This window comes from Manihot esculenta, chromosome 16, assembly GCF_001659605.2.
Source record: "Manihot esculenta cultivar AM560-2 chromosome 16, M.esculenta_v8, whole genome shotgun sequence".
Taxonomy (NCBI): domain Eukaryota; kingdom Viridiplantae; phylum Streptophyta; class Magnoliopsida; order Malpighiales; family Euphorbiaceae; genus Manihot; species Manihot esculenta.
In genome coordinates, this window is record NC_035176.2 from 32,054,162 (window position 1) to 32,191,124 (window position 136,963).

Here is a 136,963-nt window from a genome sequence, read left to right on the forward strand (position 1 = left end):
AAAGACCCAACTATTTAAAATTTTCTAACTTGTTGGTATTTATACAAAAGGGACAATTTTCATTTGCTAAATACATGTATAGAAGAGACCAAAAAAATTATCATTACGTGTTAGGTTCATCTATTTTGTTGTATTATTAACCAAATCAAATTAATAATTGTAAATAATTTGTTCCCATTACATGGAAAACAGGCAAGACAAAAGCGATACACAGCACAAGCCACCCCACCACCCTAGCATTGGACAGAGTTTTACTTTTGTAGTATAGTGTCTTTCCAATATATCTATATATTTCAAACTTGAAGAGAAGTTGTGTACGTGTCTTGTTGTGATTGGAGAATAGTTTTGAAGCATGTGGGGGCAAATGAAATGCCAAATTAGGGTAAGAGAGGGGGAGAGAGACTGAGACAGTTTCTTTCCAATATAGAAAAAGGGCCTAATGAAACTGATGTATCATATCTAATAAGTTTCTTAAAACAGTCATATGTCAATTTCAAGCAAATGGGTATTGCTTAAAAGTTGAAATTCTGAGAGAAGACATAATGGAATGAGAAAGAAAATAGGTGGGAGACTGAAGAGGTGTTAAGAATAATGGTGCAGAGAGAATGTGAGCCCAAAACTTGCAACATCTTGGACACTGCGCTAGCTAATTAATTAAGTAGATAGCTGCGTGAGCTGAGCTGAGCTGCGTGCTTTTACTGCGAGTGTCTGGCCTCGATGGCTATGTTTCGTTCACATATGAAGGGGGAAGGTTTTGATCGGAAGTTTGTTGTTTTTCTCTATTGTATGATAAGCTAATGAGGTTCCTTTTGTAATAATCTAGGACGTCACTTTCCAATTTATGACAAAATTGACAAGCCAAAGGTTACTGCTCAAATGGGATTATGCAATGGTTGGCTGGTCGCCTGTCCACTGGGCTGGGTTTGGCAATTCTCCATTAATGCTCGCATTTTTTGGGTTCTTGAGCCTCTCCCTCTTACGTACACACATAATACAGCTTTTTCACGTACTCGTGATCCACCTCTCTTGGGCTTCATTTAATAAACAAAACCTTGGGCCTTGGATACGTACTGCAACAAATTTTCTGAATGATGCAACAATTATAAATTTACTTTCATATAAAATTTTTTAAAAAAATAATTTTAACTTTATAATTCAAATCTATTCAAATAATTTTTAAATTTTTTCATTTAATTTAAAATAATTTTATTATTGGATTCACGTGGGAATATAATTGAGAGTGAATATGTATTAGCTATAAGCTATAAACTAGTTAACTACTGTGGGTCAAAATGAAAATACGAATTAAGAAGTAATAAAGGAGCAGGTGGGATAATACATGACGAAATAAAGGAGGAAGGAGCCGTAAGGCGGCCGGTTCCAATGGATTAGGTTAGAGGGTCTGGTTATTTGAGATGGAGACTAGTTCCAAACCCTAAACCACGTGGGCAGTTTCCATTGGTCAACCATTATGAAAGCCTTAGAGCTGTCCCTATCTCTTAGACCTTAACCGCTCCCAAGTCATCATCATCAACCCCTTTCGCTTGTCATCCATTAAACCTCCATATTTTACTTTTCTTTTTTACTTTAAAAACTAGTATAATTTGGGTGCTTAACGGTAATATACGGTGACCTCCGATACGAAGAAGCTAGTTTTGTGGAAATATAAAACTCTTTTGCAGCAATCCCAGCGTGCCAAATTCTTAAAGCTTTACCAGTGAAGATTATGAAAGCTGCAAGATAATTTCCTGACGCGACTGTTTGTAATGGTAAGGTGAAAGAATGGTTATCTTGAAGAAGACCTATTGTCAACCAATGCATGCATTGTTGTAAACTTTCCAGCAATAATAATAACTAAGGCCTTTATTAGGTTTCTGATAAATCAAGTAACCAATCATTCACTACTAGAATCTCTCTCTCTCTCTCTCTCTCTCTCTCGTTTTTCCTTTCTGTAGATAGTTTCTGGTTCTGGGTGTTAATGGGCTTGAAACCATTTTCAGCTTTGACATATGCATTAGTTAGGCAGTGACAGGTGACAACCGACATCTCAAATCTTGAGTGTAAGACTGAGTTTCTTCCTGGTTGCAAGACAAAAAATAATCAATATAAAGTTAGTGGATGGTTTAAAGATTTGATTTTTAACAGCAGTGCTAAAGATTTTTCCTTCTAAACTAAAGAATAAATAAGTCAATTAAAAGAGCGAGGCTTTCAATGATCCCAACGCTTTTAGCACAAAGCAGACACGATAATAATAATTTTCAGCTTTTATTACATTCTTTTTCTATTCTATCCACCAAAAGCAAAATGAATTGTTGTTGGTAATATTATTTTGTAGCATTTTTGCCTTTATTCAAAGAGAATCTAAATTATAAACTTCTTAATTGCAAAGAATTGAAAAAAAAAAGAGAGAGAAGACATAAAAAGTGGATGGCAGGTGGGTGTATACATTGATACTTATCTTAATATTGTGATTTGTTTTTAGAATTTGTTGGATAATTAGTGACGGATTTGACTTAATCAAAACGAGTGCAACAGTGAAAGTCCAGCCATTCCGTGATTCACGGGCATTTGTCTTCTTATGGAATGGTCCATTATCTTATAATTTCCCAAGCAGAAATTTTAGTAACAGACAATATATTAGGAAAAAAGCACATTAATTAACAAAACAACCCCAAATGATTGAACTGCCAACCCCCACCCCCTCAAGTAAGACCGACCTCTCTTACCTAGGTTGTCTACAGTGAGGAGCAAAAAAAAACTCCATTGATCTTGCACTCAAACAAATTTTTTTTTTTTTTAAATTGGATTGAGAATCGAAGGAGTATAACTTAAAATTTCTCGAATTTACTCAAATACACTTACTATTATATTAAATATATGAGTGCTCAAAAAAATTTTTAATTCGATTTAGTATATCCTCAAAATATAAATTTATTATACGTTTATGCATAATAATTAAGTAATTAATTTATATATATATATAGTAGGGTTTGTAAGGGCACAAACCAATAGGCTGCACACCAGCAAGCCGGTTAGAGGAAGAAAATAGATGGAAAGCCTCGGTTCAACAACCACACCCGCTCCTTCCTTTCTCCTAAAGAGCCAACACACCAACTCCACCACCAAAAGTAAAAGTGACGAAAACCCTCTTATAATAATTAACCAAGAAACCCTCCAAGCCTTACCCATTTAATTTCTTTGTTACCTTCGTCTCTGAGAGAGAGAGAGAGAAAGAGAGTGGGACTCCATTAGGGTACAAGAACAAAACATTAAGATAGCAAAAGGAGCGTGTCAAGAAAAAGAGAGCTGGCCAAGAAATTTTTCTTTTCTTTTCTTTTCTCTTTAGTAACGTCAAGAAACCTTCCATGGCTCCTCTATCTCTCCTATCTCTATAAAGAAATCTTCAATGAGATCATCACCAACAAAAGACGCCAAGAAAGGATACAGAGAGATATCTTAGTTCTATTGCTTACTTACCCCCACAAAGAATTATAAAGTTGTATACCACCACGTACCAATGCTGCTTAGAAATTCCATGTCGAGTACCAAAAAGTTCTTTCAGAAATCCTTAGAAAGCTTCAAGTCTTTCTTTTCCGGTAATTCTTACCAGAGGATGCCCAAAACCTCTCCTTACGATAATCCACGTACTTACAATCATCTCGCCACCGATATCAATGTCCAAAATAGGTTCAAGGCCAAGGATTTGGACACGTTCTACGATGATTTCAACGACCGGTGGGAAAACGATGAAGGGAAAGCAAGGAAGAGAAACAAGAAGAAAAGAATACCACCATCATCAGCAGCCAAACAAGAACAAGACGAGCTAAATGGAAGTTTCATGAAGTTCTCCAAGGCGATTCCTGTCAAGGATTATCAGATACAAAAAAGAGATGACTACAACTACAATCCTAAAAACAAACTGAAGGGTTTTCAGGGAGGAAAAAAATGGCAGCTGGAGAATAGTTCAAATTATAAGGATACAAGAGATCAGGGAAGGAGTTGGTTGCTGGCGCAGAAGCTAAAAGAGCTAGAGATGATGGATGTTTGCAATGTGGATCATGTCCTGGACATAGAAGAAGTTCGCCATTATTATTCTCGCCTGACATGCCCTGCCTATCTGGACATCGTAGAGAAGTTCTTCATGGACATGTATACAGAATTCTTCGGACCACCTGGAACCCCACGCAGTGTGAATTCCAGGAAAATTAGGCTGCCTTCAATGAGATCATAGACTTTTATACTTCTATATCAATGAAGAGCAGCTTCGAATTTCTGACAATATTTCAGGTTGTCAATACTTCGGCCTTCTATTTTGCAATATTTTCCCTTGCTTTTTCTCTTTTTTGTTTAAGCATCAGGTGATTGTCATATTCTCTGTTCATAGATTGCTCCTCTGGTTTGGCAATTGTTTTATGCAATCAATTTACTTTTTCTAATTTCTTTCCTCTTAATGCATTTTGATGTGCATTACAATTCCCACAAAAATATTGAATGCAAAATTATTTCTAAACAAAAACAGGACAAAATGTTAGGAAATTTCTACTGTATCTTGCGTTTACATGAATTGAGCTTAGGTAAGCAAAACCCTTAAACCTTTGTTAATTATTCTTCACTTCTATACAAAGGTCATCTTGACAGAGAAACGGGTCACATCACAAATGCTGTCTCTATCAATTTTGGTGAAGAGGAAGAATACAGAAACTTAATCATGAAAATTTCTTATAATTAATTATCTTAATTAAGAGGTTCATTGAAGATTGCCGAAGCAGAACTTTACTTTGACTTTGCAGTGCAAAACCATTATGGCTTTGCTTAAGTTCCTGCTTAATATTAGTTTTACAAATTTAAGACGAGATGGAGTCCTCACTCCTGAGGAAATGAATTGGAGTGGGCTAGATGGGCCTGAAGATCCATGGATGCAAACACATCAATTGTGCCCAATTCACATCCAATAACTTTTCTCCACCGGGCCAACTAGTCAATTCTCAATTTGTTGGTGCGAAAAATTAAAGGCAATAATTTCTTAATTTGTTGGTGCGAAAAATTAGCCATTATATATGATTTGTTTCCATAATTAATTAATATACTGCAATAATCAAAAACCCTTTATAAAGATCTTGAACAACTCAATGTTGCGTTGCTGTAATTACATCACATAATCTTACAAGGCCTAAGGTTCTTCTCTTACTGTGCTCTCTTCTCTCTTTATTATATTATAAATTTTGTTCATTGTTTATGACATTATTGTTTTGCAATTGCTTTATGTTTGTGTCATGATCTTAAAATCCTGTAATTAGCTAATTAATTACTAGTCAATGAAAATCTCTATTTTTTTCTTCTAAATAGCTGTTCCGAAAGAGAGAAATGGGTCGTGGAAAGCTAAACATGGAGCTCATAACTAATGAGAAGTGTCGCATGGTAACATATCACAAAAGAAAAAAGGGTTTGATCAAGAAAATGCAGAAGTTCCGAATTCTCTGTGATGTAGATGCCTGCGTGATCATCCTAGGGTCAAATTTCAATGATCTTCCCATCGGCGTTGAGACCTGCCCTAGTGATGGCTATGAGATGAAGTGCATTATTAATTAATAGATTCCGAGCTCAGGGCAGTGAGCGCAGGAAAGACCAAGATTTGTCTAGTTTTTTTGTTGCTCGCCGGAAGAAACTGGATGATGAGGTTGCTAGACTTCGAAAGGCATGCTTGAAAGCAAAGTTTCCGGCGTGGGATAATCGTCTAAACCTGTGGAACTATCATGAACTTACTTTACTTGATGAGGCTGTGGAACTATCATGAACTTACTTTACTTGATGGGGCTCTGGATTCTAAGCTTCAAGTTGTGATTAAACATAATTTAGCCACATTTTTATTATCTTTATTATTGTTTAATTACACATTTTCAGCTTAATTTATGGTTTTTGTCTTGTTTTTACAGAAAAAGAAGAAAATGGAAAATTGGAGAAAAAGTGCAAAAAAAGCTGGAAAAGTGATTGAGTCAAAGTGATTTGGCCAAATCACTGCCCAAATCGAGCTGAAGCAGAAACCTAGAACTATCTCACAGGAAAGTGATTGGGTCAGAGCAATTTGGCCAAATCAAACAGAGGAAGCAGAGAAATCAAGCTGAGGCAGAAAAACCTGAAAGTGAATTCTCAGAAATGAATTCTCAGAAGTGATTTGGGCAAGCGATCTGCCCAAATCACCCGCCCAAATCACTTTGACACAGAAAAACAGCAGAAGCGAGAAAAAGTGCAGCAAACCAAAATTCAAATTTGAAGAAGTCCAAATCTACTTCAAACACTGCCATCACAGTTCCAAGAGGCACAAGAAAGTCTCTCACCTAAGAAATTCCATTTATAATTAAATACAAGATCAAAAAAGAAATCAAAGATCAAGCCAAAATAGGATTTCAAAACCCTAAATGGATGGGATTCTCAAGCTATAAAAGAGCAGCTTCTAAACCAGTAAAGGCATCTTCTCCTCCTCGGAAATTCTGCAGAATTACAGCACTCTTCTTCTCTTCCTTTCTTCTTTCCTTTGTGTATTTTTGTCCACCATGAGTGGCTAAATTCATTTTTTTCTAGTTGAAGTTGAGGAAATTCATATTTATGATGAATTGTGAGATTTAAAACTCCATTGTTAAACTCTTATTTGCTTTCAATATTTATACAACTTGATCTTTTCTATAATTATTACTTTGCTTTTAGAATCAATAAGGGCCCATTGCTTTTAAATTGCTTGAGTAATAAATTGTTTGAATGATTTAGGTCCGTAATTGCTTAGATTATTTGAACACAAATATAATCAGTTGCATAATCTAGACTTGACCACGCGGTTGACAAGTATAGAATTGGATTTCTCTAAGTCTTAATGCAGTCAACAGTTGTTCGATACCAAATGCCCCAAGAACGTTCCTTGGCAACTTGTTGATTAGTGTTTGATTAGCGAACGTTTCCTAATCAAACTAGAACTAAGGAAGAATTTGGTTGTGAAAAGTTTCTTCCACAACCAAAACTAATTTATTGAAATAAAATAGGAGTTTTAGATAATCAATGATCAATTCTGAACAAGCTGAAATAGACTCATACTTCAATTAGAATCTCTTTCCCATTGAAATTCTCATCTATTTAAATTATTGCTCTCTTTTGCTTTTTAGATTTAAATCATCAAAACAAACCCCCCTCCTTTACTTATTTGTTATTTATTTGCCTTAGTCATTATTAGGAAGATTCTTAGTGTCAAATCCATGTGGTTCGACCCTATTGCCACTATCTGCAAGTTAATTGTTAATTGTCTAATAGGTTTATTTTTTACGGTTTCGACAACCGCTATCAAGGTGCAACTAATAGGGTTTTATAGATTAAAGCTGACCATTATTTGATGTTTGGTTCCACATCAAAGTTCATTGATGAAGAAGTCTCCAGCAGTAACAATTTTAAATCAAGTCTAAACGCTTCAACTTTGGCTAACGCTTGTCATCAAAAGAATATGGAGTTAGAGTTTCATGAGCAAGGGCAGTTAGCTTTTGTGAATCCATCTGATCAAACTTTGCCACAGATGCTTCCTTTTAATCTTAATTCTCTCAATAGTCCTATGTTGATGATGGCCAATGGTGTGGATAAAGGCTTTTTAGGCTCTTATTATCCATCTGCTGCAAATCTGATGATGAATTATCGTCCTAGGGGTTGCCCAATAAGCTACAGTGGTCTAAGCAGGCAGCTGTCAGCTGGGTTACCAAATGTTTCTTCTCGGATGCATAATCCTCAATTGTCCGAGTTTTGTGATATTAACGAGTTTGAGATGAGGAACAAAAAGGACAGTGTTAAACATGAATCTCGAAGCATCAAATCTAGCATCTTGCAGTAGTTTTCTTGAATTAAGATGTTCAATTGTGTTTTCTTTTCTTTCTTTGGATTTATCATCTGGGACTAGATTATGATATTAGGCCTTGAAAATTTATGGTTACGTACTTAGAATTCAGAGTAATTATTTTTTAAAATCTCATATTAGAAATTTAGAATCTTGCAAAAAAAAAAGGGAATGATCTCTGAAAATATTGAATGAATGTGCAAGAGTTTTGATTTGATGGGCCATGAGGCTAGCCTCCCCAGTACAAGAGGTTGCAGGCTTTGCAGATGGCGATGTTGAGTTGTATTTTTGACAGGCCAAGCCCGCACTTTTCAGGTTCTTTTCTTTTTATATATATTTTATTTTGATTAAAATTTGAAGTGAGATTTATAATTTTATGCAAATTATTAAATACAAAAAATGCAAAAGGGTCAAATATGATTTTGTAATATTGAATATTCCGTTTGTTTGTTAAAAAATAATTTATATTTAAATTTTTTTTAAGAAATGAAAATATTTAAGAAAATAATTTATTTTTTATTATTTTATTATAATTTAAAAAATAAAAAATATTAATAAATTTATATAACAGTAGTAATAAATTTTTAAATAAAAAACGATTTCCTCTTTCCGTTTCCTTAAAAATGTGAAAAATATGTTTAAAAATTATTTTTTATAAAATAAATGGGAAATTTTTTTGTTCAGACATCTTAAAAAACATTGATTATATTAAATGTTATTTTATTATTCATGGAAAAGTTCACATAATCTGACAAAAAAAAGTTAATGTACTAATAATTATAGCTTTAATAGTTCATCAGTTTTTAAACTTTTCAGTTTTTTTATTTCCGTCGACGTCTTGGGTATCATATTTTAACATTGATTGCCATTTTCTATTGAAGTGTGTGATAAATTCAAATAGCCTACTTAAAGAACTGCAATATCAAACCAAAAACTAGGTTCCACGCCTAGGCTGATTCTTGTGGACCGTCAGAAGTGACTTGCTCTGTCTTCTTTCGAGTCTAGAAGGGAGATGAAAACTCTTAATAATTCATGTTCATAGTGATCATGACCTAGCTATAGGCCTATGGAGCCAATGACAAGGAAAAAAAATATTGCTCAAAGGAAATGTGAAAATGGTGCTCTAATAAAAGAAAGAATCTCTAGGGCAGTCTCCACTCAACTTGTTGTGGATCCCATTAACATTTCGCAGCTCCCCATTGTGCCATTTGACAACCACTGAGGTCGGATATGAGAAAATTTGTATGGAGGGTTTTGTTTTTAGTGCATATATGGAATAGGGTTTCTTTTGAAGCAATGGGAAGATTCTTTCCAATATCCGTTGCGATTCCAAGAGGAAAAGCCAGCATGTGGGAGTTGTAGAAGCCTTGTCTTTTAAATTGCATGAAAAAGGGTCTTTTTTGCTCAGCCGATCATCTCTGCCCTTCTTATGTATTATCTAATCCTCAACCCATGGAAGTTGGAACCCTTATTCCTCTTCCTCTCCGTCCTTTAACCCCATAAAGAGAAAAGCATTATATTGTCTCCATTTGGAATTCCACGGTTCCATAATCCAAACAAGCCATATGAGAAATCCATTCCATAAAAGTATAATGAATTTAGTTAATGTCTATAATGCTTCTCTCAATTTGTTATCCGTTAATGGGTATTGTGGAGGATGTGAAGTTCTTTAGTTAGGAGTTTTTCTTCTGTTTTTGTTCAATATAAGAGGATGGGAAACAGTGCAGCACATAATTTCATTAGAAAAATTTTGCTCAATGATTCTTTTCTCTATGATTCTCTAATACAATTTAACTCTGTTATGTTTATTCTAATCCAGTTAGGTTCTCAATGAAATTGTTTCATTGGAAAATAATAATAATAATAATTTAGTTATATTAATTATATATAATCTCAAAAATTTCAGCTATGATTGTGCTGTTTCTTGCTTTTTTTAATTAACTTTTTCTTGGGTTTCCCTATTTTTTGACCTTACTTTTTTATTTTCTAATTTAGGGCATGAGAGTTACTTTTTCATTTCCCACCCAGTATGAGCACCAAGCTAAACCGTAAATATAAGCACTCAGCATAAGCAATAATATTTATTTATTTTTATAATGAAACAATTTTAAGGCAATGGAATTTTCCATCAAAACCGTATTTCCAAATTCGTTGGCAAAAAGATTTTGAAAGATATAGCAAAAACCCATATAAAACTGTAAACTAAAATGATAAAATCTACATGCAAATAAAATTTCTTTTCGAAAAAATCATCAAAAGAAATGGAAAAAAGAAAAAGAAAAAGGGAAAGAAAGCCATGAGTAGTGGAGGAGGGATGGTCTAATGATTGAAGAAGGGGCAAGTTGCAAATGGTGGTCCTAATGTAGCATACCATGTTCAAGAAAGAGCAAAGAAAAGAGTGGAGTATCCATTTCACATTTCTCTTCTCTCATTACTATATATTATAATCTTCTTTCCCTATTGCTTCTGACTTCTCATCGTCTTCTCTTATTCACAACGCACCTGCATGTCTTGCCCTTTTCATCTACAAAATAAAAAGCTAACTTACTCTCAAAGCAATTTTACTCCCTTTTCAAATGCCTTACCCCTTTAATCACTAAACCATATTTCCTTCTCCCTTAACAACATGAGAGAAGAGAAGGGTTGTAAAAGAGAGTCCACCAAAATCAGAGATTACATTTATTATCTTGCATTTTGTTACTCTTCCTGCAACAACTTTTAAAATAATATTCAGGGTTTTGATTTTAGTGAAAAAACTATTTCTTTTTGAGTATTGAATATCAGTTATTAAAAATGCAAGATAATATATACAGAGAGGGAGAGAGAGATGAAGACGTTTTACTACCATAAAAATTTTGGACCACTCACAATAAAAGCAGTAAATTCATCAAACCAAATGGATGGTCGAAATCCACGAGTACTCTGAAAACATGTGCAGCCATGGAAAGGTGGTGTGACTTGTAATGTCTGCATGGCAATCACGTGCCTCTGGACCATGCATATAACTTTGTAGGGCAACTTCCATCTCCATGTTTAGTTTAAACTTTATACTCTCCAAGAAAATATATATTCAGATCCCTCAAACCTACAACTTTTCGTTGCGTTAAAGAATTAGCAACCAGTTGCTGTCGGCTCAAGAATATCAACTCCTAGTGGTTAATAGCCAGCCATAGCCAGATAAGCACCATGTCCTCCCGTGGACTTTCTTGGCTTCTGACACTTCATTCTTTTCATTTTTTACCCATTTCTTTTAATTTAGTTGTATTAGAGTCAATTAAATAAAACCTTTTCACTTTTCCACATGCCCTAGGATTTCCAATGATATGCAAAATGAAAATACATAGGTAATTATTAATTAATTAAGTCTATTCCAATGAACACTTTTCATAAGCAAATAATTTTAGTTATATCTAAGGAACATCAACTATATTAATTAATAAAAGATTGAATCCCATGTAATTAGTGTCTGGAATAAGTTCAGAAGCAGTTGAACGTGATTGTTTAAATGGAAATATAGCTCGAAGCTTCTGATCGTTAAGCAATGAAATAAATTGCATTTTCCATGTGTTATATATAATTTTCAATATTCAGTGTACTATTTTGCATCGTTTACCTACATGGATGAGAGCTTTATGTGAGAATTTTCTAACTCGGTCTCTGAATTTCTAAACCCATATGCTACAATTTAATCCTGGTTAAATCTTTCAATTGTTTAAGTTGCTTGGAGAATTTCTTTTTTTTTGGTAGGCAAACTAGATCCTAATGCAATTAGAGGATTTCTTAGGCACTGCACAACTACCCTGAATCGGTTTCAAAAATGCAATAGCCTAAGGAAATTGTGCAGTTTCCTCTCCATGAATTTTTGCTGTAATTTTTTTTCTATATAGAATTTGACGTCCATCATAGTTAAATATTTTTTAAGCATATTTTAAGATTTCTTTATAATTCAAGCCTGTAATAGTCGATTGAATAGTATAATAATCGATTGAATATTATCTTTTATTATTCTTGCACCGAGTTGGAAGCAGTCAACTATATATTAGTTGTTGGTGGTAACTTAGGTGAGTTTTCTTTTGTGTTTGCTTTGAAGATGCAATCATTGCTATAATGTTTTGATTATATGTATCTATTTTTTTTCTTTTAGCATACTATTATCTAAAATGAATGTAAAAGAATATATATAGACTAGAATTGATGATTATGCTAAATTTTATTAATAAAATTTATTTTTATAAAAAAATGGTGCGATAATTTTTTTAAAAGTAAAATTAAGAGTTCGATTCTCATAAATGACATAAATATTCACTACACAGAATTTAATCTGAACTCAATAATACTATTTTAACTGCACTCGCCTCCTCCAACACTCAAATAATGAAGAAGCTATTTGGAATCACATAAAAGAAAAAGGGAAATCTAAAAAGGGAACCTGAATATGATGATGTTTGTGGGAGAAGGTGCAATTTGCATCAAGACAAATTAAAGAAAGGAAAATAATTGTATTATCAACAAGAAGCTTATAATAATAATAGTATTATTAGCTAAAGATTATGAGACTGCACAGGTAAAGGATAGAAAAAGAAAGAAAGTCGGCAAGCATTTGAGGGGTCTAAGAATGGAATAATGGGATCTAATGGGCCACCCCAAATTATTAGTAGGTCACCTCCTTCCCTTCTGGTCCTAAACAGGATTCAAGATTTTACTAGCCTTTGACGTTGATACTCTTTTAGCTCTCTTTCTGTGATAGTACTGTCTTTATTTTGAAACCAACAAGATTCGATTTGTGTGTGCTCATAAACTCCAGTCGGTCGGAATATAACCCACCAACAACATTTCATTAAACCCTTAATTTCTATATATCCTCCATTGCTATTACATGGGGTGTGTCATTGTCCACATCCTTTCATCCATCATATGATCTAATACAATCTATTTAACGAGTTTTGATTTGTTTAAAAAAATGTTTTCTCAATTACGACCACGCATGTTCATTCAAATCAATAAAAAAGAAATAGTATAATCTTTGTCCAAGCATTATCATATCATGTAAACAACTTCCAAACCCATCAAAGATTAAGTACGATACCAAAAATTTGAATATACAATGAAATTTCTTACATTACCTAAGTATATGTGAATTTTTGAAAAATTACTTATGTTGTCCTTAAATTTAAGAGAGAACATCCTTCAGATTCACTGACTGACGGAACAAATTTGAGGAAAGAAAGCAGTCCATAGCATGAATTGTCCCTTCTGAAATATATTAGCATTTGCAATTTTGCTTGTATAAGCAATTATATATGCAACGACAAAATTAATTTAAGGGATACTTTGGTATAAAAAATTTGAAGTAAAAGGAGGACAGGTCATGTGGTCATTTTCTAGAAACTCTGAATGATCATCATCTCTTTTCCCTGCACCATATTAGAATGTGACCTAAATCTTGATTCACAAATGATCATAAACACTTTCATACCCCATTTTGCATTGACAGGGATCAAGCTATGATGGAAATCATTGTCTGGACTACATACAAAATTATAATGGTGGTCCAAATTTCATTGATGAGGATAGAAAGTCCAAGCAATAAGAGAAACGAGGATAAGTGTTAGTCCAATCTAAATATCCTTAAAAAATTTTAAAATTAAATATATATTATGAAAAGTTGATCTTCACACCAGATACAGAATTTGAACCTAAAGGGCCACTTGCTTCTACATGAGACCTTTACATGACCTGAATGATTTTTCTTCTTTTATTTTTCTCTTTTTCTCTTTTCTTTTATAATCACTTTTGCTTTTTGTTTTATAGAAAAGAATATATGCAAATAATTTTTAAGAAAATGGTCCTTAGATAATAATTAGTTGAATGTTCTATAAATTCTTGACAGGTATTGATATCTGTTTTCTTTCCATTCATTTTTATATCAAATTATGAGAACCCATAAAATTCAAAGTTGTACTTATATCTAATAAAGAAGCAACAATAGATGGAAACCATCTTTTTTTTTCTTTTTTTCTTTTTTTATTTTTTTTTTTGCTTTTTTGCTGTACATCAACCCCAAAATCCAATGGAAATATAGTTAATTATAGGAATTACTTTCACCATATCTACCCTTTTGGAACATGTTATGAAATTGCAAAATCAAACTACTTCACCCTTTTACTTAAAATTTTTACCAAGCTAATAATAGAAAACTAGAAAGACGCACAAGCTATACACATTGAGAATCTTCTTCTTCTTTTTCCAAGAAACAGACACTATCACCCTCAGCTTTTTACCCTAATTATAATATGTCCTTGCCTTTCTATATTTCCTGCTTCAGTACTTGCTGAAATGAGAGGAGAAACTTCATTAGAAGTTCACGAAATCATGAAAGTTTCATTAGATTTCTTTCTTTCTTTCTTTCTTCGATGTAATCATTTTGGACTCATGATTGTTGTGGTGATGCACGAGCAAAGGCCATGAAACCTGTGGCCTCGGCTTTCCAGCGAAGCTCCATGTCTTGTGCAATTCTTCTTGCATCAATAGACGCACCGAGCAGGCCACGCTTTGTAAAGCCTACTGCATACAACCCATTTTCACCTTTCCATCCATTTGGGAATGGCTTGTGGGGCAGTCCCTCTTTCTCTGAAAACATTTCGTTTCCCTGATCGAGCACGAAAAATCATGATCAGAAAATCCCATATTCCTCATCTATCTTTTAGAATATTAACAACAATTAGCATTAGCTCAACATTAAATAAACAAACCTTCAACCAGGATGGTACGTTGCTTTTGTAACCTGTGGCAAGGATTATGGCGTCGAAATTTCCTATGCTTCCATCAACAAACTCCACACAGTGATGCATTAGTCTATGTATTCCCCGACAAACCTATGAATTAGTGAAAAAATCAAATGATTAGGTTACAGATCAATCTGTGCTTGGATGCTTCCATAGTACAGACAATCAAGTAATCTTAAATGATGTCCAGAAATGTAAATGACCTTAATATCCCCGCTTCTGATCTTAGCAAGAGTTCCGACATCCAAGACTGGTGTTTTTCCGGTGACATTTTTGAGCTGGATAGGACCAAGTTTAGGACGATTGAGGCCGAACTGAGAAGTATCACCAAGCGTGAAACGAGACACAAGCAATAAAATTTGATCGACAAGGCGCATGGGAAACCACTTGAGCAGCCACATGGACAATCCAAAAGTTGATCTTCCAAGCATCTCTTGAGGCAGGACGTGCACCTGCAATAACAAAAACCCAAAAGAAAAGTTGCTTAAAAAGCTTTTAAAAAAGGGAGTCATAGATAAGATTGCAAATGAGCCCCCCAAGCGTGTGCAGTGTGAATTTGCTTCTTTCATTGCAATGTTATTTTCCATACTTTAGAATCTGCAACACTTTCCAGAGAAAGTTTTTTTATTAAAGAGAAGAAACAGGCTGTAAGATTTAAGAGTTTTTGGAATGCTGACTGTGGTTACGCATGCAAACATATTCCAAGAAAGTAAGAAAAATACATAATATACAAGCAAAGAAAATATGTAAGAAAATACATTTCATAGCACTAAAGCTAAAGTCAACAACACAAAACAAAATAAAGTTCACAAGAATAGTTGAGTTTCAGAACAAGTAATTTCCAACTCCTTCACCAAGTGGGTGAAAGTGGCACAAATTAAAGAGTCTCATCGTTGCTTTGTTTCTGTTGTGGCAGAACATATTCCCAACAAGTATAATATTTTTCTATTTTCTAAGCTTATATTATTATTATTATTATTGGCAAAGTAAAAAAAACCCAATATTCCCAATTCGAAAATGAAGATATTTTACAACAACTTGGTGCAATATATCAAATAATTTCATGAAAAGAAAATTTGAAAGCTTTATTCATTTTTCATCAAATTAATTCATTGCTTTGAAGGGAAAGGGGAAAGATGGAGAGAGTGTTACGTTAAGGAATCCTAAGAATGGCACACAAGAATTTGAAGGAGGTGTTTTTTGTGATGAGAAAGATTTATTACCAAATCAAGAAAAAACTTAGCATGGCACTCGCACTTATAATAAAGGTGTGAGAGAGAGGTTAGGGATGCTCACCGAGTCTCTAACGACCATGGATGGGCGAGCATTATAGTTGCAAAGATCCAAGCAAACCTCCATGCCTGAATTCCCACATCCAACCACCAAAACGCTCTTCCCACGAAACAACTCCCCGGTCTTGTATGAACTTGTGTGAAGAATCGGACCCTCAAATTGATTCATTCCTTCAATATCTGGCACAACCTCCTCAGCATTTTCGCCGGTGGCAACAATTAGCCATTGGCATACATACTCCGTCTCCTCCTGCTTCAGCCCCAAGGTCTTGATCCGCCAGAACCCACATCGTGGATCAAATTCTGCACTCACCACTGTGTTATTAAAGACTGGTGCTAGACCAAAATGCTTTGCGTAAGCCTCCAAGTAGGCCAGAAACTGTTGTTTCGTCGGATATGTTGGGAAATTTGATGGGAATGGCATGAGAGGGAGCTCGCAGAACTGCTTTGGAAGATGTAGGCGGAGACGATCATAAGTTTTGAGCTGCCACAGGGAAGCTATACAATTAGACCTCTCAAGAATCAAGCTTGGGACGCCTCTTTCTTTAAGGCAGGCAGCTGTGGCCAGACCTGAAGGGCCAGCGCCAACTATGACAGGTCCAGGCACCCATATACACCTGCTCCGTGATATAGCCATGTTATTGGTGAAATGGTCATGAACCCTTTTGCCTTCCACTTCTTTCAAGTAGTCCATGAGCACGGGAGCTAAAATAACCATTGAAAAACAGCTAGCTAACTAAATTTTCTCTCAAAAGGATAAGGAAGTTGATGAAAAAGAGGAAACTAAAGAAAACCCACGAGTGAGAGAATCCCTTTTCGACACAAAATATGACTCATTAGTCATGAACTCTCGCTCTATATATAGAGATTATGATGAAATTTGAGACAGAGTATTATCTTATCTAAAAAAGATATTTGAGAGAGAGATATATAGAATTGGGAATCCTGGATTTGTGGAAATATGGATTTTGAGAAGGTCTTACCTTCTTTCTGAAATCCGGCGAGAGCTACGGACCCAAAAACTAACACTTTCTGGCTGTGATTCTTCACACTATTGAATTGAGATTCAAATAGGACTGCATCTATTTATATATAGAGTAGAAATTCTTTTGCTTTTTCTTTTCTTTTTTCTTTTTAGTTTTGTCTGATAGCATGACGAGACTTCTCTAGCTCTATTAGTAAATCACCAACTACCATTAACCAACCTCATCTCTTGGAGGAAAGCTGGACGGGAAGAAGAGAAAACAAACAAAACAGACATTCTACTCACAAGGACACAATCAACCACTCACTGGTCCTATTACTTAATTTTTACAATAATTAGAATATGATGTGCCAATGTTAAAGTGAGATTTTTTTTTTTTTTTTATAATTGGTTGAGAAATTCGAATAGGAAATCTCTTAACTACTCCGGAAACAGCTCATTAGCTCATAATAATGTAATATGTTTTAAACCATATAAACCTACATATTCATTAACTAATTCATGTACTATAATTTTATCAAAGTTATATATAATTTTCATATTTATTATTGTCACGAAGAATTTGAAAGAAAGCTGGGATTAGAGCTCTTCCTTTGTTTAATGGAAAATTCTTAACTATACTGAATTTATACTGCTTGATGTTCTCATATCTAGATAATAGAGTTTTTCAATATCAGTATGGACTTAGAGAGAAAGACCCTCCTCCCCTTCCTTTTCTTTCCTTTTATCAGCTAGTGAGGTCTAACGGCCTCCATCCATGAAACAGTGTCACCTGTCTCTATCACTCAATTCGTATATACGGATGTATCAAACTCCTCTTCAATCCAAACGGCCATTTAATTTTCTTAGCACACATGCGGGTGGGGCTGCGAGGTGACTGAGCCTGAGGGAAGAGTTGGATTCCTCCCGCTGAACTTGGGCTCGCGGGTGACTCGGTCTGCCTCATACATCTGAATCAAAACTTGAAATGTTGGATAGGTAGGTCTGAAGGGTTTCGCGGGTTTTGGGCCATCTCTACTTTTTTGGGTATGGTCTTATTCAGGGTAGATGAGACATGGAACCATCATTCTAAAAATAAATAGAAGATATAACAACAACAAAATCTTTTGCATTGCATGTTGTGTATAAATATGCACAAAATCTATAAACACAGCAGAGTATTTGTTGTTTCCAAAGATTCTTTTTTCAGAGGTGCAATTTGGTTGGAGGCGTGCTCTTTAACCACTGTTGCTCTTTCCTTTTTGGTTTCCTATTCCATTTGGCATTTCCTATACAAACAAATGCCTTTGTTCATCCTCTTCACGTCTATTCCATTTATTTTTCTACCCAAGTTCTCTGTTTTACTAAAGTTAATTATCTCTGTCAGAATTTCTTTTTCTTTTTTATTATTTTATATGCAGCAGAAGATTCAGTCGCAGATACTTGTACTGTACTCTATCTTCAGAAAAATATATTATTATTTGAAAATGTATGCAACTATGTTGTGGCCCTTTACTGAATTAATTTTAGGGCATGCATGATTCATGGACATTATGAAAAGAAAGAAAGAAAGAAAGAAAATGGGGCACTCAAGAGCTATTCAGAATCCACGTCCAGATCATGAGGCAACTGTGCAAATTATATGAATCTGATTGGGGCAAGTGTCTTCTTTCCAAGTACATATATAATGAATTCCACTTTGCTGTGACTCTGAACAAACCCATCTTGGAAAAATGCATGGTTTGCTCATACCATCATTTATAATTACCAATCCTTCAGTTCCCACTGGATTAGAATATGATCTAATAGTGCTTAGCTTATTGTAATGATCATCTTGGAGTTTATTTTGGTTTGTATTTTTCGCAGAAAGAAACCTGTTCTTTCTCTTTTTTTTTCACAAATAGGAAATCTGGATACAATTCGGATATCAGAAAGATTACCATATATAACACAAGATTTCTCCGCCTATTCTTTCGAATCGAGCTTCTCGGTCTGTCATTATACCCCGAGAAGTAGAAAGAATTACAATGCCCATCCCGCCCAAAATTCTAGGAATTTTTTAATAGTTAGAATAGATTCGTAGATCAGGTCGGCTGACTGAATCTTATTAAAAAAATATAATATCAAAATTTTAAAGATGTAACATAAGTACATCTGAGTAAATCTTAGAAATTTCAGATTTTACTTTTTTAATCCCCAATTCATATTTTAAAAAAATAAATTTAAATTATTGTACAACAATTAATAACCAAAATCTATAATCATAAACAATATATAAATTTTGAAATTACACTCAAAGAATTTAATTTATTATTGATTTTAAATTGATCTAAAAATATATTCACACCAGCTACGTACTGATTAATATTATTAGATTACATTTTACTGATTAATTTTGTAAGGTTACTTTAATTTTACTTTTAATAATTTAATAAAATATATCATAAAATATTTTAAAATTTTAAAATGTGACAAAAAAATTTTAATAAAATTTGTGTAAATATATACTTGGATTTTAGTTTGTGACATGGTTAGTAGCCTAATACATTACTAAAATAAAATATCAATACATTATTGAAGTGAGAATAAATCCAGAATAATAAGGGAAGAGACGATACATAGAGCACAGAAGAGAGAGATGGCACATCAATGGTGGAAAGCATGGGCAAGGAGATGATAAACTGGTCGAGGAGTTTGAAGGTAAGATAAAACATGAATAATTTGTTAGAATTGAAGGAGGCGGATGGCATGGTGGAGGCCTATAACTGAGGAGGTAGGTGAGGTTGAAGAGAGAGCGACAAAGAAGTAGGAAAGGAGGAGAAAATAGGGGGAGAGGTTAAAGTTTTTAGTAAATAAATTTTACTCATTTCTTAATACTCTCTCTTTTAACTAATGATTTTATTAATAGACTAACAAAAATTAATTAATTAAAATTCATTCCCTTTCCCATTAATTTGAACAAGTAATTCTTGTTGGGAGGATCATATACCATTTTGTGTCTTTAATTATTCAAGTGCGTGCATGCCTATAATAAAACTTTTAATAAAGTCAATTTATATTCTTAAACCTATTCACGACTATTCTCAGCCGTCAATTTTTTTTCTTCATTAACTTATTCTACCAAGTCAACTCTCTCAACCTTTTTACTTGTGTTAACCAACTAATATACTCATTCCTAATAAAATATCATTGATTTTCAATTTCTTAATTTTTTTTATAATTAAAATAATATCTCGTGACTCGATTCATTAAAATATAAATATTTTTAATAATTATTTATTTTATTTATAAAGATAAACTCTCAGTCTCATTTAAGGGAAAAAAGTGCAAAACCACTCATTTTAAGATTTAGTTTTAAACTAAATTGAATATAAAATAAAAAATTAAAAGATATTAAAATTCTAATAAAAATATTTATTATTTCATTTTAACTAAACTTTATTAATTAAAACTGATAATAGAATCTAATCAGTCGTATGTCATATCTATCATCTATGCTAATTTTGAATTTCAAACTAAGCATGCCAATTGGATGTGAATAGTATAAAAGAGTCACTATTAAGATAAAATTTGTTCACTTAATTAGTATATATTTTTACGGTTGAGCATTTTTTAAAATATTAATCAAACTGAAAATTAATTAAAATTAAAAAATCAATTTGATTTAATTTTATTTTTAGTTTTGAACTGTGAATAGGAGTGTAGCAGCTAATTATAGGTAGGTTATTAATTTAATTCTTCATAAAAATAAATTATGAATTTTACTTTTATGAGCAAATTGAGGGAAGGTATATTGAGACACATCAACCTTTCATTTCAAAACCTTTTTCATTAGTTTGTATTTGAAGTTTCCGGTATCTGATCCTACCTGAACATCAAATAAGACAACAGAATCTACGTGGGTGCCAGAATTCTTCTTTTTGTTTTCCTAGTTGGGGGATGGAGCGGAGTGCAAAACTACTTTGCATATTCCAAAATTTAATTCGAAGAAGGTAGGAATATCACTTTGCAAATTATTTTTTTATATAAAAGCATATTAATTTATTATTTGATATTCGATCTACAGTTTGGACTATTTCTGTAGGTTAATTACAAAGGAAAACTTTAAAAAAGGCATGGGATCGTTCGTCATCATTGACGTGTTTCTGTAGAATGTTCTATTCTAATCAAGTATTTCTTATAATCCTCCAAAGAATGTGGGTTGGTGATAAGATTTGGGCCAGATTATATAAACAAAAGGTCTTCTTGCTTTCAAAAAAAAAAAAGTCTTCTAGGACGTGCTGTGGGCTTGGTAAAAGTCCTAAGACATCAAAGAACAGGCCATTTTATCTTGGCCCAAATCCCGGAAGCCCAACTGGCCAAATCTTTATGCATTTGATTAGGCATTTCTACTCCATTGGCCTTTCCCATCTCCTATCTCCTATTAATAATAATAACAACAAAATCTCTCTTTGAAGTTTTTTTTTTTTTCTAATCATTTCAAAATTAACAATTTTTTATTTTATTTTAATTTTAAATTGTATTGATATATAAATTTTCTCAAATTCGAACTATAGTAATAAATGTGATGCTTTTTTTCAAAATCAAAATTAGAAAAAATATTTATATATCAAACTTTAACAAATCCTATAACCATCAGATAAAAATTGCTAAATAATAGGATTAACGATAGAATATGCAATATTATTTATTATATATTATAATTATAATTTGCAAACAAATTAAATAAATTAAAATATAATGTCATTTTACTAAATTATATATAATTTATCTTTATTTTATATCGTTTTCAAAGTATAAAATGTTAAAATATAAATATAAATTTTTATTTTTATTTTTTAATGTTTAAGTAAAAAATAATTTTATAATTATATAAATAACTATTATGTCATCAATTTAAATGATAAAAAATAATTACTTATATTGTTAACCAATTTATAAAGAATTAAGTTTTATAATAAAAATATATCGTAGATACATAGTAAACCATAGTCCAAATACATAAAATATGCCTCTAGATCTAAGGGAAAAAAAAAAAACCTAAAAGCTATGAGGCCAATTCAGTAAAGTTTTACTCGAAAAAAGAAACAAATGGAGAAGATCCTAGCGACCCTGCTCCTTCTCTGAACAACTCCGGCCACCAATGAAAAAAGGCCCAACGGCCAAGTATCTCTTATAACAATAGCATTTCTAGTCGTAATCAACATATTGAAGTTCCAAGAATCACAATAACACATTGATAACCACATGCAACAAAAAAAAGAGTATTACACAGATGATTTGGGAAGTAAAAGATTGATTTCTTCTCATTAATAGAGATGTGCTTATATATAGAAAGTAAGCCTCAATTGCCAAGAACCTTTTGATTCCGATGATTTCAAGAAGATCATTCCCTATCAAAATAACATCATCAGCGTACACTAAGATAATTATGAAAGAATGATCAACGTATCTCACAAAGAAGAAATAATCTGATTTAGATCGACTATAATCACATTTGAGAAGTGGTTGGAATAACTTTGAGAACCACCTTCTGCTGACTTGCTGAAGACCATATAAGGATTTTTGTAACTTGCATACTTAATTGGTTTTAGAAGACAAAAATTCTAGTGGCAGCAACATGTACACTTCCTCTTCAAGATCACCATGTAAGAAGACATTGTTCACATCTAATTATTATAAATGTCATTTATGGATTGAAGCTAGAGCTAAAATAAGTCTAATAGAGGTCATTTTTGCAACTGGGGATAAAGTATCAAATAATCCACCCTTTTAGTTTATGTGTACCCCTTTTCCACTAATCTTGCTTCATGTCTTTCTATGCTGCTATCTGATTTGTATTTACTTTTGTATACCCATTTATATCCAATAGGAATTTATCTTTTAAGGAGGTCAAGTAAATTCCATGTATTGTTCTGTTCTAAAGCAAAGATTTCAATATCCATAACACTTCTCCATTCTTGATGTTTGACAGCTACTGAATATGACTTAGGTTTAGTGTAAGTAGAGATAGACATGAGGAAATGAGAATATCTTGGAGATAAATGTTGATAGGAGATGACTGAAGATAAAGGATATTTCACAGTGGTTTGGGAATGATCAACAACAATAGAGTTGCAATGAAAATCTTGTAAATATGTAGGAGATTTTCGAACTCTAGTTGAAGTCCTAGTAGAAGGTTGTGAATAAGATTATTGAGGTTGTGAAGACTATAGAAGAACAGGCTCAATATAATTTGTGCAAGAAATATCCTAGATTTGTAGATGGTTACAAGAGGATGAAATAAATATAAATGGAAAACATGATTTATAGAAAAAGACATTTCTTGATAAAAAATTTTCTCTGGAATGTAAATCCATCATAACATAACCCTTGGTACCTGCTTTATATCCCAGAAAAACACACTTCCTTGCTCTGGGATTGTAACGACCAGAAAATTCGGACCGCTACCGGCGCTAGGATCCAGATCGGCATAAGGCCGCCGGGACCCGTAGCAAGCCTAACATTCATCCTGTGAACCTGTTTAATCCCATACATGATCAACAACATAACAATTTCGAACTTTTCCTTACATTCATTCATTCTTTCATTCATTCACCAAACTCAACCTGTACATGCACTATACATAAGCATCATCATAAACCATAACCCCTCTTTGGAGTCTCATCAATACCCCAATGGGGTAACATAACATGTATTGAGTTTGGTTACATAAGCATTATTAAAATCATGTATTCAACGGGATTAACAACATACTAGGGTCAAGTACAACTATAACCTCAATAGACATCATTACATTACATTTATATGCTATACTTTTACATGACTGTACTCAACATAACATATCAATATTTATCATGTCCACACTAGCTATTACATGACCATTACTTCATTACTCTTACTGACCTCCTGGTCTACCCTGTACCTGCAAACTTGGGGGTTAAGGGAGAGGGGTGAGCTACTAGAGCCCAGTGAGCAGAATAATAAAACATTGTATTTAAAACATATGATATCATGGAATGCGTCACAGCACAAACAAATCACATCAAGGATGGACTTGTCACCAATGGCCCTCATCATAATCCAATCATGCCAGGGGCGTAATGCAAGCCACACCTGGTCTTTCCCTTAAACATAACATGTCATACATATCCAATAATGCCGGAGGCGTAGTGCAGGCCACACCCAGACTTTCCCTTACATAGTGCCAGGGGCGTAGTGCAAGCCACACCTGGACTTCCATATCATATCATATCTCATCATACTGAGGACCAATGGGTCATCCAACATCCATCCACATTAACATTAAGATATGCAATGCAACATATTCGTGGATTCTAATGCAAACAACCTAAAATATCACATGGCATTCATGATGCATGAATCATGCTGAAACGTGTATTAATTTAAAACATAAGGTTTATTCTACTCACCTCTGGCTAGCTCTGACAAGACTCTGAAGCAGCTGACTCACTGCTGGGGTCCTCGGTTCCTCGGGTCCGAACCTACACAGGTGGACTCAAATAAGGGACCAAACATCTATGATCAATGACTCTAAAATACTCCCCAAAAACGCCCTAAAATACCTCAAAACATCCATAGAAAACATGCAAAGGAAAGCTGAACAGGGCACTTTCGGCGGCAGGTTCGACGGCCGAAAGTCCCTCCAGAGACGAAAGTCATGCAGGTTCGGCAGCACCTTCGGCGGCCGAAAGTGCCCTCCAGAAACGACAGTCCATTTTCGGGGGCAAGCTTCGGCAGCCAAAAGGCTTGCCTCACAGACAGGTTCGGCAGCCGAAAATCCTTTCGGCTGCCGAACCTAGTTTCTCCCCAAAGGGCAGAAACTCAATTCTTCAATGCACACTTTCCTCCCAACCTTCCAAACAAGCATCCAACTCTCTCAAAGCATGCATACACACATACATCAACACCTAGGGGTCTCAAACTATCCTAAACCCCAACTACAACACATCAAACATGCATATCCAACCCACATTGTCCATATAATCACATAAAACCTAACAAAGCTCAACTAACCTAAACATGCATTTCTACCCCATGAATCAACTTAAACTTTTTTAAAACATACTATAAGCTCAAGATCGGCTCTTACCTCTTGAAGATCGAGAGAGAGACGACCTAAACTTGGAGAACCAAGGAAAAGAGCTCCTGAGTCTTCTAAGCCTCAAACTTGCTTTAATGCTCAAAAGTCTTCAAAACAAAGTGAAAACTCATGAAAATCATGAAAGATTTGAAGGAAGAGACTCAAAATCGGCAAGGGACGGCGGAGAACTCACCTTGGCCGAAAATGGGGAGAAAAGTTCGCCCATTCGGACGAGGAGACCCTTTTATAGGTGGCTGGCCAGGCCACTTTCGGGGGCCTAACGTGCCTCCGCATGCATGCCATGTTCGGCGGCCGAACATAAGGTTCGGCCGAACCTGGACTTCCCTCACTTATGCCTTCGGGGGCCTAAAGCACTCCCAAAGTGCATGCATGTTCGGCGGCCGAACTTGAGGTTCGGCGGCCGAACCTGAGGTTCGGCGGCCGAACCTGAGTCTTCCTCTCAAGACCATTTTCATTCAAAACTTAATTTCTTTCTTGCTTAAAACCACAAAATACATTAAAACATTTTATGAAAACATGGTTTTACCCTTCTAGATGTTTCCGACATTCGAGATTCCACCGGACGGTAGGAATTCCGATGTCGGAGTCTAGCCGGGTATTACAGGGATCAACTTAAGCATATTGTGAAACAATATTTCATAAGGTGTTTTGTTTCTAAGAAAAGGAATCGAAAGTCTATTTATTAGAAAAACTGAATGCATAATGGTATATGACCAAAGAGATTTTAACAATTGAGACTGAAAAAGTAAGGCTCTAGCTATATTTAGAATATGTTGATACTTTCTTATAATAATGCCATTTTACTGTGGAGTTTCTACACAAGATGTTCAATGAAGAATGCCTTTAGATTTCAATAAATCAGTCATAAAAAAACTCAGGTCCATTATCAGACCTTATGGTTTTGACTGTTTTGTGAAACTGATTTTCAACTAGAATAATGAAATTCTACAAAAGTTGCCTTGTTTCTGATTTTGGCTTCATTAAGAACCTCCAAGTGTGTCTAGAATAGTTATCCACTACTGTGACAAAGTACTTATGACCATGGATGGAGGGTGTGAAGATTGCACCTAAAATATCAACATAAATTAACTGAAAAGTATCAATTGTAACAAAAGTGCAAGAAGTGCTTAAGGGAAAAGGGAGCCTTCTTTGTTTAGCATGATGAAAAACATCACATGGGTGTGATATAGAACTAAAAGGGATTGAAGAGTAACTTTTATTTATCATAACAAGTCTAGAATTAGATGGATGGCCAAGTCTATGGTGCCACAGTTTATTTTCAAAAAAGAAATTGTGTACAGTAAGGAGAAATGTTGAATCAAAACTTGGTGAGAGAGATTTTTGTAGCATATAAAAGGCCTTCAGTTGCTTTAGTTGAACCAATCATCCTCCAAGTAGTCAGTCCTGAATTAAACATACTGAACTCTTGAATATAAGACAAAAGTTTAAACTGGAGCTCAATTTTGTCATAGAGATCTTATTGAAGTTAAAGGTAGGAATATAAAGTACATCTATCAAATACAAGATAGATGAAAAATGAATTGTCCATAAAACAGAAGTAATAACTTAAGAATCATTAGGCATTTTGATAGACACAGGTCTAATATGTTTAAAAATAGAGAATGTTGTCAAAGAGAAGTAGATATGATTAGTTGCTCTCATGTCCAATATCCATAAATTTGAGACTTTACTGAATTAATAGTGTGAGTACATGTGGAAGGATTTATTTGAGTAGAATTAGAAATCGAAGATAAAGTTGTCATTACTTGATTAATTGAGTGAACAGGAGTAGTAGTGGTAGTGATTGATTGATCTTGAATCAGAGATAATAGTTTCTGGTATTGATCATGAGTAAAACTCATTACAACGATATCTTTGGCTTTTGAAGAATTGACGGATGTTGAAGATTCAATGATCACATTATTTGCAACAAGATTTGGGATTTTGGTTTTAAAACCTGGTGAAAAATCATGTTTCTTATAACAAGCGTCAAAAGCGTGTCTTTGTTTCCCATAATAAGTATAAAATTTGACAGAGCCACCCTTGCCAATAGTTGGATTATAATTGCTTGATCCTCCTCTGCTATATGAACCATATGAACCGGCACTGCCTCCCCCATAGTTTCGATTATAGTTATTACTAGTCGTATCAAGTCTATTGGATTTATATCCAAGAGCCTTCAATTCAATCTTCACCTCAAATAGTATATGTCTTTCTTATTGTAAAACTAATGAGAAAACTTTATTGATGGATGGTAAGGGTTCTATCATCATTATCTGAGATTTAACATTAGCAAATTGCTCATTCAAACCTCTTAGAAATCTTATGACATAGTCATATTTCATGTAATTATGAGCTATATTGACAGCACCACATTCATAAGGTTCCTCACAAGAACATAAAGGATAAGGCTTGAAATTGATTTGTTCATCCCAAAGAATCTTTAAACAAGTAAAATAGTCATTAACAAAAAGATCATTTTGTTTAAAAGCATATATTATTTCTTGAAGTTCAAATATGTGAATTATATCTCTTCAGGAAAATATATCTTGTAAGTATTTCCAAACATCTACTGCTTTGTCAACCCAAAGAACACTTTGTGCACCCAAAGAACACTTTGTGCTATTGAGGAGATAAATATTTGGTGATTCAAGATAACACCATTGTATTACATTTTTCCCATATAGGAAACATTGAATATGTTTTAGTAAGCTATGATAAAGTACCATCAATGAACTTAATTTTATTCTTAGAGGTTAAAGTCATACGCATTGCTCTTTCCAAGAATGGTAATTGGGGCTAGAAAAAATGGGAGAAACAAGAATCAATACCAAATTTTCATTTGGATATAGAAAATAAGGATTTAAAGGGTTTTGGAAGATCTGAATTTTGGTTAGTAGCCATGGAAAGACTATTGAGAAAGAAAACTGAAGAAAAAAAAAATTAAGAGATAAAAAATAGTTGTTTTTTGATAAACCTTACTATGATACCATAGTGCATAAATGATTTGGGAAGTAAAAAATTGATTTTTTCTCATTGATAGAAGTGTACTTACATACAAAAAGTAAGCCTCAACTGAAGTTGAGATATACAACTACAGTATAAATAATTAATGACTATAACTAACTACTTTTAACTAACCAACTATATCTGCTAGATTTTCCAATAAAGAGAATTCAAGCACCAACTAAACCATAACTATCATAGCAAAAAAGAATATAAGATTATAATAGAGAGCCTTCACATACTAGATCTAACGGAACTACCATTATTGGATTAAGGGTAGTCGACCAAAATCGAATAAAAGTCTATCAAGGTGAAGGGGATGCGATCTTTCGCATTTCATTCACGCCTTCTGAGTTATGCTCAACGATCCACCATTATGCCATCCTTCATAAACTATTAAGGCAAGATGAAAAATTAGATCTAGTATCACCAAGCTACATGCAATTAACATAGCAAATAAAGAAAAAGGTAAAAACACAATAAGCAGATTATAAATTCCCTCTCGCTTCACCTCAAATATATAAAAACTAAATAAAAAAATAAGAAAAGCGGACAAAACAAAAGAATTCAAAACATCATTTAGAAGTGGAGAAAAAAATTCATTCTTTAGACATTTTTTCAGATAAAAAAAATTAATAAATAGCAATACCGAGAAAAATGAGTTTTAAAAAAAAAACAAAAGAAGATAAGCCGCAAAGAAAAGACTATGTTTAAAAGAATCTATGGGAAATTATTTAAAAGAAAAATAAAAAAAAATTCAGCTTACTGACACACGTTAATGGAAGTATTAGGCCTAAGCAGAAATGAAGAAAAAAAAAAAAAAAAAGATTATCCACTTGTATGACTCATCTTTAAGCTAATGTTTTTAAATAATTCCTGCGTGTTTAAAATGATGCATCAGACATCACATGTACCTGATTATACGTGGACAATGTGTAACCACAACTTACATTTTGCAAAGTCTTCCAATTAACCTAAACGCTTGGTCCTCATTTTTCCATCTCTCACCATAACCTTATTTCAAAAATTACCAAAAAAAAAAAAAAAGAGAAAACAGAGAATATAACCTTCCTCGTATCATGGATTGCCAGGTAGTATATGCCCTTATCCAAATTAATTTTATACAACATTTCTATTTGCGCTCACAGGTGAACTCCATTTGTTTGAACCACAGACATCCCTTATTCAACTCTCTTATCTTTTTATACGCTATTATTTTTTCAATTTTTTGATATTTTAAAAATTTATTAATCTTTTTAGTTTTTATAAGTAAATATTTTTAAGTGATTTAAACAACGATTATATACTTTTTAAATTAAATTAATGCTTAAAATGTTAAAAAATTGTAATAATTTCTCTTTGCGAAATGTTAAATAGCGATATATATATATATATATGGAAAAAATTAGCAGAGTAAATTGTAGTCTCTCTGGGCTCGCATGGTCCCTTTTGAAGTTGGAAAACTTGGAACATAATAATAATAATAAAAAGAGTTGCTTGACACGTGGTGGGACCTACACGAGTGATGGGTTGAACGTCCATCTCCACCATGATTGTGTGTGCCAGAGGTGCACTACAATAGGGCCTGGGCTCGATGGTTGGTGGGCCTCCTCGTCTCCATCTCCATGTGAACACTCAAAAGCGATAGCATTGGAATGCTAACACGTGCCATCCCACCTCTTACACTCCCCACGTGGACGCAATAGACGAGGACCGGTCCCCACCTTAATTTTACAAGCCAAGATGCCTCACTACAAACAACACATGTGGGCCCATCCTCACTCTCTATTATTATCACTAAATCTGGACCCACCTTTCTCCTGTGGTTACACTCTCTTTACTCGACACGCGTCCGCCATTTTAAAATAACCCCTTCCAAAAACGGGATTTTAGTCGCTTTTTTGGGTCCCACGTGATCAACTCCTCACGTTCATCTCTCGTCACCCTCAGGACAACGGACCCTTTGTTTACTGCCAGATTGCTAACTCTCATTTGACTTTAATCCTGTAATCCAATCTGAAATTAACTTAAAATAGAGTTGGCTTTTATTTATTTACCAAAAATAAAAAAGCAAACTTTGCGGCTTCACGTGATATCTGAGACAGCCCATACAGTCACGTAAGTGGCACGTGAGGTTATTGTGAGAGACAGAAGCAGCAGCAGTCCAGGAAGAGGAGAGGGGTCTACTGGCCATCTCACCGTGAAAAAGTTTTTGATGATCAGATCGACCCTCTGCAGATCCAAAAGTCAAGCTCACATGCGTGCGTTTCTGACTTTCACCGCCAGATAAGGAGTGGCTCAACTTTTGCCAATAGAGGAAGGGCGTAGTACAGTACTTTCTCTTTTTTTTTTTCACTTTATAGGGATTTATAGTACATATGGTTGTCAGTGACAAACCACGTGGCAAATGGTTATTGGTGCAAACGAAGCTCAAGCGAACTGGTGCGTCAGGGTCCCGTGCGTGTCGCCTCGGTGGCTTTAACCGCCTTCTTTTGTAACTGCCTGACGTTCTGAAATTTACAACTCCCTGCTTCGTTTCGTTCTTATATAAAATTCTGAAAAACCCAAGAAAGTAATCTCAAAAATCAAGTGCTTTGAGAATTTTTTAATTTCTTAATGATTAAAACAGCAGCATAAACTGTATAATTAACAACGTTATTGAATCACTTGTTTATACAATAATTATTAGGAGAAAGAAGAAAAATAAAGCAATATAACCCAAAAAGCAAAAATTAATACAAAGATAGAATCCAAGATAAATCTTGTGAATACAAAAAGCTAAAAGCCACCACCTAAAAGCGAAAATGGATAAGGCGGTGGTGGTCTAGCCTCCACGCCCGCCGCCAGTTCTCCAAAATAGCTTATTTGCCCAACCTTGTCACCGCCACAACCTATCGAGCTATTTTCTGGCTGAGACATTGCCACCGTTACAGTATTCCCAATCCCTTCACCCATCGCAATCGACGTTAATGGATTAGGCGCCGACTCACAACCATAGTTCCCTTCTCCCAACCACCTTATGATATTTGTCTCCGGTGAAGGAGAAGATTGGCAAAACCCTGTTTCTGGAGACGATATTACCCCTACGTTTCCACCGTCTTCTTCTTCCGACTTCACTGAACTGGAAACGGCCGCCCCACCAGAGGACGAAGACGAAGGAGAAATCATTAACCGCCGCTTCTTGTCATTTAACTGTCTAGTTCTTTCTTTCTGAAGTATCATGCGAGGGAGAAGATCAGGGTCCTGGACGACTTTGTAAAGAAAAGACATCATTTGTTGAGGGCGTCTCTCAGTGGCCTCCAACCGTTTGTTCATACCCTCAAGCTCTTTCTCCAGAACTCTCTGTTCTTGCTTTAACCTCGCTATCTCCATAACTAGCTCTTCATTGTCAAAATCCTCGATTTTAGATTGCATACACGAGCCCTTGCTATGCTTTCTACGAACTATATTCTTCAACAACTGTTTTTGCCCACGAAGAAACCACTCGTTTGCGAATTCCCATCTATCTGGATCAACTTTTCTAAAACCCTGATAATTGAAACAACAGTTGTGAGGATTACGAAAACAAATGAAACCCCATGTATATACAGAGAGAACAGAATAAAGATTGGATATTATCATATTCCATTAGACTGAAGACTCACATAAGTGTTTAGCTGGCGAACGAAGCTAGAGAAGTTGTTGTGTTTGAAGTAAACAGGCAAGATTCTCTGGGAGAAATCTAAAGGGTCGATGACGATGAAGCTGTTGTTGGCTTTGCCCCAGGTGATAAGTGTGTCAGTGGCTGGATCATTGACAATCTGATATGTCTTCATGACGAAAGGAGCTACGATGGTATTAGGCTCCATCCCATAAACTCTACACAGTTGAATAATTTCTTTTTTCTCTCTACTTGCGTCTAGAGGAAGAAGCAAGGCGTCCTTCTCCCCAGCAAATATGGAGGAGGAGCTGCGATTGGTCGCATTCGCTTCTTTTTTTTCTTTTTTGCTCATGGTTGAGGGAGCACCGTAATATATAAGTGGTAACTGGTAAGTGGACGTGCCCACTGTAACGTGGAGCTACCGTGGCAGAAACCCTTATGGTTTGTGATATTTCTTGAATCACGAGATGGGACCCAGTTGCCTCCGCTTTTATCATCTTTTGCTTCAAGTCATGGTCCCCTGTAGTTAGATATTTTCAACGGAGACTCCTTTCTCACTCGCTCGTTATGCGCGTGATGTGCGTTTACCGGCAGTTTCTGACGTGGTCCCTCTTTTAGGCAACAAGTTGTGGCGTCGCGACAAAACTCACTATTTGGGAGATACTTCCAAATTACCTAAATGTAAATTTATTATTATTGTTAAAAAGGATGAACATATATTTTATTAAAATTTAATTTAAAATTATTTTTTATATATTCAATAATAAAAATACTAAGATAATAATTTTTTTTTTCAAATTCTTTCAACAAAATGTAAAGGAAAATAAATCAATTTTTATGAAATGAAATCATTATTAGGGTTATTTTTAAGAAAAGTAATTTTTAGATGGAGTATTGCTTGAATTTTATTGAATACAATTCAAATAAAATATAATTATTGTTTGACTTCAATTAATTAGAGAGTTTAATTAATTAGGATAAAATATTTGTTTTAAAAAATAGAAAAATGGGGAACACGCCTTGGGGAGAGCGTGGGAGAGAGCTTGGAATAAAAATACAAATAATAGAGGGAAGGAGAGGAGAGTGTGTAAAATAAGAGTGGCCAAACAGTGGCTTAGATTCGGTAGCTACGAATCCGATTTGGTTTTGGCTTTACTTTTTTGGCTAGGCCAGATGTGCTGGCGCATAAAGTCATTAGCCCTAGGTGTCCAAATTAAAATAAGCCACCTGTAGTACTATCTCCAATTTTTTAATCCTTGTTTGGATGTATGTTAAGGGGAGGGGGGCTTGGTTTGCTGGGTAATTTTTTGGTTAAAGTTTTGTTTAATAACTCACAGATTATAACAAATTTTCAGGTTATAAAACTGAAAAATAGTAATTTAAACTTTTAATATTTATCTCCTTTAGATTTTCTTACTCTCTTATCTTTAATTTCATATTAAATAATTAATAATTATTTATTAACTGCATCTTTTTATTTTTTAAAAAATGGCTCACCATTAATAAAAATTTATAATATTATATCTGCATTAAAATGTTTAATGTTAAAAATATGATTTTTCTATAGGAAAATTTCTACAAAGTGAAATTATTAACAATGATAATTTTTCATTAATTTTATATATCAAATGTTCAATAATTAAAAAAAAAACACTTCATTGTAAGTGAGTTTATATTTTATAATTTAGTTTTTTTATTATTTCCACCTGCTTTTATGGCCTATTATGCAACACAAATTTCCATATTAAACAAAACAAGAAGAAGTCCATTTATTTTTATATAATTTTCCTCTATTAGCATATCAACATCCATTACTTTTCCAATTAAGTTTTTTTATTTTTTCAAGTTTAGGTGGAGGAAGTTATGAATATTAATTTATTAATTATTAGTGAGATTTGAAATTCTAAACATTTAAATTAATTTGGATTTGACAAACTACCTAATAATATCACAATATGAAAATCTAATAATATTATAATAAAATAATATGCACTCACAAACAGTGGCGGAGTGAGGAGCTTCCCTTTGATATGACACCGGCTGCGTCGCTGCGGCACCACCGGCTGCGCCGCTGCGGCACCTTCATCCTCTTTCAAAACATTTTCCAATCGCCGGTACGGGACGTGTCCCTTACCGTAACTTCCCTCCGCCACTGCTCACAGATTTAATTTAGAGGTAAATTATATTTGAGTAAATCTGAGAGGTTTATATTAAATAGCATCATTCATATATTTTTAAGTAGCATCACTCATATATTTTTAAAATGATGAAAATATTTTTAGATATTTAATTTAATTATTTTTTTAAATGGGTTTTATATATACTATTAATGGAGTATTTTAAGATGTTTAATTTTGGAATATTTGTGAAAAAAAGGCAAATTCTTTATATATATTTAAAAAATATATATTTGCAATATTTATTATTGTGATGATAAGCAATTGCATGGTGTGGCACACCATTTGTCCTTATTCTTTAGTGTCATTATCATGCACCCTTCAAACATGACACACACATTTGACCTTATAAATTAATTAATCCTCATTCTTCATTTTGCTCTATATTTCTCTCTGTTAAGTGTGAACCAGATTCTTCTTTCTTTTGTTGACTTCATATTAATTCACCAACAAAATCTCTCATTGGTTGGTTTTTGTAATCTCAAAGTCTTAATTTCTCAACGTCTAAGTTGGATAAACAACTCCATCATATGCACTTCAAAATTAAAAAAAATAAAATAAAAAAAAAGCTTCAATAAAAGAAAAGAGAAGAGAAGAGAAGAGAAGAGGGGGGAAAATGGCAAGGAAAGGTCAATAGGTGATGAAATAAGAGTGATTTGGGATTTGTAATCTCAATCAGAAAGATTACATTATATTTATTATGTCTTATCAATTGGATTTGGTAATAAAACCGACTAGCAGTTGAGACTTTACAGCCTGCCTTAATAGTTAAGATTCACTCAATTACTGTCTTCTATCTTAAGATTCTACTTTTTTTTTTTTTATATAAACTCAAAAAATATAACTTATTTTTCATTCTAATTTTAACAAATAAATCATACTCATAAATTTATATACGATTCAATTTTAAAAAACATTTTACAAGAAATGATACATTAAAATTATTTAATTATTTCTTGAAAACTCTATTTATTTATTTATTTTAATTTTAAATTTAGTTCTATTTTTTAATTAATAATTACTTTTTAATTTACTATTGAATAATTAATATTAAGAAATTTATTATTTTATTTTATTAATTTAAAATTAATTTTTATATTTTCAATATTAAAAAAATTATGTAAAGTTCAGATTTTAAATATTATAATAATAATAATAATAATAATAATAATTTTTCAATGAATATGATAAAAATGGTTGTTATTTATAAAAATAAATATTTATATTTATTTTAAAAATAATAAGGTTAATGAATAAATTAAATTAATTTAAATTTATCATTAATTTATCTAATACAAAAAAAAATTAATTGAATTTTATTATATTTAAATCAATTACAAATAAATAAATTCAATTCAATTATTTTTTCAGAAAGAATATATACCAAACAATTAGGGATGTAAACGGGTAGGGTACCCGCGAAAATTAAACTACTCGAACCCGAACCCGATTAAAAATTAATTTAAATTATCTGAATCCGTCCCAAACCCGATTATTATTATCCGAATAAAACCCGAACCCGTTTAATCTTATATATTTTAATTAATAATTTATATAAAAAATATTTTTCATTAATAATTTTCATTTAAAAAATCTAATATTTCTAAAGAATATTTAAATTTAAATTTTTAAATAAAAATATATAAAAAGTTTATAAATATTATTGTAAAATATATTTTTTTATATTAAATTAATTATTTATATAAACGGGTTCGGGTAGTGAGTACCTGTACATAAAATTCGAATCTGATCCGAACCCGCAACGGGTATTATTTTTAAAATCCGAATCCGTTCCAAACCCGATTATAACTATCCAAATCCGTTCTATTAGGGTTCGGTCGGATCGGGTACCCGAAAATACCCAATCCGTTACCATCCCTACAAGCAATGATTATATAAAAGAAAGAAAGAATTTTTTTTTATAAATAAAAATTATTTGAATTCAATTATATGTATTGATAAAAAATATTATTTATTTTTTATAGTTACCTTTTTAATTTTAAAAATTTTTAATTTATTAATTATTTATTAAATTAATTTTAACAGTTAAATATTTTATGATATTATAAAATTAATTAATTATTTTTTTTAAAGATATCTTTATATTGATAATATTTTATATTTTTTAAAATATTTAATAAATAAAATTAACAAAAATACTAATTAATAAATTTTAAAAATGTTTAAATATATTTTTAAAAAGGATAAACTGCAATTTAGTCTATTTAGTTTAGTAAAATATAACATTTCATCCATCTGTTTTAAAAAATCGTCAATTTAATCATTGTGATTTTTAAAAATTATGCCATTAGTCCCTCCTATTAAATTTTCAGTTAAGTTACCGTTAATTTGAGTTAAAATACTAAAATACTCATATTGGGTTGCAATTCCTTTTTCCACCATTTTAAAGCATTCTTGAGTCTAAGGCTAGTATGCTAATATCATAAAAAAGGGAAATCATCAAATAATTGGAAATACTCATATAAGAAAAATCACATAATTTTTTTTCTTATGAATTAAAAGCCATGAATTTTACAGAAAAAATAATACTGCAAATAAATAAAAATTGAAAAAAAAACCTATAAAAAAAATTTTTCTGTCAAAACCAAATTTTGAGATTGCTTAGCAATATCCCTAACCAACAGGGGAGAACTATAAATTCGAACTCCAAATAAAAATAAGAAAAATAATAAACATCATTCAATTTTAGGAAAAAAAGAACATTAATAAAAATATATGAATAAATTCAAAACAGATCTCGACCAACCTGAGCCTTAATTGACCTTTGAAGATAAATTCCTCTCTTGGGTTTACCTTGATTGTCTTGAAGAACAACCCTCTTTCCATGAAAATTACTGCCAAGCGATGTAGCTTTTAATCTCAAAGTCTGACGATTCACTTTTCGGAAAATTCTTTTTGTAATGACTCGGAAACCGGACCGCTACCGGTGCTAAAATCCAGATCGACTTAAGGTTGTCGGGACCCGTAGCAAGCCTACTAAATATCCTGTACACCTGATAAAATCCCATACATGATCAACATTTATAAAAAACTTTAAACTTTTTATATACCAAGCTTCACCTGTGCATGCACCATAACTATAAACATAAAACCCCACACTAGAGCCCTCATCAAATGCTCTAGCGGGGTAACATATCATATGTCAAGTCTGATTCAACATAACTCATCATTAAAACATTTCATAAGATCATATACAAAAAGGGATTTACCATATATTAGGGCCAAGCACAATACTAATCCTCATTACATCACTGGACAATACCTTACATTACATTACACCATTTTACATATAATGTCCACTACTAATCTATTACATATACATAGCTTTTACCCTTGACGACTTTCCGATCTATCATGAACCTGCAAACCTGGGGGTTAGGGGAAAAGGGTGAGCTACAAGAGCCCAGTGAGCAGAACAATAAAACAGTTTATAAACATATGCCATCATGAAATGCATCACATCACAAACAATTCACATCACGGATGGATTTGTCACCAATAACCCTCTACATAGTCCAATTGTGCCAGGGGCGTTGTAACGACCCCAAAATGGACCGTCACCGGCGCTAGAATTCAGGTCGGCTTAAGGCCGCCAGAACCCGTAGCAAGCCTGCTATACTCTCTGTGTACTTGTAAAACTCATACATGATCATACATTTTCTGTGAAAAATAAAAATTCTTTTCCGAACCAAGGCTTAACCTGTGCAAGCCTAGTTTTCACATACAGGAAAATATATACATATACAGATCATGTACAAAACATACATCACGAGGTCAAGCACATTTCTAACTGTATACACAACTATTACATCTCTTTAATATTACATGTCCACTCTAAGCTATTACAAATCTCGTTACTCTTCCTGTCCTCTGCTGAACTGTCCCTGTACACTGTACACTAAACCTGCAAAACTGGGGTTAAGAGAGTGGGATGAGCTCTATAGCCCAGTGAGTAGAACAGTAAAACATCTCAGTAAAATATGATCTCATGGAATGCACCATAGCACAAACAAGCCATATCAAGAGTAAACCTGTCACCACATAGTCCCAGTAACTCTGTGCCAGGGCGTAGAATCGAGCACCTGGTCTTCCTGTCATATATGTATATGTGTATATAACACCTCTGTACTTACCATTGCCAGGGCGTAGTCAAAGGCTCCTGGACTTTGCTATACCTGCCAGGGCGTAGTCAAAGGCTCCTGGACTTCCTGTCTGAGACTATTGGATCATTCAGCATTCACTCACATCACCAAAGAACGATGCAATGCAACATATTCGTGGATACTAATGCAATCAACCTATGGCATAATCATGATGCATGAGATATGCTAAAACATTCTATTGTGCAAGTAAAAGAGTTAAGTTTAGTTCCACTCACCTCGGGCTAACTGGACTGACTCTGCAGGCTCTGGAGCAGAACTCACTGCTGCTCTCTCTGGTTCCTCTGGTCTGTACCTATACAGATAGACTGAAATGAGGGACCAAACGAGCTTATGACCAACTCTATTAAACTCCCCAAAAATCCCCTTACACTCACTCTAACATCCATGCAAAGCATGCAAAAGAAAGTTGGACAGAACACTTTCGGCGGCAGGTTTGGCGGCCGAAAGTCCTCTCCAGAGACGAAACTCAAGCACCTTCGGCGGTCGAACTTCCACTTTCGACAGCCGAACCCTTTCGGGGGCAAGTTTCGGAGGCCAAAAGGCACTCCAGAGACGAAAGTCTCTAACCTTCGGCGGCACCTTCGGCGGCCGAACTTCCCTCCAGAGCCGAAAGTCTAAAAGCTCGGGGGCAAGCTTAGGCAGCCGAAGCCACCTCCTCACACCTCCTCAGGGGTTCGGCGGCCGAATGTACCTTCGGCTGCCGAACCTGAGTTCATCAGCAGGGCAGAAACTTGCCCTGCCTCTCGCCAAATGCACCAAACTCCTCTCCAACTTCACACCACACTTCCTCAACTTGCACACACTTATGTATATGCTCAAAGGGGTCAAAAACTACCTGAAAACCCCAAAAACACAACTCAAACAACACAGAAACAAGCTCTATGCACAAAATCATCAAAACCTCACACCTAACCCTATTCATGCATCTCTTTCTATAAACCCCATAAAACCTTCAGAAAACATACAAACAAGCTCAGGATCTTCACTTACCTTGTGAAAACAAGTAGATGAACGATCCTCACGTGGAGTTTTAGAGCAACTCTCCTTCAAACTCTCCAAACTTCACAACTTTGAGTTTTTAGCTTAAAACCTTCAAAAGATCATAAAAACTAATCAAATCTTTGCATGATTTAATGAAAACATGAAGAAATACTCACAAAGGGCAGAGTTTCACCTCAGCAAGTGAAAGAAACGGTGTTCTACCACTTCAACCGACTGAGGGCCATTTATAGGTGGCTGGCCAGACCACCTTCGGCGGCCTATCGTGAAACCGAAAGCCATGCATGTTCAGCGGCCGAACCTCAACTTCGGCGGCCGAACCTGGCTTTTCTGCCTTGATTCATTTCACTCAAAAACTCATTTCCTTATGCTTAAAACTTCATGAACATAGCAACACATTTAAGAAAAACATAAATCTAACCCTTCTAGAGACTTCCGACATCTTGAACTCCACCGGAAAGTAGAATTCCGATGTCGGACGCTAGCCGGGTATTACAGGCATAGTGTAGGCCACACCTGGTCTTTCTCTTACATATACATATCATAACATATCCAATCGTGTCGGGGGCGTAGTGCAGGCCACACCCGGACTTTCTCTTACATAATGCCAAGGGCATAGTGCAGGCCACACCTGGTCTTCCACATCATAACATAGCATATCATATCGAGGGCTAATAGATCATCTAACATCCATCCACATCAACAACAAATTATGCAATGCATCATATTCGTGAATTCTAATGCAACAACCTATAAACATGGCAATCGTGATGCATGAACAAGCTTAGAAGTTTAATTACTTTTAAAATAAAAGTAGTTCTGTTCTACTCACCTCTGGCTAACTCTGAAACAGCTAACACTGCTGGACTCCTCGGTTCCTTGGTGTAATACCCGGCTAGACTCCGGTATCGAAATTCCTACCGCCCGGTGGGATCGCGGATGTCGGAAGCCTCTAGTAGGGTAGAACCATGTTTTCATGAAATGTTTTAATGTTTTTATGAAATATTTTAATGTTTTTGATGATTTTAAGTAAAGAGGAAATGAGTTTTTGCATGAAAATAACCTTGGAGGAAAACTCAGGTTCGGCCGCCGAAACTCAAAGTTCGGCCGCCGAACATGCAGGCATTTCGGGTGTGCCTTAGGCCCCCGAAGGCATAAGTGAGGGAAGACCAGGTTCGGCCGTCGAACCTCAAGTTCGGCCGCCGAACATGGCATGCATGCGGAGGCACGTTCGGCCCCCGAACGTGGCCTGGCCAGCCACTATAAAAGGGTCCCTTAGCCGAAAACGGGCGAGCTTTTTTCCCATTTTCGGCCAAGGTGAGCTCTCCGCCGCCCCTCGCCATCCTTGAGTTCTTCCCTTCAAATCTTTCACGATTTTCACAAGTTTTCATCTTGTTTTGAAAATTTTCAAGTTTTAAGCGAGTTTTGGAGCTTTGAGGTTCAAGAACTCAAATCTCTCCCATCTCCGAGCTAGGGTCGTTTTCCTCTCGATCTACAAGAGGTAAGGGTCGATCTTGAGCTCACTACATGTTTTTTAACAAGTTTTAAGTTGATTCTTGAAGTAGAAATGCATGTGTAGGGTTTTATGAGTTTTTGGGTTTATGTTGGTTTATGGACAATGTATGTTGGATTTGTGTTGTTTGATGTGTTGTAGTTGGGGTTTAAGGTAGTTTGAGACCCCTAGGAGCTTGTATGCATGTTTTGGTTGAGCTAAATGCATGATGGTATGAGTTAGAGGCATTTGTGCATGTTTGAACCAAGTTTCTGCCCTTTGGGAGAAACCAGGTTCGGCAGCCGAAAGGACTTTCGGCCGCCGAACCCTCTTGTGGAAGCAGCCTTCGGCTGTCGAAGCTTGCCCCAGAAAGGAGACTTTCGTCTCTGTCTGGTAGTTTCGGCCGCCGAAAGTGCCGCCGAACATGCATGAGTTTCGCCTCTGTTTGGGAGTTTCGGCCGCCGAAGGTGCTGCCGAACCTGCCTGACTTTCGGCTCTGGAGGGACTTTCGGCCGCCGAACCTGCCGCCGAAAGTGCCCTGTCCAGCCTTCCTTTGCATGTTTTGCATGGATGTTTTGAGGTGTTCTAGGGGGTTTTTGGGGGATGTTTTTAGAGTTATGTTCTAGTTGTTTGGTCCCTCATTTGAGTCCACCTGTGTAGGTTCGGACCCGAGGAACCGAGGACCCCAGCAGTGAGTTAGCTGCATCAGTATTTGTCAGAGCTAGCCAAGAGGTGAGTAGAATAAACCTTTACGATTTAAAGCAAATAAATTATAAAGTTTTTAGCATGTTCATGCATCATGAATGCCATGTGATGAATTAGGTTGCTTGCATTAGAATTCACGAATATGTTGCATTGCATTTATGATGTTGATGTGGATTGGTTATTGGATGATCCTCTAGTCCTCATATGGTATGATGATGTTACGGCATGATATGGTATGGAAGTCCAGGTTGTACCCATTCTACGTCCCTGGCACTATGTAAGAGAAAGTCCAGGTTGTACCCATTCTACGTCCCTGGCACTTTGGTATGTTATGATATGTATGTTAAGAGAAAGACCGGTTGTACCTATTCTACGTCCCGACACTTTGGAATGTAGAGGACTATTGGTGACAATACCATCCGAGATGTGATTTGTTGTGATGTGTTGCATTACATGATGGCATGAGATTTTAAATGTTGTTTTCTATTATTCTGCTCACTGGGCTCTAGTAGCTCACCCCTTTTCCCTAATCCTCCAGGATTGCAGGTACGGGCTAGACAGAGAAGTCAAGAAGAGTAAAGTCTTATGTTTGTAATAGATAGAAAGTGGACATGATAAATTGTAAGATGATGTAAAAATTGAATTGTTATGTTATGTATAATGATATTGAGGTTTAGAAGTGTGCTTGACCATAGTATATTGTAATCCCTTTGGATACATAATCTTAATGTTTATTGATGACTATGTTTAGCAAACTCAACACATGTATTGCCACCCATTGAGGGGCATTGATGAGATCCCACAGAGGGGTCAAGTTTATGATTATGTATATGTCCAGTGCATGCACAGGTTGAGTTTGTTGTATGATAGAATGTATGAAAGAAAAGTTTTAAATTTTTATGTATGTTGTTGGTCATGTATGGGATTAAACAGGTTCACAGGATGTATGTTAGGCTTGCTAGGGTCCCGGCGGCCTTATGCTGACCTGGATCCTAGCGCCGGTAGCGGTCCGATTTTCGGGTCGTTACAGAATGGTATCAGAGCCCTAGGTTCATATCGTCGGACCTAGAGTGTTGGGCTCATAGATATTATAGAAGGTCAAGCACAATAGGAAGATCATGTCCACTATGATAGGATGTGGAGTCCTGTCTTGCATGATGATGTGAAATGCCATGATTATATGCATGTGCATTAATGATATGTGATGTATGTGATGAGGGTTCATGTGTGCCCACATGAACCATATGATGCTAATGTTTGCTTATTATGTGCTGCCTTTCAGAAAACAGGATGAGGGGAACTCGTCGATTAGCAAGATTGACTGGAGTACCACCTGAGGATGAGGGCACGAGCGCCCGTCCTCCTACATTGCCTAGGGCAATGTCTAGTAGGTCTAACAGAGAAAGAGCTGTAAGAGATCCTAGAAGGTCTCTGGATCTGGGTAGGAGCAGATCAGTGAGGGGAACAGTTCAGGGAGGAATGTCAGAAGACATGGGGGATGATATGGATGTAGAGCAGAGGAGGGATGGCAGTTTGGGAGTTAGCATGTCAGAAGAGGGAATGGGAGAGTCCCAAGGAGGCACTCAGGCCTCGGGATTTGTTCAGCCACCCTACTACCCACACTTCTCACAAAACCCTGGGTATTCGATGGGAGGCACATCGGATTACCATAGCTTTAGCCCTTATCCCACCCAGATGCCATACCCACCTTACTATCCACCATACCCACAGTATCCAATGTATCCACCTCCACCTTACTATCCAAATCCAGCAAACCCTACCTCAGAAAATGTTGCACCACCTCCGCCACCTACAGAACCAGCAGCCCCAGTTACTCAACCTCCTAGACCTAGCTCAGCCAATGGGAGCAAGGTCAAGATGACCGACTACATGAAATTGGGTGCTCCTTAGTATGAAAAGGGGGATGACCCATTTGTGTATCTTGAAAGGGTTAAGGTGATCACAGATGAGATTGGGGCTGATGACAGTAGAGCCATTCAGATGGCCGGGTTCATGCTTAAGTGCAAGAAGGCACGGGAGTGGTTCAAGAATTATGTGAACCCCAGAGTAGACAGCATGTCTTGGGAGGAGTTTGCAAACGAGTTTGCAGGATGGGCTTTCCCAGATAGTTCAAGGGAGCTGAAGATGATAGAGTTTGAGCAGTTGAGGCAGACCGATGAGATGGGTGTAGAGGAGTTCACGGACATATTCTTGGAGCTGTTGCCATTTGCAGGGCAAAACCTTGACACGGATCAGAAAAGGTCAAGGAGGTATATCATGAAACTCCACTCTAGATATTCCTCCTTGATCCAGTCAGCAGATAGGGAGAGCTTCCACGCCATTGTGGATATGGCCCGGAAAATGGAGGCCAGTGCCATCGTTCAAGGAGCAGTTAAGCAGTCAGTGGCACAACCTTCTGGTTCTAAGACTCCAGGCTCTTCTTCTCTGAGTGCAGCAGCTTCAGGTAGCAAAAAGTGGAGTAACACCACTAGGAAGCCCAAGAAGAACAAGTTTTGGAACAAGGTCAAGTCCAGTCTAGGACTAGGGAGTGGCTCGAGCTCTGGTGCGGATAATGTAGTTTGTGCAAAGTGTAGTAGGCCACACAAGGGAGTTTGCCGAGCTGGGACAGCAGCCTGCTTCAGATGCGGGCAAGAGGGACACATGGCTCGGGAGTGTCCTAGGGCAACTTTTGGAGCACAGTCTCAGCAGACAGCTTATGGTAGTGTGGCTCAGCCAGCAGCTCCAGCCGTAACTCAGGCCAGTGGCAGAGGCAGAGGGAGAGGGGCAGCCTCTTCTTCAGCGGGTTTCAGAGGTGAAGGTCCATCAGCTCCAGCACGGATCTTCACAATGACTCAGCAGGAGGCAGATGCATCTAACACCGTGGTGGCAGGTAACTTAGTCATTGGTTGTTCAGATGTGTATGCCTTGATGGACCCTGGTGCATCTCATTCTTTTATTGCTCCGAGAGCCGTCCAGAGGTTAGGGTTGATGATCTCTGAGTTAGAGTGTCCTCTCTGGGTCAGTGGACCCAAGTGTGATCCATCAGTGGCAGAGTCAGTCTGCCAGTGCAGTCCAGTCTTTGTTGAGGGGAGATGCCTTTCCGCCGACCTTGTAGTTCTAGACTTGACAGATTTTGACGTCATTCTAGGGATGGACTGGTTATCTACCCATGGTGCTACCTTGGACTGCAGGGACAAGGTAGTCAGGTTCAGAGGTCAGGATGGGTCAGAGGTTGTCTTCAGGGGAGACAGGAGGGGTACACCTAGAGGTCTGATATCAGCTCTTCAGGCTCGTAGGTTGCTTAGGAAGGGATGTCAGGGGTATTTGGCTCATGTGAGAGAGCTTAGCAGTCAGGTTAGAGAGCCCGCCTCGGTGCCAGTGGTTAGAGAGTTTCTAGACGTCTTCCCAGACGAGCTGCCAGGTTTACCACCTGCTAGGGAGATAGAGTTCGAGATAGAACTGATGCCTGGAACCCGACCGATCTCTATCCCTCCCTACAGGATGGCTCCAGCCTAGTTAAAAGAATTGAAAGAACAGTTGCAAGAGCTGGTAGAGAAGGGCTTCATCCGACCGAGCACCTCACCTTGGGGGTGCACCAGTCTTGTTTGTCAGAAAGAAGGATGGATCCCTTAGGCTTTGTATCGACTACAGGCAGTTGAACAAAGTCACTACCAAGAACAAGTACCCTTTGCCAAAGATCGACGACCTATTCGACTAGCTAGCAGGAGCGGGTTGTTTCTCCAAAATAGATCTGAGATCTGGGTACCATCAGCTGAGGATCAGAGATGAGGATGTGCCAAAGACAGCTTTCAGGACCAGATATGGGCATTTTGAGTTCCTGGTAATGCCGTTCGGGTTAACTAACGCCCCTGCAGCATTCATGGATCTCATGAACAGAGTGTTTAGTCAATACCTGGATCACTTTGTTATTGTCTTCATAGATGATATCTTAGTGTATTCTAGGAATGCAGAGGAGCATGCCCATCATCTGAGGTTGGTTCTGCAGACCTTGAGGGAACATGGCTTGTATGCCAAGTTCTCTAAGTGTGAGTTCTGGCTGAGGAGCATTTCATTCTTGGGGCATGTAGTGTCAGAAAATGGAATAGAGGTGGACCCCAAGAAGACAGAAACTGTGGCTAACTGGCCTAGACCCACTTCAGTGATAGAGATTAGGAGTTTCTTGGGTTTGGCAGGTTACTACAGGAGGTTCGTTCAGGACTTCTCGAAAATAGCAGCTCCTCTGACCAGGTTGACCAGGAAGAATCAGAAGTTTGTGTGGACCGACCAGTGCGAAGAGAGTTTTGAAGAGCTTAAGAAGAGGTTGACTTCAGCACCAGTGTTAGCTCTGCCATCTAGTGATGAAGACTTTACAGTCTTTTGTGATGCGTCCCGTGTGGGACTGGGTTGTGTACTAATGCAGAATGAGAGGGTGATTGCTTATGCTTCTAGACAGCTGAAGAAGCATGAGTTGAATTACCCCACACATGACCTTGAGATGGCAGCAGTAATCTTTGCACTCAAGATGTGGAGGCACTACCTCTATGGGGTAAAATGTGAGATCTTTACAGATCATAAGAGCCTGCAATACATCCTGAGTCAAAGAGATTTGAATTTGAGACAGAGGAGATGGGTAGAGCTGCTGAGTGACTATGATTGCAAGATTCAGTATCATCCGGGTAAGGCGAACGTCGTGGCAGACGCCCTAAGCCGGAAGTCACTAGGCAGTTTATCCCACATATCAGCAGAGAGGAGGCCAGTGGTGAAGGAGTTTTACAAGCTCGTTGAGGAAGGTCTACAGTTGGAGTTGTCTGGTACAGGAGTTTTAGTGGCCCAGATGAGGGTGACACCTGTGTTTCTGGAGCAAGTGGCTTAGAAACAGCATGAGGACCTAGAGTTAGTAAAAATTGCCAAGACTGTTCAGTCAGGCAAAGATAGTGAGTTTAGATTTGACAACAAGGGGATCCTCCGCTATGGGAGTCGACTATGTGTACCAGATGACATAGGGCTAAAAGGAGACATTATGAGAGACGCTCATAATGCAAGATACAACGTTCACCCCGGAGCCACCAAGATGTATCAAGATCTGAAGAAAGTTTATTGGTGGCCAGCGATGAAGAAAGAAGTGGCACAGTTTGTGTCAGCCTGCGAAGTATGTCAGAGGGTGAAGCTGGAACATCAGAAGCAGGCTGGAATGCTTAACCCGCTACCTATTCCAGAGTGGAAATGAGAGAATATAGCTATGGACTTCGTAGTGGGGTTACCGGCAGCGTCCAACAGATTGGACTCCATATGGGTGATTGTGGACAGACTCACCAAATCTGCTCACTTCATCCCTGTCAGGAGTGGCTACTCTGTGGACAAGTTGGCGCAGGTATATGTGGATGAGATCGTCAGGCTGCATGGGGTTCCTGTTTCAATAGTGTCTGATAGAGGGCCCCAGTTCACCTCCAGGTTTTGGCGGAGTCTGCAGAATGCCATGGGTACTAGGTTGGATTTCAGTACTGCCTTCCACCCCCAGACTGATGGACAGTCAGAAAGGACCATCCAAACTATCGAGGATATGCTTAGAATGTGCGTGCTGGACTTTGGCGGTTCTTGGAGGCAGCATCTACCTTGGTGGAGTTTGCCTACAATAACAGCCATCATGCTAGCATCGGGATGGCTCCATATGAAGCTTTGTATGGGAGGAAGTGCAGATCACCTGTTTGCTGGGAAGAAGTTGGAGAGAAGGCCTTGGCAGGGCCTGAGCTAGTAGAGATTACCAGCAGAGTGGTACCCATAATCAGAGAAAGAATCAAGACTGCTGCAAGCAGACAGAAGAGTTATGCAGACATCCGCAGACGGCAAGTAGAGTTTCAGGAGGGGGATCTGGTATTGCTCAAGGTGTCTCCAATGAAAGGAGTGGTTCGCTTTGGAAAGAAAGGTAAACTAGCCCCACGATACATCGGACCCTTTGAAATCTTGCAAAAGATTGGGAATGTGTCGTACAAGCTAGATTTGCCTGGTTCAATGGAAAGAATCCATCCGTTTTTCCATGTTTCAATGTTGAGGAAGTTTGTGTCAGATCCGACCAAGGTTCTTAGTGAGCTTGATATGGAGATCCAAGAGGATCTCACCTATGTTGAACAGCCAGTACAGATCATAGACACCCAGATCAGAAAGCTGAGAAACAAGGAAATCCAGATGGTAAAAGTTCTGTGGAACCACCACAATATGGAAGAGTGCACCTGGGAGACACGGGAGTCCATGCTCCAGCAATACCCTTACCTTTTCTGAGGTTAGTCCTTTGTGAGTTTATGTGCTTTGTATGTATGTTATGTGTATGCCATGCTATGTGCTAGTTGAGGAACATTCGGGGATGAATGTTCTTAAGGGGGGGAGATTGTAATACCCGGCTAGACTCCGGTATCGGAATTCCTACCGCCCGGTGAGATCGCGGATGTCGGAAGCCTCTAGTAGGGTAGAACCATGTTTTCATGAAATGTTTTAATGTTTTTGATGATTTTAAGTAAAGAGGAAATGAGTTTTTGCATGAAAATAACCTTGGAGGAAAACTCAGGTTCGGCCGCCGAAACTCAAAGTTCGGCCGCCGAACATGCAGGCATTTCGGGTGTGCCTTAGGCCCCCGAAGGCATAAGTGAGGGAAGACCAGGTTCGGCCGCCGAACATGGCATGCATGCGGAGGCACGTTCGGCCCCCGAACGTGGCCTGGCCAGCCACTATAAAAGGGTCCCTTAGCCGAAAACGGGTGAGCTTTTTCCCCATTTTCGGCCAAGGTGAGCTCTCCGCCTCCCCTCACCATCCTTAAGTTCTTCCCTTCAAATCTTTCACGATTTTCACAAGTTTTCATCTTGTTTTGAAGATTTTCAAGTTTTAAGTGAGTTTTGGAGATTTGAGGTTCAAGAACTCAAATCTCTCCCATCTCCGAGCTAGGGTCGTTTCCCTCTCGATCTACAAGAGGTAAGGGCCGATCTTGAGCTCACTACATGTTTTTTAACAAGTTTTAAGTTGATTCTTGAAGTAGAAATGCATGTGTAGGGTTTTATGAGTTTTTGGGTTTATGTTGGTGTAACGCCCCGGAAATCCGGACCGCTACCGGCGCTAGGATCCAGATCGGCATAAGGCCGCCGGGACCCGTAGCAAGCCTAACATGTACCTGTAAACCTGTTTAATCCCATACATGATCAACCATCCTACATAAAAATTAAAAACTTTTCTTTTTCTTCATATACCAAACTCAACCTGTGCATGCACTGTAATCATCATATACATAAACATTAATCCCTCTGTGGGATTTCATCAAAGCCTCTATGGCAGTATACATTCAGTGTTGAGTTGGTTCACATACACATCATAAAATAAGATCATGTACATACCAAGGGATTAACATATACTATGGTCAAGCACAACTCTATCCTCAATAACATAATACATAAACATAACTGTTCAAACTTTACATTACATTCTTATCATTTGTCATGTCCACATACTCTAGCTATTACATACATATGACTTTTCTCTTCTTTTCTTCTCTATCAAATCCGTACCTGCAAACCTGGGGTTAGGGGAGAGGGGTGAGCTAGATGCCCAGTGAGTAGAACTATATAAAAAAAAAATATTTAAAACATGCTATAATGGAATGCATCATTGCACAAACATTTCACATCATGGACGGACCGACCCAAAAATCCCTCAGCTCCATGCCCGGCCCTATTATGGGCACCACAGGACTTCGTATTGCCCGGCCCTATTATGGGCACCACAGGACTTCGTATTGCCCGGCCCTATTATGGGCACCACAGGACTTCGTATGTCGGAGCTATTGCCCGGCCCTATTATGGGCACCACAGGACTTCGTACACAGGACTAGTGAGTCGTGCAATGTCCCTCCTCATCAACCACAATATAGTAATGCAATGTAACATATTCGTGATTCTAATGCAAACATCCTATATTATAGTCATGATGCATGAAACATGATAAAATATTCACTTTCTTAATTTAAAAGATTAAGTATAGTTCCACTCACTTCTGGCTGACTCTGTCAAACTCTCAGCAGCTGGCTCACTGCTGGGGTCCTTGGTTCCTCGGGTCCGAACCTACACAGGTAGACTCCAATGAGGGACCAAACACATATAAACATATCTCTAATATATCCCCCAAAAACCCCCTAAAACATCATGAAAACATCACAGAAAATATGCATGAAATGGCTGAACAGGGCACCTTCGGCGGCACCTTCGGCGGCCGAAAGTCCTGGACAGAGACGAAACTCAGCTAGGTTCGGCGGCACCTTCGGCGGCCGAAAGTGCCAGACAGAGACGAAAGTCTCTTTTCGGGGGCACCTTCGGCAGCCGAAAGCTGCCTTCACAAGAGGGGTTCGGCGGCCGAAACTCCCTTCGGCTGCCGAACCTGGTTTCTGCCAAACGGCAGAAACTTGGTTCAAATGAACCTCCTGCCTCCCAAAACCATAGATCATGCATATTTCTCAACCAAAACACACATACAAGTTCCTAGGGGTCTCAAACATGCATATACCCCATCTACAACACTTCATACACACACAAACAAGCTACATTGCTCAAACATCATCAAAACCCATAAACCCAACATATGTCCTAACATGCATTTCTACCCATAGATCTTACTTAAAACTTGTTTAAAACATAAAAAGGGTTCAAGATCGACCCTTACCTCTTGAAGAAACGAGAGGAAAGCGATCCTAGCTTGGAGATGGAGAGATTAAGCTCTTTGAACCTCCAAGCACTCAAAACTGGCTCAAAGCTCACAAATCTTCAAAACAAAGTTATAAACTTGTTAAAACCATGAAAGATCTAAAGGAAACACTCAAGATCGAGGGAGGAGCGGCGGAGACTCACCTTGGCCGACAATGGGAGAGAAAAAGCTCGCCCGTGCGGACCAAGGGGACCCTTTTATAGTGGCTGGCCAGGCCACGTTCGGGGGCCGAATGTGCCTCCGCATGCATGCCATGTTCGGCGGCCGAACATGAGGTTCGGCGGCCGAACCTGAACTTCCCTCACTCATGCTTTCGGGGGCCTAACGTGCCTCCAAAACGCATGCATGTTCGGCGGCCGAACTTGACTTTCGGCGGCCGAACCTGAGTTTTCCTCCAATGCTATTTTCATGCAAAAACTCATTTTATTTAATACTTAAAACCATTAAAAACATGAAAACATTTCATAAAATATGATTCTACCCTTCTAGAGGTCTCCGACATCCGAAATTCCACCGGACGGTAGGAATTCCGATACCGGAGTCTAGCTGGGTATTACATTCTCCCCCCCTTAAGAACATTCGTCCCCGAATGTTCCTCAACTAACACATGCAAGGCATACAACACAACCTACACATAAAATACATAGGGACTAACCTTAAAAGAGATGGGGATATTGCTGGAGCATGGACTCCCGTGTCTCCCAGGTACATTCTTCCATATTGTGGTGGTTCCAAAGGACTTTCACCATCGGGATTTCCTTGTTCCTTAGCTTTTTGATCTGAGTGTCTAGAATCCGCACTGGTTGTTCAACATAAGTGAGATCCTCTTGGATCTCCACATCAGGCTCACTAAGAACCTTGCCCGGATCTGACACGAACTTTCTCAACATAGAAACATGGAAAACCGGGTGGATTCTTGCCATAGAAGCAGGTAAGTCCAGCTTGTACGATACATTCCCAATCTTTTGCAAGACTTCGAAGGGTCCGATGTACCGCGGAGCCAGTTTACCCTTCTTCCCGAACCGAACCACTCCTTTCATTGGAGACACCTTGAGCAATACCAGATCCCCCTCCTGGAACTCTACTTGTCTTCTGCGGATGTCTGCATAACTCTTCTGTCTGCTTGCAGCAGTCTTAATTCTTTCTCTGATCATGGGTACCACTCTGCTGGTGATCTCTACAAGCTCAGGCCCTGCTAAGGACCTCTCTCCAACCTCTTCCCAGCAAACAGGTGACCTGCACTTCCTCCCATACAAAGCTTCATATGGAGCCATCCCAATGCTAGCATGATAGCTGTTATTGTAGGCGAACTCTACCAAGGGTAGATGTTGCCTCCAAGAACCGCCAAAATCTAGCACACACATCCTGAGCATATCCTCTATTGTCTGGATGGTCCTCTCTGATTGTCCATCAGTCTGGGGATGGAAGGCAGTACTGAAATCCAACCTGGTACCCATAGCATTCTGCAGACTCCGCCAAAACCTGGAGGTGAACTGGGGTCCTCTATCTGACACTATAGAAACTGGGACCCCATGCAGCCTGACAACTTCATCCACATAAACCTGCGCTAACTTATCCACAGAGTAGTTGCTCCTAACAGGGATGAAGTGAGCAGATTTGGTGAGTCTGTCCACAATCACCCATATGGAGTCTAGTCTGTTGGATGTTGCCGGTAACCCCACTACAAAATCCATAGCTATGTTCTCCCATTTCCACTCTGGAATCGGCAGTGGGTTAAGCATTCCAGCCGGCTTCTGATGTTCCAGCTTCACCCTCTGACATATTTCGCAGGCTGACACGAACTGTGCCACTTCCCTCTTCATAGCTGGCCACCAATACACCCTCTTCAGATCTTGATACATCTTGGTGGCTCCAGGGTGAACACTGTATCTTGCATTATGAGCCTCTCTCATAATGTCTCCTTTAAGCCCGATGTCATCTGGTACACATAGTCTGTTCCCATAGCGGAGGATCCCCTTATCATCGAATCTGAACTCACTATCTTTGCCTGACTGAACAGTCCTGGCAATCTTCACTAACTCTGGGTCCTCGTGCTGTTTCTGAGCCACCTGCTCCAGAAACACGGGGGTTACTTTCATCTGTGCAATCAAAGCACCTGTACCAGACAACTCCATCTGTAGACCCTCCTCAATGAGCTTATAAAATTCCTTCACCACCGGTCTCCTCTCTGCCGTGATGTGGGATAGACTGCCAAGTGATTTCCGGCTTAAGGCATCAGCTACTACATTAGCCTTACCCGGATGGTACTGGATCTTGCAATCATAGTCACTCAACAGTTCTACCCATCTCCTCTGCCTCAAATTCAGCTCTCTCTGGTTCAAGATGTGCTGCAGGCTCTTATGATCTGTGAAGATCTCACATTTTACCCCATAGAGGTAATGCCTCCACATCTTGAGGGCAAAGATAACTGCTGCCATTTCCAGGTCGTGTGTGGGGTAATTCAACTCATGCCTCTTCAGCTGTCTAGAAGCATAAGCGATCACCCTACCATTCTGCATCAACACACAACCCAGGCCTACTCTGGATGCATCACAGAACACTGTGAAATCCTCATTGCTGTTTGGCAGAGCTAACACTGGTGCTGAAGTCAACCTCTTCTTGAGCTCCTCAAAGCTTTCTTCACACTGATCGGTCCACTCGAATCTCTGATTCTTTCTGGTTAATCTGGTTAAAGGAGCTGCAATCTTAGAGAAGTCCTGAACGAACCTCCTGTAGTAGCCAGCCAAACCCAAGAAGCTTCTGATCTCTGTCACTGAGGTGGGTCTTGGCCAGTTAGTCACAGCTTCAACCTTCTTGGGGTCCACTTCTATCCCATTCTCTGACACTATATGCCCCAAGAATGATATGCTCCTTAACCAGAACTCACACTTGGAGAACTTGGCATACAAGCCATGTTCCCTCAAGGTCTGTAATATTATCCTCAGATGATGGGCATGCTCCTCTGCATTTCTGGAATACACTAGGATATCGTCAATGAAGACAATAACGAAGTGATCCAGGTATGGTCTGAATACTCTATTCATGAGGTCCATGAATGCTGCAGGGGCGTTGGTCAACCCGAACGGCATTACAAGGAACTCATAGTGCCCATATCTGGTCCTGAAAGCTGTCTTCGGTATGTCCTCTTCCCTTATCCTCAGCTGATGGTACCCTGATCTCAGATCTATCTTGGAGAAACAACCCGCTCCTGCTAGCTGGTCGAATAGATCATCGATCCTTGGCAATGGGTACTTGTTCTTGGTAGTGACCTTGTTCAACTGCCTGTAGTCGATACAAAGTCTGAGGGATCCATCCTTCTTTCTCACAAAAAGCACTGGAGCACCCCAAGGTGAGGTACTCGGTCGGATGAAGCCCTTATCTACCAGATCTTGCAACTGTTCTTTCAGTTCCTTCAATTCTGCTGGTGCCATCCTGTAGGGAGGGATAGAGATCGGTCTAGTTCCAGGCATCAGTTCAATCTCGAACTCTATCTCCCTAGCAGGTGGTAGTCCTGGAAGCTCTTCTGGAAAGACATCCAGAAATTCTCTGACAACTGGCACTGAGGCTGGCTCCCTGACCTGACTATCTAGCTCTCTCACGTGAGCTACATACCCCTGACATCCTTTCCTAAGCAGTCTACGAGCCTGTAGGGCCGATATCAGACCTCTAGGCGTACCCCTCTTGTCTCCTCTGAAGACAACCTCTGACCCGTTCTGATCTCTGAGCCTGACTACCTTGTCCCTGCAGTCCAAGGTAGCACCATGGGTAGATAGCCAATCCATCCCTAGAATGACGTCAAAATCTGTCAAGTCTAGAACCACAAGGTCGGCGGAAAGGCATCTTCCCTCAACAAACACTGGACAATACCGGCAGACTGACTCTGCCACTGTCGGGTCACACTTGGGTCCACTGACCCATAGGGGACACTCTAATCCAGAGACCATCAACCCTAACCTCTCAACTGCCCTCGGAGCGATGAAAGAATGGGATGCACCCGGATCCATTAATGCATACACATCAAAACACCCAATGATGAGATTACCTGACACCACGGTGTTGGATGTGTTCGCCTCCTGCTGAGTCATTGTGAAGATCCTGGCTGGAGCTGATGGACCTTCACCTCGGGAACCAGAAGAAGAGGCTGCCCCTCTCCCTCTACCTCTGCCACTGCCCTGTGTTGTGGCTGGAGCTGCTGGTTGTGCCACACTACCCGAAGCTGTCTGTTGGGGCTGGCCCATGAAAGGTGCTCTAGGACAATCCCGAGCTATGTGTCCCTCCTGGCCACATCTGAAACATGCATTGGTCCCCCATCGACACGCTCCCTTGTGTGGCCTCCCACACCTTTGGCATTCTGCACCATCTGAGCCTGAACTCGAGCCACCGCCAAAACCCAAACCGGATTTCAGCTTATTCCAGAACTTATTCTTCTTGGGCTTCTTAGTGCTATTCCATCTCTTACTACCTGAACTCTGAGTAGAGGGTCCTGGCCCTCCTCTGCCTGGGGTCTTAACCCCTGAAGACTGGGTCACTGATTGCTTCACTGACCCCTCAACTATGGCACTGGCCTCCATTCTTCGAGCCATATCTACCACCGTGTGAAAACTCTCCCTCTCAGCTGATTGAATCAATGAGGAGTACCTGGACTGTAATTTCATGACATATCTCCTGGCCTTCTTCACATCTGTATCTAGAGCTTGCCCTGAGAAGGGTAATAGCTCCAGAAATTTATCTGTGTACTCCTCTATGCTCATGTCTTCTGTCTGTCTCAGTTGCTCAAACTCAATCATCTTTAGCTCTCTAGAGCTATCTGGAAATGCCCATCCAGCAAACTCATTAGCAAATTCCTCCCATGTCATACTGTCTAGTCTCGGGTCTACATAGCACTTGAACCATTCCTTTGCCTTTTTGCACTTCAGGGTGAATCCTGCCATCTCAATGGCTCTTCTATCATCTGCCCCTAGCTCATCAGTGATTGTCTTCACTGCTCTCAGGTATTCAAAGGGATCATCCCCTGACTTATATTTAGGAGCATCCAGCTTAAGGTAAGCTGTCATTTTCACCTTACTCCCACTGGCTGAGCTAGGTCTAGGAGGTTGAGTAACTGGGGCTACTGGTTCTGTAGGAGGTGGAGGTGGGGATGCAGCATTCCCCGAGGTGGGGTTTGCTGGGTGAGGATGGAAGGATGAGGGTGGATAGGCTGGGTACTGTGGGTACGGTGGATAGAAAGGTGGATAAGGCATGTGAGTAGGGTAGGGATTAAAGCTGGAGTAATCCGACGTACTTCCCATCGGATACCCGGGACTCTGTGCATAGGGTGGGTAATAGGGTGGAAAACCATACCCCGAGGCCTGAGTGCCTCCTTGTGACTCCCCTGTCCCTTCTTCTGTCATGCCAACATCCAGATTCCCATCCCTTCTCTGATCTTCTTCCATAACCTCCCTCACATCTGAAGAACTTCCTCCTCTTTCTGTCCCCCTTCTGCTAGTATCAAAAGACCTTCTAGGGTCCCTTGATACTCTTTCTCTGTTTGTTCTGCATGACATTGCCCTAGGCAATGTGGGAGGACGGGCGCTTGTGCCCTCATCCTCTGGTGGGACTCCTGTCAATCGTGCAGATCGACGAGTTCCTCTCATTCTGTTTCTGAAAAACAGCACATAACTCACAAGCATTAGCATCATATGGTTCATGTGGAGTCACATGAACCTACATCACATACATGGCATATCACATAATCATAGCAAGACAGGACTCTACATCCTATCCTAGTGGACATGACCTTTCCTATTGTGCTTGACCCTCTAATACTTCTATGAGCCCGACACGCTAGGTCCGACCATATGAACCTAGGGCTCTGATACCACTCTGTAACGCCCCGGAAATCCGGACCGCTACCGGCGCTAGGATCCAGATCGGCATAAGGCCGCCGGGACCCGTAGCAAGCCTAACATGTACCTGTAAACCTGTTTAATCCCATACATGATCAACCATCCTACATAAAAATTAAAAACTTTTCTTTTTCTTCATATACCAAACTCAACCTGTGCATGCACTGTAATCATCATATACATAAACATTAATCCCTCTGTGGGATTTCATCAAAGCCTCTATGGCAGTATACATTCAGTGTTGAGTTGGTTCACATACACATCATAAAATAAGATCATGTACATACCAAGGGATTAACATATACTATGGTCAAGCACAACTCTATCCTCAATAACATAATACATAAACATAACTGTTCAAACTTTACATTACATTCTTATCATTTGTCATGTCCACATACTCTAGCTATTACATACATATGACTTTTCTCTTCTTTTCTTCTCTATCAAATCCGTACCTGCAAACCTGGGGTTAGGGGAGAGGGGTGAGCTAGATGCCCAGTGAGTAGAACTATATAAAAAAAAAATATTTAAAACATGCTATAATGGAATGCATCATTGCACAAACATTTCACATCATGGACGGACCGACCCAAAAATCCCTCAGCTCCATGCCCGGCCCTATTATGGGCACCACAGGACTTCGTATTGCCCGGCCCTATTATGGGCACCACAGGACTTCGTATTGCCCGGCCCTATTATGGGCACCACAGGACTTCGTATGTCGGAGCTATTGCCCGGCCCTATTATGGGCACCACAGGACTTCGTACACAGGACTAGTGAGTCGTGCAATGTCCCTCCTCATCAACCACAATATAGTAATGCAATGTAACATATTCGTGATTCTAATGCAAACATCCTATATTATAGTCATGATGCATGAAACATGATAAAATATTCACTTTCTTAATTTAAAAGATTAAGTATAGTTCCACTCACTTCTGGCTGACTCTGTCAAACTCTCAGCAGCTGGCTCACTGCTGGGGTCCTTGGTTCCTCGGGTCCGAACCTACACAGGTAGACTCCAATGAGGGACCAAACACATATAAACATATCTCTAATATATCCCCCAAAAACCCCCTAAAACATCATGAAAACATCACAGAAAATATGCATGAAATGGCTGAACAGGGCACCTTCGGCGGCCGAAAGTCCTGGACAGAGACGAAACTCAGCTAGGTTCGGCGGCACCTTCGGCGGCCGAAAGTGCCAGACAGAGACGAAAGTCTCTTTTCGGGGGCACCTTCGGCAGCCGAAAGCTGCCTTCACAAGAGGGGTTCGGCGGCCGAAACTCCCTTCGGCTGCCGAACCTGGTTTCTGCCAAACGGCAGAAACTTGGTTCAAATGAACCTCCTGCCTCCCAAAACCATAGATCATGCATATTTCTCAACCAAAACACACATACAAGTTCCTAGGGGTCTCAAACATGCATATACCCCATCTACAACACTTCATACACACACAAACAAGCTACATTGCTCAAACATCATCAAAACCCATAAACCCAACATATGTCCTAACATGCATTTCTACCCATAGATCTTACTTAAAACTTGTTTAAAACATAAAAAGGGTTCAAGATCGACCCTTACCTCTTGAAGAAACGAGAGGAAAGCGATCCTAGCTTGGAGATGGAGAGATTAAGCTCTTTGAACCTCCAAGCACTCAAAACTGGCTCAAAGCTCACAAATCTTCAAAACAAAGTTATAAACTTGTTAAAACCATGAAAGATCTAAAGGAAACACTCAAGATCGAGGGAGGAGCGGCGGAGACTCACCTTGGCCGACAATGGGAGAGAAAAAGCTCGCCCGTGCGGACCAAGGGGACCCTTTTATAGTGGCTGGCCAGGCCACGTTCGGGGGCCGAATGTGCCTCCGCATGCATGCCATGTTCGGCGGCCGAACATGAGGTTCGGCGGCCGAACCTGAACTTCCCTCACTCATGCTTTCGGGGGCCTAACGTGCCTCCAAAACGCATGCATGTTCGGCGGCCGAACTTGACTTTCGGCGGCCGAACCTGAGTTTTCCTCCAATGCTATTTTCATGCAAAAACTCATTTTATTTAATACTTAAAACCATTAAAAACATGAAAACATTTCATAAAATATGATTCTACCCTTCTAGAGGTCTCCGACATCCGAAATTCCACCGGACGGTAGGAATTCCGATACCGGAGTCTAGCTGGGTATTACAGTTGGTTTATGGACAATGTATGTTGGATTTGTGTTGTTTGATGTGTTGTAGTTGGGGTTTAAGGTAGTTTGAGACCCCTAGGAGCTTGTATGCATGTTTTGGTTGAACTAAATGCATGATGGTATGAGTTAGAGGCATTTGTGCATGTTTGAACCAAGTTTCTGCCCTTTGGGAGAAACCAGGTTCGGCAGCCGAAAGGACTTTCGGCCGCCGAACTCTCTTGTGGAAGCAGCCTTCGGCTGCCGAAGCTTGCCCCCGAAAGGAGACTTTCGTCTCTGTCTGGGAGTTTCGGCCGCCGAAAGTGCCGCCGAACATGCATGAGTTTCGCCTCTGTCTGGGAGTTTCGGCCGCCGAACCTGCCTGACTTTCGGCTCTGGAGGGACTTTCGGCCGCCGAACCTGCCGCCGAAAGTGCCCTGTCCAGCCTTCCTTTGCATGTTTTGCATGGATGTTTTGAGGTGTTATAGGGGGTTTTTGGGGGATGTTTTTAGAGTTATGTTCTAGTTGTTTGGTCCCTCATTTGAGTCCACCTGTGTAGGTTCGGACCCGAGGAACCGAGGACCCCAGCAGTGATTTAGCTGCATCAGTATTTGTCAGAGCTAGCCAAGAGGTGAGTAGAATAAACCTTTACGATTTAAAGCAAATAAATTATAAAGTTTTTAGCATGTTCATGCATCATGAATGCCATGTGATGAATTAGGTTGCTTGCATTAGAATTCACGAATATGTTGCATTGCATTTATGATGTTGATGTGGATTGGTTATTGGATGATCCTCTAGTCCTCATATGGTATGATGATGTTACGGCATGATATGGTATGATGATGTTACGGCATGATATGGTATGGAAGTCCAGGTTGTACCCATTCTACGTCCCTGGCACTATGTAAGAGAAAGTCCAGGTTGTACCCATTCTACGTCCCTGGCACTTTGGTATGTTATGATATGTATGTTAAGAGAAAGACCGGTTGTACCTATTCTACGTCCCAGCACTTTGGAATGTAGAGGACTATTGGTGACAATACCATCCGAGATGTGATTTGTTGTGATGTGTTGCATTACATGATGGCATGAGATTTTAAATGTTGTTTTCTATTATTCTACTCACTGGGCTCTAGTAGCTCACCCCTTTTCCCTAATCCCCCAGGATTGCAGGTACGGGCTAGACAGAGAAGTCAAGAAGAGTAAAGTCTTATGTTTGTAATAGATAGAAAGTGGACATGATAAATTGTAAGATGATGTAAAAATTGAATAGTTATGTTATGTATAATGATATTGAGGTTTAGAAGTGTGCTTGACCATAGTATATTGTAATCCCTTTGGATACATAATCTTAATGTTTATTGATGACTATGTTTAGCAAACTCAACACATGTATTGTCACCCATTGAGGGGCATTGATGAGATCCCACAGAGGGGTCAAGTTTATAATTATGTATATGTCCAGTGCATGCACAGGTTGAGTTTGTTGTATGATAGAATATATGAAAAAAAAGTTTTAAATTTTTAAATTTTTATGTATGTTGTTGGTCATGTATGGGATTAAACAGGAGGGACAAATGGTATAATTTTTAAAAATCACAATGGCTAAATTAACGATTTTTTAAAATAGAGGGACGAAATGTTATATTTCACTAAATTAGAGGGACTAAATTATAGTTTACCCTTTTAAAAAATTTTATAAATTAATTAATGAATTTCATTATATTAAAAAGTTAAATAATATTTTTTTTTCTAAATAAAAACTGTTTGGCGAAATTGAAACCTGGCGAGGGGATAATAAATGGTGAAGAGGAATTGAGTGGTACTTTCCACCGCATCGATAAAGTCCAAAATGCGACACGCCCATCAAGCTTTTGAAAAGAAAGGTCGCTTTGCCATCTTTTTCACTCACTCATTTTGCATTGAAATTATTTGTTGGGTTTGGCTAAGTGCATGCCTCTGTGTCCAATTGCTACGACTTATCAGTGGTCCAAATTTAACAATCTCAGCCTCAGCCTGTGCCTGTCGTTTCTCACTTGAACGACGACAACAACAACTTCTCTTTTTAATATTACACAGGCCTAAGCCAAGTGGACGATCCAATCCATCCTGTGGTTATTGTGTGCGACATAGGCAAATGCTGTCAATTTAGTACACAACATGTCTGTCCATTTGAGTCGTCACTGTCTTAATAAAACTTAAATGGAATTTTAGTTTTCTGTCTAATTTATTTTAATTAGATTAAACTTCATTTATTTTATGAAAAACCAAAAACTAAATGATTGAAATTTATTTTTATAAAAAAAAAATTTTAATTTGACTTAAAACTAAATCAAATCGATGAAATTGAATCAAATCTCTAGCAATCAAATAAATAAATTTGTGATACCAAATCTGTCATCAGGTTGAGATGGCCGAGTTGGTCTAAGGCGCCAGATTAAGGTTCTGGTCCGAAAGGGCGTGGGTTCAAATCCCACTCTCAACAGAATTTTTCTTTTTTCCTTTCTTAAATCTTAAATCTCCTAAATAATAATAATAAAAATCAGATCGCACGTCTGAGGCGCGCTTTTGAGCTTCATAATCGTGATTCAACATTTTCCGCGCCCACGCTGAGCCCGCTTTCAAGGCTAACAACAAAAACCCATTTTCCCTCCCAACTTCAAAATCAGACCTCCATAAGCAAAAACAAGGAATGGCACAAGCAGCGAGGCTCAATCTTCGAATGCAAAAGGAGCTCAAGCTCCTGCTCACTGATCCACCTCCTGGTTCGTCGTTTCCATTTCTCTCTGCCGACTCCGACTTGTCCTCCTTGTCGACCATTGACGCCCGTAAGTTCCTATCCACTAGACTAGGTCACCAGGTAAGAGCGTTGCGATTGAAGCATATCATCTAATTTAACCTGTTCGTTTGAAAATTTGTATGCAGAGATTGAAGGGCCGGAGGGGACTGTATATGCTAAAGGGATCTTTAACATTAATATTCAAATACCGGAAAGGTATTGCTGAATTTGGTTTGTCGATAATGTTCAATTGGGCATTTCCTAGCTGTTTGATTGTAGTTATGGATTTTTTTTTTTCCGTTCAATTATTATTTATTATTATTATCACCGTGGGGTCGTTTTAGGTATCCGTTTCAGCCTCCAAGTGTGACATTTGCTACGCCGATCTACCACCCTAACATCGACAACGGAGGCCGAATTTGCCTTGATATTCTCAATCTCCCCCCCAAGGTCAGACCCTTGTTAAACTTCTTATTTTGTTCAAGTTTAGATTTTTTTACGAATTGATGATATTAATTGGAATGTTTTATACCATGGGAACAAGTGATTGCTTAATTTGAAGGAAGTTTTGGAAACTGAAACTAAATAAGTCTCATGTTTCTAGTTTAGTAAGATGGAAAACCTAGAAATGGTGTATACATATTTGATGGTTTTAGCTGAGATTGGGTTCTCAATAGAGCATACTCACTTTTAGGTAGCTGAATTTGAGCCTGAGCATAGTCCTAATTCCTAAATTTCTCATGGTTCTAGTGCACAAATTTCAATTTTGTTAATATAATCGTTCTATAGTTTGTCTTTCAACTAAGTTAATCGTGCCTTGGTTAAAACTGCTGGCATTTATGTTCATTTAGGTATTGCCATGGATTTACATTGTCGCACAATCAAAAAGTAGTTAATTTCTGAAGTCAGGTTCTATTTTGGATTTAACATTCGTTTGCTTGCTTTGTTTCCCCCTTAATGCAACAACGTTATGCACTATTCTGTTTTGACCCGTGAAACTCGCAAAAGAATAAGCTTCTCATGTGTTAAATCTTTAATCTGGAAGATGGTGTCCGGAATATTTCCTAAAATGTAATAACTGCTCAATGGTTGAACCATCAGATGGCTTTTAGTTCTTTAGAGTTAACTACTTTCACTTGCTATTGTAGAATGAATCACCCTGACTTAAAATCTTTGTGCCATTTTTCAAATTGCAACTTCTGTTTCTTTCAAAGATGTTATTTATAACAAGGCTCATGCTCTTACTTAAGCAGGGTGCATGGCAACCATCATTGAATATTTCAACTGTGCTAACAAGTATAGGATTGCTATTGAGTGAACCCAATCCTGATGATGGTCTAATGCCTGAAGCGGTGAGCGGATATGTTACTAGATGACCTTGCATTAGTGAATAAAGAAGTTATTATTTTCTGATATGTATGGCTGAATGAGCAGAGCAAAGAGTTCAAATACAATAGAAAGGCTTTTGACCAAAAAGCACGAGCTATGACTGAAAATTATGCCACGGCTGGAGCTAGTGGGCACAATTGCAGGAATCAGGGCATTCAAGTCAATACAGATCTAAGCACAGTGGTAGTATTAGTTGGTTTTTTCTTTAAAATTTTCCCAAACTTTATACTCCCTAATTTGTATTCTTTCTCTAGGTGGAAGTTAATCAATCAGAGAAAGAGTCAAAATATGAAGTCAGTGATTCTATTTCTAGTCATAATAAATCATACGGGATCAGTCAGAAGTTGTCATTAGAAGCTTCAAGCTCATCTCACAAAAGGGGTAGTGAAGCAGAGGACACTGTCGTGCCAAATCCCCTAAAATTTGACTCGAGAAATTTGGCAACAAAAAGAGATAGAAAAGAGTTAAGGGATATACCTGACAAGTACGCTCTGAGGGATGAGAAACAGTGTAGGGTTGGGAGGAAGTTGTCCCTCGAATCCTCAGTTCAATGTTGTGGAAGAGATGGTCATGATATGGATGGAGACCCAGTCCATTCACATTCACCGTGTAATGCACGGGCACTTGCTATGGCTCATTCAGAGTCACCATTGCTGCAGGGTGGAAGCCTTCAAGAACTGCAAGTCCATCGGCACCATGACAGCATTTCCACATTTGACAGCAAAATCATAAGTTCAAATAAGGCTTTTAAGGTTAGCCAGAAAATACCATCGAGATCTTTGGATGCTTGCCAAACAAATGATGGTACTAATGAGAAAATGCTTGTGACTCCTGCAATATCACCTTCTCACTCCCATTCTAATTCATCACGTGGGGCCTCGACTATTAACTCTTATATTAACAATGATGCACAACAGACTTGTCAGGTTTCAGTGGAAAATTTGGGAAATGGCTCTGCTGATACCAAATTTAAGAAGGCGTGTTCAGTACGTAAGAAGCTTTCCCTGGGCTATAAAGGTTCGCCAGGGGGACCAGAAAAGGATGGCAAGGAGAATGTATTGCTGATTCACAAGGTATCATCAAGTCCCAAAACTCAATGCAGGGCTGGAATTGGCCAGAGACTGCCTCTGGCTCCTCTGACTCAATTGCAGGGTAGCAATAACAGCCGGTTGCTCTTGCACTCGGGGGAAATTCCTACAGATGAATCTCAGAAGCAGCAATCTGACCAGCATGAGAATGAAAAACTGGATGGCGAGACTAAACAATGGGGAGAAGAAACACAAGTAGCTGAAACAATAATAGTGCTGGATAGCGAAGACAGTGAGGAGGAAAGCAATGGCACAGTAAGGTCTAAACTCTCACTCTCGCGCAAGTGCTTAGGAAAGAGAAAAGCTCAAGCTTGATTGCTGCGCCTAGTCAGGTCCTTGGTGCAAGGAACTAAAAACATTAGAATGTAACAGGGCTGCATAAAGTTATGCGCTCTGTTGTACCTGTATCATTGTATCGGTCCTAATAGTAATAGTGTTACATTTTTTTGTTGGATTAATAAACAATTGCACATGTTTATGGCTGCTAGTGCAAATTGCTACCAGCCTTTGACTGCCTGGTGGTAGTTAATATTTTGTTGAAGAATTCAGCACGTGCTGGTTGCCTTCTTTGACCCCATGAGTATCCCCTTACAAAGTTTTTTTATACTATTAATCTTAGTAATTTAAAATTAGTAAAAATTAAAACTGTCAATTTTTTTTTTTTTCAAATTTATCCTGACTACCATTAAAAAAATTAAATAAGTTCAAATTGATTAAAAAGAATATAAATTAAACTTTTAAATCTTTTGATCTTATTTGTAATTTTAATGATAAATTTAAAAATAAATTTAAATCGAAAAATATAATTTGATGTTTTTATCTCTTAAAAGTAAATTTTACTTTTTAACTGTTAATCTCAAACAAGAAAAAAAACACCTAATCCCGGTTGAGTCTTGATTCAATGAATGGGCAAAGCCCAGCCCAGTTAAAGGATCATACACATAGAACCACCAGAACAACCAGAAGCGGATAGAAATGCGGTGGTGGGGGGCGTAGAGGTAGGCGGTTGGTGTTATTACTACTTTCGATCCTGCGGAGAACAGGACGAGACGAAGAAGACGTCTTGAGAACAGCGCCTAGGAGGAGGCTATGGCATCTCTTTGCCTCTCCATATGCTCGACCTCGAAACCCTTAGTAGTGCCTCATGCCTCTGCAGCCGCCGTTGCTTCTTCTTCTTCTTCTTCTTCTTCTTCTTCTTCATCGAGCCGCAGTGGTTGCCGGAGCTCTCCATTTTTCTCCACACCGATGTTTGGCTCTGGATGCTTGATATCTTCCACTGCTAATACTAATCGGAGCCGGAGACGAAGGGGAATGGTTTGTATGGCTCCTGATGAAGAAAAATTGACCCGTCGAAATCCTCTGGATTTCCCTATCGTACGTGTCTCCTTTATCCTCTTCAATTGTACTTTTTGGATTACATGTTTTTGCAATTACGTATTTTTCTAATTGGCTTACTGATTTCCTTCTGATTATGTTGTGTTTGTGTTGTTTTAGTTCGCTTTTGATAGGAGGGATGTGAATTTATAATTAGATACAGGAAAATGGCAATGTAAGAAATGATTTTTTTTTTTTTTTTTGGTTGAGAATTTAGCTCTTGATGAATCAGAAATGAGATATAGATATATGTTGCATGGTACCCAATATCTACAGAATCAATCAGCTAAAAGGATTTGTATGGCCAAAGCTAGTTGAAACCTTAATCTGTTTGAGAACTTATTTTTCTTTTCTGAGACTGTCCATATTTTGAGAAACTACTTAATACTAATGTAAAAAAATTGACGAAGAAAAAGGTCATCCTGATGGTCTACTATTTAGTCTCGTCTTCCGAGCACCAGTTAAAAAGTGAAGAAAACTTGAAGTCTTAGAATTTCTGTCCTAGCCATTGTGAAACTAAATTGTAAAATGACAATGGAACCAACTTGAATGAATGATGATGTTTGACATTACAAGTTTAAATTTTTTGACTCTGCCAAAATTTAGTGATGAGTTCAATAACCGTGATTGAAATGATCTCCACATAAAGGAACTGTAAAAATTTTATTTTCTAGAACCAACGCTAAGACATTCTACATGTATATGTATTATGAATGGTGAATAAATAATGGCTCACAATAGTTTAGTATTTACTACTGAATGGCTATCAAACTCTATATATGTGTTTGGAATCTGGCCAAAATCACAGAGGCAAACAGATTTCTGGAGTTGTAGTTTATTGGATGGCTGTGTAGATTGTTTCCATTTCTAATCATGCATGAAGCCATATTATTTTGCTACAGTTACAATCATGCTGTTATGTTGTGACAAAAAAAAGAAATTAATCATGCAGAGTTTCCATTTAAATGCATTTTGATGCTGTCCTTTTAGGAGAATTGACTAGTAATTAAGTCATGTTTGTACTTGAAATAGCTTCAGCCTTTAGTCTTGAACGCTTACTTAAACTTTTCTGAAAGGATGTATCTGCTAGCGTACTGGTTGAATGTTTCCCATTTTGAAGAAAGGGCTGTTTCTCCCTTCTTTAATTTGATAGCCCTTAGATCCACATATTCCTACTAGAAAAATGTCTACCTCGTTGTTCCTGTGGTCCTTATAATGCTTGGCCTATCCTATCTGTAAAGAAAGCATATGGTTTCTAGTTGACTTGTTGGTTGGTCTGGAAGTTGGAACTTAGATTTGCCTGTCGCTTAGGTATAATGTAAACTTCTTAGAGATATCATGTTTTTGAGAATTGCTGTAGTGGATCTGTTGTTTAATGCTTTCTGTTTGATGTTCGTATGGTGAACATGAATTATTTTTTGTGATTCACATGGCAGGAGTGGGAAAGGCCCAAGCCTGGACGCAGACCTGACATATTTCCCCAGTTTAGCCCTATGAAAACACCAATACCACCCCCATTGCCATATGATCCTCCTGAAGAAGATGAAGAAGAAGAAGAGAAAAAGAAAGAGGAAGAGGAGGAAGATCCTGAAAAGGAAGAAGAACCAGGTCAGCCAGAGAAGCAGTAGCGTTTTGTCGCAGCGAGGGACCTTCAATTTCTGGTGTCCTTTGTGTAACCACATAGCTCTTGATAGTTGTATTTTAGCTTTTAGTGATGCTGATAGCAAGTGGATGAAAATGCAATAATCATCATCCAGTAAGAGTTTTGTCATGGTGGTGTGTCCCAGTTTGTGCTGAAAGGGTCTTGCAAACACCCCCACTCCCCTTCTTGGAATTTTTAAAGGCTGCAGGGTTATAAGTAGGAGTTTTCATTTCTTTTTTGGTTGGAATATGAATATTGTATTGACATATTTGATTAGTAAATTCCATTTTGATATCCTCTTTATGTGGATGTCTGAAATGAAAAATAGCACAGCATCAGTAGCATGCCCCAACCAAAACCAGCTGCTTTACACATTTTCCTGCTAGTAATCACTTCTAGCTGTGAAAAAGTGCTGCTTTGCAATGGGACCCTTGCTGTATAAGGAAAAATTTGAAGTAATAATGTGATAGTTTAATTGGTGTACCCTATTTAACTGTGATAGTTTAATAGTTTAATTGGTAATCACTCCTAAATTTTTAACACCTATTTAACTGTGATAGTTTAATTGGTGTACCCTAGTCCTGAAGTAATAATGTTAAGTACGAAGGACTAATGATACCTAATTTGAAGAAACCTCTCTAAGCTGTTGGCCTGGAGTGATATTCCCACCTGACATCCCCAGTTGATATTTTTAGGCATATTTCCTCTCTGTTGTGCACATGATGAATTATCATCCTCCCCAAGAGTAAATCACCACTTACCAATGGCATAGCAGCACAGGTCATGGCAAATACTTCAATAAAAAATCTGATCATATAAAATAAAGGTGTTGAAATGTTGAATCCATGTTGCAAGTGGCCAACTAATTAATTATAGTAAATCCTGGCTGCTAAAATTCCATATTTGTTTAAAAAAGAGATCATGAAGATAGAAAGAAAGAAAGAATTGGAGAGGCTTAAATGTGTACGTTCTTTTGATTATGTCCTAAAGCCAAAGAATGAATCCTCCAAATTCACTCAGGATTATGGACAGTTAGGTCTGAATATCAGATGAAGACTGGCAGCTAGAGAACCCACAGCCTAAAACCCAATAGTTTTCTCTCCCTATCTATTCAGGACTCCATTCCCACAACGTTTCTTGGCCGCCTCCCTCTCAAAAGCCATGGTATGCATCTTTCTGCTGATCATTCTTCAGCTCCCAGAGCAGGGCCAAAGCCATTTTCAGTTCCATTGATTTCTTATTTCCTTTTTATAATTGTTTCTTCAAGATAATGCAAACTAAGTTTTCTTCTTTCTTTTTATTCAAGCAGGGTCTGACTCCGGTGATGTTCCGGTCAGTGGTGAGGCTGTTGACATCCCTAATAAGTGAGCCTGCGGCTTCTATCTCCACTATACTATTTTACAGTGAACTTCTGCCTCAGAATATTATTTTGGAAAGATTAGTTCGACATGAGTTGCTTGATAATGAAAATCATCTGTTTCATTTCGTTGTTAACTTCTTGAGATGCTTCTGGTAGATGCAGATACCATCTTCTTCAACATGATTCTGATGCATTTGATCTGTCCCCATATTTATTATTTCAATTTCCCTTTTGTACTTCCAAGATCTCATATTTCATAGTTTAACAACTCTAATCTTTCTAAAGTTTATATTAAATATAAAAATAAAAATCCTAGACAAAATGAAGTTCCTTTTCTGAAAAAAATTAGCATGTAAAGTGATGTTTGGCATCAAGAAAAAAAAAAAAAAAACAGACAAGTTATCAGGTTATGCATTGACCCCCGGTGGCTGAAGCAGTTGTAGCATTATTGGCCTTACACCATTGCAGTCGATGGACCACAGCACTTGTAGTCTGTACTTCAAATATTAATTCAAGTTCCAGAGCTGTAAACGGTGACTATAGATTTGCAGCATTTTTCAAAAAAATGGCAATAATTTAATCTTAGTTGTTCACAAAGATGGCGATAATGGCTGTACATTTTCTTAATTGTCTTAAAATGACAGAAATAACCTTGGATGTCAGATGTACTCCATTGCATTCCTCATCTCTTATCCTTGTCATAGGTAAAGGACTCTTTTCCCGCCAAGACAGCTTCTTACCCTCTTTTCCATTACAGTGCCTCTTTTTAACTGCCTCTACGCATCGCAGAGCGAGATAGAGAGAAAAATGAAGGGCGCATCCAAGGTGATTATGGGGGCTACGTTGGTGATGATTGTGAGCCTTGCCATAGTGTTAGCCCTGATTTTGGTGCTGCTAGCTGAGCTTTATTGTTCTCTCTTACTTCGGCGGCGCCGCCTACTAGGCATCACCTCCTCCAATGCTACCACCACCGCCGCGGGTACCACCACTTCACCAACTTTCAATGCTTCCTCTCCACAGCCCCAGAACCGTAGAGATGCTCCTCACACTACATACTATGCCCCAGGGGTTCTTCATGCTCCAAGAAGCCTCTTCTTCCCTGCAGTTTCTTGCAAACGAAACAAGGCAACTGAAATGAAGGACCAACTCTCCCAAATTCATTACATTCTTGATGTCCATACCCAAGAATCCAACTCAAGTTCCCAACAACTTGGTCTTATAAACACTTCATCTACTAAGTTAGTAACTTCACCCCATCAAATTCGAGAAATCCCAATTCGAATTAGCAGCAGCGATGTTAATGAAAAAGCCTGTGGTGGTAGTGGAGAGCCTTTTGTTTGTATATCCAATCCCATCTACGACAATGAAGCAAGCAGGGAAAGCAAGGTAGAGACTCCATTTGAGACTCCTGGTTCATCACCATCTCGATTAGAAACAGGTGGCTCTTCAAGTGACGAGGAGATAGCACATCCATCTACATCCAGTCCACACTCACCACCAGCTACCCCTCCCTTAACTCCAATGAAGAAGCTCCCAGCAAAGGCATGTTCAGTTTCCTTGAGAGATGCAAGGTCTTTAGGCACTTCAGGGAGTGATATTGTGAGTAACAATGGCCTCTCATCTTCATCATCATCAGTGTCTCCGTGCACATCTCCTTCGTGGTAATTGCTTAAGTGCAATGTAAAAGTAGAGGTTGAAGCAAAGTTGTTGTTTTTGGTGGGGTTTTTTCATGAACCCTTTCGAGACGGGTGTCTTGTGAATATAGGGGAAGATAATGAGTGGAGTTACAACTCACAACTTAGCCAGGCGTGGCCATGGCTCGCTTGCCCAGGGCGACGCTCATGCCAAGTGAATTTAGTTCTCTGTTTCTAATGTATTTGCTTTGCGGAGCTGCTCTTTTGTTTTCATTTACTTGTATGGAGTTTTTGGAAAGTAGTTTGCACTTATTTTCTCTGGTATTGGTAGATAGCAAACAATCTTTTTTTTTTTTTTTTTTTTTTACTGTTTAGGGATTGTGAGGATGCATGTGAGCTGTTGCGAAGAGGACAAGAGGAATGAAAAAAAAAAAAAAATGAAATTTAAAAGAAGGGAAAGTCTCTCTGTATTTGAGGGACCTCGAGTGCCGATTTCGATGCACTGAAAGTGAAAAACAAACTGTCAACTGCGAGGCATTTGTCCATTTTAGATTATGACTAATCTTGTTATTTTCCATGAGCCCCATCAAACAAGAACCTTCAGTTTCTGCTCTGCACAGTACTGTTTTTAATAACTTGCTTATGGAGTGAGGTGGACTAGTGATTTGGACTTCTTACGGCTCTAAACAACTGTTGATATGTAATTCCAAGTTGTCTTTGTCTAGCAAGGAAGGTCCCTTACCAAGTAAAATTTAAGGGCCTAACCAACATTGGATCCATCTAGGCAGGTGAACACCAATTGGCAACAGAAATGAAGACAACAACATACTGTCCTTTCAAATTGCAATAGATTCAATGGTTTTTGAATGTTTCATCCAAGTAAGTAAATGAGTGACGGTGATTATCTATTTCATAAAAGAGCTCATTCACATTGTGTACAGTTTTTGCTGATGCCACTAGAAAAATCACTCCAATGTCTTCATCATATTGCTCACCTTCCTGTAACATTCTGGAGAATCACCATTACAAGATGCCTCTTCCATGCAGGCTGTATACGGTGGATGTTAAAATTTTTTAGTTTCTTTTTGTCTTCTAGGTCAGCTCAAGAATATTTAATATTAAATCACAGGCATAATGGCACACCACAATGCTTTTTTAATTCTCAAGGCAAGCAGAAAGCTAAGTGCTTTGTACATTTGAGTCAGTTACCTTGTCTTTGGAATTCTAGAACCCATTTTTTGACCCATTCAAATGATACTTGAAACGGAAGAACATATTTAACTAGTGAGATTTACATGTAATACTTTTAAATCTATCTCATGTCCACGTGTCGTATTTCTAATAGACTATATTATTTATATGTTATCAAACTGGTCTTTCAACGTAAGGAGGTTCGCTTATAAATACATCATCATTCATAAGAAACCATAATTATCTTATAAAAATTCAGTTTTTATTATGGTTCTAATGAATTCTTCTAACTAAAGCGCACTGCGTATGGATTAAAAGTGTCGGACTCATTCGTAGGTGAGTAGTATTCGATTTAAATTGAAAAAATCAATCGAATTAAATTAATTTAAAAATTTAATTCGATTTTTTATTCAATTCGATTCGATTTGATTTTTAATTTTAAAAATTTTAATTATTTTGATTCGATTTGATTTTGATCAGAATAAAATCAAAAAAATCGAACCGAATTGATTAGTAATAATATTATTTTATTTTCAATAATGTATAGAAATTAAATCATATTAAGTTTTAATTAAATTTTAAAATACTAAAAATAAAGTAGATAAAATAAAAAAATTATTAAAAATCGAAATCAATCAAATCAAATCGAATCGAATCAGAACGATTCGATTCGATTCAATTTCTAATCAAAATTAATTCGGTTTGATTTTTATAAATATTAAAATTTTAATTTTCGATTTATTCAATTTAGTTTGATTTTAAATCAAACCGACCAAATATTCACCCTACTCATTCCAGCTATTTAAATATAAATAATAGAGAGAGTAATAACCAAAATCCAAATTGAATTTCATAATTTTGTTGGTAATAATTTGACAAACTTTATATTAATAAATAATGTAGAAAATAATGTATATTTTCTATACATTTATATTTATAACTATAATTTTTTAGAAAAAAAAACTATAATTTTTTAGAAAATAATGTATAAAAATTTTAATTTTCAGTTTTTTTTTCTTAACTTTTTAGCATTAATAAAAGGTAAAAACACATACACTATATATAAGAAGAATAATTCATCCTAATCCATTCGATTTACTACTAGATCATTATCCACAATTTCTTTTTTTGGGATTTGGGATTAATTCGTGCCACTCATTGCTTACCAAATTAAACCACAACCTTCTCCATCTTTTATCTCTAACAAATATATATATATATATATATATCTCTATTTTGGGTGGAGCTGATATGCTTTGAATGGACTAGAATAAGCTTATTATAATTTTTTAATTTATGTTAAAATTGATAAAGATGGTGACCCTTGACTGGGATCCTGTTAAATTCTGGACGCAACACTTGGATGTTGTTTTATCCCGGCAGACTCGATCGCAAATACCAAACCCAAAACAGTTGGATGTTGTTTTATCCTGTAAAAAATAATTTTACTTATTTAATATATAAAATTTTTAATTGAATAAAAATACTTATTATTTTTGTGAAACTAGAAATAATTTACTAGAAAAAGCTGTAAATAATTAAAAGGAAATAATAATAAAAAAATGGCATTACTCTAATTTTTTATTGAATTATGAGCAATATTTTTCACATTCATAGAGTGAAACCTGAATTCTACAATTTGCCGCGTAAACAAGGGAGTGTTTGGTTTCTCATCATTAAGCCAAGAAGGAGAAGGAGAAGGAGCGGAAGCGGAGCATGACAAGCTCGACGTAACACCCAAACCGAAAACCATGACGTCATACTCAAAAACCTCCTCCGTTCCCTATGCTTCTGTACCTTCCCACCCTGACCCTGTTCCCCAAAACGTCATCGTTCTCACCCACTACCACCCACCTCCCAACCCCTCCCTCCTCTTCCTCCGCCGCTGTATCTTCTTCACTTTCGCTATCCTTCTTCTCTCTGCCGCCGTTTTCTTTTTCTACCCTTCCGACCCTACGCTCCAAATCACTCGAATTCGACTCAATCACGTCCGTGTTAACTCGTCCCCGACACTCACTATCGACCTCTCGTTCTCTCTTATCCTCAGGGTTCGAAACAGGGACTTCTTCTCTTTGGACTATAATTCTCTCGATGTTTCGGTTGGGTACAGAGGGAGAGAGCTGGGGCTTGTGAGTTCTCATGGAGGTAAACTTAGGGCGAGAGGATCGTCGTACGTGAATGCCTCGCTTGATTTGGATGGTCTTGAGATTATTAACGATGTGTTTTTCTTGATTGAGGATTTGGCTAGAGGTGTTATTCCCTTTGATACCGATACCAATGTCAATGGAGAGCTTGGACTCTTTTTCTTCAAAATTCCTATCGAGGTTAGTTCTTTCTTCTCTGTCCGTTTTCTTTCATTTCAGCAGGTTTGCTTCTTTGTCTTAAATGTGGATTTGTTTTATTTAATCGTACGCTAGAACTGTAGTTTAATGGTGAATATATGAATTTGGTGAAATTTCATTTGTTTTAGGTATAATTTAGTCTACAGGAATGTATAATCAATTCGGTCGAACTGAATTAATTGAGATATTTAAATTTAAAATTATGAAAATCAAAGAGGAAATCGAATTTGATTTGATTGGATTCATCGAATTGAGAAAACAACAATCATTCTGAAGAAATTCATGCTCAAAGCTCAGTTGCTTATTGTCCCCAAAGTTCTCAAGAACACAAATCACTCGACAATCACAAACCAAAAGGTTCGACTCTATTACAAATCAACAATAGAAATTTGCTAAAAGTGCAATTTAATCATTTTCCAGCAAATTCAACCATCCAAGTTGGATTAAAAATTAAAACCAATCAAAGTAACCATGAACCAAAAGGAAAACCTCGAATTTTCAAAATCCAATATCTCTGAAAGAAAATTCTATATGCAATAAAAAAAAGTTCAACTAAAAGATCCTACTTTTCAAATATTGTCATTTGTTGAACATGACGAAACACATTTCAGCAAGGGATTGACATAAATGATGAATCAGATACCATAAGTGGCTGACTGCAATCACAAACCAGTCTTTCTTTTCTTCTCTGAATTACTTGGTGCACCTTGTGTCTGGTCTGTTGTGCACCTTTAACCACTCTGGTACTCAGAAATATGATTCAGTGCTTATATAGTCTTTTGGCCATCCAATATCTTACAATTTAGAGAACTCTCTGTCATTTTGTGCTCTAATTCTTAGACATGCCTGCTTAGTTACACGTGTATATACATTGAAGATTATTACATAGAGCAAAAAGGGAAAAAAAGCCTCAGATCAGTAGGCTAATATATTATCTCTCATAAATGTGGTTAATTTGATCTGGGTGATGGAAGATTAGTAGATGTGGAAACTAGAGAAGCGTTCACATGTTTGAGCAAATATTTGCATCAGTCTGTGTGGTTTTCCTATAGTAGGACAATCCTTGGCTGCAGTAAGAGTGCACTTTTTGCATTTCATCTTTTTCTGTCAAATGCCTGGATGCACCTTTTTGTTATAGTATTTAGTTGCAAGTAGTAGACCTGTGCCATCGCCTCATTTGATTATTTTCATTGCTGTCTCACATCTGTTTCATTAACTAATTTATGTTATTTAAATATTTCAGGCAATAGTGTCATGCGAAGTGCTTGTGAATATTAACAACCAAACAATTGTCCAGCAAGACTGTTATCCTGAGGTGAGGAACTCTTTTTCTTCATAACAAATAATCTGAAATACTAATGTGGATTATTCATGCGATTGCTCCATAAGTTGCATGCACATAGATGGTCCCCTCATTACCAGAAGTATTCCCCTTAAGTGTTAATTTATTGACTTTGACTTTCTTCATGGTCGTTGATTTTTTCATTGGGTTTCAAATAGTCTCAAACTCAAAAACTCACAATTCTGGAGATGACTTCAGTGCCATTGAACTAATGCTCATTATTTTGATACTCTAGTTGAATGCCTATAAAATGGAAAGTCTTTCATAAATCAAAAGAACACTAGTTGGGTTTCCTCTCTTTCTTCGCACTGCAATAGAACACTATCTCTGCATTACTGCAGATGAGCTTGGATTTTATGTAGGTAGCCGGCTTTATGATGTACTAGGTCTGTAATATAGTACTAAATAATGTCATGTTCTGGTTTTGAGTGGTTTTGAAGAATTAATCCTCAAATTGGAATCTGATTCTTTTCAGTGATACGGGGAGGCTATCATCATTATTGTTGGACTCTGGCAGATTGTCTTGAAGTGGAAGGGCACAGAGCTGGGTGCCGGAGGTACATATTTTGACTTTTCCAGTAGCCCTTTGAGTAACTATACTAGATTACTAGTCATTCTCTCTGTTAATTGGTTGGCGTATCAGTGCAAATGGTTAATTTACCAAGGTAGTACAGAATATTTGTGTTTTAACACAACTTTCACCAAACTTACTGATTTATATTCACTTGGAAGTTTGTTGCTGCTGTAAATGCTGATTGGGCCTTTATGAGTAAATCAGTGATAAATATATACATGTAGTATTTCATAACATTACAGTAATTAGATCAAGAACTTCTGAAATTGGCATAGACTCCGGCAACGGAGATTCTATTTTAAGGGGTGGACATTAAAAGCTACGGAATGCGTATTAGAATGACCTGATATGCTTTAAATCACCACTTAAATACATATTGAAAATTTAGAAGATAACTGTGCAGGTGTATTTTTCTATAAGTACTTGTCTACACCAAGAGATGATGAAAGACAAATCAATAGAAAACGTCGTTTTTTAATTTATATTTTCAAATTTCAGCCAATATGAAATCGTTTTCTTCATCATGTACTATTTTCTATTTTCTTCTTGTATGTGATTTGAGTTCTTTCGTATGGCCCAATTGAAAAAATTATTGAAAATTATATGTTCAAAGTAGAGTAGGTATTCTCTGCGCAACACCGTTCTTTAAAAACGTAAGTCGTTGTAGTTTATATACATTGCGCGAGAGAGCAGGAAGAATGAGAAATTGGAGAAAGAAAAAAAAAAATGAACACCCATACCGATCTTGGTAGTTTATACATTAGATGTTTGATTTATAATTACAAACGAATTCACTTTGTTATTCGACGACCCCATGCATAATCAGCACGGTGGTGCCTACACCTGAAGGATCCTGGGTGCCTCGTCGGAGAACATATGCACCTCCCTATGGAGCCACCAGTAGCACCACCAACAGCGGCTGTTTCTGTTCTTGGTTGTTCAGTCACAGTATCAACTGCCTGGAAAACCAGCCATCTACGCTCCTCCACGAAGGCCCTATGGCTGATGAAACGCACAGCTGGATTACACATTTTTCTCCGAAGTCCAAACTCCTGCCGTAGGTTGTTAAATGTTTTGATGAGAAGCTGGAAACGGAGAAGCAAAAGAAAGGAATCTGTGGACTATGGGGTTATATAAGCAAAGAAAGGAAGGACTAAAGAGAGACGAGCAAGCAAAGTTAAATGGCATAAAGTGCTTTTAGAAATTAAGATTTTCCCACATAAAAGTTTGCCTTTCTGCATTGGTTAGGTTTCGTTAAGTGTTATGAAAGGGCCGGCATCTGCACTTTTTACACATCCACACTGGGAAAGGGACAATAAGCCACCTCATGCAAACCAAGCAATGTTATGGCAGCATATATAGTTTCCACTTCTGAACTGTTAAAATTCTGAATTTTGAAAATATTTCATAACACACCTAAATTATCTGAAAATGAAATTAAAATATTACACTAACATTTAATTGGGATCATGAAGTAATCTTAATTTTACTTCAAATAATTTAGGCGTATCAAGAAACACAAGTAATCTTAATTTTACTTCAAATAATTTAGGCGTATCAAGAAACACAAGTAATCTTAATTTTACTTCAAATAATTTAGGCGTATCAAGAAACACTTTCAAAGTTCAATATGCTACTAAAATTTTTTCTAAAAAATAAATCATTTAAATCAAACAACTTAAATATTAGAATATATTATTTAAATAAAATAATAAAACCTGCGCAATAAATATTGTTTTTCATAAAATGAGCATTTGATTTTCCTGGTCTACCAACCAAATTCAAAGCTGTGTACATGCAGATTTTGGAACAATAATTTTCAAGTATGAAGACTTGGACTTTTCATATTTACTTTTCTTTACAACATGAGCATGGCTTCTGTTATAGAAAATCTTTTCTAACATTTGACTATTTCCACTCTTATAATACAAAATAAAATATATTTAACACAACAATTACATTAAACAAACTCTCAATTTCGCCTCTCTCGACTTGTTTCTCTATCACCATTTCATTCATCATTCGTTTTATTTATTTTGCAATAAAAAAATAAATAAATTCTTATAAAATTTTATATTCTTTTAAAAATGGAAATATTTTGAATTAAAAAAATAAGAGAATTATTAAAACAAAAATTAAAATTTTTTATTTTAAATGACTGGTTAATTTTTTTAATCTACTATTTACTTCATAATATTTAAAAGTACAATTGTATTTTTTTAATAATCAATTATTTAAATTTAATGTTTTACATTTCGTTCCCTTTGTTATGCTTTCTGAATTATCCATATCATAAATTTTCCTTAAACAATTCTCCTGTTCTTGAATTAAATGCAATTCAGTAGTTCAATTCTTAATCTTAATGACAAATCTGAATAAAACAAAGAAATTTCAAAAGTTTTCCACTGATTGGACAGCTAAGTACTTCTAGAATATTTTGTTCAAAGGATTTACCATATATATGTGCCACGAAGCAGCGTTTTAGTGGCCATCATTTGGTCCGAGTCCATGAGCCGCCAACCGAGTCAAAAATCTCGCATCGCTGACGCGTACCCTTCACACCCACTCTCCGTTTTCCCCTCGTTTTCCTGGAAAATTCATGTGCAAGTGAGCTGTTTCTGTCCCATTCAAAAACGTGCTCCTAAATATCCATATAAATACCATCAAATCTTTTTCCCCTCACCATCTCCTTCATTCATCCATTCCGCAACTCTCTTTCTCTCTCGCACTCGCTATCTGATTCTTGGTTTCGCTGAATCCTCCTGAACTCGATATCTGTTGCTATTGATTTTTGAAGATGAGTCCGATGAAGTTGTATGCTGCTGAATTTGCTGGGTTTATGTTGTTTGCACTCTTGCAGCTCGGCTATGGACAAGGCCTGGCTCCTTCTCCTGCACCACAAGGCCCAACCAGCGATGGTGCGTTTATTTGCATTTGATTTAAAGATTCAAACTCGAAATTTGATAGTTTCTTCTTCCTAATATTGATTTTCGGGTTGATCTTGTTGTTGTTGCAGGCAAAAGTATTGATCAAGGAATCGCTTACATCCTTCTTCTAGTTGCTCTTGCAATTACCTACCTCTTTCACTGATTCTTTCATCCATTTATTCGATTTTTTTCTCTTGAAATTCATCATTTATTTGGAGAAATTGCAGCTATTTTGTATCTGCTAGATCCTTGTAATTTGTAAAAATATAATGATTATATATATCAATTTTTTTTCCTGGGCTGACGGAGAACGTTTCTTCTCTGCATCTATGCAATTTCGTTGGTTTACGGATTTATTTTAGCTAATTATTAATTACTTATTTAAATTAAATTAAAGGTTTAATTTAATAAAAAATAAATTAATAATATGAAAATTAAACTACTAAATTTTTATATTAAATCGATAGACTTTGATCCAAAAAATATAAAAGGAGCACCTTTACTTTGAAATTAAACTAATAAATAAAATAAGTTAATAAAAAATTCTGATTTTTGAGCTAAAGTAACATTTTAAACTTAGATTAAAAAAATAAAAATAATTAAAATCAGGAGAAAAAAATGGAAGGAAAGCAATTTATTTTTTATTATTATTCTTTTCATAATTTAAATTCATAATTAATAAAATTAGCTAATCAAAACAATAAATAATAATTGCTTGCATATCCACTCTTAAATTTTTAAATTGATCATTAATTAATATTTTACTTTTATATTATTTAACTATTTATGATTAATTTTAAAATAAATAATTGTTTTATTATTTAAATATTCTTAAACTAATAAATTATTAGTATATTACTTAAAATAGTTTTAAATATTTATCATTTAAAATTAATACATATTTAATTTTTTATTTATGAATTTAATTAATTTTATTTGATAATTATGTAGAATAATTATTAAAATTAATAATTTTGATAATATTTAAATTAATTTTTTAAATAAAAATTATTAAAATAATAAATTTAAATATTAATTAAAATATTATTTCCTCATAATTTTTATTCATTTTTTTAATTGTATTAAATTTATTGTCTAAAGTCTATTTAATTTTATTTTATTTTGAAATTTTTAAAAATATATCTGAATATTTAATAAAATTTAATATTTTTAAAATAAATATAATCAAAAAGTTAATAAAAAATTATTTTTTTAATATGTAAAAAATAAAAATGGATAAAAATGATGAGTAGGAAAAAGTAAAATAATTATTATAATTTATATTATTAGATTTAAATTGTTAATTTTTAATTTAATTAATTGTATTTGATAATTAATTAATATTTGATTATTTGATATCCAAAATATAAGGTTTTATAAGGGTTGTGTAAGCTTAGTCTGAGAGAAGAATGCTTCTCCCCTTTCATTCTTTTTCTTTATCTGTCAGTGATGTGTAACGGTTTTACTGTCATTGGACCACCTGTCTCTGCCATACGGATACGGACGTACGAGAATATCAGATCTCTGCTTCATGCGTATACCATTTAATTCTCCGTGGTACGCATGTGGATGAATCCACAAGGTGAATGGGCTGTCCACCTTTTATTCTTCGGACCGAACTGGAAGGCGAGATTAGAACTGAAGTCTAGGGGAGGTCTGAGCTGCGGGCCAAAAAGACTGGGCCAAACCAATTTGAGAGGTTTAAGAAGGGGTCCGGTCTTAAGACCGAATAAGCTAGACCTGATTCATGCAGGGGTGTAAAAGCCTTCAGATAAAGGGCTGTCATCATGAGTCAGGCCTCAAATCGGGATAATGAAATTCAACAATTATCAATATTTAAATCTATTTTAATAATTATTATCTTAAAATTTTAATTTTAATGTATTTTATACTTTAAAAATTTTAATATTTTTTGATATATCTACCATTAAATTTATAAGTTTTAATTTATATATATATATATATGAAAGTTAGATAAAGAAGTGTCAGTAAGAACTAGCACTAGACTTCTTCCCCCCTTTTTAAATATTATTTAAAAATATCAAAAATAATTATTACAATATTAAAATTTTAGATAATAAATTTGAATTTAAAAAATAAAAATTATAAGATATATAAAATAATTATAATCAAGTAAATAGTAAATTGATTATCTTAATTTTAAATATTAATAATTTTATTATTATTTAAAAACTCAAAAGAATAATTTTATTTTCTTATTTTTTTCAAATTATGTTCTTGATAACATACTAATATATACTGAAGTAGGATAAACTCAATAGGATACTAATATTGTATATTTTTAAATTTTTAATAAATATATTAAAAATTTTAAATATTTTTTTTTATAAAATATTTGATAATTTAAATTTAAAAATATTTAAATAAAAAATTAAATTTATTATGATAATAAATAATTACTAATAAATTAAATTATAATTTAAATATATTAAAATTTATATTTTACTCTTATAAAAAATTACAAAGTACTGTATTATAGTGAAAATTTTAAATAAATTTCTCAATATTTTTTAAGATTGTAAATAAATTTTTTTAAACGTAATCAATATTTTAATATATTTTTTAAAATTGAGTGGTTAATTAATAAAATTTTTATAATATAGAAATTAAATAGTAATTTTTTTAAAATATAAATAATAAAAATAAAAAAAACTGTTTTTAAGTGTTAAAAAAAATTAAAAACTGAGATCTACAATTTTACTAAACACACCCTTAGTTTGCTAAGAAATATAGTGTTGAATCTCGCAATCTCGGATTTGAACTACCACCATTTCTTCAAAGAATCTGGTAAAAAATTAATTATATTTTTTAATAGTTGGCACATTTTATTATTAATAATAATTTAGATTATTTTTATTTTAAAAAATATGCTATTTAATTTTCATCCCCATTTTTATTGCACAATTAACTCATTCAATCAATTATTGGTGTTTTAATATAAATTATTATATTTTTAGATACTGTAATTTTTATAATTTTATTTAATAGTTTTATAATTATCATTATTCAACGGTTAATTCTGAAGATGAAATTATAATTAATTATAAAATAAAAATAAAATTGGAAATATTTATGATATTCAAATATTAAATAATAATTTAATTTAACGAAAGTATTCTAAATTAATTTATTTTTCCTATATTTAGTAATTTTTTATTAGTAAAAATTGAAAAAAGAATTTAATGGAATAAGAAATTCTATCATTATTAGATTTCTTCTTTTGATATATGACACTGGCAATGCCATGAGTGGGTGAGTCACAGCCAACCCGAATACGAAGCCTAATCTTTAAATTGGGGTATAGATATGACACTAGTGATGTGCACCATAAGAACCAACTCCCTCACGCAACGAAATCCACGTAACTCGCTATTCTAACGTGCGCACTTGGGTACCCGTGCACCGTCTCTCCCCCACACACATTACATACACCAAGAAGTCACCCACCACCATCGATTCTCTCTTTATTTTCCCTTCCATAAAAACAATCTAAATTCGTTTGAGCTCAATAGTTCATTATCTTCAAATCCTTTAGCTTAGACGATTGTTGTTTCAAATTTCTAATTGATTTCAGAAAAAGGTATGTGCTTTATCGTTTGTCTTCTAATCATGGTGTAATGGGTTGTATTAACACTAGTAATCATGTCTAAAACAAATTATCATGTGCCCCTGATATCGTGTCCTTTGTTGTTTTTTGTTCCGATGGTGCATTCATAAGTATGGATCTGTATGTGGGTATCGATCCTTTTGGATGTTTTATTAGACGATAATGTTGGACGAGTTTGCATGGCTGTTTTGATGATCATCTAGTGCGTTAGGTTCAATTTTTATCAGTTTCACCTCTTTGATAGAGGTTGTTATGTGTTTGAAAATTTTTAATTCTGGGCATTTGATTCTGCTTTTGAAGTAGATCATTTATAACAAACTGTTGATGGAAGGTGTGCCTTTTTTTTTTTGTTCCTGTTTTATTTTGTTAATTTTGATATCTGGGTAACTAAGCATAGCTGTCGGTCAAGCTTATGATCGTGATAGTGCCAGCATTTGCTTGATTTTGGGTATTTTTAGATTTTTGGATATTTGACGGATGTAAGTTATCTTATGAATCAATTTTGCTTTCTGCAGTGATTAGTCACCAAATTCCAGAGTTTTAGGTTGCATTCAATTTGAAATTTTGATTGAGTGATGCTATATAAACCCGTTGTGTTATTATTTCGCTTTAGCTAATTTAGCATGGCAGAATGTATGAAGACACATTTTACAAGTCTTGTGTGAAGGGTTCTCATGCTAATTGCAACTGTATGACGATGAATTTCTAGGTAGTGAAATTTGAAATTCATGCTTCGTCTGGAATGCTGATGATAACAATTATGATTTAGTTCAAGAGGCTTTATCATATATGTTATTACAATAGAATAATATCTTTGATTGAAATTTCTCTTTTGATTTTCTGATTAATTGTTTCCTTTGTTTTTGTTGCTGGTTTTTCCCCCCTGATTTAAAGTGCTTCTGTAAGGCTTAGTTTTCACTGTTTTCATATTTGGTTCCAGTTTCTAAGTTCTTGCTCATTCATTTTTATATTCAAAGCTTCCTTTAGGAGTGTAATCTGGGTGCACCTTTAGTATTTAGATCAAGCTACCATTAATCTGTTCTCTTCTTCTTTTTCAAGTTTTATGTGAAAATATTTCTCATTGGTTCGTTCTATTATTTTTTCTTTTAGGGGATGATTATCCGTATTTCTCTTACCTGTTAGATACAAATAAGTGACTTTTGCATGGGAAAAGAATGCCAGATTTGCAAGTTGGAGTTCGGCGATCACAGAGGGTCAAACAAAACCAGAATCCTTCTGGTGTAGTTCCAACTGCTCGGCGTGGTGCTGGAAGAGGTAATGGTTCCCCAATCTTCTTTATTCAACTGTCCTCTGGCGTAATGTTGACTTGGTGTTTATTTGTCATCCTTTGCTAGCTGGTCGAGGTAGAGGCTCTAGAGCAATGAACCAAGATGAAAATGCAAAGCTTTTAGGTGGTGGAGTACGTGGTCGGGGCCGTGCAGTTTTGGACATGCCAGCGAGACAGGCAGTTGAGAGAAGTGCAGAAAAATTGGCTGCTGGAGAAGAGGAAGGAAGAATAAGTCCGCTTCCTGAGAGGGTACTTATATTCATATGACATTCTTGGGACTTTGTGTTGTGTCTCTCCAGTATAATTGTCCCTTGACCCTTTACCTCTGTCTATGACTTTGTGCATTTGGGGAAGCTTGTTACATTTAAATGTAGCGAGATACTAAGAGGTGTAGGTAAATGAGATGGCATGAAAATTGACACACTTTACCTATTTTTATTTAGATATTTGGAAGGCGTACAACAGTTAAATCAAGATGGTAGTTTCTAATTATGTGGTTGCCCTTCTCTTCTAAGCTTGCTGGCTTTGTTTGGATATCTATTGAAAACTTACCTAACCCAGTTCACTTTTTTAAAAAAATAAGGCTGGAAAATTTGTATTTAAAATATGGTCATAACGTGTGTAGATTGTATAACATCAGATACTGTAAAATGTAATGAAGATCTTATAGGAAGTGTATTATATAGTATGCTTACGTTGCAAATTGCATGATACTTACAACTCTTAATTGCATGAAATTCATCATTATAGGGAATATTTTATGAAATTTGTTATTTTCTCTCCTTATTAGGTACAACTTGGCAACTCCCCTGTGTACAAGTTGGAGAGAAAGCTAGGGAAAGGGGGTTTTGGTCAAGTTTATGTTGGAAGAAGGGTTTCTGGTGGTGCAGGTCGTACTGGGCCTGATGCCGTTGAGGTTTGTGCCAGTCTTCTACTTTGTTAAACCTGTTTAGAAGTTCCTTGGATTTTAAAAAAAAAAAAAAAAAAATCCTAGGAGAGAGGTTGATGACCTTATTAATGGTAGCTTCCTGTTTGATTCTATAGGTTGCTTTGAAACTTGAGCACATGAATAGCAAAGGATGCAGTTATGGCCCTCCTTATGAGTGGCAAGTGTATAGGTAGGGCATGATTTCATTGTTGCAGTTTTACCTGTTCCAATTCTTGTGACCTAACTAGTATTCCTAATTGAATGTTTTCCCCCTCTTTTAAAAGCACTCTCAATGGTTGTTATGGGTTACCATTGGTTCATTATAAAGGTCAACAAGGCGACTATTATATACTAGTGAGTTCGCACTCTATATTTCTCTACTATGTCTTCATAATGGTCTTTCTCTTTGATTTGCCTGGATTTCATCAGTAGTTATTTGTATTTAGACACTCTTCAAGTAAGGCTTCCTTTCCATCGACTAATTGATCCATAGAGATGGATGATTATCCATTTTGATTCGTCGATTTGTAACTCCTGCTATCTTATCTCACCTTTTATTTGGAATGTGAATTCAGGTCATGGACATGCTTGGACCTAGCCTCTGGGATGTTTGGAACTCTAATAATCAAACGTATGTAACTAAAATTATTTCTATAACAAGTTAACATCCCTTCTTCAACCATTGTCACAAAAGAAAGGTCTTCAAATTTTTCTAAACATTCAATCCTGACTTTCAATCTAACCCTTTGTTTAAAACTTTGCTTTTGGTCCAGGTTGTCTGAGCAGATGGTTGCTTGTATAGCAGTAGAGGCAATATCAATTCTAGAACAGCTCCACTTAAGAGGGTCCGTAATATATATATATATATATATATATTTCGTGTGTACGGGTGTCTCCTTCCTCCTTTTACTGTTGTTATGCTCAATATTCTTTTCTATTTCTCCTTCAGTTTTGTTCATGGGGACGTTAAGCCAGAGAACTTTTTGCTTGGCCAGCCTGGGACACCCAGTGAGAAGAAGTTGTATCTAATTGATCTTGGTCTGGGTATGACTTCATGTGGACTAACTTTATCAACTTCCAGTTCTTGACATCTGAGGATGCTTAGATGTTATTTCATAATTAGTGGTAGAAAGAATTGTAACTCTGCTATTGTTGCCTTCAGCTTCGAGATGGCGGGATGCAACTTCTGGTCGTCATGTTGATTATGACCAAAAACCTGATGTTTTCAGGTAATGTTTCTCTCACTATATGTGGTTTTGGACCATTGAAACTATTAGCTCTAAATCTTGTTTGAAGAATGCCATTTGTAAGTATCTGAAGATTATATTAGGCTACTGGTTATATGTGCATTCTGTAATCTGTATCTTGCCAGGAGCAACCAATTTGACCTGGTTGCACTTGCATATCTTATTATACTCTAATGAAAAAATTCCACGTTGTTCCCTTATATATATAAATATATTTCCTTTAGGCCTGATGCATATATTTATCTTGAAATCATCATATGCTTTTATTATTTTTTTGCAGGGGAACTGTTCGGTATGCTAGTGTTCATGCTCATTTGGGTAGGACGGGTAGCCGAAGGGATGATCTTGAGTCCCTAGCATATACCCTCGTATTCCTCCTCAAAGGAAAGCTTCCTTGGCAAGGTTATGTTGTAAGTTTTTGCCCTATGGTTAACTTAATTTAGCAACATTTTCCTGTTGATTTTCCTTTTGTTTCACTATATATTGTGATGTGGTATGTCTTTGAGCTTCAGGGAGAAAACAAAGGATTTCTGGTTTGTAAAAAGAAGATGGCAACTTCTCCTGAAATGCTTTGTTTCTTATGTCCTCCTCCTTTTCAACAATTTCATGACATGGTGACCAACATGAGATTTGATGAAGAACCCAATTATTCAAAACTCATTTCCCTTTTTGACAACAGCATAGGCGCCAATATCATGTTGCGACCTATTCTAACTGATGGAGCTATTAAGGTTATTTCTTGGTGGTTACATAGACTTATTAATCTTAAAATGTCTATTTTTATTTTATTTTTAAATAAAAAAAGCTCTATTATTTATTGATGATCCTTGTAAGTATTGTAGGTGGGCCAGAAGAGGGGAAGGTCATTTGTTGATTTGGAGGATGGTGGGCAGCTCAAAAAGAAAGTACGGCTTGGTACTCCAGCTACACAGTGGATCTCAGTCTATAATTTCAGATCGTCAATGAAGCAGAGGTTAGTAATGTGATTAAGCATACGAGATGCATATTTGAATTCCAGATCTTCTCAGCACAAATGGGGATGCCCTTTCTAACAATTGCATGCAGCTTGAAGACTGGATTGACATGGTTTTCCATGATCTTGTTATTCTATGTATGTATATAAACTAAAAATATAATTAGGACTATGATGCTGTCCAAGAACATTCAATTTAGCAATATTATGTTTATTTAATTTTTCATCAAGAAGTTAGGGATTTGTATCTCTATTATTAGAAAATTGAACTAGGAAGTGGTATTTGGTTTCATTTAGGAAGTTTTGGGTTTTCTTTACTATGCATAAGCATAACTTGTTTTGGTGTTTGTATTCATAATTGGTTACTAATAGGAGTAGTTGTTACATTGTAAATAGGGGTGAGCAGAATCCGGTTCAAATCGAAAAAACCGACCGAACCGAATCGATTTGAAAATTTGGTTCGGTTTTTTATACATTTCGGTTCGGTTCGGTTTTAAATTTCAGAAATTTTGGTTATTTCGGTTCGGTTCGGTTTTGATCAGAAAAAAACCGAAAAAACCGAACCGAACCGATTAGGGATAATAATATGTTTTTTCAATAATATAGAGAAATTAAATTATATTAAAATTAAAATATTTTAATTAAATTTTAAAATACTAAAAATAATGTGTAAAAAATTAAAAAAATATTAAAAATCGAAACCGATCAAACCGAACCGAATCGAACCGAATCAGACCGGTTCGATTCGATTCGGTTTCTGACCAAAATCGGTTCGGTTCGGTTTTCATAAAAACTAAAATTTCGGTTTTCGGTTTATTCGGTTCGGTTCGGTTTTGAACCGAACCGACCGAATGCTCACCCCTAATTGTAAATGCCTATGTCTTGGTATTTTATAAGAGAGACTATTGTTATGATTGTATTATTGTCAAAACAATTAATAAAATTTGAGAATTTTGTCTCTCTTCCTTTTCGTATTGAGGACTTTCTTTTTTCTCATCCCTAGATCTACATCAGTTTGGTATAAGAGCTTGTTCTACATCAAACTGCATTGATTCTCAGTCATTATGGGAAACCAGTTTCACCTGTTATTGTTACTTCTCTTTCTGCTTATTTATTTTTTGGAGAATCTACTATGTAGTCCCTACGATATGGGGAAATTCATTAGTTAGTTTTTTTGGTTTTGAAAAATGCATTAAAATATCCTTGGCATTTTAAAAAGTCTACTAGTTAGTCTATCTGTTAATTTTAGCTGTTAAGTATTTCACTATTTAGTCCTTACAGTTTTAAAAAACTCATTAGTTGGTTCTTTAGTTTTCTAAAAAGTCAGCTAATTAGTCCCTTCGTATCGAGGCATTTTAGACTTTTTTACAATATTTAACGGCTAAAATTAAGTGAGTTACTGATTAGTAGGCTTTTTAAAATGCAAGGATGTTTTGAGAAATGAATTTCTCAAAACAGAGGGACGCATTAATGAGTTTTCCTGTAACATAGGGACTAAATAGTAAATTTTTCTTTATTTTTCAATGTTGGATTCTTTTTAATTTTTAATATTTTTGGTATGTAATAGTCTTATTATAGAAAGAAAACATGCTTGGGTGATTTTGATTATCTGTTGGATGACAATCTAGTTATAGCCATTTTTCTTTAACTAGTTGGTTTCGCTTTTCTTGTCATCAAATAATTGGCAATCTTTACTGCAGGTATCACTACAATGTTATGGATTCAAGAATTGACCAGCATGTGGTGAAAGGAAAGGAAGATGGTTTATACATTAGTTGTGTGGCCTCATCTTCAAATTTGTGGGCTATAATTATGGATGCAGGAACAGGGTTTACATCCCAGGTTTATGAATTGTCTCCCATTTTCTTACACAAGGTAAGACTATTTAGATTTTTTCTTTTTAAACTTTCGACTTTGCTATTCATCAACTTAGGCATGCATTTTCTCAGTAAGCTTGCCCTTTCTGAATGTTTCATCAGGAGTGGATAATGGAACAGTGGGACAAGAATTACTATATCACTTCTGTTGCTGGCACAGCTAATGGTAGTGCCTTGGTTGTTATGTCAAAGGGTAAAGAGTCCTTAATAAAAACCCTTTTTTTCTCTCATTTGTCTTGGTGTGGTCTTGAAATTTATATTTTGTTTTTGATAAACTTTGTCCAGAAAGTACTGTTGAGCAATTCAATGATTTGTCTAAAATTGGCCCTTTTACTCTTGTTATTAAAGGGACTCCTTATACACAACAATCCTACAAAGTTAGTGATGTATTTCCTTTCAAATGGATCAATAAGAAGTGGAAAGAAGGCTTCTCTGTTACCTCTATGACCACTGCAGGTAGCAAGTGGGGCATTGTAATGTCCAGGAATGCTGGTTATCCTAATCAGGTTCTCCATTTTCCAACTGTCACATTCTACATCAGACAGAAGAGTGCAGAAAGAACTTACATTTGTTCAAATTCTATTTCTAGGTCGTTGAGCTTGATTTCCTCTATCCCAGTGAGGGGATCCATAGAAGGTGGGAGAATGGGTATCGAATTACAGCAACTGCTGCTACTGCAGATCAAGCTGCATTCATACTTAGCACTCCCAAGCGGAAATCACAAGATGTGGCACAGGAAACCTTGCGGACTTCTGCATTTCCTAGTACTCATGTCAAGGTAAACGTAAATTTAATTACAACCCCCCTCCCCTGCCACCCTCCTTCCATGCTTAAATGTGTACCACCAAATTACTTGGGTCTTGGAGACTTGCTTTCTGCTTTATTCTCTGTCCATTTCTCATTCCAGATATTTCATTCATTTTTCTAATTGAGGAGATTTCATTTGGTTCTGTAGGAATACCATTTACAGTATAATTAGTTAATAGTTAGGGTGAAGTATGGCATGTCCTAGCACTTGTTTTATGGTGAGTATTTTCAGTGAGATGATAAGCTTCTAGCACATTGGAGCTAGGAATACAGGAAATGAGAAACCTAGTGGTGAAAATTTTATTTTTCACTGGAAGAATTGCTTCAATTCAGTATATTCTGTCTTCCATATCTTCTTAGTTCCTAATGAATTTTCTTTCTGGAAAAAAGGATTTCATTGTTGAGGTTTGAAAGATCCGTTTTAGCTTTGTTTGAGCCTAGTCTTGGAAAGAAGCTGCATTGCAAATTTATAAGCTTATCACTTTGGGCATTAATTGAACAGTGTATGTTTAGGGACTAAAAAATAATGAAAATAGTTTTAGCTCTAATTCATTATGGTTAAGTATTTTCCAGAATTATCCTAATTGATCAGTTTTGTCTAAGAATCAACCGACAGAGAGAGCTTTCACACATTATTACAGTGGTTGAACACCAAATTCTTATTTATGCACGTTTATTTTTTGATAGGCCTTGAAATGTTCTGGTAAGTTAATTATACATGTAAATGTTTGGAATAATTAAAGAAAAACAAGTAATGATTTTCCTTTCATCTAAATGGCAGGATAAATGGTCAAAGAATCTGTATATTGCAGCCATCTGCTATGGGAGAACAGTATCTTGAACTTGGAACCTTGGGAGAGAAACCACACATGCAAACAAGAAGCAGGTAAGAGGCAGTGAGTCACAGCCTTTCCCACGCTGTATTAATTATTCACTACCTATTACAAGCATTTGTTTATGGAATGGCAAAGGAGTTGCCCTCGTTGCTTTTTGTCAATTCCATCAGGTTGTGCTGAAAAATAACTGTGTTGAATTTTTATTGCCTGGTTAAATGGGCCACAATTGGGACAATATTTTATAATCTTTGATAAATGAAAGCATAGTGGCCGTGTTAGTTTGGCCAACTTTTTGGTTAAAACTTAAAAATGCTTACACATTCATGCTATGTGAGTTTAAATTGACAAAGCTCTACATTAATAAATTGAATTATTTAGCATACTATGCCCTTAGAAAATTAGTAATACTAATTGACAGCGGAAGCATTGCTAGCTTCCTAGATGAGAAGGTAGCAATGGAAGTGGGAATATAAATGATTTCAATTCCTTGGTCTCTAGTCACGGTAGCTGGTGGCTTAAAACTGAGTTGTTATCATTGTGAGAAATTCAAATGGAAGATGTAGGGTCTTGAATTTGTTTCCAGCATCAAAATTTTGGAGTCGGGAGGATTTGACGTGATTTTAGGGGTAGATTGGCCTAAAATCTACAACCATGTGTTGTTTGACTTTGAAACCCCAGCTATTACACTTACGATGGAAGGCAAACCTGTAATATTACAAGGAGTTAGTGAGGATTCCTTCAGGCTTGAGAACATTAGGCCATACAGATATCCCCATTATCAGAAGGCTGAGATTGAGAAATTGGTTGATGACATGCTATCCTCCTCCATCATCCAACCCAACTGTAGTCCTTATTCATCACCTGTCCTTCTAGTCAAAAAGAAGGATGGCACTTGGAGGTTCTGCATTGACTATAGAGGGCTGAATGAGATGACAGTGAAAGATAAGTTTCCAATTCCCATTACAGATGACTTATTGGATGAACTAAATGGGGCCAAAGTCTTCTCAAAGATAGAGCTCCGAGCCGGATACCACCAAATCAGAATGCAAGATGAGGATATACCAAAAACTGCATTCAGGACTCATCATGGACACTTTGAGTTTAAAGTAATGTCATTTGGGCTCACAAATGCTCCTGCCATATTCCAAGCACCAATGAATCATGTATTTCAGCACCTTAGAAAATTTGTCTTGGCCTTCTTTGATGATATATTGATTTACAGTAAGGATATGGAGAGCCACCTGCAGCACCTAGAGGAGGTGTTTCAAGTACTCTGAGAGAGAACAAGTATTTGCCAAGCTCTCAAAATGTTTCTTGGCAAAACTGAGATTGATTATTTGGAGCATATCATCTCAACTCAAGGGGTAGCCACTGACTCTAAGAAAGTTGTTATGCTAAATTGGCTTGTACCAACTTCTGTTAAAGAATTGAGAAGTTTCCTAGGGTTGACAGGCTACTACAGGAGTCAGAAAGTTTATAAATGTGATTTTGGGATAAATGTTACTCACATCAAACTCGGGAGGTATTTTTATTGGCCAGGCCTGCTCAAGGATGTCATGCAATGGGTGCAAAGTTGTGAAGTGTGTGCTAGGTGCAAGGGAGAACACTGCTCTTATCCAAGACTACTGCAACCCCTTCTTGTGCCTTCCCAAGCCTAGCAAGAAATCTCTATGGACTTTATAGAAGGTCTCCCAAAGTCTAAAGGCAAGGATGTGATTCTAGTAGTAGTTTGTAGGTTAACAAAGACAACTCATTTTTTGCCTCTAGCACATCTATTCTCATCCCCAACTGTAGCCCATTTCTTTATGGATAAAGTGTTTAAGCTGCATGGTGTTCCACAGGTGATTGTCTCATATATAGATAAGGCTTTCACCAGCTTATTTTGGCAAGAGTTGTTTAAAACCATAGGAGTTACCTTCAACTCCTCTTATCACCCTCAGTCTGGCATCAGACTGAAAGAGTCGACCAATGTGTAGATGCTTACCTGAGATGCATGGTGCACTTGAAGCCTTCAGATTGGACACAATGGTTACCCTTAGCAGAGTGGTGGTATAACTCTTCCTATCATTTCTCCCTCAGAATGTTCACATTTGAGGCCTTGTATGGTTATGCACCTCCATTCTTGCCAATGCTCTCAGTTCAAGGGATAAATGTGGCAGCAGTAGGGGAATTTATAAATGAGAGACAACTGTTGAGTCAACTTCTCAAGGAATTTATTAAAAGCTCAGAATAGAATGAAACAACAAGCTGATAAGGGCAGATCAAAAAGAGAATTTTCAGTGGGAGAATGGGTTTACATGAAGCTCCAGCTGTATAGACAGACTTTAGTAGCCGTCAAACAGGCTTTGAAGTTTTCAGCCAAGTACTATGGGCCTTATAAAGTACTAACAAGGGTGGGACAGGTAGCTTATAAATTGGGGAAGCCAGTCACTTCCTATATCCACCCTGTATTTCATGTGTCCATGTTGAAGAAGAAAATTGGTGCTGATAACACTCCCCTGCAGAATTTACCTATCCATATGGAAGATAAGTTGTTGTAGCCCCTGAAAAAGTGCTGCATATAACGGTGATTACTAGAAATGGGCAACAAGTAGTGCAAGGGCTTATTAAATGGGCTAACTTTCCTGAGGAGGATGCGACATTGGAAGATAGAAGTTTCATTACAGCTCAGTTTCCTGATATTTCACTTTCTTAGGGTCAAGAAAGTGCCCAATGGGGGGGGGGGGGGGGGTATTATCACATACTTTGGCAGAAAGAAGAACAGAGATCCTCAGCTCTAGAAGAGTGGTGTTGGCGGGAATAGAAGGAATAATTCTGTTGTAAGCAGTTGTAACTACCAGTAACTACTTGTTGCTGAAGTAGTTAGAGATGTATAAATACCAGCTAGAGTTCCATCTGGAGATCCATTTAAGAATAATCAATCACAAATTCTTCTCGCGAACTTCTCTCCATCTCTCTCCTATTCTTTTCTTCTCTCTTTTCCCAACACTCTTCCTCTCTACTTCTAATTTCTACTCGAATTCTCTCGAGTCCGGCAACTGTTAGGAAGAACTGTAACAGTTTCCTGCTTGACTGGCCGTATTAATTTCCTTTATTTTTCTGCCGTGTCTGTGGGTAATAATAATTAATTGGATCTTCAAATTGTATGCTTACGGATTGCTGAGCTCTATATGATTGCTATCAAACTAAATATCCTATTGTGAAGCATATCGGAGTTATTTAGTGAAAGTTTAAGTGTGATCATGCAAAGCAATTAGAATTCGACTAATATTGTTATCTTTTTGATAAATATAGGTTGGTGGTTTGCATGGCATCACCTTTGACTGGGCTTTTTAAAGAATTCCAAAGTGTTGGGAGTATGCAAAGATGAGTTGCTTTGCAACCTTGTCGGAGAACTTCTCCAATATTGGCAGCCTTGTGATGAGCCAGCATGACCTTTTATATCATGGTTCACTTTGGCTGTTGAGAACCAGAGAATTTGTACAGTTACCAAATACAGAGGAATCTCTATATAATCTTTTGTAATTGGTATTGAACTCTGAGGATTTTGTTTCCCAGTTTAAAGCAAACAAAGCCTCTTACACAGTTGAAGCTTAAAACAGTTGTTGGATGACAATATTTAAGGGGTTGCGAGGAAAGGTTTATCACCCCAATTTAATGTTATGTCGCTGACATGGCCAATGAAATGGATGGCTCAGCTATCATTACATTTAATTTTTTTTTCTTGCTCAACTGAGCATCGCTTGGATATTCATTGTGTTGATTTTGACTCCTAGCTTTTAAGAAAATGTTGGGAAGTGCAGCTGTGAAAAATGATAAACATTGGGCGAGTCCCCTTTGCATGCAAATAGAATCATTGGATGGAAGGGTCAGAAACTGTAACTCTGAAGCCTGCCTTGATTCTTTGAAACTTCAGGACACTCATCAACCTGGAAATAAAATGGGGCCTCAAATGACCTTTGATTCATAAGTACTTCTTCTGGCCCATATACTTTTTCACACATATTTTTATTAATTTTTCAATTATACCATCTTAAAACATTAAACTTTATTAAATATTCTAAATATTAATAGATGTTTTATTTTTTAAAAAAATGAAATAAGATAGAATTATATATGATTATAATAGTACAATAATTTTGAAATAATTAATAAAAATTATGAGATTAAAAGAGTATGAGAAGGAAGCAAATTGTTTGAAGAAGATATCGTAAGTTAGGGCTTCATTCTTTTCAAAATTTAGAGGGTATCTTGATAATTGTTGAATTCCCATTGAAAGGATTATGAAAAGATTCACAGATATTTATTAAGCAAGAACTTATGAAAAAAAGATTATTTATAAAAATAATATGATTGATGAAAAGAAAGTGCTGAGTATATATGCCTTGTCATCTGCACAATTAAAGATGTGAAGTAAGGATATATCCTCTGGAGAAAGATCAAAGTGGGTAGTCTTTGTCACGCTTTTAAGTTTTGCAGTTTTCATCCAAGTCGGACGCTTGAACTTGGAGCATATCTTCAGCTTCCTAAGAGCCAACCACCTTCTCTAGACTCGCTCATAAATTCAGCTAGAGCTAGCTAGGGAGCTTCTGCAACCAAAAGAATTTACATTTAATTTCTAGCTGTTTCCCTCCAATGGGCGTAGGTGACTGGTGCAATTCTCGCAGCAGAGCTTTCCGGTTGGGCCAGTACCATGATGAAATTGGTTCTACAAGCTCACAATCACTGGCCGGATTGAACAAGCTCAGATGGAAAGTACTGTGGATGAAGTTAAAGAAAGAAAAGATGAAGCTGTTTGAGTCTTCATCAGGTCTGTTGCAGCAGGTACCACCATATTATGACGAACACAGTTACCGGCAGAATTTTGATCAAGGGTCTGGGCAGCTTGAACCTGAAAATCTCTCTCGATCTTTCTCTGTGCGGTTTGCTGATCCTTGCAGACATCCACTAAGGAAAGGTGAGTGATTTGATCATCACAGGAAGCAATCATATAGCGAAGAGTTGAGGTTTTTTGTATCTTAAACGAGATGCAGCAGGAGCATGCTATTCTGATTAAGGCACTATTATTATTATGGAGGTTTTAAAATAATTTACTTGTAGTTTGAGTTTTTAGAAGAGGAAAAAAAAAAAGGGAACTTGATAAAGAAGCCTATCAAATGAGAATAAGAAAAAGTTGTTTTAACTAGCCAAAAATGGATCACCAAATTGCAATGGATGCTTCAAATTCACATGTCCAAAAGAGTTGATCCTCACGAATCTTGCAGATATTTTCTTAAGGGGAGTTGATGGGTGAAATTTAATTTATAAAAAAAAAATGAATTATATATATTGTCCACGTAATTGCCCTTAACCATTTGCCAAGGGTAGACCAAGCAAGGAGAGGAGCACCAAAGTTGAACATTTTCCAAGGTTACACTTGTGGCTGATGTAGATAAATCACTTGAATAAATTCTCTTTTTTTTCTCTGATTTCTGGTAAGTTTTGAGAACATGTTTCACGCCAACCGAATTTTTTTATGATGCTGATGTAGATAGAGCTGCTGATCTTGCTTTCCTCCACATCCTACTTCTGTTAGTTCGTTAATGAAGTTTGCTAATAAAGGAAAAAAAAATCCAGCCCAAGAAGCATACGGACGAATTTAATATATATATATTTCAGCATTAATATATTAATATTTTTTTTTCCTAAAACATGTAGATTCATTCATAAAAAATGAAAAAATTACTTTCTGATTCATCGTAATTAACCGATTTGTTTTTTTATTTTTAAAATTTAACACTTTTATTTTTAAGATTTAATTTTATCAAAATTTAAGTTCATCAGTTAAAATTTTTTGCTAAATTAATGATTTTCACTTTATTAAAGAAAGAGAATAAATATAATTTTAAAGATATTTTATTAATAATAAAATAAAAAATTATTATTTAGCTGTTATAATATAAAAAAATTCACTATTTAATTCCTTAATTTTAAAAGATATATTAAAATGTCATTGACATTTTAAAAAGTATACTATTTAGTTCATTTATTAATTTTATCACTAAATATTTTAGTATTTAATTTCTATAATTTAAAAAAAATTTATTAGTTAATCTTACAAATTATTAAAAAGTTTACTAATTAGTCATTCTATATCAGAGTGTTTTAGATTTTTTTTATAATATTTAACGGCTAAAATTAATATAAATGCTTTAATGAATTTTTCAAATGGCGAGTCGTAATCGATTGCGAACAACATAACAAAAGCAATTTTTATGAGTTTTAATTTTTTATTTTTAATAATTTAAATTTTATGTATTTTGATTTTTATTATCTTTGCTGAATTCGAATCTTAAATTTATTGAAATTTTTATTTGTTTATGGAGATTGAGTTTGAGATTTTTTTTTTCTTGAATTTTGATGAAATTAAACTTTAGAGATTAAAGTGTTGAATTCAAAAAATAGAGAGACTAATCTATTAATTATGTAATATCTTAAGAATGAAAAAGTATTTTTGCAAAGAAAAATCTATAAATTTATAAAAATTAAATTTTAAGAACTAAAGTGTTAGATAGTTTGGTCATATGGTATTTTTTACAAAGAGATTTTTAATTTTATCGAAATTAAATCTAAAAACGAAAGTGTTGGATTTTAAAAATAAATGGATGAATTCATTAATTATGTTATATCTAAGAGACTAAAAAATAATTTTTCTATAAAAAATTTAAATTTTAAAATTATAAAAAATTAAAGGCATATTTACTCATCTATATTCTAATATTTTTATTTATTAAATATTTCAATATTAATCCTGCTATAACAAACACTTAAATTTTAAAAAACTTATCTATTTTACAGAAGTTTTGAGACAAAAAAAATTCTAGACTAGAGGCTGTAAAACCCGAAACTAAGAATAGAAGGCTTTTTAACTTCCTCTGAAAATCAAAAGAAAATCAAGCACACAAAAGAAAACTTAAACACACAAGAGCACCACCACTCTTAACAAGCAGAACTATCATGAATCCAACAACCTCTAGAATGTAGGTGGTTCAAAGGAAAAAAAAAAAAATTCAGAGGAGTGGTTGGAACTTTTGGCATGGCCTTAGGTTCGGTCCGCTGCTTACAGACATTGAGCATCTCTTCTCTCAAACAAACCATCAATATCATCACCTTCAAACTTGCAAGAGAACTCAAATTTAAAGTTAGAAAAAAAAGAACAAATTGAAGAACACAAATCATCCAAATCCAACAACAATTCTACAAAACATTGTCGATTTGGGTAGGCAAATTCCAACATCTATCGTGCCTCCTTCCCCCATAAGTTTCGACTGAATAAGACAAAATTCAAAAATTCTATATACAAGCCCATTCACTGAGAGGAGAATTAACCTACGTACATTCCAGGTAAACAATGAGGAGGAACCGAACAGACAGGCAAAAGAAAGAAGACGGTACTCCTAGACAAAGGAAAAAAAACCTAGAAAAAAAGAATTGGTAATTACCTCTTTCTTTTTGATCATTACGTGCAGTGAAGAAAATATTAAAATTTGATTTTTTTCATAATATCCTGACAACATAAGCGACCATAAATATAGGAGAATTTCAAATGGAATTTGAGACAGCTTTAAATTAGTATATAAAAAACGTGCAAACAAATTTAACTTATATCACAGTTGGAAAAAGAATAATTTAAAAGTGATCACTTTTAATTTTGAATTATAAATACTAAATTCATGAATTAATTTAACCAATCAAATTATTATATTATTTTTATGGGATTTTTCAACATTTCTCCCTTCTCCTTTTTTTCTTTCTCCATTAACTATAAATCTAAAAAATTAAAAAAAAATTAATTGAATTTTATTTATATTTTTCATAAAAAAAATCTACTTATTTGTATTTTATAAATATCTCAATTTATAATAAATTAAATCCAAATTACTATATCCTTTTAAAGATATATAGAATGACGTAGGGCATGGCCCTATCCTTCATGGCTTAAACTACAACCACAAGTATACCTTTCCATTTGCCAATAAAATCCTCCATCAAAACAGCCTTTCTATTATTGTCGTTTTGTCTTCTCACTTCTTCGTATTTTGTCGTTTTCACGTGGCTAGAGCTTGAAGAATGTTAATTTTGACATGGAGAGATGTGATTTTAAAATTAATAATAATATAATAATTATAATAATAATAATAATAATCCAGCCCAACCAAATAATATACAAACGACAATTTAATTTATACATATCAGCATTAATCAATTTTTTTTTTTTTTTAAAAATAATAATTGTTGGCCCCTTCTTTTTGTTCTTTATGTGCTTGGCATCTAGTGAATAAAATACATTAAACTTCGATTTATTTTCGCCTGATAGACCTCAAGTATTTAATTGCACTGTAAAAATAGATCTATAAACCCTTAAAATAATAGAAAATATATAAAGAACAGTTTCGCAATATATCTCATTGAGAAAAAAAAATAAAATTAGCTCCAAAATATTTTATTATTAAAAACAATATTTTATTTAATTAAATTTTTATGTATAAAAATATGTATTCATATAAATGATATCAGTAATATTTGCTGTATTATTCATATTAAAAAATCAACACCGACCCTCTTGCTCCACATTGAGAAATTTTTATATATATCTCAAATTATTAATTATGTATGCATTCAGCTAATAAATAAATAAAATATTAAATCAAAACCATAATAAATCTGGTTAATTATACTCTTAGATGGACGTCAACATGTCCACATGCCTGTGAAAATTTCTTAGTACTATAATAGCAAAGTGGTTATGGCGTGCAGGTAAGAAAATTAGAGTTATGAGAGAAATACTAACGTGTGTTGCATAGAGTGTGAGGGGTGTTGTGTACTAGGAAAAATTATTAATGGTTGTGTGTTGCGTGTCGAGGTGAATATATACTGGATTCGTTTTAATTAGAAATGATAATATAAGAATTATAAATATATTATAAAATTTCTCATTTATTAAGTTTTGAGTGTACACTAAATTCAAAAATAAAGTTTAATTATATTTTTTTTATTAATTAATTTTTACAAAATCAAGCTCTTAATTCATGAGACTGAATCTTTTCTCTTATTTTTCAAGAGATACTGTTAGAGTGAAATAGATAGTTAAATTTGAATTTGAGACCTTACCTAATTTTTATCTTTTGGTTTTTATATATATAACACTAAATTCCGACAAGCTGAAAATAAGTATGCGAAGTAAGGGCTACTCTTATTTTCAAAGAGATTGAGATCGTCTCTCACTAGCGGCCAAAACTTAGAAAGTTTCAGATCTACCTTGCTGGTGGACAGGACAATCAGATCACTCATGGAGCTTTCTATACTCTTTTATGTGAAGATATTTTTATAGAAGAGTGAGAGAATGAAAATAGAAGAGGCTTTGCATTGTTGATTTAATCAGCCTAACCATGAAGTGAATCTACACTATAAACGATAGCTTAACTTAGCAATGTTCATTTTAATTAATTTGGAGAGTTTTTTTATTAAACAATAAGAAAAATTAGTTCCCCCTTCTTAAATTTCACTCGTTATGATTTAAAAAGGAAAGAAAGAAAAAAACTCATGATATTAAATTTGACAAATTAAGGGATTTGATGGTTTAATAAATGTAGGGATTTGATAGCTCAACATCCTTCACAAATAAAGAAATGCGGAGCCTCAAGGAATTTGGACCGTGACTTGGTATATAAATCTAATTAAATTTTTATATTTATATTTAAATATCAAATAAGTTAATTTTATTTTTTATCAATTAAAATTATATAATTTTATTCAAGAGGTAAATAAATTTTAATATAATATAATATAATATAATATAATATTTAATAATAAAAATATGATTTTATATAACAATTTAATTTTTATAATTTAAAATTTTATTTACTATTTCTATTAATTTTTATATTATTTAAAATATTAAATCTTCATCATTTTTTTAAAGCAAAACTACCGATTTTATTAATAAAATTTCATCAAAGAGGAAGATCAGTCAAAATAGAGAGACGATTATGCCTAATAGAATTAACTCAAATTCCTTTAATAACCTTAGTCAAACCTTCATCATATAACCATGTATTATCAAATCGAAATCTCTTTCTATCTTTTCTACTATTCTTAAGAGCTGTATTAATCATTAACGGTTTGTGATCCAATCTAGGAACATGAACAATCGAATAGACAGTATTAGTGAATTTACTATCTCAGTTTTCAATAGCAAGAACTCTATCAAGTTTCTCTCTAACCATATTATTCGACTCTATGCCCTTTTCCCATGTGAAGAAAGAGCCAACAGTGGATATTTGAACAAGTTTACTTTCCTCAAGTGCTTATTTAAACTTCTGCATAAGATAATTTTGACAAAATTGCTCCTCCTTCTTTCTCATCTCTCGAATATAAATAATTAAAATTTCAAGAACAAAATCACGAAAGAAAACTTTTACGAGATAACGCTCGAATAAAGTTCTAAGACTGACGTCGTCGTTGCGATTCCAGAAACCATAATAACCAGTAAACCTCAATTGAACATTACTTTTCGAAACAACCGAATTAATAAAATTTGAAAAAAAACTAACCATAAAAACCGACACATACTCGTTCACATTAACAAAAAGTTTCCTCTCAATTATTATCTATTGACCGAGAATCAACCATTAAAATATAAAAAATTATGAAAAAATTTTATACGAGAACTAAGAGTTTTTGTTTTCATAAAAAATAAAATATGCGGCTTATAATTAGTAACCAAATTTTTTAATGTATTAATTGTCCGAAAATTACAGAGTTCTCTACAGTTTCAACATAAGACGATCATTATTTTCGACTATCTCGACTTTTGATGGAGATTATCTTCTTTGGAGGAAGAAAAAAAAAGAAATTAAATTTAAGAAAAATAAAAAGACAAGAATATCGAATTACACAGATACTACAGAGAAAAGTCACTTATATAATTTGTAAGTTGTACTCCTTAAATTTTCATCATCCATTTTATTATTAAATAAATATTAATATAAAATAGTTTGATAGACGTTATAATTGAAGAATGTATGTAAATTATAATTTTATTATTTAGTAAGGGTAGCATATATAATTATTAAATTTATTAAATATAATTATTAATTTTATATTAACAGGGTTAAAGTTAAATTTCAATAAAGGAAGTCAAATCCGTGTAAATGAATGGGTTACAAGTCGTGTTAAATTCTAAATCGATGGTTCCAAGAAAGCTGCACTTTTGCAAAGTTAAAACACTTTATAAGTCGACGGAATGTGCTCATTGCTGACGCTAAATAATATATCTTTACACTCAATTAATTAATTTTTTAATTTTAAAAATTAAGGAATTAAATAATAATTTTTATTTAATTTATTTTTTATTCGGTATCCATTGTAACAGGTTGTCATACCCAAACAGGACTTTTACCTCCAATCATCGCAATTTCATTATTATTATTATTATTATTTTCCCCCAAACGTAAACTCATTTTCGTCTTCTTCTTCTTTTTAAAATTTATTTTTCAAAAGAGATCGAAGCTAAGCTCAATGTTTGACAATTGAAAAAATTTTGGAAACAATAAACCTAAGTATAAAAAAAATAAATTTAAGTGGCATAAAAAAGAAAAATAATATATATACATTATTTCTTATTCCTCTTATCTTTTAGTTTGTAAATTTCCTTTTTACACGTTTTCAATTTCTAAGAGAAATAAAATTAATTAAATTATTCATAATTTTTAATATTTACGAGAGATTTATATTTTAGTATTTAGATATTGTCATTATTAACAAGTTAGTCCTTACATTTTTAAAAATTTATTAAAGCGTATTTAACTTTTCTTTTCGTCAATAAAATAATTCTTCTATCATTTTTTTTCGTTAAAAATAGATAAAAGGATGAGAGAAAAATTTTTTAAAATTTAATTTTGCTCTCAAATAAAATTTTTTATTTAGTACTTGAATATTGTTATTATTAACAAGTCAGTTCCTACATTTTCAAAAATCTATTAAAATATCTTTATCTTTACTCATATTTATTAAAACGTTCTTATTATTTTTTTCCATTAATGAAATAGTCTCTCCTTCTCCTCTGCTCTTTCTTAAAAAGAAAAGAAAAAATCAATAAAAAAGAAAAAGAAAGAGGATGAGGAAAAGAAAAAGAGTAATTTAGTCTTTTCATATATTTTTAACGGAAGAAATAGATAGAAAGATTATTTTATTGACAGAGAAAAAAGATAAAGAAGTTTTAATATATTTTTGAAAATATAGAGACCGACTTGTTAATAATAATAATAACAATTAGAGATTAAATTGTAAATTTTTTTATATTGAATATGCACACTAATAAATTTAAAAGCATTTGGGAAGAATAATTTCACATTTATTTTAGTTGACGGTGATTTTTACCAATAAAATAAATATTTTTTAAAAATATTTTATTTTTAATAAATCAATTTAAAATAATCGAGATAATATTTATTTATATATAAAAAGAAAAATACATATTATTAAAATAAATAAATCAATTATACAACAATGAATAGAAAATACTTTGAAAAGAAAAATCTAAAATTTTATATTAAATTTAAGAGTTATTTTATAAAATAATTCAAACATTTATAATAATTTACATTTATGTCAAATTATAAAGATTTGATTTGAATATTTAAGATTTAAATATTAAATATAAATTTAAATTATCATAGACCCTCTAAATCCAAATAAAAAAGTTCTATTTCTAAAAGAAATAGGATAACTGAGGCAGAAATTTGTTGGATCCTCCTGACGCCGCTTGTCTATAAATACTTGCTTTGGTCGATGATAAAAATGAAGGAAGAAGACGACGAAGAAGAAGAAATCGCAACCGGCTGAATTAATATCGATGGCAAGTCAAGGCAATGGAAGCTCTGATGAGTCTATCTTCAAGACTCCTACCATTAAGTTTACAAAGCTGTTCATTAATGGAGAATTTGTTGATTCAGTCTCAGGTTCTGTTCCTCTCTCTCTCTCTCTCTCTCTCTCTCTCATTCTTGCATATACGTCTGTTTCTTCTTCGTTTATAACATATTTCACTGCAAATTATATTCATCGCACGACTCTGTGTAAGGCATAGATTTCTTTCTTTGTTTCAGTTCGTGTTGCCTTTCTTCTTCTTGAATACTCTGTTCACTGCTTTTGAAATCTTCATTTTCCCTTCTTCTACAAAACTATAAAAATACACCTGAAACTCACCCTCTGCTTGTGATTCCTTGTGTTCAAATAGACTATTTCATTTTGGAATGGGAGCTGATTTACAGTGGAGTTAAGCAATAACAGCTGATTTACAGTGGAGTTAAGCAATAACAATCTAGATCTAGGTCATACATTAATCTTTAATCAAGGTTGCATTAGCGATTTCTTTTTTTATTTTTTTTTTGAAAGTGACTTATTGTTGAAAACAGAGTATTTAATTTTAAAATGTGAATGAGAACTAGTCAAATGGGATGGCTTGAATCGCTTAATTGACAGAGATTTGGGTGTAAAGGCTCTCATTGTCAGTTGTCATTGACTTGTGATTGCGAAAATGAATAGGAAAAACGTTTGAGACGATAGACCCAAGAAATGGAGAGGTGATAGCAAGAATTGCAGAGGGAGATAAGGAAGACATAGATGTGGCTGTAAAGGCTGCTCGTCATGCATTTGACCATGGCCCATGGCCCCGCTTGCCTGGTGTTGTAAGTTTTCTTTCACCATCATCTTCATCGTCATCATCTTCTTCTTCATTATGTGTAGAAATCGAGATAGAATTTATGAAAGAAAGTATATATACACAAAGTTTGATATTAATTACGAGGGTCAACATCATTGATGATGATTTACTATTCATATTACTGTGTAAATTCAATTTTAGGCCGCACCTTAAGTTAAAATATATATTTTCTTATTAATTTTAAAATTATAAATTGAACAATGTACCTTTTTAAAAAAAATAAATAATAAGCTGGAATATAAAAAAATAATAAAAAAAAAAATTATAGAATAAATTTATGCCTCTATTTATTTATGAAAAATAATTTATACTTAAACTACTTTTCATAAAAAATATTTTATGTCAAATATTTTCTGTAAAAATATTTACTAGTAAAATAACTTTTTATCTTTTTACAGTTTTAATTTTAAAAAATCAAATATATTAATAAATTTATATGTTATTAATAAGATTATTAAAAGTTGAGAATGACTTTTTTTAATTAAAAAAAAAAAAAGAAAGCCTCTTTCATTAAACATGACTTAATTTTTTCTTTGAATTTTAAAGTACTTTTTTCATTAATTTTTTAAGTGTTTTAAATATTAGAAAATATAGAAAATATTTTTGTGAAAATTTTTTTTTGTAAAAAGCCTAAAGTTTTTTTTTTTTTTTTTTTTTTTTTTTTTTTAGTTTTAAAATTTGGTGATATTGAGATGATACATGCATTGAAACAAAATCTTCGCCCACCACACGCAATCGTATCAATAAGTTTAGTCATCTGCTATTCAAATAGTAACTTTTACACCGTTTTCTTTTTTAAATGTCAATTAGATTTTTTTTTTCACAGCAAATAATTTATTTATATTGGGGAAACCTGTGATTAATGTATTTTAATTTTTTTAAATTTTTTTCGAACACCGGAACACAATAATCTTTAGCCATACTTGATCAACCATGTTGAGATAATAGATTCAAGATCCACGCAGTATATTTAATTTGTCATTTCTTGAATGGTGATGATCAGGCGAGAGCAAGGATTATGCATAAATTTGCAGATCTAATTGAAGAAAACGTAGAGGAATTAGCAGCACTGGATACTGTTGATGCTGGAAAGTTGTTCAGTGCAGGCAAAGCTCTGGACATTCCTCACGTGGCAAGCCTCCTTCGGTATTATGCAGGTGCAGCAGACAAAATCCATGGAGAAGTGTTGAAAATGTCAAGGGAGCTCCAAGGGTATACCCTGCTTGAACCCATTGGTGTTGTGGGTCATATCATCCCCTGGAACTTCCCTAGCACCATTTTTTTCATGAAAGTCGCCCCTGCCTTAGCCGCTGGCTGTACAATGATTGTCAAGCCAGCAGAGCAAACACCTCTTTCTGCTCTCTATTATGCTCATCTCTCCAAGCTGGTAAGCCTGGACACTGAAACTCTTTGCAGTCCTAGCTTGGTCTTTTCTTTTTCTTTGAACTTTTGGCTCTTTTGTGTTAATCAGGCTGGGATTCCTGATGGAGTGATCAATGTTGTGACTGGTTTTGGACCAACAGCTGGGGCTGCCCTTTCCTGTCATATGGACGTTGATAAGGTAATATGTGCATATTCATTTGGATAGAAAAGGGTAATTAGAGCACTGAAAATCCTATTTAACTTCATTTTCTTGGTATTTCAGGTCAGCTTTACTGGGTCTACAGAAGTTGGACATAAGGTAATGAAGGCTGCAGCAGAAAGCAATTTGAAACAGGTTTCACTTGAATTAGGAGGCAAATCACCTCTTCTGATTTTTGACGATGCTGATGTAGATAAAGCTGCTGAGCTTGCCCTCCTCGGCGTCCTGTATAATAAGGCAAATTAATTTCTTTTCCTGTCCTCGTATTTACATTTCAAGTGAGTTTTGTTTATGCGAAGAGACGATTAACTTTTTCTTTTGTTCACATTTTCAGGGAGAAATTTGTGTTGCAAGTTCACGGGTTTTTGTTCAAGAAGGGATTTATGATGAACTTGTAAAGAAGTTGATAGAAAAGGCAAAGAATTGTGTAATTGGAGATCCTTTTGATTCCAAAACTCAGCTAGGTCCACAGGTAATTATCATTATTAGTTCATTATTTTTCTAATATAATTTTATCAACCCATCAAATAAAATTGGTATTTAATCCTATTTTCAGGTTGATAAGCAGCAATTTGAAAAAATTCTGTCTTACATTGAGCATGGGAAAAGAGAAGGAGCCACATTGTTAACAGGTGGTAAGCCATCAAGAAACAAAGGATATTTCCTCCAGCCCACCATTTTCAGTGATGTTAAGGTAACACTTTTCCAACAGTTCAATTCAGCTGCTCCTTACAACTTGGAATCTCAATTATAACAAAACTAGTTGAAGACTTCGTCTTAGTCAATTGTTGTTCCTGACAACTTGTTCAGGAGGATATGCTCATAGCAAAGGATGAAATCTTTGGACCTGTAATGTCACTAATGAAGTTCAAGTATGGAATCGACATCCTTCATTTCATTACGTTCGATCAAGCCTATGTTCCTATTATTTTAAGACAATTTCTGTTTCTGCTGTGTGATTGCAGGACTATCGATGAGGCAATTAAATGTGCAAACAATACAAGGTATGGGTTGGCAGCTGGGATTGTAACAAAGAACTTGGATGTGGCTAACACAGTTTCAAGATCAATCCGAGCTGGAATTATTTGGATCAATTGTTACTTTGCATTTGATAACGATTGTCCTTATGGAGGATATAAGATGAGTGGATTTGGAAGAGATTTTGGAATAGAGGCTCTTCATAAGTTTCTTCAAGTCAAATCTGTTGTAACCCCTATTTACAATTCTCCTTGGCTATGAACGAAGACGGTGTCGTTTTGGAGAATTACTGGTCTAATAACCCTTGGTGATTTGGAATGAAATTACGAACAATATAGTCTTGTATTTGAGGATTTTAATAAAAGGCCATGGCTTTCCTGTTTGAACAATAGTCAGCGATTTCATGTGGTTGATAAGTTTGAGATGGAATATGATATTTTTGTCCCTTAAGAGATTAACAACATTTGTCCATGGATCTCAACTTGAATTAATGGATATTTTAGTCTCTACCCAGCGGGAGCAGTGCAACAATTTGTGAGAATCAATCATGTGGTATGCTAAAAAGCCATCGGCTCTGAAAGTGATTGATAGCGGCCCCCCCCCCCCCATATTTTTTTTCTGATAAAAAAACTGATTGGTCGCTTACTGTCTTATTTAATTATCAATGGGTAGATTAGAAAAGAGATAATGCTTATCCCATTGTATCTTGGCACAACCAATCACTGTCGTACACACATCCCATCAACAAATGCAAAGTCATAAGAAGAGACAAAATAAAGCCAGTCAGTGAGGTGACAACCTTGCAGACATTTTTTTTAAACACATTTCACATTTATTTTAATTATCAGTTTTATTATAGTTTGTTATATCCGATTCATTTTTTTTTTATATCATAGCGGATTGTATTTAAAATCCATACAAGAGTATACACATTATAGTGAGAAAAAGAAAGACTCAAATTTAAATTATTCTAATAAGTAATATAATGAGAGTTTTTATTATCATAAAAAAATTATTTCTCATTACATAGTTTATAATATACAATTCATTCTATTTTTATGTACACTTATAAATAAAATTAATAAATATAAGCAAAATTTTTATGTTAAATTTAACATCTAATTTTTTTTAAAATTAATTTGACATATATTTCGCAACATAGGTAAGTTAGAATAAAGAAATAGAAAAATTAATGGTTATTATAAAATAATTTGCAATCTATTCTGCTTGTCACTGTCTCATTCCAATACTTCAGTGATGACCTGTTTTAAAATTTTACTAAATAAATTATTTATCATTAATATACTTTTTACCTAATATTACATATTTTACGAACTTTAAATATAATAATAATAAATATTATATTTAATGAATAATACTGCAGCAGTTAGAGAAATCACTTTTCTTTTTGTTAATTTTAATTATTTGCTTCATTTGATGGTAGATATGTATTATTTTAATAAGAATGAGTGGTGTATGGATTTAATAAGTATTTAATTGATTCAGTTTTAAATTAATTTAAATTTAAACAAATTAAAAATTAAAAATTAAAAATTTATAAAAATTAAATCAAATTAAGAATTAATTTCAATTGATTTAGTTAAATTTGTTGAACATTTTAATAGATTTTTTACTTTTTATATAAATATTTCATGATTTAATTAAAATATTTTAGTTTTGTTTTGGTCTAATATTTTTATATTATCAAAATGATATAATATTAGTAGCTGATTGATTTGATTTTTTTGATTTTTCTAATAAAATTGAATTAAATTGAAATAATTAAATTTTTAAAAATTAAAATTAAATAAAAAAATATAAAATTAAATTGAATTTTTAAATTAATTTAATTCGATTGATTATTTCAATTTGAATCGAATATTACATACTCCTATATACGTATTCGAATATGAGGTCTCATGTGAATAATATGTCTAATTACTGGATCAAACCAAAGTAATTACTAGATATATTTACTTATTAGGTTGAAATCTCGATTTTGTTTTGTAACCACCGACACATGTTTTAACTAGAAGTAATAAGTTCGGTTCAAATAAAAATAATCAATAAAATTAAACTAATTTAAAATTTTAGTTTGATATTTTATTTTTTTTAATTTGATTTGATTTTAATTTTAAAAAAATATAATAATTTTATTTCAATTTTTTATTATAATTTAAAAAATTCCATGAAATTAAAATTAATTAATTAATTAATAATATTATATTATTTTAATAATTTAAGGAGATGACCAATGTCAAAATATTTCAATTCAATTTTATAAAATTAAAACAAGTCATAAAAAGTATAAAGTCCACCAAAGAGTTCCAACCAATCCAACCAAATTGAACTAATTTAATTTGATTTAAATTTTTTATAAATACTTAACTTTCAATTTATACTTTGAAACCAATCCTTGTATTGTATTTAATTTTTTTTCTCTCCGAATTGAGCTCCACATTGTGAGGCAAGCTTATGCTGCGTGTATTGAAGAGCCAACTTCTGTGCCTATAAAAAGTAATAGGTACTTGCGATGATAAATCAACATTCAAAGATAAAGGATAGAGAGATGGCAGGCCTTACCAACGGAAGCTCTCACTTTCATATCAACATTCCAACTATAAAGTTCACCAAACTCTTCATCAATGGCGAATTTTTAGATTCTGTCTCAGGTGCTTTTCACCCTTTCTTTTATTCTCAAGAACATGAGTTTCCTGCTGCTCTTTTTTCTTTTCTTCAAACTTCAGATTTACTGTATCACTTTGATTAAGTTTTCATGTTCAAAAGCTAGGATTTGCTTATTAGATTTGGATTTAGTTGAGTAGTTTAAGATCCCATTTGATGGATTGGAGATTTATTTTCCTCAATAGTAAGAAAATAGTTCTTCATTTTCAACTTCAAGCAGAAGTCAATCAGTAAACTTTCTGCTAAACCCCTCTTGGCTATCCAAACAATATGAACAGGGAAAACATTTGAGACCATAGACCCGAGAACTGGAGATGTGATAGCCAGAATTGCTGAAGGAGATAAGGAGGATGTTGATCTAGCTGTGAAAGCTGCCCGTGAGGCGTTTGATCATGGCCCGTGGCCTCGAATGTCCGGTGCTGTATGTGCTTTGCCTTTCTCTACGCATTTTCATTTGTTTTTAATTTTTTAAAATAAATTTCTTTGATCAAATTTGCTTGTTCTTGAATGGCGACAGGCAAGGGCCAGGATTATGATGAAATATGCGGATTTGATTGATCAAAATATAGAAGAATTAGCTGCACTGGATACTATTGATGCTGGAAAATTATATGGTTGGGGCAAAGCAGTAGACATTCCTTCAGCTGCAAATCACCTTCGTTACTATGCAGGTGCAGCAGATAAAATTCATGGAGAAGTGCTAAAAATGTCTCGAGAGTTACAGGGATATACTCTGCGTGAACCCATTGGTGTTGTAGGACACATAATTCCCTGGAACTTCCCTAGCTCTTTGTTCTTTTCCAAGGTTAGCCCAGCCTTAGCTGCAGGATGCACCATGGTTGTCAAGCCAGCTGAGCAAACCCCTCTTTCAGCTCTATTTTATGCTCATCTTGCTAAGCTAGTAAGCTTGCCTTTCTCAAACTTCCTTCAAAGCTCAATTGTTAAATTCTTTGATGCCCTTGTTCTTCCCTTGTTTATTTAAATCCTAATTTACTAGGCTGGTATTCCTGATGGAGTGATCAATGTTGTGACTGGGTATGGACCAACAGCTGGTGCCGCCATTGCGTCTCACATGGACATTGACAAGGTAAGGCTCATTTGAAATAAGAGTAGTTCACTTGCAAGTTGACGTCTAAATGTGGTTTTTTGGCTGCAGGTAAGTTTTACAGGGTCTACTGAAGTGGGGCGTTCAGTGATGAAGGCTGCAGCGACAAGCAATTTGAAACAGGTTTCACTTGAACTAGGAGGCAAGTCCCCGCTCCTAATCTTTGATGATGCTGATATAAATACAGCTGCTGATCTCGCTCTACTTGGTATACTGTATAACAAGGTAAACTGATTTTTTTTTCCCTCTCCCTTTCATGTTACCAAACATTCTTTCCATATAGCTAATGATATGTTCTTAATTTCTTCAGGGCGAAATTTGTGCTGCAAGTTCACGTGTTTATGTTCAGGAAGGAATTTATGATGAATTAGTTCAGAAATTGGTCGAGAAGGCAAAAGCTTGGGTTGTTGGAGATCCTTTTGATCCTAATGTTCGACAAGGACCACAGGTAAAAACTGTGTAGTTAATCAAGCAACTGAATCTGGCAGGAGAACTGAAATTGACTGAGAGCTAACTGACCGAACTAAACTAGTAAAGAAAAATTCTTCTATCTTTTCAAATGTTGTAAATTCCTGGCTAACTGTTTTCACAAAAAAAAGTTGGTAGTGCTCCTACTTTTGTTGTTCTGACTTCTGAGTAAACGATTTCTTGTTAACTGTTGATTGATGAGTGCATTATTTTGCTGATGGCAGGTGGATAAACAGCAGCACGAAAAAATTCTTTCTTACATTGAGCATGGCAAAAGAGAAGGAGCAACATTATTAACAGGAGGCAAGCCTTTGTTCGAGAAAGGATATTTTATAGAACCAACAATTTTCACAGATGTTAAGGTACAGTTTCAACTTTCAAGACAAACACTCGGGAATATTAAGCTTAATTTGCTTCATAACTGATCTTTTCAATTTGATTTTCTGAACTTGTTCAGGAGGACATGTTAATAGCAAAGGATGAGATTTTTGGACCTGTAATGTCGCTAATGAAGTTCAAAACAGTAGAAGAGGCAATCGAGAGCGCTAACAACACAAGATATGGTTTAGCAGCAGGCATTGTGACCAAGGACTTGAATGTGGCCAATACTATATCAAGATCAATCCGCGCAGGCATCATTTGGATCAACTGTTATTTTGCCTTTGACAGGGACTGCCCTTATGGAGGATACAAGATGAGTGGATTTGGAAGAGGTTATGGAATGGAAGCCCTCCACAAGTATCTCCAAGTTAAATCTGTTGTAACTCCCATTTACAATTCTCCATGGCTATGACCAACAAGCCTCTGGCTCCACAATGAAGGAACACCTCCTCCCTGATTATGATATGCATTGTGTTTCTACATTGCACCAAATAAAATTTTCTTCTCATATATCATATGAAAATCTAGATAAAATCAAGTCCAAGTTTCTGTTCTTTCTTTGGAATGATCATTTCGTTTAAGAATAAGATCAAATGGAATAAACAACAGAGCCAACAGATATATTCAGATCATGAAGCACTCCCAAATACAAGCTGGTAGAAAAAGGGTTACTTTCCGATCTTCCCCCTGAGCTTCACGCCCAGCACTTTCTCCATCTTCGCCAGAACTGCCTGGTTAGGAACCGCCTTGCCATTTTCATACTCCTGTACCACCTTAGGTTGCTCGTTTATCAACTTAGCAAGCTCCGATTGGCTCATTTTCTTCTCCAGCCGAGCCTTCTGTATCGCCTGTCTTAAAGTAAAACATCAAGACGTTTTGTATAATTAAATTATTTAATATTTTTTAATTATTATCTTTCTTAATATTTATATTATTTATTCATATGATTTTAGCTATATATATTATTTAATTTTTATTATTTTAAATATTAGTAGTAACTTATTTACCACGTGTATATATATATATATATAAAATTCAGTACGTATGTCTGTATGTTATTATTTGACTTGTTATTTCATGAACGTTATATTGAACAAGGAATATATAGCATATATGGTGGGCCAAAAATTTCAGCATTCAGAGAAGAAGACTAAGAGAGTAGAGTTTTGCAGGGATTTGATTGTTGCCATTTTTTTGGTCAACATGAATAGATTCCATAATTCATGGCCTTCAGTTCCGTCCATGAGGATCTTGCAATGGAGCTCCTGAGAAATGTGAAATTGCAATTCCTGAAGACAATAACAATGAGTCATGGGTTTCGTGGAGAAAATTGCAAGAACTTATACCTGATTTGCAGCTTAAATGAAGGAAGAAGAAGAAGAAGATATTATGGGTTTATATCTCTAAATCTAAAAGGGTAATTGAAAAACTTTTTCCACGAAGGGGCCATTAGACGTGAATTCTGCTGAGATGGAAATGATATCCTCCAAGTCGCGAATCATAATCCCAAAATTCAAGTCATACATATATGATCAATCAGTTTTAGCAGAGTTCGGCAGCCTCGTCCCTAGTTTGATGCACAACTTGGAGGGAAACATTTCCATCTCAGCGTAACCGATCCCTTGCCTAGAAAAAGGATTTCCAATTACTCCTTCAAGGAAAAAAGAAAAGCCAAATGTTTTAGCACAAAAGAAGAAGATGATCTGTGGGGATGTTAACCACATTCGGATCCAGTGGATAGCTCCTTTAAAGGAGGGGCTGTTCCCTGAGTTACAAGTTTAGAACAACAATAACATGAAACTGATGGCAAAAACTTTGTGGAATTGATCCTTTTCCTTGCAAAATTTGTGTTATTGGTAGTTCAGAATATATTTCACGTTTTCGAAACCTTTAATTTTAAATATATATACATATTACAATTTTATTTTAACTGGGACCATATCATAATAATAAAAGTATATTCATTATAAGTACAGTGATTCCATTGACCATAATTTTTTTTTTAAAAAAATCTTTTAAATTGGAAATTCTGTATAAATAGATACAAGCATCCGTTCCGTCTTTGTTGAAACAGTTAAAAAAGAATAAACTGAGACCACCATATTAAGGCCTCCTTAGGGGGTTATGGCTATTTCAAGCACCTCATTTTCTTTCTTTTTGAAAGTTGAAAATAATTGTTTCGCAAATATTTTCATAACAGGGTTTGTGGGAGAACGCTGATTCTAAAAGCTCAAATTTGAGAAATCAGTTTCCGAGCGCAGCCCATTTGCAGAAAGAGTCAATTAGGGTAAATGCTTTCCAATCAAATCACTGCCATTCTCCGCACAACATTGGAAGATAAAAGATGTTTTGTGCACCCAGCTCTTCCAAGGAGCCATGGTGTTTTTAGATCACAAATCCAGTGCTGAACGCTAGAAAGCAAATTTATTTTCAAGATTCAGACTACTACTTCAGTTGTTGACGAGAGGATAAATGTACAAGCTACATAATCATAACACCTTAATTGTCCAAGATATGATTTCAACACAAATACAATACAAAAGAGTACATCAGATTGAGAAAGACTGTTACTAGATTCCCAATCAAAAGAAAACGTAGGTAGCCAATAGAAAACCATCATGCCCTCGAATTACTAAATCCTTGGGATTCCAAGGATATAAGCACCTTTTGGCACTCTCCAAGTATAAAAAGAGCTGGAGAAATTCCTTTCTCCATATAACACTCGTGATACTCAGTTATTTTTGCCTTTTTTTTTTCAAGCATTGGAATCCCAAGAGTTCCACTTCAAAAAACCTGACACAAACGATTCCCTGGAATTAAAACATAATCAGGAAGATGCACGGAAACGAAAAAGAAAAGTTAGAGAACATATCAATCTAAGAGTATTACCATAAGGTATAGGCGTATATCTCAGTAGTTCAGACACTGGGTAATCAAGTTTTCTGATCACCTCAGTATGCAAGTACAGTGTATCAGAGTGTACCACATAGGAAGGTGCTCAAACCTTACTGCCAGGTACGATCTGACAGTTTATAATCCAAACCACTAGCACTACACCATCGAGGACACATTCATAGGCCTTCTCAATAAATAAATAACAGCCAAATGCCTCCTGATTTTTTTTTTTTTTTATGAAAATTCATTTTACCCTCAACTTTATAATCATCCTATTTAACCCCCTAAAACCATGGGATAACTTCAACCCTAAATCCAAGATAGCTATGCAGGTGATTCAATGCATCTGCTAGGTGAATGATGCTCATTAAATATATTGACTTGGGAAAAGAAGAAGAATTTAATTGCAAAAAATTTTTCTTATCTCTCTTTCTCCATTTTTCTCTCTTAGAGATTTAAATACGTATGGTAATGACTAGCAAATTAATTCGAACTGTGCACGCATATAACCTACTTTGCTGCACAAATCACAGGGGCTAAGTTATTCTTCAGTTTATAAGTTCAAGGAGTAAATAGAACTATTAAGTTGAGAGGATAGAATGACTTTTTGTGAAAAGGTCAAAGGCAAAATGTGCATTCAGCCAATAAATAACATATTTGTAGATGATTGAGACATTAAGACTTGATGCATCCTACATACCACTGAAGACAAAAGTGGATTCACCAATTACCTGCCCCTTGCACTGTAGACATAGCAACAATAAAAACTAAGTTCTAATCTCAAACTAATTGGAGTTGACTACACAGATCCTTTTTCACCATTCAACCCAATTCAAAACCAATTCTGCATTGCCCCTTGCTATTGCAAACTTAAGGGGAAATTACACATCATCCTTGTTTCAAAAATATGCTAACATAGTCTAATTTTCAATTTATCACTCCAAAGAAAAATATGGAGAACATGTTTACCTGCTGAAATAGATGGCTATTTTTCAGATTTGAAAAAAAAATGAAATTAACAAATTTTACAGCCTTTTCTCTTTTATGCAAAAAATTATGACTATAAGTTCTAATGCTTGTAATATGACAAAACCAAGTGACAATGACAAAACTTGACAAGAAGTTATTCAAATCAGAAGAAAACAGGATTTAGAAATCTATACGCCAATGTTGGTCTTGCTCTTAGTATTGGAAGTAATATATACATTAATATTATAGATCAACTAAAAGGAAATTGAAACAAAAGGTAGACCTGCAATACAATATCTTTTTTCTTCATGACAAATGAAAGGATCCCAGCTATAACAAAGAGATCAAACGGTAACTGATTGGCATGTTTGGTTCTGGAGGATAAATGAAAACAATCCTAAACTTAGAACTTGGAAACCATGTTTGCTTCCCATGCCCTATGAATGGAGCCTAGACGGCCATGTTTACTGATTGGCATGGCTTTTAAGGAGTTCTACAGAAGATCAGTCCAGAAACATCAAAATAATAAGCTAACATTCAATTTGTTAATAAAATTGATAGGGGATCTTTATCAATATTTGATGACAACCTAAATAATCAAATCTCCCTCTATAGTCTATATGCAATTAATTGAAGAAACTCAACATATAAAACATTTTATAAAATGCATCATAGTCACGACATTGAGAGTGATGCAATTAAGTCTAGATATGAAAAAGGATCATCAGGCAACAAGGTAACAGTTATGGCTTACCATCAAACAACAAATAAGTCATATTATGATCACATGTTTCTGAAATTTTTGAAGACTTCTTTGAATTAAAAGTTACATCTTTCTTTGAAGAAAAACCCATACATTCAGACTTTGAAATTCATTCAGAGATTATGTAAAAGGAAGAAAATATATATTCACATGACTTCATAAAATTTTTACTGAAGTAACGCTCTGAAAAAGAATTACTCAAATGAACATTCCTGTGTTACTCTTACTAAGTATCATTTTGATATGCACAAAAATGCATCTGAATTGTATGTAAAAATTAGGAAATAAAGCAGTTGGGATTTCTTATCTATGCCCAAAGAGTGCTAGCACCATGTAGCGGAGAGAGAGAGAGAGAGAGAGAGAGAGAGAGAGAGAGAGAGAGAGAGAGAGAGAGAGAGAGAGAGAGAGGTATGACAATGAATATAAAAGTCAAATTAATTGTATTATTCAGTGATGAGAGCCATTGGAAACATGCATCTACATCACACACAATACATTCGAGGTGTGACAAAATTTTGAAGAACTATTGATGTTCGTCAAAGAAATCTTTTCAGTTGTCTATTCTTGATTACTTTATTTCTTACTTCGTCTCTACCATATTTATTTCATCATAGACAAAGTAAGCTTTACTTTGTAAAAACTAAATTATGGTAACAAAACCCGTCCTTAACCTATGTAAATATTCAAGCCACGGTTCCACTACTTATTTCAGATGACATTACCAAAAAGCTGACAATGATAACTGAATGCCAACCAACAAAAGGAAAGACGTCAAAAGACCATATTGTTTAATCAATTTTCCAAGTAAACAAAAATCAAATAAATACATAATCATAAAATATAGATTGCATAGAAAGCACAGATCTACCTGGATACCTACATTATTCACTGACATCCTCTCCAGAATCATCTTCATCATCAGTATCCTCTTCCTCATCTACATCATCATCTCCTTCCCTTATTTTCGCAATCTCTGCTTGCGCCCTCTCTAAAATTTGCTTCTTCTGCAACTCCAACTCTCTCTGAAATTCCACTCTCATCCTCTCCAATTCCATCATCTGTTCCCTCTTACTACTCTCTATCTTCTCATATATCTCCCCAAACTTCTGCACTGAATCTGCCAACACTTTCAACCCCTTCACCCCATCACTTCCGCCATTCCCTGCCCCCTCCTCTTCTTCCTCTTCATTCTCTGATTCACATGGACTATCTCGCATCTCATCATTCCCATTTGCACGGTCTAAATACACATGCGTGTCCATAAAAACAAATTCTCCTGAATCAACACCACAAGCTAAACTAAACCCACTACCACCTCCAAGTTCTTGGTTCATTAGCATATCCATTTTTCTAAAGTACGCCCATTTGCTATTATTGACACCTTTTGCCTTCTCTTTTTTATATTTTCTCTTCAAAGCATCCATCATTAGTTTACACTGAGTTTCTGTTCTCTTGATTTTTGATGACTCCGACACTTTCTCTGCTACCTCGACCCAGTCCTCGGATCTTAGGCTATTCCTGCCCAATTGCAAGAACCTATCTCCCCAAACCTCCAAAAGGACGAATTTCTCGTGCTCACTCCAATCCGGAGAGAAATTGCCTTCCTCGTACGACAACAATCTCCCACTTCGTGGAACCAATTCGTAATTGGAAACGGAGCTTTTGAGCTTTTGCCTCTTTGGGTATCTATCGAAATCATTATTTTGTTTATCGAGATTGTGAGAATACCTTCTAGAGCTATAGCTGTCGTCGGAATCTTGATCTTCATCAAATTCGTCGTCGTCATCATCGTCGACGACGTAATCTTGATCATAGAGAGAATATGCAGGCAATTTTCTTGAGCGATTGAAAGAATGGGCTTTTGGTGGAAACCCTGCGTCGTCTTCAATATCATCCATTTTTGGGTATATTGCTTGATCAAACAGCAATCGAGTAATGTACAAAATCAGTTGATAACGTTTTGCCTTCTAATTGAAAAATAAAAATGATTTTGTTGGTGAATTCGAGAATTCGAATTAAGATTTGTGGGAAATTAGAGGGAAAGGTACAAAATTTGTGGGTTGAAGAAACCGCGATTTCTAGGGTTTTTAGGAGCGGTGCGAGAGTTTCAAGTGTCGACAGGGGAAGAAGCTACGCTGCACCTGCGAGTAAGTGGGTGCGCGCGCTAAGGCCAGCTTCTACCATTGGCTTTTTATTATTTTTTGTTTTTTGTTTTTTTGTGAAGGTGGGCAGACAGACCATTATTTTTTAGTTATTTGAAACGAATGTAGGGCGAACCCATACAGTCAGAAAGTACAATACCTTTCAACAACTGAGACAGAGATTTAAAGAAAAAAAAAAATAGATCTCCTGGATAATCTGCTCAAAAGAGCCAAATAATGAGCCGCCTTGTTGCCCTTTCTGAAATTATGATGGACCGAAGAAGAATTAATAAACAGTTTAATATCTTCAATCGTCTTGCTAGTTGTTGAGGATGAGCAGTTCAGAGCTGATATTAAGGCCATTGAGTCCGTTTCCACTTGCAAATTAAATAATTGTTGGCTATGACACCATTCCAAACTAACTTTCAAAGCACACATCTCTGCAGCAAGAGCGTTAGTTGCCTCTAAAGGAAAGGAGATAGCTGCAACAAAGGAACCAAATTCATCTCTTATAATTGCACCTCCTGACGAGAAAGATGGAGTGAAGGAAGCATCGATATTAAGTTTCAAAAAACCAGTTGCTAGTTTTTTCTAATAAACCAGCATGGGCTTCAAATTCTGCAAACCGAATCCATCAGGAAGAATATCTGACAATTGTGGAAATGGTCAAGCAAACTTCTTCGTTGAATTAGCTATTCCCCAATTAAGTATAAAAGTGGCAATCTGATGCTTAATTGCTGGAAAGAAAATAGCAGTATCTCCCCAGGTTATGTCGCAGTAAGCTTGCCAAATATAGAACAAAATTACCACTGGTACCAATCTACAAATTCGGCCTGCAAAAGAATTTTGTGAAAAAGATAGCCACCAAGTCATGAGCCCCTGGCTCAAGGTACCTTTAGTCGATATATCAGACAGCACATAAGAACCAAACACTTTCCAAATCTGCTGAATAGGGTTACAGAGATAAAAAACATGGTTGACCGAAGCTTCTGCCGATTGACAAAAGGGGCAAGCTGATGCGGTCTGTATACCAAGTTTTTGCAGTTGAGATGGCAAAGGAATGGCATTTCTCAATATTTTCCAAACCAGGATTGAGAACGTCAGTGGTATACTATTGTCCCAAATCATTCGATGAGATAAAGAAGCTCCTCGACGCTGTCGAACTTCGCTATATGCTGCAGCTAACGTGAAATTACCCATATGACTATTTTTCCATCTCACCGTTCCATTTTCAATTTCAATTAACTCAGCACCAATTGAACTTGCATGGCAGATGCGCTTCCAAGAACAAGAATTCGGTGATTTATATATTATCTCTCCTTGCCGATGATACTTACTGTGCATATAAGCAAATCAAAGAGAATTTTTCGAAAGGTACAACCACCACATTTTCAGAGAATAAGCTTCTTGTAGAGAGAGTAAGGAGCGTAATCCAAGACCCCCTCCTCCTTAGGCAGGCAGAATTCCGAGTACCTTACCCAATGATGCTTTGGTTGCACCGATGTTGAGTTCCAGAAAAAATCTGCAAATTTGCCCTCCAGAGAGTTCATAATAGATTTCGGCAAGAGCATAGATCCCATGGTGTGTATAGGGATAGAGTTTAAAACATGCTTGATTAAAATTAATTGACCCCCAGGAGAAAGAAATTTTTTTGTCCACCCCATCAATTTAGCATCAACTTTTTGAAGCAGCTCCTTGCAATAAATTGCCCGATTTATCCCTTGGTAAATAGGAGCCCCAAGGTAGATAAAAGGTAACGATTTTCTCTTGATACCCAACAATTGTTCAAATTTTGAAACAGTGGCTGGAGTCGCCTTTTTGGTACAATAAAAGGAACACTTTTCAAAATTAATTAATTGGCCCGAAGCTGTCTGATAATCAAGCAAAAAGTTCCTGAAATTACGAATGCTTTTGACATCTCCATTTATAAAGATAAGAAGATCATCAGCAAAAGATAGCTGAGACACAATTGGACAATTCCTGCCAAGCTTATAAGGCAATATTTTCCCTTGATGAATAAGTTGTTTAAGACCTCTAGTAAAGCATTCTGAGGCCTATTTTATTACATTATTAACATGTAAATCAAATTTAAAATTAATTAATATTTTTATATAAAAATATTTTTAAAAAAGTTTATATTAGGGACATGATTTAATTTTAGTAAAATAGTTACAGTGAAAAATGGGTTTATATTTTCCAGCGGAACAAAATTTATACACTTCCAAATGTTAAAGCATGAAATCTCAAAATTATTTATAATTTTTCACTTTATATTCATTGATAAATTAATAAATATCTATATAAATGAAAAATAAGTTATAAGAATAATATTAATTAAAAAACTATTAACTACTTTCAATGTAATAAATTTCAGTATCTCAAACACTATAAAAATTAATAATATTGATTTTCTTTTATATTTATAAAGTTATGAAATTTCATCCTTTTTGTCATTTGCTATTGAATATAATTTTCAATTAAAAATGAGACGGTCTTCCTTTCGTCTAAAAAATCAAATTTATCTAATTTTTATATTAAATTTTAAAAATATATAATAAATATAGTTAAAAACAATAAATTTTATATTATATTCCCTTACTCATATTGTTTCTATTATTAATTTTTCGTTATTAATTTATTACTAAAAATGACAAAATTTGCCCCAAAGGTTTGCAAATTTTTTTTTTATTAACGTGGTAATAAAAAGAAATTGTTCTATTTAGCATTATTAAATTGGAACTCTCGTAGTATGAAGAAATTTCAGTTTAAAAAGTTCAAGTAAATTGGAACAAAAGCAAAAGTCTTTCTTTTTTTTTCCCCTTAATAACACAAGAAAACCTTATATTGTCTTGATTATACAAATAAAAATGGGATTAGAAATTCAGAATTATGGAAATATTCTCCACAGATACCTTCCAACAAAGAAAGAAGAAGAAGATGATAAAAGTTCAATTGGGTTCAGCTTTTCTGCCTGGAGAACGTGAAAAAGAGTTACACTTTCATGCATACAGAATGTGGGCAAATGCGAGGTTTATTAAATGAAACCTGTCTCCAAGAAAGAGTGTTACTGCTCAGGCATGGCTTAACGGTGGCTATGAATGAAGGATGGTCAAATCACGTTGATGGGTATGTAATCTAGCTGGAACGGTGTTGTAAAGCTATCAGCTTGATAATTAAACTATCTCAACTTCCAACCATTCTGAATCCCACTTTACCGGAGAAAAGCCTAGTCGTCGATAAGCTCCTCTATATATATTCACCCATGGAAGACTCCCGTTCTGCGTTCACGATCAAGGTTTTTAGCGGTAATGGAGTCCCTCAGATTTATTTGGTTGGCTGTGTTCGTTGCTTTGCTATTATGCTGTGAGTCTGTCGAGAGCAGAAAATTACTAGAGGAGAATAAGGGTGGGGAAGACAAGAAACCTCAGTGGTTTCTCGATGGTGTGGGGAACCCAGGGTTGGTTGGCGGTGGTTTTGGAGGTTTTGCTGGTGGAAAAGGGTTGAGCTCTGGTCATTCTTTTGGTTTTGGGAAGGGAGAGGGTTTCAGTTTGGGTACTGGAAGCCCTGACATTGGTATTGCTAAGCCTGATTGTGTTGGAAAAGGTGGAGGAGGTGCTGGTGGCGGTGGTGGGGGTGGTGGAATTGGTGGAGGGATTGGAGGTGGTGGCAAGCACCATGAGAAGAAGAAAAGGCATAATCATGGCGGTGGAGGATTTGGAGGCGGTGGTGGTATTGGTGGAGGAGGAGGCATTGGCAAAGGAGGTGGCGGTGGATTTGGAGGTGGTGCTGGTGGAGGGAGTGGAGGAGGTGTTGGTGGTGGTGCTGGAGGAGGAATAGGTGGTGGTGGCGGCTTCGGGGGAGGTATTGGGAAAGGAGTTGGAGGTGGAGTAGGTGGCGGTGCAGGTGGAGGATTTGGAGGAGGTATTGGCAAGGGAGCTGGTGGAGGAATGGGCGGTGGAGCCGGTGGAGGTGGTGGCTTTGGGGGAGGTATTGGAAAAGGAGATGGCGGAGGATTTGGAGGCGGTGCAGGCGGAGGATTTGGAGGCGGCATTGGCAAGGGAGCCGGTGGAGGTGTGGGCGGTGGAGTTGGCAAGGGAGCTGGTGGAGGAATGGGCGGTGGAGCCGGTGGAGGTGGTGGCTTTGGGGGAGGTATTGGAAAAGGAGTTGGCGGAGGATTTGGAGGCGGTGCAGGCGGAGGATTTGGAGGCGGCATTGGCAAGGGAGCCGGTGGAGGTGTGGGCGGTGGAGGTGGTGGCGGATTCGGAGGCGGAGGAGGTATTGGTGGTGGAGGTGGGGGAGGAGGCTTTGGCGGAGGAGGTGGTGGTATTGGTGGGGGAGGCGTTGAGGGTGGGCAGTAGAGATGGATTTGGTGGCAGAATCCATGGACAGGAAAGTAGGAATCTGCTATTGCCGACTGCTTGCAACTTTATGTTCCTTTATCACCTTCATAAAGACTGTATCTATCTGAATAATCTCTTTCATTTATTAATTTTCCTAATGTTGCTCCTAGTTATCAACTTCATGTTCACTATTTTTAAACTAGTTTATGAAGTAATATGAGCATGAGCAGATGATTGTGAAATATTTTAATTACTAATATCATCTTCTGAAATTATTTCAATTTCATACTTTTTGAGTCGTAGTTCATTTGAATCCAATCGAAAAAAAGAATGTATACATGATGGATTGTGGATAAACTCCTACAAATTCCTAAAGGTAAACCAGTGTTAAAATTAAATTTCTAGATCTACTGATCATGTCTCGTTAATCACAGAGCGTTCTCGTTGGTTTTCATTGAAATTAGGACTCTACCACCGAATACACACGAAAATAACAAGGGCATGAAAAATATGCTATATGCCATTTGACAGCCACATCTGTGAAGACAAATATAGAACTTCGAATTCACCTAAACGAGTTCACAAGTGCGAAAACTCTTCCAAGTTTAAAACGGCCTTCAAACTCCCTGTTATCAGAAAATTTTAAGTTTCTTCCGTGAAGAAATCACCAGCTCAATACCTGTGACTCAACTTGGATGTATGGGCTTGGGAAGATCAGGGATATAAAAGATGAGAGATATGGATTCAAAGCTAGATGAACTTAGCAACAGCTACAGAGAAATGAGCTCCATCAACGAGAAGCAAGAGAAAAGAGTTCGACATCTGGAAACAAAGTTGATGTGGATAGTCACCTCGTACATCGTCTCCCAGGGCATCGTTTTCTTGTCTATTTCTCGTCCCTCCAGCATCTCCTGCAACAATTGGTGGTACCCATTTTGCCTTGCTTTCTCTGTGGGTTCCATTTTTGGGATGACATTCACCAGTAGCATCTCCAAGTGGGCACGAACACAGTATCAATACGAGTTGAATTTATTGGACCTGGAAATGATAAATTATGAGATGTACTTGCTTAAACATGGCCAACCAAAGGTGAATGCTCTTTCCAACTTGGAACAACAACAGCGGGTTTTGACGCCCGACAAGGTTAAGGTTTACCAGAGGTATGCTTTTATGTACCTGACAACTTTTTCTTTGATTGTGTTCACCTTCGTCATCTTGCGTTCCTCGTCGACTCTCCCCTGCAATTGATGTCGATGGAGCTGTGGACGGCTGAGTTCTTTCTTCCATATCTGACCTCCCTCCACGACTCTCCTAGTACTTGTGTGAATAAGCAGATCTTAGATCTTATGTATCATGCGCTCATGTGTATCAAAAATAATACAAAGTCTACGTTTTATTGGATTAAAAATGCTGTTACATGTGCTTGAGGCTTTCTACAGGAAGGGACCACAATAACCATAACCTGTTGTTCGAATCACAGAACTAACGAAATAGAAGTGAAAAATACCAATTTCAAAATTTTTTTTTTTAAAAAAAGAGTGATTACTCCTGAAATGAATGAGAAAGAGACTTTATAAAGTGTATGCTACATCTTCAACCAAATAATCCATCAATCTGGTCGAAACATCACAGTCTGAGAGACGGCTCCTGAAACTGCTGTACGTTTGGTTGTTTGATTTTTATCATGCAAGTATCCTACTAGTAATTTCCATTGAAATGAGAAGCCCAGAAGGGAAAAAGAAAATCGTGGACCTGGTCTACTGCAATTGTTGGGTAGTTGCTAGGAAATAGTCTCATGCCCATCACCTTTGGCATTTTTTGCAGCAAGAAAGCTTCAAGGAAGTTGCACCAACATAGCCAAATGCTTTTCTGCGTAAAATCTTATTGCAACTGCCTGGAAATTGCATTCGTGCTGTGTATATAAACCCTCTCTTTGCTTGGATATTTAGAGGAGGAGAAGTTCAAGAACCACTCCAGAACCTTCAACTTTTGTTTATTTCCCATCAGACGTATAATTTCCGCATCCAATAAATTCAACTCGTATTGATATTTAGTAGAGTCTGTCTGCCCTTTTTTGAAAATGGTACACTGAAGGTTGTGAGGAAAATTTTTGCTTTCTGTTTGAAGGTGGAAGAAAGAAATTATATACAAAACAAGAAGCCATATTATGTTTATTTCAAGATCACTCCTTTCTCTTTGCTTTTTGCTTGACGCAAGTTGTTAAGTTCTTTTGATTTCTTTCAGGTTCTTCTAGTTAGAAATATTTTCACAAATCCCTAAATGGAGACTTGTTCAATATCAGTACGGGCTGAATTTATTAGATGTGAATTATACTCTACAAAGCCAAATCACAACTGCAATGGATGATTCTACTGTCCATGATTAACAACAGCTAGCACATGACGATCTTCTTATTATTCCACTTTTTCCTTCAACTTCATAAGGTGGGACAAGTACTCTTAATTTGAATATTTGCTTGGCTTACACGTATTTTTAATTAGTTTTCTTTTTGTTTATTATTTGCCTGAGTTTTGTTCTGAAAAAAAAAGACCAAAATGTCAATGATAATTTTCATTAATCAAATCTAACATTAGAGATGTCAAAGAAAATGATATTAAGGATACCAAGAGCAAATACACTATAGTGCTTCTGTTCCGGCTTTCTCTGCAATTATGCTTTCCAGTTCCAACTACTGTAGTTTCTATTAATTTCAGAGATTTTTTTTTTGAAGATTTGACATTCTTTTCTATAAATAAAGTTAAGGATTCAATTCCCATATAAGTAATAAATATTTACTCGGAGTGCTCTGTACTTTTTTTTAATTTGGCATATGAACTTTTTTTTTGGTATTTTCATATTTAAAAGTTTTGGTTTTAATGTGTGAACCAATTAAACTGTTATTGAATTATTCAAAATTCGATTCGATAAAAGTTTGATTGGGTTTGGCTCATTTTCTAAACGAGCTGAACTCGAATTCACTTTTTAAATTTATTTAATAAACGAATCGAGTTTAAATTTAGCAGTATGCGACTCGTTCAGACTCGTGAGATCGATTCATTTTTAAGTTTATGAACAAACTCGCGAGTTGACTCGTAAGCAGACTCGCGAACAAACTCGCAAATAAACTCGTGAATAGACTGTTGAGTCAACACCAATCCTATATTGAAAGTTGAAGGAATATGACAAATTGTGATTTGTCTATAAAAAAAGTCTTTTTATATTTTTTTTATTAATTTTAAATTTGAGAAATTTTAATTAAATAAAAATTTTTAATTTAAAAATTTTTTAATTACCTTATAATTTAAATTTTATTTTTAATTTAAATTTATTTATAATTTAAATGAATTTAAATTATTAGAGCTTATTTATAATATAATCGAATTTAAAAGAGTTGAAATTAGAATTTTTTGAATAAAGTTTGAGTTGGCTCCTGATAAATGAATTTATTATAAATTTTATTTGAAGCGAACTCAAATTTAATATTTATAATATAAATATTGAATTTTATTTTTGAATTTTATATCGAAAGTTGAAGGAATATGAAAAATTGTGATTTGTTTTTTTTTTAAAAATTCTTCTATAATTTTTTTTATTAGTTTTAAATTTAAGAGATTTTAATTAAATAAAAAATTTAATTTAAAAATTTTTTATTATTTTATAATTTAAATTTTATTTATAATTTAAATAAATTTAAATTATATTAAATTTATTTATAATATAATCGAATTTAAATAAAATTAAAATTAAATTTATTGAATAGAATTTGAGGGATTACTGAACTGCTTGAATCGAATTTAAATTTAATATTTATTTTATAAATTAAATTTAAATTTAGGGACGAAGTTACAATCGTAACGAATTTAAATTTAAACTCTTGAACTTATTAAAACTCGCTCGTAATTCCGTCATATTATATAATTATAATAAAATTTATATTTTTATAATAATAATAATAATTTGATAATAAAGAAGGACAATTTTCTAGAAAGTTTACGTCCATGTTAATTAAAAAGTCCAAGCCCAATGGGTCGCTTGGGTCATCTCGCAAGTTGTACTAGTTTGTATTTTGCCATCTTCCAAATTGTACTACGTGTACTATATACTCCAAACTCAGATGGAACCAATTTGGTACTCCCAAACTAATACTACCACATCAAAGCAGAAATGAAAAATCCCATTTCAAGATTCCAAAAACGACATCAACCATGAATTTCAAGAGATGGGTAACAATAACTGATGCTTTTTCTTTTATTTTTATTGATTATCGACATGATTTGCAAGCAACTCTATGTTTTTACATAGTAAAGCAATTCTTGCTGCTTCTGATTATCACTTTAATTGCCGGAGCCGGAGCTGGAACAATCTTTGAATAATCAATCGCCTCCCATCTCCGTCGAGCTGATGGCCTTGGTAGGTTCTCAGGCACAATGGTCTCTAGTGCATTAAGACGCCATGGAGGACACATTCTTTTGTCACTCCATCTGTATCTCTTGGTTTTCTCCTTAGATTCCCCAAGTGAAAATTGCAAATCTTCGGCCGCCGCAAGATTTTCATGGCTGGCCAAATCCATCTCAAGCCCAATTATGATGCATGCCATGCCCAGTAAACATTGGCTTCTCCACTTGTCGTTCTTCAACCTTTTAAACGTTACAATTAATAAAATTATATTAATACTATGAAAACAGAGTTGGGTCAAGGGATGATCTTGAGACTTACCATGAACCTTGAGAATTCTTTGAATTGGAAGAAGCCTGAAGGGTTGAAGGACGAGAGGTTGGAATTGGAGGGGGGAGACTGAGGCAGCAACTGCTTGTAATAGCCATGATATGTTGCTGTAAGCTTTCGTTGAAGGGCGTGTCCTCTCCCTATTTCAAGGTTCAAAGTATAAGATATAGGAAGGCAAAAGGGTGAGTCAGAGACTCGAAGAGGCTTTCGAATTTGTTGTCCAGATAAAGTGTAAACATAATACGTTATAGAGAATATACAAGCCAGGAGCTAGGCACACTGCACGCTAATGAATAAGTATATTAAAATTTTACATATTTAAAAATTTAAATTCATTTAATTTTTTACTAATATATAAGAAATTAAGATAAATAATTTAAAATTCATCTAAATTCGTAGCTTTATAGATTAATTGCAATCTAACCAGAAGACAGTGTTTTTTTTTTTTTTTCTGAAAAAATACTAGCTGATTTTTTTTTCATATATAAGCATTGTTTTTTTCCGAAGCATAAATTTCATTATTTCAGGGGTTGGTCGGTTGAGGCCTGAGGGAGGCTGACAAGTGCGGGTGCGTTGGAATTTTACTATTGAGGCGAGATTTCTTCCACTAATTTTGAAGTTGGAGACGCGTGTAGGAAAAGGCTTCCTGTGGCGTAGCCTTACACACCCGGCCAAGGCAATCGCATTCGCCTTGACCCTTTCTTTGAATTTCTGGAAGCAGATGGTGTCGATGGAAAAAATAATATTATTAGGAGGTAAATTGAGAAAATTGATTGAATTAAATTACTTTAAAATTTTAATTTAATTTTTTATTTATTTTAATTTAATTTGATTTTTAATTTTAAAAATTTTAATTATTTTGATTCGATTCAGTTTTAATAAAAAAATAATATATTATTTTTAATAATATAAATAAATTAGATTATATTAAAATTAAAATATTTTAATTAAATTTTAAAATATTAAAAATAAAGTGTAAAAAATAAAAAATTTATTAAAAATTTAAATTAATCAAATCGAATCAAACCAATTCGATTTAATTTTTAATTAAAATTAATTTAATTTAATTTTTATAAATAATAAATTTTAATTTTCCACTTATGTATTCAATTTAATTTTAAATTGAAACCGCTGATTCCTAAATCTAGATACTATCGTAACATATTTTTATTTTATTGAAATCCAAGCTAATTCTATGTTTTCATATAAATGTATCGTCATGGTACAACGAATAGCGTCTGTAGTCCAACGGTTAGGATAATTGCCTTCCAAGCAATGGACCCGGGTTCGACTCCCGGCAGACGCATTTGCTAATTTTTCGCATCTCCGTGTTTTCAATTTTGTTTTTTCCTTTAATACAATTGAAAAGCCCTCTTAATGAGCAACTAAGTATTTTCCTCATCAAAATTGCAATTGGATCAACATCATTAGTCATTACTATCCTAAATAAACAAAGATAAAAGATTTCAACATCACTGCCAGTCTACTTCATTTCTACTTTCATTTGTCGCTCAAATCACATGCAACCAATTTAAGCCATACTCCACAATTATATGTAAAACTTCGAGGTTACCCAGGAATCTATCCCAGGAAGTTCCGCTCATTTTGTTCCAAAGAACATCGACTTCATCACCAATACAGAATCTTGATTCATATATTCCATACTAGGAATATTTCAATTTATGGGCTTAATTTCCAAAGCTCTTGTCCACAATCTGTTCTTTCTTATCCAATTAACTATAAAACAACGTTGATCTATCAAATAATAACATGTAATTTACACCATGCGACGCTTAACCACCATCAAGAACAAGTCCAGTGCAGACGTGGAGCTGAGGGTTTTTGCACCACCTGCACGACCAGACCACTTTCGTCGGATTGTAAGAATCAAACCAGGAGGAAAGGTGAATGTTTCCATCTGTGAAGATACTACGGGCTCTGGAAGGCTTGTGATAGTTATGGTTTACGTGGATGGAGTGTACAGTGGTGTGTCTTTGCTTCCTGCCTACTTGGCTGCTTGCTCGGAAGTCATTTGTGACAGAGGTGAGGATGGACTTGTGCATCTTCAAGGGATCAAACCCACATTATTTAGCACTTGCAAGCCCATGTTTCTGTATCATCTCTTCCTTGGGATGAACTGTTGTGGTGGCCTTCAGCAGTTAATTTAAGTCTGGCTACTACGGTATTTCTTCTCATTTTTCTTGACTGTGAATGCATATGTTAATCAGAGTATTAATGATATTATTCTAATTAAATAGTTTGGGTTTGGTATGCAAAAATGCCAACTAGATTGGAGCTGATATACTTGTCAATTTTTGTGCAGGGGATTGGCCAGCTCTATGCTCAAATAAAAGCTGATAAAACAGTTGTTCCTTCCCCAATAAAGTTCTGAAGCTCTAAATAAACTACAACACATAATGGTCTGGCGATTCTTTTTCTTCTGCTTAAGAAACAAGAGCTCCATTGTGCTACTACCTATGAAGGCTAAAATAATTGTGTGAATTTTTAACTTGTTTATTGCTCTGTATTGTTTACATATTTATAGTGTTTACAATGGTAAGTGATGTATACATAGTAGGACACTTGTAGCTCACGAAATACAGCTGTAGAGATAATATTGTAAACAAACTCAATCTCTTTGACACGTATCCTTATCAGGCCCCCTCAATTCGAGCAGTCGTGGGAGTGATCGAATTGTTAAAGAATGCATGAGCATTTGATGACGAATTCTGGGAAGTGGTTTAGTTAAAATATCCGCTAATTGATCCTTTGAACATATGAACTGGACTTTAACTTCTTTGTTATGAACTTTATCACGAACAAAATGGAAATCCACTTCCAAGTGTTTCGTTCTTGCATGAAACATCGGATTGACCGAAAGATAAGTCGCACCTATATTATCACACCATAAGTTTGGAATGGTTGGTGAGTGATAATTGATGTCTCGTAATAGTGCTTGAATCCAAACCATTTCAGTTATTGCAAGACCAACAGCTCTATATTCCGCTTCAGTGGAGGATCGCGCAACTGTCTGTTGTTTCTTTGAATTCCAAGAAACAAGATTGTTGCCCATGAAAATAGCATATCCAGTGATGGATTTCCTATCTGTAGTGTCAGTAGCCCAATCAGCATCAGAATAAATATTTAGATTTGTGGATTTGGATTTTGTGATCAATAAACCATGAGTAGACGTTTCTTTGAGATACCGCAAAATACGTTTCACAGAACTCCAATTATCTTCGGTTGGGGAATGTAAAAATTGTGAAACCTTATGAACTGAGTAACAAACTTCTGGTCTTGTTAGGCTCAAATATTGGAGTCCCCCAACTATGCTCCGATATAAGGTAGGATCAGAAAATGATTGATTAGCTAAAGAAGTGACAGTTCCTTTTGTTGCAGCAGGTGTAGAAATTCCCCGACACTCAGACATGTTAGCTTTTTGAAGCAAATCTGTAATGTATTTTTGTTGTGTTAACAACAACCCATCTGTGGTCTTGGTAGCCTCCATTCCCAGAAAATACTCTAATGACCCCAAATCCTTTAACATAAACTCAGATTGGAGAGACAAAATGATGTTATTCAAAGTGTGAGAACATGTGCCTGTCAAAATGATGTCATCAACGTAAACTAATGCAAAAAGAGTAACATTATTTTTGACATAATGAAACAGCGAAGAATCAGCAGGGGAAACCCGAAACCCATGATTGATTAAAGCTTGATTCAGCCGTTTGTACCATTGCCGAGGAGCTTGGCGAAGCCCATAAAGTGAACGTCTAAGACGACAAACATAATCTGGTTTATTTTGATCACAAAATCCTGGAGGCTGTTCCATGTAGACTTCACTATCCAAATCGCCATGAAGAAATGCATTCGATACATCCAACTGTTTTATCAACCAATCATTAGAAACAGCTAGAGATAAAACAATCCGAATTGTAGTAGGTTTCACCACAGGAGAGAAAGTTTCAAAATAATCGATTCCGGGCCGTTGATGATATCCCTTGGCTACAAGCCGTGCTTTGTAGCGTTCAATGCTTCCATCTGATCTCTGCTTTATTCTGAAAACCCACTTGCATCCTACAACGTTTTGAGCTTGCTGCCGCGGCACCAATTCCCAAGTACCCGTTTGAATAAGAGCATTAAGTTCTTGAATCATAGCTTCTCTCCACTTTGATTGTTTAATAGCTTGAGTGTAAGATGTAGGAACAAAATCAGGGACACAAGCGTGATGAGATTGTGGAGACCATGGTTGCTGCGGTTTAAGGTTTCCTGTTTGCTTCCGAGTGACCATGGTATGTGTCTTGATTGGTAATGGAGCTGGTTCATGAGACTGTAATTCAAGAACAGAAGCTGGTTGTGATAAAGGATTGGGAGAAGGATTTAATGAAACGGTGCGTGTTGTTGTGGGAGATGGAAGCGAGTCGGTTCGGCGAAAACTAATCAACTCAGCTTGATTTGTGTTTAGAGGAACAACTGGGCTTGAGTCAATTGGAGTGGAGCCAACTTCGGTCTGATCTGCGTTTAATGAAACGCTGCGGATTGGAGTGTGGGGAGCTGAATTGGACAAAAGCTCAAAACCAGTAGCTGTATTACTCCTTTCTTGATCAAAATGCTGCTGTAAAGTGGAATAATTCAGATTAGGACAAAAAACAGTCCCGTCTATTGGAGATTTTCCAAGAATTCCAGCTTGGGAGTGTAACATATTCGGTACTGGAGGCAGAGGAATGGAGGTTGGACTGTCTGCTGCTTTTGTGAGAGACAAATTATCATTTAACGTCTTGAACGGAAACACCTGCTCGAAAAATAAAACATGTCGTGAGATGAATATACGACCAGAAGAAACCTCAAGACAAGTATATCCTTTGTGAAGTTTGCTATACCCCAGGAAAACACAAGAAGATGATTTTGGTGCTAATTTATGAGGAGAGTAAGGTTTTAACCAGGGATAACACAATGACCCAAAAACCCGTAATTCATCATAGTTTGGAGATTCATGAAACAAACATTCAAAAGGTGTTTTCCCTTGCAACAAAGAAGATGGTAGTCTATTAATTGTATACACAGCAGTACTAAAAGCATAAGGCCAGTATTTGTAGGGAACAGAAGCATGGTTTAACAAAGATCTCCCAAGTTCGACTAAGTGTCTATGTTTCCTTTCCGCACAACCATTTTGTTCTGGGGTATGCGGGCAAGAAACTCTCTGTGTGATTCCATGTTGCTTTAAGTAAGTGGTTAAGGACCTATATTCTCCCCCCCAATCAGATTGGAAATTTTTAATGGGTACCCCAAAGTATTTCTCCACATGTGTACGAAATTGTATAAAAACTTACAAAACCTCAGACTTTTGTTTCAAGAAATATAGCCAACTATACTTGCTAAAATGGTCATAAAAAAGCACATAATAACGATACCCGTCATTTGAAAGAAAAGGTGCAGGTCCCCAGACATCCGAACAAACCAATTCAAGAGGTTGTTTAGCACAATAATTGGATTCAGAAAATGGAAGTTTATGTGATTTGCTCACATTACAAGCATGACAAAATTGAAACTTCTTATTGGAATCAAAAGAGATATTATTTTTCCTAAGAACATCATAAACAAGCCGAACATTAGCATGCCCCAATCTCTCATGCCACAGTGAAATGGTTGCTGGAAAGGCTTTGGGTTGAAATGATCGAACTTGCGCCATTGGAAAAAGATAGAGACCATTCCTACTCGGGCCTTGGTACAGGACCTGTTTCGTGAGGATATCCTTCACAAAATATTTGTCAGGAAAAAACTCAATAGATGCATTATTATGAGCAGTGAAAGCTGAGACTGACAATAGATTATTAGTAAGCGAAGGTGAATAAAGAATGTCTTTGAAATGAAAATTACGACCATTAATAGAAGACACAGAAGACCCACGACTAGAAAGTGAGAGAGTGTTACCATCAGCTATTGTGAGAGTTGTTCCATCAGTGACAGGAGTCGGACGAGCAATTGTTTCCGGAGTAGAGGTTAAATGATAATTTGCCCCTGAATCCACCATCCAAGCATTAGATAAATCAGCATCAGTTGTTGCCGCATGTGCATGAGGAGTGTTTTTCGGTGAAGGACACTGCCTAGATACATGACCAGTCCCATTACAGTTGAAACAAGTAAGAGATGCTGAGGAGGAGTGACGACCAGTGGAGGAATTATTGTGCCAGTAGTTGCTTCTGCCACGTCCTCTAGAGTACCTGCCTCTGCCCCTACTACCTCTCCCTGAATTTGCAAAATGAGCAGTAGGAGGTACATTTGCAGCAACATTTGTGATTAAAGAATCAACCTTCAATTGCGTTTCTTCACTCAACAATAACGCATATAATTCGTCAAAACCAATCTTCTGATTGCGAGCTTCAATTGCTCGAGTAAAAGGACGATATTCGGGTCCCAACCCTTGAAGAACATCACAAACTAAATTATCTTCAGTAATGGAACCTTCTTCAACTGCACACAATTGATCAAAGTAAGACTTTGCTTTTCGCATATATTCATCAATAGAATCTGAGCCTCTGGTTAAATATTTCAATTGTTTACGCAACTGTTGGACTTGCGTTTTAGCCCCAGTGGAATAAATGACAGCTAATTTATCCCATGCTTCTCTAGCAGTCTTACATCGAGTTATTTGATGAAGAATAGACTCAGACACAGAGCAATTAATCCAACTACGAACCACTTGATCCTGGCAAAACCAATCTGTAAACGCCGGATTAGGAGATCCATTTTGAAGCAATTCTGGTGGCGCAGCACCAGTACCATCAACATATGAAGCCAATCGATACCCATGCAGTAATGGCATAATCTGAGCATGCCACAAAAGATAGTTATTTGAGGTTAATTTGATGGACAGAAATTGAGTAACATTGGGTGTTTGCATAGTAGAAGAAGATGAGGAAATAATCGCACCAGCAGATTGAGAAGAAAGATCTCCAGCAGTGTCAGAGCTGCTAGAACTAGAAATAAGAGAACCTTCAGTCGACATGTTTAATTAAAGGAAAAAGGAAGAGAAATCAGATTTAGCTTTGGAGCCGAAAGGCTCTGATACCATATGAAGGCTAAAATAATTGTGTGAATTTTTAACTTGTTTATTGCTCTGTATTGTTTACATATTTATAGTGTTTACAATGGTAAGTGATGTATACATAGTAGGACACTTGTAGCTCACGAAATACAGCTGTAGAGATAATATTGTAAACAAACTCAATCTCTTTGACACGTATCCTTATCACTACCAAAGGAGTAGTTTCCCTCATGTATTGATCATGCAATATCTTAAACGAAGTTCTTGATCTTTGTTATTTTAATTATTTTTATGTCAATTACTAAGACCTCCATGTGATTCATGAGAAAATAAAAGTACCTATGCAATCACAAAAGTACAATACAAAAGAGAAAAAGAAGAATGGAAACAAATATTTTACGTGAATGTCTATGAGTAAAATATATATATATAAAGTTCAATTATAATATAAAAATGCGAGACGCAATCTTTTTAAGTCTTTAAATCCATATTTTATGGAAATCTCATAATATTGCCATGATTAATATACCACAAAAGCATATTGACCTAATTCTTTGATACCAATATAAACTCATGAAATATTATTCTTAAAAATTCGTATTTTATGGAAATCTCGTAATATTGCCATGATTAATATACCACAAAAGCATATTGACCTAATTCCTTGATACCAATATAAACTCATGAAATATTATTTTAGATTGCAGTATCAAACTTTTTAAATTCGCATGCAAAATATATCTAAAACTCAAACCATATAAATGATGGAATCTTATTATACTTGATTGTAACAGTGCAACTTTTAAACCTATAAGACTAAACAATTACTGCAGCTCCAAAAGGAAGAAGACGTTTAGAAATCAATCATCATATTTTGATGGTATTAGGCATTTAGAATCCCCTTACAAATGGCAGCCTGTCTTAAATTGAAATGATTTGTATATTATTAATAAAAGAGAGTAATAAGAAAAAATGATATAGAGAAAGGCAATGAAGACAGCAAAAGGTGTCAAGGCCGCCCAATGGATACTAGAATAAATAAAAAGCATGCATCATCCTTGCTAAACTGCACATAGTAACAGGAACCAGGAGCATTGTGGGTGTTGGTCGTTGAGCAGGAGGCGTTTCTGGGTGAGTGATGGAGACCTTGGACCTTTCAGAATTAATGTGCAGTTTTAACCCAGCTCCTCTGATCTTCTCACCTGCCAAGGGTCCTCTGTCACAAATGGCTTCCAGAATTCCTTATCCTCTGTCTCAGTGATTACATGCAAGATTAATATGTGAGAAACCATTCTATGAATGTAACAGCTAGTGGATCTGGACGCCATTTTGACAGATGAACGATGCAGATAAGAAGAAGAGAGGTGTTTTGGGTGAAACTAGACTGAGTTTGGAAGGATCAAGTTCTCTTGTTTTCTCACGATCATCATCTATTACTCGTTTTGCCAATTTCTGGAAACAAACGAGTTCACAATTTCATCATAATCACATGATTCAAGTAAGAAGAAATTCAAGAAAATGGTAAACATGCTAGTTATAAGCTGGGATTCAGTAATTTCTCTCCATACAATTCTATAAATATATATTTGTATGCATTGAGCTAACTTTATAAAGTGGACCTTTTTTCCTTTTCTTTCCAGAAAATTCCGGAGAAACTATGCGGTTTCCTGAAAAGAAATAATTGCAGTATCTTGTGATTCTTCTGCTCTAAAGTTTAGAGCAGAAACTTTTACGCCCAAGAACTTAAATTAAGCATTGCAATGTACATAAGCATCGGTTTTAATGGAGTTTCTTTAGCTTCAGTGACAATGTTAAATACAATTTCTTTTTAATATCAGTCAATGAATTTAACCACATGCTATATGTCAGGAAATCCAATGAAGTTAACAAGGTAAGCAATTTCATAGAAGTTACATCGACGGAACTTACCGCCTTGTTATCAACTCCACTACTCTTTTTCTTTTTTATCATTGCTCTCCTCGATCCATTATGCTCTTCTTCTGCTTCCCCTTGCGCCTATATGTGGTATTGCCAATCCAATCAATATAAAAAATGTAGCTCCTGAAGTGAGGATATAGTAGTTTTAAAGATAAGCAACATCCATGGGTGCAAGGCTGACCACCACCTTTGAAAATAGGTCTAGTTTGGAGATGGAAGTGAGGGTTTTTGTACCCCCGGACCGACCAGATCACTTTCGAAAAATCATTCGAATCAAACCAGGGGAAAAGAAACAAGTACTAGTCAAGTGTTTCTGTGATTTGGATACTAATCCAGAAAGGGCTGTGATGATTCTAGTGTTTGTGGAAGGCGTCTACACTGGCGTCTCACTGTTACCACGCCACTTGCTTGGTTATAACAAAGTCATCTGGGACAGAAGTGAAGTTGGCCTCATGCATCTTCGAGGCATCAAAAATACTCTTACAGATTTCTGCCGACCAAGGTTGTGTTTTTTTTTTTTTAACCTCTCTTCCTTTCTGTCCGAAATCTCTCTCACACATTTGATATTTGATGATGGCTTTTGTCTCTTGACTTATTTGTTAAATCAGGTGGTGTGGCAGTGGCTTGATTCCTGGACTGGAGTGCTGTTGGAGGTCCAACGTCGATATAATATGAGTTTAGAGGCTAATCATCAGACCACCTCTGTTTTTTTTTTTTTTTCTTCAACTTGGAACCCCAGTTAGAGCTAAATAACCACGGGTATCCCCGTGTTAATAATGATAAAAATAAATAAATAATAAGTCAGATGATTTGTAGTCCTTGAAATAAAGGGGATTTAAGCCTTGGAGCAAGGGTACGACAGACTCGTCCTGTCCAGACTAGAGCTTCGTGTTTTGTCTTTCCTGAATTATGCTTGCATGGCAGTATATGCGTAATAATAAGGAATTACTTAATTCTCTCTCCTGTTCTGTCTTGATGTATATTATTCTTGAAAAATTCTTTAAAGTATTCAGTTGTGTATACCATCCAATATAATTTTGATATATAATTTAAAATTAAAAAAAGTTATTTAAATTCTAAATTTTTGTTGGTTGAGTTACAAATTGAATGCACGACAAGAAATTTCTATTATTCTCAGTTCCTCATGAAAGGCTCGTAAAGAAAGTTACATGAGACGAAGCCGGCAAGAAATTAATATTCTAAGAGCAATAATTCAATTGGAAATAGACAACTACATGTTATTATTAATATTACATAATCATCTCTGCAATTTGCAGAGAGTTCTGTGTGACGAATGCACCTCCCTAAGACAACCTCAGAAAGCATTTAAAGTAATAATGAAAAGAAACTCATTATGTCATAATCCAATTATGAAGAAACAGTATAGATACTTCTATACAACCTAATATGCCATCGAAGCCTTAAGCCTCAATAACGACAGAAGCCATTTTCCACTATAAATTTTCAGTATAAACAGTCTTAACGGAGCCAATGCAAAGCCAAGAATTGATTCAGGGAGGATGAGAGAGCTCAATTCTGTCAAAATCTGTGCAGTTATGACTCAACTCCTCGGATCTTCTTATCCATGAAACTTTATCACTTCTGTCTCAGATGGCTCACTCTCTCTTTCCATTTTCATTTCTTCCAGTGTTTCAGACAGGGGAAGAGAGAGAGGGCCAACAAGACAGGAGTGGTGATTGTGAGAAAAGAAGATGAGAGGTGTTCCAGGAAAAGCTGAACTGAATTTGGCAGGATCAAGTTCTCTTAATTCTCTCATATTCTGCAATTTATTTATTCTGACATGGCTTCAATCAAGAACAGAATATGTCTGTTTCAAACAAAAAAAAAAGGTAAAATTATTTTCATTTTTTATAGTGGATTAATCGAGTTCTTTTATGCAAGATAATTTTTTTTGTTGGTGATCTCTTGTAG

General features: G+C 35.7%; 13 protein-coding genes, 1 long non-coding RNA gene, 2 other non-coding genes and 1 pseudogene across 22 annotated transcripts; 13 read left to right on the forward strand and 4 right to left on the reverse strand.

The window, feature by feature from the left end:
* The first annotated feature begins 5,270 nt into the window (after positions 1 to 5,270).
* On the forward strand, positions 5,271 to 5,819 carry LOC110602975 (annotated as a pseudogene).
* Positions 5,820 to 7,332: 1,513 nt separating this feature from the next.
* On the forward strand, positions 7,333 to 8,280 carry LOC110602973. The gene has a single exon (XM_021740601.2). The coding sequence runs from the start codon at positions 7,376 to 7,378 to the stop codon at positions 7,859 to 7,861; it is 486 nt and encodes a 161-aa protein (XP_021596293.1). The 5' UTR covers positions 7,333 to 7,375; the 3' UTR covers positions 7,862 to 8,280.
* A 5,712-nt stretch (positions 8,281 to 13,992) lies between these two features.
* On the reverse strand, positions 13,993 to 17,156 carry LOC110603417 (indole-3-pyruvate monooxygenase YUCCA2). Its single transcript, XM_021741142.2, has 4 exons — positions 15,946 to 17,156; positions 14,853 to 15,101; positions 14,617 to 14,739; positions 13,993 to 14,513 (listed from the first exon to the last, which is right to left on the reverse strand). The coding sequence occupies exons 1-4, from the start codon at positions 16,657 to 16,659 to the stop codon at positions 14,295 to 14,297; spliced, it is 1,305 nt and encodes a 434-aa protein (XP_021596834.1). The 5' UTR covers positions 16,660 to 17,156; the 3' UTR covers positions 13,993 to 14,294.
* Positions 17,157 to 30,670: 13,514 nt separating this feature from the next.
* On the reverse strand, positions 30,671 to 32,043 carry LOC110602948 (heat stress transcription factor C-1). The gene is made up of 2 exons (XM_021740560.2): positions 31,681 to 32,043; positions 30,671 to 31,564 (listed from the first exon to the last, which is right to left on the reverse strand). The coding sequence occupies exons 1-2, from the start codon at positions 32,026 to 32,028 to the stop codon at positions 30,815 to 30,817; spliced, it is 1,098 nt and encodes a 365-aa protein (XP_021596252.1). The 5' UTR covers positions 32,029 to 32,043; the 3' UTR covers positions 30,671 to 30,814.
* A 28,389-nt stretch (positions 32,044 to 60,432) lies between these two features.
* TRNAL-AAG lies at positions 60,433 to 60,513 on the forward strand. The gene has a single exon. It is a non-coding gene; the product is annotated as a tRNA-Leu (tRNA).
* Positions 60,514 to 60,568: 55 nt separating this feature from the next.
* Positions 60,569 to 63,856, forward strand: LOC110603194. Its single transcript, XM_021740896.2, has 6 exons — positions 60,569 to 60,856; positions 60,954 to 61,023; positions 61,152 to 61,257; positions 62,061 to 62,159; positions 62,242 to 62,379; positions 62,451 to 63,856. Exons 1-6 carry the CDS (start codon positions 60,721 to 60,723, stop codon positions 63,597 to 63,599), a joined length of 1,698 nt encoding a protein of 565 aa, XP_021596588.1. The 5' UTR covers positions 60,569 to 60,720; the 3' UTR covers positions 63,600 to 63,856.
* Positions 63,857 to 64,234: 378 nt separating this feature from the next.
* Positions 64,235 to 66,594, forward strand: LOC110602848 (coiled-coil domain-containing protein 9). Its single transcript, XM_021740430.2, has 2 exons — positions 64,235 to 64,658; positions 66,095 to 66,594. The coding sequence occupies exons 1-2, from the start codon at positions 64,374 to 64,376 to the stop codon at positions 66,284 to 66,286; spliced, it is 477 nt and encodes a 158-aa protein (XP_021596122.1). The 5' UTR covers positions 64,235 to 64,373; the 3' UTR covers positions 66,287 to 66,594.
* Positions 66,595 to 66,742: 148 nt separating this feature from the next.
* On the forward strand, positions 66,743 to 69,618 carry LOC110603087 (mediator of RNA polymerase II transcription subunit 1). 2 transcript variants are annotated; one of them, XM_021740761.2, is made up of 3 exons: positions 66,743 to 67,464; positions 67,610 to 68,364; positions 68,450 to 69,618. In XM_021740761.2, exon 3 carries the CDS (start codon positions 68,468 to 68,470, stop codon positions 69,323 to 69,325), a length of 858 nt encoding a protein of 285 aa, XP_021596453.1. In that variant the 5' UTR covers positions 66,743 to 67,464; positions 67,610 to 68,364; positions 68,450 to 68,467; the 3' UTR covers positions 69,326 to 69,618. The 2 variants fall into 2 exon arrangements, with proteins under 2 accessions (XP_021596453.1, XP_043807955.1); XM_043952020.1 differs by having other exon boundaries at positions 67,610 to 69,618.
* Positions 69,619 to 72,105: 2,487 nt separating this feature from the next.
* On the forward strand, positions 72,106 to 74,977 carry LOC110602933. The gene is made up of 3 exons (XM_021740539.2): positions 72,106 to 72,809; positions 74,071 to 74,142; positions 74,645 to 74,977. The coding sequence occupies exons 1-3, from the start codon at positions 72,237 to 72,239 to the stop codon at positions 74,645 to 74,647; spliced, it is 648 nt and encodes a 215-aa protein (XP_021596231.1). The 5' UTR covers positions 72,106 to 72,236; the 3' UTR covers positions 74,648 to 74,977.
* A 2,032-nt stretch (positions 74,978 to 77,009) lies between these two features.
* Positions 77,010 to 77,972, forward strand: LOC110604083. The gene is made up of 2 exons (XR_002486203.2): positions 77,010 to 77,661; positions 77,760 to 77,972. It is a non-coding gene; the product is annotated as an uncharacterized LOC110604083 (long non-coding RNA).
* A 3,122-nt stretch (positions 77,973 to 81,094) lies between these two features.
* Positions 81,095 to 93,004, forward strand: LOC110603635 (casein kinase 1-like protein HD16). 2 transcript variants are annotated; one of them, XM_021741435.2, is made up of 19 exons: positions 81,095 to 81,271; positions 82,409 to 82,573; positions 82,654 to 82,835; positions 83,377 to 83,502; positions 83,631 to 83,704; positions 83,799 to 83,868; positions 84,090 to 84,145; positions 84,288 to 84,359; positions 84,464 to 84,558; positions 84,677 to 84,743; positions 85,042 to 85,171; positions 85,268 to 85,492; positions 85,604 to 85,734; positions 87,435 to 87,609; positions 87,714 to 87,804; positions 87,960 to 88,117; positions 88,201 to 88,389; positions 89,200 to 89,304; positions 92,549 to 93,004. In XM_021741435.2, exons 2-18 carry the CDS (start codon positions 82,474 to 82,476, stop codon positions 89,257 to 89,259), a joined length of 2,001 nt encoding a protein of 666 aa, XP_021597127.1. In that variant the 5' UTR covers positions 81,095 to 81,271; positions 82,409 to 82,473; the 3' UTR covers positions 89,260 to 89,304; positions 92,549 to 93,004. The 2 variants fall into 2 exon arrangements, with proteins under 2 accessions (XP_021597127.1, XP_021597128.1); XM_021741436.2 differs by having other exon boundaries at positions 81,099 to 81,271; positions 85,274 to 85,492.
* A 9,011-nt stretch (positions 93,005 to 102,015) lies between these two features.
* Positions 102,016 to 105,965, forward strand: LOC110604189 (aldehyde dehydrogenase family 2 member C4). The gene is made up of 9 exons (XM_021742324.2): positions 102,016 to 102,255; positions 102,839 to 102,981; positions 104,020 to 104,403; positions 104,488 to 104,577; positions 104,662 to 104,835; positions 104,933 to 105,070; positions 105,155 to 105,292; positions 105,409 to 105,470; positions 105,564 to 105,965. The coding sequence occupies exons 1-9, from the start codon at positions 102,150 to 102,152 to the stop codon at positions 105,835 to 105,837; spliced, it is 1,509 nt and encodes a 502-aa protein (XP_021598016.1). The 5' UTR covers positions 102,016 to 102,149; the 3' UTR covers positions 105,838 to 105,965.
* Positions 105,966 to 108,008: 2,043 nt separating this feature from the next.
* On the forward strand, positions 108,009 to 110,725 carry LOC110603042 (aldehyde dehydrogenase family 2 member C4). The gene is made up of 8 exons (XM_021740696.2): positions 108,009 to 108,248; positions 108,540 to 108,682; positions 108,779 to 109,162; positions 109,259 to 109,348; positions 109,418 to 109,591; positions 109,677 to 109,814; positions 110,059 to 110,196; positions 110,292 to 110,725. Exons 1-8 carry the CDS (start codon positions 108,110 to 108,112, stop codon positions 110,625 to 110,627), a joined length of 1,542 nt encoding a protein of 513 aa, XP_021596388.1. The 5' UTR covers positions 108,009 to 108,109; the 3' UTR covers positions 110,628 to 110,725.
* Positions 110,726 to 112,620: 1,895 nt separating this feature from the next.
* LOC110603790 (trihelix transcription factor ASIL2) lies at positions 112,621 to 117,024 on the reverse strand. 4 transcript variants are annotated; one of them, XM_021741704.2, is made up of 2 exons: positions 115,723 to 117,024; positions 112,621 to 113,008 (listed from the first exon to the last, which is right to left on the reverse strand). In XM_021741704.2, the coding sequence occupies exon 1, from the start codon at positions 116,738 to 116,740 to the stop codon at positions 115,724 to 115,726; it is 1,017 nt and encodes a 338-aa protein (XP_021597396.1). In that variant the 5' UTR covers positions 116,741 to 117,024; the 3' UTR covers positions 112,621 to 113,008; position 115,723. The 4 variants fall into 4 exon arrangements, with proteins under 4 accessions (XP_021597396.1, XP_021597395.1, XP_021597399.1 ...); XM_021741703.2 differs by having other exon boundaries at positions 112,621 to 113,025; XM_021741707.2 differs by having other exon boundaries at positions 115,711 to 117,024.
* A 2,933-nt stretch (positions 117,025 to 119,957) lies between these two features.
* LOC110603315 (glycine-rich cell wall structural protein) lies at positions 119,958 to 121,598 on the forward strand. Of its 2 annotated transcripts, XM_043951663.1 has the most exons (2): positions 119,961 to 121,054; positions 121,217 to 121,598. In XM_043951663.1, exons 1-2 carry the CDS (start codon positions 120,292 to 120,294, stop codon positions 121,339 to 121,341), a joined length of 888 nt encoding a protein of 295 aa, XP_043807598.1. In that variant the 5' UTR covers positions 119,961 to 120,291; the 3' UTR covers positions 121,342 to 121,598. The 2 variants fall into 2 exon arrangements, with proteins under 2 accessions (XP_043807597.1, XP_043807598.1); XM_043951662.1 differs by having other exon boundaries at positions 119,958 to 121,598.
* A 3,945-nt stretch (positions 121,599 to 125,543) lies between these two features.
* LOC110604026 lies at positions 125,544 to 126,316 on the reverse strand. Its single transcript, XM_021742055.2, has 2 exons — positions 126,040 to 126,316; positions 125,544 to 125,960 (listed from the first exon to the last, which is right to left on the reverse strand). The coding sequence occupies exons 1-2, from the start codon at positions 126,144 to 126,146 to the stop codon at positions 125,618 to 125,620; spliced, it is 450 nt and encodes a 149-aa protein (XP_021597747.1). The 5' UTR covers positions 126,147 to 126,316; the 3' UTR covers positions 125,544 to 125,617.
* Positions 126,317 to 127,282: 966 nt separating this feature from the next.
* On the forward strand, positions 127,283 to 127,354 carry TRNAG-UCC. The gene has a single exon. It is a non-coding gene; the product is annotated as a tRNA-Gly (tRNA).
* The last annotated feature ends 9,609 nt before the right edge of the window (positions 127,355 to 136,963 follow it).

What these genes read in the sequence shown, in the direction of transcription:
- LOC110602933 (XM_021740539.2), top strand. Translation starts at nt 72,237, where the DNA reads ATGACGTCATACTCAAAAACCTCCTCCGTTCCCTATGCTTCTGTACCT. An exon ending in TCTTCAAAATTCCTATCGAG is followed by an intron (nt 72,810 to 74,070) that starts GTTAGTTCTTTC and finishes TAAATATTTCAG; the next exon opens with GCAATAGTGTCATGCGAAGT.
- LOC110602848 (XM_021740430.2), top strand. Translation starts at nt 64,374, where the DNA reads ATGGCATCTCTTTGCCTCTCCATATGCTCGACCTCGAAACCCTTAGTA. An exon ending in ATCCTCTGGATTTCCCTATC is followed by an intron (nt 64,659 to 66,094) that starts GTACGTGTCTCC and finishes TTCACATGGCAG; the next exon opens with GAGTGGGAAAGGCCCAAGCC.
- LOC110602973 (XM_021740601.2), top strand. Translation starts at nt 7,376, where the DNA reads ATGTTTGGTTCCACATCAAAGTTCATTGATGAAGAAGTCTCCAGCAGT.
- LOC110603087 (XM_043952020.1), top strand. Translation starts at nt 68,468, where the DNA reads ATGAAGGGCGCATCCAAGGTGATTATGGGGGCTACGTTGGTGATGATT.
- LOC110603315 (XM_043951662.1), top strand. Translation starts at nt 120,292, where the DNA reads ATGGAGTCCCTCAGATTTATTTGGTTGGCTGTGTTCGTTGCTTTGCTA.
- LOC110603042 (XM_021740696.2), top strand. Translation starts at nt 108,110, where the DNA reads ATGATAAATCAACATTCAAAGATAAAGGATAGAGAGATGGCAGGCCTT. An exon ending in CTCACATGGACATTGACAAG is followed by an intron (nt 109,349 to 109,417) that starts GTAAGGCTCATT and finishes TTTTGGCTGCAG; the next exon opens with GTAAGTTTTACAGGGTCTAC. An exon ending in ATGTTCGACAAGGACCACAG is followed by an intron (nt 109,815 to 110,058) that starts GTAAAAACTGTG and finishes TGCTGATGGCAG; the next exon opens with GTGGATAAACAGCAGCACGA.
- LOC110603790 (XM_021741704.2), bottom strand. Translation starts at nt 116,740, where the DNA reads ATGGATGATATTGAAGACGACGCAGGGTTTCCACCAAAAGCCCATTCT.
- LOC110604026 (XM_021742055.2), bottom strand. Translation starts at nt 126,146, where the DNA reads ATGGCTATTACAAGCAGTTGCTGCCTCAGTCTCCCCCCTCCAATTCCA. An exon ending in AAGAATTCTCAAGGTTCATG is followed by an intron (nt 125,961 to 126,039) that starts GTAAGTCTCAAG and finishes AACGTTTAAAAG; the next exon opens with GTTGAAGAACGACAAGTGGA.
- LOC110603635 (XM_021741435.2), top strand. Translation starts at nt 82,474, where the DNA reads ATGCCAGATTTGCAAGTTGGAGTTCGGCGATCACAGAGGGTCAAACAA. An exon ending in CTGGGCCTGATGCCGTTGAG is followed by an intron (nt 83,503 to 83,630) that starts GTTTGTGCCAGT and finishes TTGATTCTATAG; the next exon opens with GTTGCTTTGAAACTTGAGCA. An exon ending in AGATCGTCAATGAAGCAGAG is followed by an intron (nt 85,735 to 87,434) that starts GTTAGTAATGTG and finishes TCTTTACTGCAG; the next exon opens with GTATCACTACAATGTTATGG.
- LOC110603194 (XM_021740896.2), top strand. Translation starts at nt 60,721, where the DNA reads ATGGCACAAGCAGCGAGGCTCAATCTTCGAATGCAAAAGGAGCTCAAG. An exon ending in AATATTCAAATACCGGAAAG is followed by an intron (nt 61,024 to 61,151) that starts GTATTGCTGAAT and finishes GGGTCGTTTTAG; the next exon opens with GTATCCGTTTCAGCCTCCAA. An exon ending in ATGGTCTAATGCCTGAAGCG is followed by an intron (nt 62,160 to 62,241) that starts GTGAGCGGATAT and finishes CTGAATGAGCAG; the next exon opens with AGCAAAGAGTTCAAATACAA.
- LOC110604189 (XM_021742324.2), top strand. Translation starts at nt 102,150, where the DNA reads ATGGCAAGTCAAGGCAATGGAAGCTCTGATGAGTCTATCTTCAAGACT. An exon ending in GGCCCCGCTTGCCTGGTGTT is followed by an intron (nt 102,982 to 104,019) that starts GTAAGTTTTCTT and finishes GGTGATGATCAG; the next exon opens with GCGAGAGCAAGGATTATGCA. An exon ending in ATGTCACTAATGAAGTTCAA is followed by an intron (nt 105,471 to 105,563) that starts GTATGGAATCGA and finishes GTGTGATTGCAG; the next exon opens with GACTATCGATGAGGCAATTA.
- LOC110602948 (XM_021740560.2), bottom strand. Translation starts at nt 32,028, where the DNA reads ATGAGCAAAAAAGAAAAAAAAGAAGCGAATGCGACCAATCGCAGCTCC. An exon ending in TTCGCCAGCTAAACACTTAT is followed by an intron (nt 31,565 to 31,680) that starts GTGAGTCTTCAG and finishes TTCAATTATCAG; the next exon opens with GGTTTTAGAAAAGTTGATCC.
- LOC110603417 (XM_021741142.2), bottom strand. Translation starts at nt 16,659, where the DNA reads ATGGTTATTTTAGCTCCCGTGCTCATGGACTACTTGAAAGAAGTGGAA. An exon ending in TCAGAAGCGGGGATATTAAG is followed by an intron (nt 14,740 to 14,852) that starts GTCATTTACATT and finishes ACTAATTCATAG; the next exon opens with GTTTGTCGGGGAATACATAG. An exon ending in ACGTACCATCCTGGTTGAAG is followed by an intron (nt 14,514 to 14,616) that starts GTTTGTTTATTT and finishes GTGCTCGATCAG; the next exon opens with GGAAACGAAATGTTTTCAGA.